The 144,179-nt window shown below is 44.6% G+C and overlaps 1 protein-coding gene across 1 annotated transcript; it reads right to left on the reverse strand.

Annotated features, from left to right (window-relative positions):
- Nucleotides 1-26,320: 26,320 nt before the first annotated feature.
- LOC147665057 (uncharacterized) lies at nucleotides 26,321-118,206 on the reverse strand. The gene is made up of 3 exons (XM_086949786.1): nucleotides 118,099-118,206; nucleotides 100,908-100,981; nucleotides 26,321-26,937 (listed from the first exon to the last, which is right to left on the reverse strand). Exons 2-3 carry the CDS (start codon nucleotides 100,978-100,980, stop codon nucleotides 26,468-26,470), a joined length of 543 nt encoding a protein of 180 aa, XP_086805912.1. The 5' UTR covers nucleotide 100,981; nucleotides 118,099-118,206; the 3' UTR covers nucleotides 26,321-26,467.
- Nucleotides 118,207-144,179: the final 25,973 nt, after the last annotated feature.

The raw sequence follows: 144,179 nt of genomic DNA on the forward strand, positions 1-144,179 counted from the left end.
AGTACTAGATGTACTGCGAGAAGTTCAATTTGCAGGAAGTGTGGGAAAAGGGGTCATCTTGCAAAGATGTGCAAAACAAAGATGGAGTATACGAATACCAAGCAAATTCAACAGGTGGAATCACAAATGGATGATTCATGTGATGATGTTCATGAATTGATTTCTACAGTAGAAATTGTTTCCATGGTAGATGGTGAAGTACAAGGTGGAAAGGATGTGAAAAGTCATAGTCAAGGTGCCGCAAAAGTTTAGAGTACTGACAAATTAGAGAAACCCCATTGTTAAGTACTTCTTGAAGGAGTCTCCATACGAGTCCTAGTGGATTCTGGAAGCTTGTTTACATTGATATCAAAGGAAGTGTTTGAAATTAGTTGGGATATCAATTCCTTACTCAAATCAGACATAAAAGCTGTGGGGTAGCCTGGAAGGAAAATTGAAATTTTGGGAATTAAGTGGTTATCTATCGATTTCAAAGGTATGAAGGTGTATGGTAGGGTATACATTACTGATTATGGCTCCAATTTATTGGCTTGGCGCCATCAACGTGACTTAGGCATAATCATTAATCCTAATGCCCCTGAACCTGTAATGCAAGCTGAGCATGAAGAAGTGCAAGAAGTTGATGTTACCAATTGTGAAAGTCTCATTGAAAAATATCCAGATGTATTGTAAGATAAGTTAGGACTGTTCAAAGGGTTCTCACATGAAATCATATTGAAAGAAGGAGCAAAACCTGTAGTACATAAGGTGAGGAATGTCCCTAATGCCATGAGGGATCTTTTAAAAGTAGAATTAGATAAGTTATTAGAACAACAAATTATCGAACCCATCGAAGCCTCTGAATGGTTGGTGTAAATTTTGGTAGCGCCTAAGGCTGAAGGAAAAATGTGTTTGTGCATTGACCTCCACAATTTAAACAGACAGCCACTTCCTAATATATCTGAAATGTTGACAATGAATGGTGGTGGAGTCGTATTCAGTGTTCTGGATATGTCGTTCTCTTATCATCAGGTGGATTTGCATACTCAATCAAGGCATTTGACACCTTTTGGGACGCCCTTAGGGGCCTTTCATTACCAGAGGATGCCTTTTGGCCTAACATCGACATCCGCAGTGTTCCAGAGGATATTGAAAAATATTTTTGGAGATCTCAATCATTTGTTATGTTTTCAGGATGATGTATTAATTATAGGAAAAAATCTTTCTGAACATGACACATTGTTTGATGATGTGATGTTGAGGTTACGCAAACATGGCATGACAGTAAAAAAATAAAAGTGTTGAATTAGAAAGAATGAGGTAACTTATCTAGGACATACAATAAATGCTAAAGGTATAGCTCCAAAGAAAAGCATTGTGACTGCAATTGAAAAAGCAAATAGACCACATACCAAGGATGAATTAAAATCATTCTTGGGTTTAGCAGAGTATTGTGCCAAATTTATAAAGGGATTCACTGAAATAGTGGAACCATTAAGGAAATTGCTAAAAAAAAAAGGGTGCTGAATTTGTCTGGTGTACGGAGTGTGAAAATACATTATTGTGTATGAAAAAGGGTATTAGTCATGCTCCAACACTAGGACATTTTGATGTTACAGCAAGGACATATATTACGACGGATGCTAGTAAAGTGGGAATTGGTGCGTTGCTCACACAAGTTAAAGATTGTGTCGAAAATATAATTTGTTTCTCATCTAGGAGACTGCAAGGAGCAGAATCTACATATTCTGTAATTGAAAGGGAAGCTTTAGCTTGTTGTTGTGGGATCAACAGATTCAGGTTCTATTTATGGGGAATTCCTTTCTAATTAAGAACGGATCCCAAACCGTTGGCATTCATCTTTAAAGGTGGTAGAGGACTGGAGGGAAATGTTACTCCACGTATCTCTAGGTGGTTGCTATCAGGAATGGACTATAACCTTGAGATTGAGTTTGTGAGAGGTATAAAAAATGTGATTGCAGATTTTTTATCAAGAGCACCTGAAAACGATGAAATTGGAAAAGTTTCTAGAGATTAAGTGTTTATCAATTGAGAGATGGCTATAATCGCTAAGGAATGGATGGCTGCAAGAGAAGATGTTGGAATGGATGAAGTTGAGTAAAAGGTTGTACATGGATGGAATGAAAATTGTGAAATGAATGTGGAATTACGTGAATATTTTAAAGTCAAGGATGAGTTCAGTATAATTGATGGAAAATTGATGAGAACAAATCAGCTGGTACCTCCTAAAGGCATTCTATTTAGGATTCTCAATATTGTCCATGAGGGGCATTTGGGACATGGTATTGTGAAAAGGAAAGTCAGACAATCATACTGGTGCCCTGGAATAGATTGAGATGTTGAGGAAAAGGTGAAAATTTGCTCAATATGAGCTAATAGTGAGGAAACCAAAGTAGATAGGGAGCCTCCATTGGCCATTGTGGCTTTTCCAGAGAAACCTTGGGAAAAGTTAGCCATCGATTTTTTGGGACCTATATCTAAGTTAGGACCAAACAGTAGATTTATTCTAATTTTAGTAGATTATCATACGAAATGGTTTGTGTTTAAAGATGTTGGTGAAGTAAAGACTTCAAACATTATTGGGCTCTTGGAGGAAGTTTTTGTGGAGGAAGGAATACCCAAGAAAATAGTGTGAGATAAGGGAGTACAATTTGTATCTAGTGAGATGAAGAATTATTTTTCTTGAATGGGGATAGAGCATGATAAAGTGGCTCTTTTAAGACCTCAAGCCAATGGCTTGGTAGAAAGAGTAAATTTGATTGGTGATGGATAATATACAATTATCCCTTGCTAATCATCTTCCATGGAAGAGAGAGTTGAGAAGGATGATGTGGACGCATAGGACTAGTCCTCATTCAGTGACAGGAGTTTCTCCTTTCGTCTCCTCAAAAGGAAGAAGTCCTGGAGTAAAAGAATGTCTGGTGTGGCTGAAAGGAGTGGTAACTAATATCAGAGTTGATTGAGCAGAGATTCAGAGTAATGTTTTAAGGTCGCAAATCAAAAACATGGTGTACTATAATGAGAAGAAGGGTGGGAAGCGATGTGTTGTGTTAAACCTGGAGATTGGGTGGTTGTCAAGCTAGGAGGGTTTGTTTGTAAGGGTCAGAGTAAATATTCTGCTCCTTAAAAAGTGAGAGAGGTCAAGCGCAATGTGGTGGTTTTGTGTGGTTTTAGAAAATGGAACCATGACAAGTATGAGTGATGTTTGTAAGATCCAGGGTTAATGTATTGTATTATTGTTATTATGCTTGTTATTCAGTAATCTTAATGTGATGTATTTTATTGTAATTCCGTTTTAGTTCGCATATGATTTTGTTGATTTAGAATGTATGTGGTCATTGATGACATAGGATAGAACCTGGAGTTTGAAGAACAACAGCAATTGAGCTGTGCTCAGCTAGGGATGCTGTGATTTTAACTTGTTAATTAATAAACCTCTTCTGAACGTCAAGATCAACAGTGTACAAATCTTTACACTATGCTTGTTTAAACACTGTTTGAGTTGCACCTCTTGCCTTTTACATGTCAAAATTATCAATAGATGGCTACTTGTATTTAATAAATCATCAAAATAAAATTGATATTTCCCCAAAAGTGTTAAGCTAGTGTTGCTATATGTCAAATGTGTTTATTTTATGTCTGTTTTAAAGTATTAAGACACTACTTGAATATTAACTTTACATTCTGGAATTCAGAGAATGCTTTATATTTCAGGGTTTTATTAAGCTTGCATGTTAGTGGAAGAAAAAAACTAGAACTAAAATATTATACATATAAATATTTTCACTAAAAAAACAAAGGTTACAGGGTTGTTGATGTTTGGTTCAGAATTTACACACACAAAACCATAGAAATTCAGGTGTTATAATTAACTCAAGAATCTAAAACTCGTGTCCTAAGGTAACCATAACTTGCGCTCCCTATTGCTCAGTTTTGGTATAAAAAAATTAATAGCAAATGTTGCACTGATATTATCAATGATGTCATAGAAAATGTCATGAGTGATGTAATATGTGGGGTAATTAGCAGTGCATGGAAAGGGCACAAGTTATAGTTACCGTAGAGTGTAAGTTATAGTTACTTGAGATAGCTCTAACTATAATAGCTAAATTTCTATGGTTTTATGTGTGTACATTTTTAACCTAACTAACGTTCCTGTAACCTTGTTTTTTTTGTGAATTTCTAAAGTTTTTTAAAATGTATGACTGGGTCTCTGAGTGGGTTGGTGTGAGTCTCTGAGTGGGTGTGTGAGTGAGTGCATGAATCTGTCAGTGGGTTTGAGTGGGTCCATGAGTTTATGTGTGGTTCTGTGGGTGTCTGAGTCTCTGAATGGGGCTATGAGTGGGTGTGTGAGTCTCTGAGTGTGTTATGGTCCAAATCGCGCCTCACCGTAAAGCCGCAGGGGATTGAGAATGCATTGTCCAGAATGCTTAGCGGCATGGAGGCGGGTATATAAGGCAAGCACTTCCTAGGTCCAGTGTCGGATATTCTGATTCTTGACCCGGATGGTTCTCAACCAGACTGGTTCATGCTGGTGAGTCTTTCCTTTCTTTGCTTCGTCATTCCTGTTCTTGGATCCTGGAGGAGTTGTGGTGGTGTCCTGAGTCCAACGATAGTTAGGGGTGAGGTAACCGCTACTCCTTGGAGTTTGTTACATTGAATTTAATCGAGCTCATCATTCCCGGTTCCTCTGTTGGCGAGCCTTTTTTCCTCGGCTCATGCAGAGGGCAGTATGCATACGTTGATGCGCAGTTGGCGTAAACAGTTTCCGTTGGCGAGCCTTCTTTCCTCGGCTCATGCGGAGACGGAGTTTGTTGTTTTCCTTTTCCGTAACCTTTCCGTTGGCGAGCCTTCTTTCTACGGCTAATGCGGAAGTGGTTCTTTTGCTTACTATATTTTCTTATTTAATCCTCTGTTGGCGAGCCTTCTTTCCACGGCTAATGCAGAGGATTTGATTCATTAGATTCTACTAGGGAATGGTCTTGGTGAGTTCAACCAAGCGTACTCCCTCTTCTTTTGGAGGCTGCTGGCAAGTGTCTCCATACGAAAGGTATTTATTAACTTTACTTTATTCGGGTGACGTAACCCCTACCTTTCCTGTTATCGTTTATGGGCTGCTGTTAAGGCTTTGATCCTAGACCCCCACGTTGAACCCTGAAGGGAAGGAGTATAGGGTATGTGATTTGCAGTTATAGGATTTACGTATTTTCTAGTGTAAAGATTCCAAGTGCATGGTTATTCATACTTCAAAATTTTCTTGTCTGTTTCAGAGGGGAAATTTCCTTTATTCAGACAGGGCAAGTTCTCAGTAGAAGAGAGGTATCTCCTGAGTATCGCAGCCTATTTATGTTTTACAGGTAGGGAGAGAATAGAACGAAACTGCCTTGTTGTGCATTTTGGTACAAGAAACGTTTCCAACTTTCTTGTTATTTGTCTTACAGCTCTCCCTCCCCGCTGTCCCCTTCCTTCCCTTCCCGTTTGTTCCTTCAGCCCTCATCTGATCCTTCCTTAGCCCAAGGCTTTTATAGCACGCTGGGTTTGGATAGATCTGGAGGGGGCCTTTCTATCTACACGCTGATCCTGAGGAAGAAGAAGATAACAGAGTGGTTCTGGGAAAGTGTCCTTGAGTGTCTGAGTGGGTCTGTGAGTAGGTTCATGAGTCTGAGTGGATCTGTGAGTGGGTGCATGAGTGTCTAAGTGGGGCTGTGAGTGGGTCCATGAGTGTCTAAGTGGGTCTGTGAGGGGTGCATGATTCTCTGAGTGGGTCTGTGATTGGGAGGGTTAGTGTATGAATGGAGCTATGCCTGGGTGAATGAGCCTCTGAGTAGGTCTGTTAGTGAGTATAAGAGAGTGTGAGTGCATATGAGAGTGAATTCATTGCTGTCTGAGTGAGGGATTGTTGTTTTTGTTGGCAATGTCCGGCAGTTCATTGCAACCTTGAGCTGAGAGTCATGACGTAGCTCCAAATATCACACGTGGAGAGAAGAAACTTTTTTTGACATGTTCTATGCATATGTGGTCCCTCGGAGACCACTATATTCCAGTTATGGGGTGAGGGTACCTCTGTCCTGACCCTTCTATTACTGTCAATAAATAGTTTCAGCCCCTGGGACCATGTCCTGTTACACAAAATGGCAACTGCTACTTTCTGCACAGGTTGTTGCCACCTAATCATGGCATTCCTTGTGGCATGTGCATTCACAACTCTCTGCAAAATAGTCATGAAGTATTCTCACTTCTAGATATACATATTTATTTTTCTTTAAATATCTTGAAAACGACTTAACGGATTTATACCAAATAACAACAAGCATTGATAAATGCCATAGTTACACCTATGTGATTAATATAATTTTTGTTGTTGTTTAAGTTTTAGCTTGGTGAGTAATTGTGCAAAGGGAGTGTAGTGACTAAGGTCCTCCTTTATTCAGCCCTTATTAAAACAGTATTAGTAAATGCAGAATATGAGTTACAAAAGGAATGTATTAGATTAGCAAAAAGGGAAGAATTGCTGGATTATAATATGTGGGATTATATTTGGCTGGGGAAGTCATTACTCACAAAGCATGCAGGGCTGGGAGTACGTCAGGTAAGATTGATGGATACGTGCTGGAATAACAAGGAAAAACTTGAAATTACAATAAGAGATAGTGAGAGGTGAGGAAGTTACATTAGCTGGAAATAGATACAGAGCCTTAGCTTCTTTAGATTGCGAAGAAGAAGGGTGCTTGAGTGAGATCGACCAGGAGCACGGGTATTCGCACAGTCTGTCTATATCATCCTGGTATATAAATGGTTATAAGAGGATATTGAATCAGGAAAGTTTTAAAAAGATCATTGAGTGTAACGTTTGTAGGCAGTAGGTATCTTACTGCATGGTTGCCCACCTTTTTTCTGGTGTTTTGATGGTTTTTGGCTTAGTTTGGCTGGCATACCTGCCAATCAGGGTCCCAGCCTATCTGCTTTCCTCTCTAAATTGATTGCATGTACATTAGGTACACTCCAGATTGGTTACTGGGTTACCCTTGTGAGTCCCTAGTAGATGCTACCTTAGGTACTAAGGGCATAGGTACCCCAGAGGCCTACCAGGGGCTGAAGCATGTATTATGCCACCCCTGGAAAACCTTCCAAAATGGCACCACAGGTCTGCTACTGTAGCCTGGGTATGGTGGTGCATGCACCCCTTACTGAAAAATAGGTTACCTATTATCTACCTTATATCACTGACACATATAAACCTATAAGTCACTCCTATGGCAGGCCTTATCAATCCTGAAGGCAGAGTGCTTGGTTTTGTGTGAGAGGGTGCCCAAGCCTGAGCAGGACCCCTCTGCAGCTTTCGGAATCATTTCTCTGTAGCTGTTCTGTGATCTAGCCAGACCATATACTCTTAGGCGAATTATAACCTAGCGGTTAATGCTAACTTTGGAGTGGCTGCATGGATACATGTCGTGTTTGGTGTCAAACACTTTGGAATCCTACCCCCCCACAAGTCCTGGTGGCGGGGGTAGATTTCCACCCTTCTAGTGGGAGAGACATGTACACACTGGTCTAACCGGTAATAGTTTTAAAGAGCACTGGCATCACAAAATGGATGCCACAGACACTGGTCTGGCCTCCTGCTGCTGGACGAAACTCTGGCTGGGGAGGCCTGGACAATAGGTTTCTTGTCACATGGAGATGTAACCACCTCCCAGACAGGCTTTAGTGTATTGGGCCTAGGTGGGTGCATTCAGAGAATGCTTTTCAGACACTGCCTGGGACACATTTGGTGTTGCTGTGCATTTCCCAGTTCAAACTGGTTTCTTGGGCACTCAGTCCGTGCTCTGGGGCACAACTGGACAAAGGGGAAGGGGTGTAACTACCGCCTCCCCAGGTCCTCCCATAGGTGGACCTCCGAGTTAATCCATCCCCTAAACTTAGTATAAGTTTAAGAACCTAGTCCTTAGGACTTTAGATTACCCTGGATGAAACTCTGCAACATATATCCTGGACCTTCTACATTTTATTTTGACTTGAAGACGGAAGAATCTCCCTTGGGGTCAAGGAAGGACTCTCCTGTTCAAACAGGCACCAAAGAAGCATCTTTCTGGTCTGCAATTCCGAGGCTTCCACCGGATCCCGAAGGATTTACAACACAGGACCCACACTTCTAGACATCTCCAAAGCCGACACGAGATCACAGCAAAGCTGAGACCCGCAGCCATACCGAGAGACGTGGAACCAGAACCCCTGGCTACCGTGCACATATGTAAGTGCACCTACTTCCCGAGCATTCCCGAAGTTGTGCATTGGGCTACTTGTAGTCCAAGCCCGAGCACCATTTACACCGAAGCTGGTGGGCCTACACTCCACAAGTGTTCCGTCGGCCCGCATTTAGCATTTCAGCTCGAGGCTCCTTCGTGATCCCTGATCTGTCAACTGGTGGGTCCCCACAAAGGAAACTCTTCCGTTTCTTGGGCTTTCCTGGTTGCTCCAGATGTGCCCTGACTCCCCTCCAAAGGGTGAGTCCCTCAGACCTTGCTGGTCTGCACCGAAGTCAATCTTTCCTTTCTGCATGGGTAGATGTTGCCAAGGCTTGTTGGGTCCAATCCTGGATACCGACGCTGCACCTCTCGACATCCTTTGTGGGACAGCTCGAATCCAGCTCCTGGTCATCGTCGATGCCTACTGGTCCTCATGGCTTAAGAGTCAGCTTCACCTTCTTCACCTGAAATCACCCGACATTGGTTGGCATCTCCTCCTCACCTTCCTGATCCCTGGTTAGTGATCCAGACTCTGTCCCCTCTGCTTTCAGGTTCTTCAGATCTTCGATCCACCCTTGAATCCATCCGGACACTTTTCACCTGGTCGCATGCAGCACTTTTCCGCAGTTCGCCATTGAAATCTATGATGAAACCCGACACCAAAAGACACCTATGCACCCGGCTTCCCTCTGTAAGGTAACACGAGCGTTCCGGTGATCCTGTGGGTATTGACTCTAGAACTGCCTCGTTCTACAGGGGTTTTGTCCTAGTGTACTCCTAAGTGTCCTTAACTTGTAGTTTTCCAACCATGACTTTCCCCATAGAAGTCAATGGTGATTTGTGTCTGTGTTTAGACACTGCACACGTCCTCGTAGGTCCCCTGTGTCACTACCTTGGGTGGTTCCTAATGGCCCCAGCGGTTCTACAGGCTCTAGGTCTTGTATCTCTGTCAGTCTTGGTTCTTATACCACTTTCTTAGTATATGGTTTGTGAGACCCCTAGAGCAAAACGTATACTGTGTGCTAAATACGTTTAATTGATGTACTTTTACCTCTAGCCTCATAAAGAGACTATAGGGATGTGTTTAGAATAAATACATATATTTTATATATATATACACCTGGTGTGGTTCTCCTTTCATTTGGTCATTCATGAGATTATAGAATAGTAAAACAAGTTGCTTTAAATTTCTTTAAGACTTAGCCTGAAGGCTGCTCTCCACACCTACCACTAGGATAGCTTTCTAAATAGGTTGTCTTTAAATCTACCATCATAAGGGTCATTTGGACTGGTGCAAAGTGCCCACTAGAATAGGGGACAGAATATACCAGGCCCACTTCTCACAACGTTATTGTGTGCTGACAGGAAACGTGGCTATGCGACGAAACCCCCGAAATCGAAGGGTTTGCCCACCAGTCAAAAGTAGCAAAGAAGCAAACCCTTGGTAGACCTTCTGGGGAGTCAATTGACGTTGATTTCCACAAAAATTTCCAGGAGGGTGGAACGTTTTGGATTAAAAGATAAATGGGTATTAGGGTGCAGAATGTTGTTGTTGGCCCCCTCCCCACGCTATGAAGGGACAGTCGTTAAGGTATACATTCAGAAAGGGAAGGAGGATGAACATAAGGTGGAAATGGAAAATTTAAAAGAAGATTTGATGACTGTATCTGACAACTACCAGAATGGTGTTCTCATTGTGTTGGGTGATTTTAACCATAAACTAGATCCCGGGAGAATAGATCCATGGTGTTAGGAATTGTTGATCTCCTATAATATAAAGGGGAGTCTATCTCAGAAAATACAGATTGGTAATAGGTTGAGGCAGGGGTGCGTATTGGCACCCTTACTTTTCTCCTTATTTATTGCAGAGTTGCCCCAAGATCTAGGTAATGAAAGGGGGGCAAGTCCGAAGTTAGATGGGAAACTCATTTCATGTCTATTATATGCTAATGATCTTGTTATAATTGATCAAACAGAGATCGTCCCATAAATAAAGCTAAATAGGTAAGATTAACTCTCGCAGAAAAGTTCTGTACGCTTCATGGTCACCGCATGGCAAAATAATCAACATTTCCCTTACATTTATAGGTTTCCCTGCCACTGGTTAGGAAGGGAACTACTATGGCTAAGAATTGGGGTTAACCCCTTGAAATGTTAATGATGGGGTAAAAAGATCCATGATTGATAGTAATGGAAACTGTGTCTGCACCTTGAAAACAACTTGTGACATTTTACATATATTATTTGATTGTCAGAAGGTTGTAGAAATACGAAAAGAGATTTTACGCCCAATTTTTAAAAAGTATGATTTCAAAAATATGGCTCAGGCAGTAAACCGTTTAACTGAAATGAGTACTTTGGACATAGCTAGTGCCATGGAGAAGTTCATTCAAAAAGTTAAAGTATTCCTAAAATGTGAATGTAATTGAAAGGCTGTTTAATAGTTTTAGGTTCTCTGTGTAAATGAACTGTGGACAGGACAATTGAGTGTATTATATGAAATGTTATGATGTTTTATGATGTTTTTCACGAAATGTGATTTAAAAGTTTGTATTAATGTAAGTTTTAAAAAAAAGTTTGAGGACTATTGGTCTAAAGAAACTTGCTTTGAACTGAACTGAACTGTGCAATATAAGTAACTGAAACTCCATAATAGTGTTATTTGAATTTTGAATTTATTTGAATTTAAATCAGTATGAGCTATTCGACTACCTTGACATCCACAATCCGGATCTCTTGTTTTTAACAGAGACCTGGTTTAAGGCCGACTCCCTACCCAATGTCTTAGCCGCACTTCCTCCCTCATATTCCATCATCCGAGCAGACCGAACGGAGGGTAGAAGAGGCGGTGGAGTGGCCTTAATAGCTCATACTGATCTCCACTTTCAGATTCTTCCTTGTCCCCCCATCTCTGAAGTCGACTGCCTGATAATTCGCGCTAGTTCTCACTCGGCCCCCCTAACTGCTGTTCTCATCTATCGCCCCCCCCACCCCACCCCCACTTTTGTTTCCTGCCTCCAGAACATTCTCGCAACACTGGTCGTCAACAACTCGTCAGTGTTGGTCCTGGGCGACCTCAATTTTTGGCCCAACGATCCTGCCGAAAGCCCCCAATCCAAAGAATTCACTGACCTTATGACCAGTCTCAACTTCACCCCTCATGTTCACAGCCCTACCCACGTGCATGGCCACTCGCTTGACCAGGTTTGGACCTTGAACATTCCCACCACTCCCCCTACCATCTCCCCCTGCTCCTGGTCGGACCATTTTTTAATCTCCTTCTCCCTTGCCTTAGCGCCAGCGGCCAAACCTCCCCTTCCCAAGAACACCTGGGTTAGAAAATGGGGTACGGCAGATATGCCATCCTTCTGCTCATCCCTAGCCAATTCCTGCCCCGTCCTTTCCGGCCTCGCCGCCCCGGTCCAACTGGCCACTATCGATGGCTGGCTGACCCAGGCAGGCGACGACTTTGCTCCCTTGAGGCGGATCACGGTCAAGCGAGCTCACGCTGCCAACCGCTTGTTCACTCCTGACCTCAAGGAGAAGAAATTGGCCGCACGCAGAGCAGAGCGCGCATGGAGAAGAGAATACTGCCCCGCAAAAAAAAAACATCTACCTCTCCGTGCTCAAGGCATACAAGCAAGGCATCCTTGATGCCAAGACCTTGTTCTATTCTAATAGGATACTGGCAGCAGAATCCCAAACCAAGGAAATCTTTGCTACAGTACATGAGCTTGCCTCATCTAACAGAGCCACGGCCTCGATCCCCCCCTCCCAACCGCTCTGCGACTCACTCAACGATTTCTTTGTTGATAAGGTCGCAAAGATCAAAGCCAACATTCCCCCCCCTTCCCCCACATTCACCAACCCCTCCCCACCTGCTGTCACTTCCAAACTCACTTCCATCCCCCCCTGACTAAGGCGACGCTTCTCCCCCTGCTCCAAAAGGTAAAGTCAGGCTCCCCCCTTGACTTTGCCCCTGCTTACATCTTAAGAGAAATCTTCCTAAACTGCCCTACCCCTCCCCTCACACGTTTGAACGACTCACTCAGCAACGGAGTGGTCCCCACTGCTCACAAATTTGCGGCTGTTATCCCTATCCTAAAAAAGCCCGGTGCCGACCCTTCTTCCCCTTCTAATTACCGTCCCATCTCCCTTCTGCCTTACCTGGGCAAGGTTCTAGAAACCCATGTGACCAGCACCCTGAGCACCTATGTGGAAACTAATCACTGCCTCTCCCCCCGGCAGGCGGGCTTTCGCCCCCTCCACTCTACGGAGAAGGTGGTGACCTCAGTGATGGACAGCCTACGCAAGGGCATTGAGACCAACCTTCCGCAGGCCCTCATTCTCTTAGACCTGTCTGCCGCTTTTGACACGATGGACCATTCCATCCTCCTCACCCGTGTCAGGGCGGGGGGCATTGAGGGCCTGGCCTTCGCCTGGCTTGAGTCCTTCCTGAGTGATAGGGCTCAGGAGGTCCTCCCATAGGTGGACCTCCGAGTTAATCCATCCCCTAAACTTAGTATAAGTTTAAGAACCTAGTCCTTAGGACTTTAGATTACCCTGGATGAAACTCTGCAACTTATATCCTGGACCTTCTACATTTTATTTTGATTTGAAGACGGAAGAATCTCCCTTGGGGTCAAGGAAGGACTCTCCTGTTCAAACAGGCACCAAAGAAGCATCTTTCTGGTCTGCAATTCCGAGGCTTCCGCCGGATCCCGAAGGATTTACAACACAGGACCCAGACTTCTAGACATCTCCAAAGCCGACACGAGATCACAGCAAAGCTGAGACCCGCAGCCATAACGAGAGACGTGGAACCAGAACCCCTGGCTACCGTGCACATATGTAAGTGCACCTACTTCCCGAGCATTCCCGAAGTTGTGCATTGGGCTACTTGTAGTCCAAGCCCGAGCACCATTTACACCGAAGCTGGTGGGCCTACACTCCACAAGTGTTCCGTCGGCCCGCATTTAGCATTTCAGCTCGAGGCTCCTTCGTGATCCCTGATCTGTCAACTGGTGGGTCCCCACAAAGGAAACTCTTCCGTTTCTTGGGCTTTCCTGGTTGCTCCAGATGTGCCCTGACTCCCCTCCAAAGGGTGAGTCCCTCAGACCTTGCTGGTCTGCACCGAAGTCAATCTTTCCTTTCTGCATGGGTAGATGTTGCCAAGGCTTGTTGGGTCCAATCCTGGATACCGACGCTGCACCTCTCGACATCCTTTGTGGGACAGCTCGAATCCAGCTCCTGGTCATCGTCGATGCCTACTGGTCCTCATGGCTTAAGAGTCAGCTTCACCTTCTTCACCTGAAATCACCCGACATTGGTTGGCATCTCCTCCTCACCTTCCTGATCCCTGGTTAGTGATCCAGACTCTGTCCCCTCTGCTTTCAGGTTCTTCAGATCTTCGATCCACCCTTGAATCCATCCGGACACTTTTCACCTGGTCGCATGCAGCACTTTTCCGCAGTTCGCCATTGAAATCTATGATGAAACCCGACACCAAAAGACACCTATGCACCCGGCTTCCCTCTGTAAGGTAACACGAGCGTTCCGGTGATCCTGTGGGTATTGACTCTACAACTGCCTCGTTCTACAGGGGTTTTGTCCTAGTGTACTCCTAAGTGTCCTTAACTTGTAGTTTTCCAACCATGACTTTCCCCATAGAAGTCAATGGTGATTTGTGTCTGTGTTTAGACACTGCACACGTCCTCGTAGGTCCCCTGTGTCACTACCTTGGGTGGTTCCTAATGGCCCCAGCAGTTCTACAGGCTCTAGGTCTTGTATCTCTGTCAGTCTTGGTTCTTATACCACTTTCTTAGTATATGGTTTGTGAGACCCCTAGGGCAAAACGTATACTGTGTGCTAAATACGTTTAATTGATGTACTTTTACCTCTAGCCTCATAAAGAGACTATAGGGATGTGTTTAGAATAAATACATATATTTTATATATATATACACCTGGTGTGGTTCTCCTTTCATTTGGTCATTCATGAGATTATAGAATAGTAAAACAAGTTGCTTTAAATTTCTTTAAGACATAGCCTGAAGGCTGCTCTCCACACCTACCACTAGGATAGCTTTCTAAATAGGTTGTCTTTAAATCTACCATCATAAGGGTCATTTGGACTGGTGCAAGGTGCCCACTAGAATAGTGGACAGAATATACCAGGCCCACTTCTCACAACGTTATTGTGTGCTGACAGGAAACGTGGCTATGCGACGAAACCCCCGAAATCGAAGGGTTTGCCCACCAGTCAAAAGTAGCAAAGAAGCAAACCCTTGGTAGACCTTCTGGGGAGTCAATTGACGTTGATTTCCACAAAAATTTCCAGGAGGGTGGAACGTTTTGGATTAAAAGATAAATGGGTATTAGGGTGCAGAATGTTGTTGTTGGCCCCCTCCCCACGCTATGAAGGGACAGTCGTTAAGGTATGCATTCAGAAAGGGAAGGAGGATGAACATAAGGTGGAAATGGAAAATTTAAAAGAAGATTTGATGACTGTATCTGACAACTACCAGAATGGTGTTCTCATTGTGTTGGGTGATTTTAACCATAAACTAGATCCCGGGAGAATAGATCCATGGTGTTAGGAATTGTTGATCTCCTATAATATAAAGGGGAGTCTATCTCAGAAAATACAGATTGGTAATAGGTTGAGGCAGGGGTGCGTATTGGCACCCTTACTTTTCTCCTTATTTATTGCAGAGTTGCCCCAAGATCTAGGTAATGAAAGGGGGGCAAGTCCGAAGTTAGATGGGAAACACATTTCATGTCTATTATATGCTGATGATCTTGTTATAATTGATCAAACAGAGATCGTCCCATAAATAAAGCTAAATAGGTAAGATTAACTCTCGCAGAAAAGTTCTGTACGCTTCATGGTCACCGCATGGCAAAATAAACAACATTTCCCTTACATTTATAGGTTTCCCTGCCACTGGTTAGGAAGGGAACTACTATGGCTAAGAATTGGGGTTAACCCCATGAAATGGTAATGATGGAGTAAAAAGATCCATGATTGATAGTAATGGAAACTGTGTCTGCACCTTGAAAACAACTTGTGACATTTTACATATATTATTTGATTGTCAGAAGGTTGTAGATATACGAAAAGAGATTTTACGCCAAATTTTTAAAAAGTATGATTTCAAAAATAGGGCTCAGGCAGTAAACCTTTTAACCGAATTGAGTACTTTGGACATATCTAGTGCCATGGAGAAGTTCATTCAAAACGTTAAAGTATTCCTCAAATGTGAATGTAATTGAAAGGCTGTTTAATAGTTTTAGGTTCTCTGTGTATTTGAACTGTGGACAGGACAATTGACTGTATTACATGAAATGTTATGATGTTTTTTTACGATATGTGATTTAAAAGTTTGTATTAATGTAAGTTTTTAAAAAAGTTTGAGGACTATTGGTCTAAATAAACTTGCTTTGAACTGAACTGAACTGTGCAATATAAGTAACTGAAACTCCATAAAAGTGTTATGACTTGTTTATTGAGATAGCGAATATATCGTGCAGTAACTAGGGGTAATAGAATGCGGGGAGATTAGGTAAGAGGTGGAAGACAAAGAAAGAAAATCATGCAGCGGCCAAGCACGTTTGAAATGCCTGCAGCCATTGGGGAGTCTGTAAAAGGTGGGGGACACATCAAACTATCACAGTGTAACTGAACTCCCTGGTAAGCTGCAGCACAAAGCTCTGCTACCAAGAAACATGAAGAGCGGGTGCTTCAACCAAGTCTTCTCTGCTGAGCTCTCCACTGAAAACGGAGTGATTCTGAACCTCAAGTGCTTTCGGCGCTGCACAAATAAATGTTATTTTCACATTCATTTTTACCAAGAGCAAATTTGTTGAAAGAGAAATGAGTAGAGCTCTGGCCCTGCACTGCATCGGGAATGCTTATCCATCTAACCAAAACCAAGGTCTCTTGATCAGGGAGTAAGAAAGGGAACAGGGCCAGTCTCTACCTTTATTGGTAGGTGGGTGAGCTTTGGTGACGTCTGTTTAAAATCTCATTCCTTTTTTAAAAGGTGCTGCTGTTTATTTTACATTGACGAACAGAAGATAATTATGTGCAGATGCCATGAGTGGATCATGAAAATTTCAATACAGTACTACTTTACCAAAGAAGTAAACATGCTAGACATAATAGGGCATGTGAATAAAAGGAAGGAATCAAAGGAAGCCCTAAGATTGCTTTCTTTATGGTCCTCTCCCTTAAATCCATTTACCATTGCTGCATATATGGGATGACTGGAGAAGGTGTGGACAAAACAACTCACCTGCTGAGGGAAATTTAAGCCTCGCTCACAATCCAGGGTGGTAAGCTGCATGTGCCGGAGGGGCACGGTTAATGTTCTGACATTAAAATATTTATATAGTTATTTGGTTTTTCATGGATGGATTGATGTGTGGCAAAAATGATTACTGTTTTATGCCATAGTTTATAATAACCTAGGTTGGAATTATGTAAATTTGATATGTGTATACATCGGTGTGGCATGAGTATTGAAAATAGAAGTGAAGGGGCAGGACAGGGTATGTGGCATAACGGCCCGAACTGCTAACCTTTGACCTGGGGGTCGATTTTGGCGTTGGTTCAACATCTTGAAGAAGCACACTAAAATAGATGCAGACAACAAGCGCACTTGTCGCTGCCATCCCCCCTGAATATAACATCTTTAGACAAGATAGAGATAAGGGTAGAGGAGGTGGTGTGGCTCTCATGGTGAAAAAAACATTCACGTGTTCGGTCATTCACACGGAGACCATCACGGGCGCCGAATCCCTTGCCTTCACCCTATCCCTGACACCTCAACAGTCTATCAAGGGGCTTCTAGTATATAGACCTCCGGGACCTGCGGGGTCCTTCTTTGAGGAACTCCAGCAAGTCATGTCCGCACTAGTCCTGAGATCTGAGCGGTGTGTACTGGTGGGTGACTTCAACTTCCATTTGGAAGATTGTTACGATCAGGATACTATTAAGATGCTTGATGTTACGGCTGCCTTGGGCTTGCTCCCTTATCTTTCTGGCCCGACCCACGACAAGGGTCACACCTTAGACCAGGTCTTTTCCACCTCACCAATTGAGGTCACTGCACTGTTGCCGGTATTATGGTCCGACCATCGACTAGCTCATTTCCAAATACCTGGCACTGAGAAACTAGCAACTACTGCTATGAGACAGCAGGGAAGTACTTTCAGGGCTTACCATCGGGTGACCCCAGATCTGTTAGCCCAGGCCCTGGTGAATCATCCCATGTCCTATACCGGTGAATTGGACAATGACCTTGAAACCCTGCAGACCTGGCTCTTAGCCAGATTAAATGAGCTTGCCCCTGCACAGCCCCCCCGATCCGTCATCAAACGGGTTTCGGCACCTTGGTTTACTGCGGAGTTGGCTCACTCCCATAGACAATGTAAAGTCGCTGAACGGACATGGAGAGCTCAATATGATACCGAGGCAAAACTGACCTATAGATCTATGATTAAATCCTACCATAGACTAGTCTTACAGGGAAAGAAATGCTACTTCACTCAAAGGATCGAGGAAGCAGCAAATTCCTGTAAGGAGATCTTTACGATCGTAAGGGAATTTACTACCCTGCGATCGAATTCAGCACAGGAAATACCAACTGAGACCTGGGCCGATACTATTGCCAATTTTTTTACCACCAAAATTAGGCAGATACAGGATTCTTTTCCCCTAAGACCGACAGTCGACTTCTCGACCTTGTCGGAAGAGTTAGCCTATCTGCCTACTTCTGGCCCTGTCCTGGCAGACTTTCCGCCTCTCACGGTATCTTTATCGCTAGCACTAATGAGTAATCTCAAATCTGGTTCGCCACGTGATCCTTGTCCGGCCAAATTTTTAGCTAAAATGGCAGACGTTGTTAACCCCCTAGCCAATCCCATTTTGAATCTCTCCTTGAGTCAGGGAGCCCTTCCATATGCCTGGAAACAGGCTATGGTTATTCCTCTTCTAAAAAAGCCAAGCCTTGCCCCTGAAGTCCCGGCTAATTATAGACCCATCTCGCTCCTCCCAGCACTCACAAAAATCTTGGAGAAACATGTCCATAGTGTGCTCTCCAATTTTTTGGAGTTCAATGAGCTATTGCATGCGTCTCAATCGGGTTTTCGACCTAACCTTAGTACAGAGACAGTGCTCTTGGAGGTCTCAGAGATTGTTAAGGAGTCGCTGGATGCCGGAGGCAGGGTGATGTTAGTTATGTTAGACCTGTCGGCGGCTTTTGACACCGTCCCCCATGAGGATCTCCTCATGAGACTTCATGACATCGGTCTGAGGGGGACGGTGTTCAGTTGGTTTCGTTCCTTTCTAGCCAACCGCCGACAAACGGTCTGGGCCTCCCCTGGATCTGCCGAAATGTCGCCTTTGGGAGTCGGAGTTCCTCAGGGCTCAGTCCTGAGCCCTACTCTTTTTAACATCTTCATGACCCCTCTGGCGGCATTGGTGGAGTCCTATGGGGCCCAGATCGTTTCTTATGCTGACGACACCCAGCTTCTCTTCACCTGCCGGAAGAGCGAAGAATTCGATGGTGAAAATATCAGTGAGTGCCTTGGGGCTGTTTTTAACTGGTTCCAACTGAACAGCCTCAAGTGTAACTCGGATAATTCCGAGATACTTTTTTTTGGATGCCCATCGGAACCGGACTGGCAAGGCTGGTGGCCTGCCGACATGTTCCCTCCAGTTCATTCTTCTGAGTCAGCTAAGAACCTGGGAATTAAAATTGACAACGGGCTCACGCTCAAATCCCAGGTGCTGACTCTCACAGGAACATGTTTCGGCATCCTCAGGATGCTCCGAAAGTTCTTTCCGCTGCTCTCTGAGGAACATCGAAGAATAACTGTTCAGGCCCTCATTGGATCCAGATTGGATTACGCCAATGTCCTGTATCTGGGCCTTCCGGAATACCTCTTACAGCGCATGCAGGTGGCTCAGAATGCAGCTGCACGAGCCATTTTCGGCCTGCATCGACGAGCCAGTGCTTCAAATCTGTTGCAAATCTTACATTGGCTCCCCATCCGGAAGCGGATAATTTTTAAGGCTATGACACTAGCTCACAAAGCCTTGCATGCCACGGGTGCCCAATACTTACAAAAGAGGCTGGCTTTTTACCTGCCGACACGATCTTTAAGATCGGAGTCATTGGCACTTGCAGTAGTCCCCCGTATCAAGAAAGCCCGTATTGGAGGACGGTCTTTCAGGCTGCTGGCACCTCAGTTGTGGAACTCTCTACCTTTGTCTTTGCGGTCCACATCCAACCTATTCGCTTTTAGGAAGGGTTTAAAAACCTGGCTTTTTACCGGCTAGAGCTCTTAGTTCCATCTTTCGGTTCTGCCTCTTTATTTGTTTCTGTTATGTTCTACCTGTCCTCTTTTTCTGGGTCTGGAGCACAAAGCGCCGGGACACTCCTTCGGAGTAGCCGTGCGCTATAGAAGACCCATAATAACATAACATAACATAACATAACTTCAAATGCGTGCAGGTTTGCAATACAAAATGGTATTAATAGTCCATAGTATGCGCGTGCGGGTCTGTTTATGTGTGACGGAGTGCAAGGAAGGAGAACAGAGTATATGCGTGATGAGTGGCTGATTGCTTTGGATACTTAGCACTATTGCGCTATTTAATTTAGTTCCTCTGGAGGAAAACAGAAATATAACCATACCCATTCCTGCTATGTGACTTGGCACAGTGTTTTATATTGGAAAACAGAGTGATGTCAATTCCTGTGTCCTTAATACTTTATTTTTGGAATTATAATTTAGGACTATTGTCTTGACTCAGGCAAACACTCAAATATATAGGGATTTGTCCTCTACTTGCAATTTACTGCAATGACTGAAAATGCATCTAAAAAAAGGCATTACTAAGAAGACTGTATAAATATCATGTTAGGAGCTACGGGGGAAAGGGCAGATACTACACAGGAAGTGCATGCTTGAAAGTAAACCTTCAACAGCACAGTATGGGTGTGCGAATTCTAAGAATAAGAGTGATGCAGTACCCGAGAAGAGAGCAGGAGGGGAAGTGAAAGGAATAATCACTGTTACTGTTTGTTCTATATTGCTCATATGACCTTAGGCTTTCTCAGCTAAAAGTATGTTTTACTTTAACTAATGGGAAAGTTTAGCCTTATCCCGCTAGAATTGGTTACCCATAGTATAGCATTTCCGAATAGTCGAACTGCACAAAACACGCAAGTGCCAGTTAGCTTAAAGTAAAGAAAGACAAAGTGAATGGGGACAGCAATTAGAGAAAAAGATTGGAGCCATCTGTTTCCCTTCTCTCTAAGAATGGACATTTGAACATACCAAGTAAGTAGCCCAAGTGGTGCAAGGGTGAATTTCTGCCTCTGGATCCAACCTGTTTCCAAATCATGGTCTTTCTCTCTGCCTCCCAACATTTTAAAACTCCCCAGGATTCTACTCTCGCACATGGAAATGTCTCAGAGATGTCATACATCTGCAGTTCACCCCTTTCTATTTTGGGGTCGATTCCAATGTCGTTTGGAAAGCATTCCTAAAGAATCGGTTCCGGAATGCTTTCTGGACTACTCTGATTGGCGGATTTGGATGTATCCGGATGGTTCCGGAAAAGATTCGGTCAGACTCCCATTAACTTCAATGGCAGCCTGTGTTCCGAGCGAGAACACAGGCTCCCATTGAAGAAAGGGGTTGCTGGGGAAACCCACTCTGTGGCTGGCACCCCATGGTGCCTTCCACAATCAATCAATCAATCAATCAATCAATCAATCAATCAATCAATCAGAGTACTTGTAAAGCGCACTACTTACCCGTGAGGGTCTCAAGGCGCTGAGGGGAGGGGGTGCCGCTACTGCTCGAAGAGCCAGGTCTTGAGGAGTCTTCTGAAGTCTTGGGTCTTTGGTCTTGGGTCTGTCGTAGGTGGGTAGGGAGGGTGTTCCAGGTCTTGGCGGCGAGGTAGGAGAAGGATCTGCCGCTGGAGGTCGTTCGTTGGATGCGGGGGACAGCGCCGAGGGTGAGGCTGGCTGAGCGGAGCTGGCGGGTGGGGGTGTAGAAGCTGAGTCTGCTGTTCAGGTAGGCTGGTCCGGCATTGTGGAGTGCTTTGTGTGCATGGGTGAAGAGCTTGAAGGTGATCCTCTTGTTGACGGGGAGCCGGTGTACGTCTCTCAGGTGGGGGGTGATGTGGCTGCGGCAGGTTGACATTGACGATGAGTCGGGCGGAGGCGTTTTGGATGTGTTGTAGTCGTCGTAGGTGTTTGGCTGGGATTCCTATGTAGAGTGCATTGCTGTAGTCCAGTCTGCTGCTGACGAGGGCCTGTGTCACCGTTCTTCTTGTTTCGGTCGGGATCCACTTGTAGATCCTGCGGAGCGTGTGGAGGGTGTTGTAGCAGGAGGAGGAGACGGCGTTGACCTGCTTAGACATGGAGAGGGAAAAGTTGAGGATGAATCCTAAGTTGCGTGCATGGTCGGTGGGTGTCAGTGCTGTTCCCAGTGTGGTCGGCCACCAGGAGTCGTCCCAGGCTGAGGGGGTGGGTCCGAGGATGAGGACCTCCCTCTTGTCCGAGTTCAGTTTCAGACAGCTGCTCCTCATCCAGTCGGCGACGGCCTTCATTCCCTTGCGGAGGTTTGTTTTGGCGCTGTGTGTGTCCTTGGTGATGAAGAGGTTGAGCTGGGTGTCATTGGCGTAGGAGATGATGTTGAGGTTGTGATGGCGGGCCACTTGTGCGAGGGGGGCCATGTAGACGTTGAACAGCGTCGGGCTGAGGGATGAGCCCTGGTGGATGCCGCAGATGATGTCGGTGGCTTCAGATCGGAAGGGTGGGAGGCGGACGCTCTGGGTTCTGCCGGATAGGAAGGACGTGGTCCAGTCAAGGGCCTTCACTTGGATTCCGGCTTCTTGGAGGCGTGTCTTTAGAGTGCGATGGCAGACCGTGTCGAAGGCGGCTGACAGGCCCAGGAGGATGAGGGCTGATGTTTCGCCCTTGTCTAGTTGACGCCTGATGTCGCCTGTGGTGGCGATGAGGGCTGTCTTGGTGCTGTGGTTTCATCTGAATCCGGACTGGGACGAGTCCAAGATGTTGTTGTCTACGAGGTGGCGGGCCAATTGCATGTTGACGATTTTCTCGATGACCTTCGCCTGGAACGGGAGCAGGGAGATGGGCCGGAAGTTCTTGAGGTCCTTGGGTTCCGCCTTGGGCTTCTTGAGGAGGGTGTTGATTTCGGCGTGCTTCCAGCTTTCCAGGAATGTCGCTGTTTCGAAGAAGATGTTGATGAACTTCCGTAGTTGGGGTGCAATGGCTGCATCTGCTTTGTTGAATACATGGTGTTGGCGAGGTCGGCAATGGAGTCGCTGAACTGAGCCTGGGGTCCGGGGAGTCTGTAGACGAGTGTTCCTCTGAGGGTGGTGTTGGGGTCGGTGTGGATCCGGAAGGGCAGGTGTTCGGCGGTGTTGAGTTTGTCATCTGCGTGGGTGGTGACCTTGAGGGTGGACTTGTGGACGATGGCTATTCCTCCTCCGATTCCATTTTCGTGATCCCTGCGGGTGATCTTGTAGCCATCCAGGATGGCTATGGCGATGTCGGGCGCTGAGGAGTCGTTCCACCAGGTCTCGTTTAGGAAGGCCACGTCTGGGGCGGAGGTGTCAAGCAGATCCCGGAGCTCGACGGCGTGTTTGCGTGCGGAGCGGGTGTTGAGGAGTATGCAGCGGAGGTGGTTGTGTCCAGTCCTTGGAGGTTTGGTGGCTCTGTCGCAGGTAAAGCTGCAGGTGCGGCAGGAGAAGGGTCCGTGGGTCCATTTCGGGGCGGCCTGGAAGCAGGTGTGGTTTCGGCGGGCATTGAGTGCGTGGAGGGTGCTGGCGTCGTAGCGGAGTCTGGTGTTGTGGCGTTCGCGGGGTCCAGGGGTTCTGGTGCTGGGCGCGGTCCAGGCGTGGATGGGCGCAGACGGGCTTGCCTTAGGAGCGTCAGCGCAGCGTCCGGCATATATGGGGAGGTGGGAGGGAGGAGCAGCTGGGAGGCAGGAGGCGGGAGCAACGAGTGGGCAGGGGGACGGGGGAAGAGTGGGACAGAAAGCAGAATGGGGCGCAAAGAGGGGGAAAACAGTGGCACAGAGGGCAAAACGGGGCACAACAGAGGGGAAAGACGAGTGGCACAGAAGCAAAAACGGGGCACAGAGAGGGGAAAAACGAGTGGCACAGAGAGCAAAAACGGAGCACAAAGGATGGGGAAGACAGTGGCATAGAGGGCAAAACGGGGCACAACAGAGGGGAAAACGAGTGGCACAGAAGTAAAACCGGGGCACACAGAGGGGGGAAAAAACAGAGGCACAGAGGGCAAAACGGGGCACAACAGAGGGCAAAAACGAGTGGCACAGAAGCAAAAATGGGGCACACAGAGGGGGGAAAACAGTGGCACAGAGGGGCGAACGGGCACAACAGAGGGGAAAAACGAGTGGCACAGAGAGCAAAAACGGGGCACACAGAGAGGGAAAAACAGTGGCACAGAGGGCAAAACGGGGCACAACAGAGGGGAAAAAAACGAGTGGCACAATGTGAATGGTTGGAAAGGAAGATCCCTTGGGTACCCCCATATACCCGATTCGGAAGGCCCTACATGAAGGGGTGCCTGCTATGGTCCCCCAAAGACACATTCTGCAGCCAATATATTCAGGAGAAACTGATTCGGAACAGCTGTCGGAATCAGTCATCATACTCGCTCACTCAGAAACCGAGTCCATAGAGCTGTACGATTCTGCTCTGAAAGATGCGACCTGTCCGAATGACTTTCGTAACCGATTCGGACAGCCCTACCAGTTTCCAGGCATTGTACTCGGTGTGTACGATTCGGTCGGAAACAAGGGTTGCAGATCAGATTCGGCAAACATAAATTTGTGTTTGCCAAATTCGATTTGGAACCCTTCCGAACGACATCAGAATTGACCCCCTATGTGTATTCTGGTACTGTAACACCCCTTCGCACTGTATCCAGAATGTAACAAAACATAAATGTGGACTCATTTGGTATTTGCAACCTGTGAGGAGACAACTGGAGCAGAGATGTTTTAAGGCATAGGCAAGTTTTATTTATGTTTATGCAACATCCATAAAAAAACTATATTTTAAATCATAACAGGACCTCATATATGAGAAAAGGAAGGGTGCCACTGAGATTATTTGCAGTAACATTAGTGCGCTGCTGCTGTGACCTGGCCAAAGGGGCATGAAAGACCTGAAGTTAGATCATAAATTCAAAGCTGTTCCAAACAGTGACCCCCAAAATACATTTGGCCCAGCGCCCCCCAAATCCTTAAGATGTCCCTGAACTGGAAATCTCTATTTAAGACCTGAACTATGCAAGATATCTCAATGTGTGCTATTGCGTGAGATCATGAGGCACTCACCGAACCCTATTTATTCTGTTTACATTCTGCTGGTTATTAGGCCTACATGTACAATAGGAGAAGACAGCACAGCTACCTAAAAATAAGGGCATGCAAAGAAAAGCATCACACGCTATTCACAAATGACACCGGACAAATTGATATTCACATTGGCACCCACAATTTAAAAACTTTTTCAAGCATGAAGCTGAATGTTCTCTTGACCATGTCTAAATGCAAGCTTTAATAAAAACATCCTTGAGCGAAGTGACTCATCCATGGGTATTAAATAATTTCCCAAGCTAGTCAGCGTTCTCGCTGAGCAATGCCATCCAATTAATTTGATTGGCAGTTTTACAAATTCGTTGTTGAAAATATTTGACTGCTGATATGGTGTTCTGTGGAAACAATACTTTTTCAAATGTGGCACTGTCAATGAATGAAAGCAATTCTAGATGGGCATGTGTTGTAATCTGTCTTTTTATTCTCTCTGCCCGTTACCCTTTTCTTCCCTTGGTTTCTCCTGGAACCCCCCACTCCCCTGTTGTCAATAGAATGTCCCTTCTGTAGTTCATTTAGAATGTTGGTGCTTTCTGTCACTTGCAGAGAGTGGATGACCGAAATAAAGAAGCTCTTCAGCTTACCTGGTGTAGACCTTCATGATTTCATCTTTTCAACAGCCTGCTTCACCTAACGAGCTTTCTTGTAGTCCCTGCACAATTCCCAGTCCCCAGGCCTTTCCTGCTCAATGCAAAAGGACTCTGCCCTACTTTGCCTGGTGATGCACTAAACCCATCACTATTTCATTTGTACTAATCTCACAGCAAGTACCACAGTTCTACCACAATTTGTAACTGTGATTTTTAAACATGCATAGGTATAAACTGTGTAGTTGATAAACAACAACAAGCATTCATGGACATAAGCCATGCGTTTGAATTTACATTTACAAAAAGGGAAAAGTACAAAAGCAGTCATTGGGGTGGGGGAGGTGGGATCTGTAACTACGGCAAGCAGCGAAGGGAGGGTGACTGAGGGGAGGACACGACAAACAGCAACAAATGCAGATGGGATAAGAGAGTTCGAGAGAGCCTGCAAAATGATGCAAAATAAACGTAAGTGAAGCAAGGCACACACCTGTGAGGGGTGCTGAAATATCTATGGGAATTAACATTGGGAAAAAGTGTTTTGGGACACACCTTTTTCTCGGCCTCCACTTGGCAAATCACCCCGAAACTTTCAACACAGAAGCTCAATTGAGTGTTGTACTAATTTTTAACATTTTGTGAAGATTCGGTACAAACGTTATTGGCAAAACAATAAATGCTTTTCCTATGGAAACTAGATCCTAATTATTACTTCCTACTGGCAACGGCCTGTGGTAATATAACTGTAGATAAATAGATAGATAGCTAGCTAGATAGATAGATAGCTAGCTAGATAGATAGATAGATAGATAGATAGATAGATAGATAGATAGATAGATAGATAGATAGATAGATAGATAGCTAGTAGATAGATAGATAGATAGATAGATAGATAGATAGATAGATAGATAGATAGATAGATAGATAGATAGATAGATATTCAAGAAGACAATATTCTGAGCTCAATTTTGTCGCATCATGTTTTGATATTGGACTGTTGTTTATTTCTCTGATAAATGTTTAAACCACGAGTCATTTACAATGCTTTATTAACATTATTCTTCATTGATAACTGTATTATATTTTGCTACAATTACATCCTATATGTTTATTGAAGTTTCATATAATCACTACACTAAAGTATACATAACACCCTTTTCCCATTATCTAAGATGGGATCTAGGCATAAGCACTGACCAGGTCAAAGAGGCTGAAAACATCTTTTGGGTTCTTTTGGGCCTCTATAGTGTGTATTTCAATACCAGTGTAGTAAATTCTGGACAGAAAGAGCCCGTTGGATGCCTTAAAAAGCACCTTCTCATTTTCATATTGAACTTCAAATTGAGAATAGGGTTGATTCCTTCTTTCTACTGTCTTGATGCTTTTATGGTAGTCATGTGGGTCCAAACTTAGATAGTTGCCTTTGTAGTCTGTGATTTCCACATTCCCATTATTCATCAGACACACCTGAAACCCACAGGTTTGGTCTCGGTCTTGTTTCCCTCGGATCCCATTCGGCATTGAGCTCCAGTACATGCCGTTATCCATCTTGAAGGAGATGCCCTTTGGAGTGCACTTTAACTCCATGGACAGGTGAAGACCTTCGATGAAGTGTGAGTAAAAACTGGAAACATGGGGGTCCTTAAAATCTAAAAAAAAAAACAATTGTCAAAGGAAAATTATATTGATATATCTGTCATTGTTTGAGTCATGATATTCTATGCTTTGCCTCACCTTCCTAAATAGTGCTAACTGCTTCAGCTTAATAGTTTTCAAAACATTTCCAACTTCAAATCCTTGTTCATGGCCTTTACATTTGTATCACAGCTTTTTACCCTGACGTGGTGAGAAAACATATTCAGCTAGTTAGTTCTCCCAACAGAGAGCTAATTATCAAAGAAGATGGGAGAGCAAACCTGACACCTTCTCATGCTTTTTCCATCAGTGGCTTATGACTCAATCACTAATGCTTGCTAGTGCCCTATTCCTCATTATCCGTCAATATGGGGAGGGACAATTACTAATATTATTACCTGGTTGTAGTATATAATGTTAAGTTGCAGCCCCTCTATAGACCTTGGGCCCGATTCACAGAACTAACTTAAGACAAAATCCTAAACGTACTACTGTTGGTATTCACAGAAGTTAGGATTTTGTCTTAAGACAAACTTAAGACAGACTTAAGACAAACTTAAGTTGGGATTTTGTCTTAAGTCTGTCTTAAGTCTGTCTTAAGTTTGTCTTAAGACAAAATACTAACTTCTGTGAATAACAAAAGTAGTAAGTTTAGGATTTTGTCTTAAGTTAGTTCTGTGAATCAGTCCCCTTATTTATGAAGATCGCGCACACAAAGGCATGAATGTGCTAAAAGACAGGCACTTACACTAATGACTTGCCTCGCTGGCATATTTTATAAAGTGTATGATGCTATATTGAGCATCGAGGACCAGATTTACCAAGATGTCACTCAGCAGAGCACAGCAAGGCAACTTGCTGTGCTGCGTGAAAAGGTAACAGCAGAAATGCTACATATTTACAAAGGTATACCGCATTTCTGCTGCCTCCTAAGGCTGGTGCACTGTGTGCAGGCTTGCGCCAATGGAGGCATCCTTGCACCTTGGATCAGGGAGACGTAGCATTTTGGTGCAATCCCAGGTTTACTGACCTTAGTACATCTGAGATTGTGTCAAAATCAATGGGTAGATGCACGGAAACGTTCATACTCCATCCAAGGTAAAGTAACCCAACTCAGCCGAAACAATTGCATTACGTTACATTTCACGCAACTTGGCCCTCACATGGCTTTGTAAATCCCAGTTAAGGACTTGCATTGCCTTGTGATGACTTGCGTCATGCAAGGTCGATGCAAGTCCTTATAAAATCATAGTCGCGGGCGGTGCAGGCAAGCGCGGCGGGGCGGGGGGGGGGAGGCGACAGACAACTGAATAAGTAAAATAAATAAATAAACAAAACCAATTACCTTACGCTTGCCGCATCACTGACTCGGCAATGCGGCGAGCGCAAGGTAACTGGTTTTATTTATTTATTTTCCTTATTCCATCATCTGTCGACTCCCTGCCCCACCACGCTTACCTGCTCCAGCTGTGACTGGTAAATTAAGTCCTTAGTATTCTTTGAAAATGCTGCTACCTTTTCATTATATGAGGTTTTGGTGAAGGCCAATACAGAAGAAAAGCTGCACTGAGCGCTGCTATATTGAATTTTTCTTTAATGTATATGATGATGCTAGGATGCCTCTACAAGTTATAGAAGAACATGCATGAGCATAAGTTGTCTGCAGTTTTAAAGAAAATATGGAATACAACATATTATGTGACCATATTAACTGTTATGACTTAAGTGATCAGTAAGGAAAATGATACGATTGTATTGTAGTCAAAATGAGCGAGGAGGTTCTCACCTAAGTATAATGTAGAAACATGCTGACAATGGCTGTTATGTCAGCAGGGGTGAATACCTTGGGTAAAATAAAATATATATGTACATATACCTGATGTGCGGAATTGTTGTCTGTAGTGAAATTCTGACATTAGGAAAGAACTATTTGAAAGCAATGTTCTTTTGAGGTCTCACCTGAGCCAGCTCATGCGCTGCATTGTGAGGCTTCTAGTAAGGACTTCCAAAAGGACTTCCAACTCCCAGCGCTTTGCTCCTGTTTTTTTTTTTACTGCCACACATTTGATTGGCCGTTGTGTAAGGCTTCCACAAAAGAAAGCACGCAAATGGCCAAAGGCTCATGTAGGTCCCGCCTCTCCTCAAAACTAGCACTGCCATGGCCTAGGGGTCTCGGGAGCGTGCAGGGTGCCATGTTTCGATGGCCGCTGCATTCCTTACGGCGCGCACATGCACGCGCACCACTCCCGGGCTGGTTTTGTTTTCCACGTTTGCAAAACAGCTGGAAAGACAGATGGAGATCGCACCAGCACAGCTCTTCCTTGCAAAGCAAATCAAAATCCGAGGACGGGAATCGCAACCGAACCCAATACATGGCATAGTGCAAACGCATCTTGACTCAACTAAACATAAAAAACCCTACCTAAATAACGTAACAGAATAACTTTTAAGTGACGCTTTGAAGTTCTGTGGTGGATGCCTTGAAATATTTCTCTTTCATGGAAAATGCTTTTAATGTGTCAAAAATGTTATGGTTACGTAAATAAACAAACACTTTATTTAGACCTGCTAAGGAAGGGTTCTTTGTCTCTTTAAGACACGGCGTCTTGTGAAGTGCGTGGGTAGAATTTTATCGGCAAAGGGGAAATGTTCTTTCGGCAGTTGTTTTCATCCAAAATGCTGGGAGGAAATCCGAGTCCCCTTCAACTCAAGAAAGAGAGAGGTTCACTCTGTTTGGATAATTCTGCCTCTGATTTGGATTTCTCCATAAAATATATGGAAGTGAATAAACCTTACTACTGACCAGGGTTATTCTTTGAAACCAAATGACCAAATTATACTAAAATTCCAGGAAATAGATATGCACATCACAGAAATACGCCAGGTTGATAGGATTGGATGGGTAATGCCACTTCTATGCACTATATAAGATAACTTGTACAAATGCGTGCAGTTTAATGGGTTCAACTGGACTATTGTTGGCATTAAGAAAGTCTGGCATGAAACACCACCATGTTGTAATACATACAACTGGAATAACTTAAATACCAACATAGAACAGGCTGTATCAGCCATAACATGGCGGCCCATCAACTTTGCAGCATGCATGAAGTATGGCTGCACTAACATAACATTGATAAAGATAGCATAGCATCATGTATGAAGTATGGTTGTACTACCATGACAACATAAGCCAATTCTATAATAATACACAATACTGTATGACGCACTACTGCACTAACATAACACAACATTTTTGTTTTTTTTAATAGAGTTTTTAAGTCCTTTGAAAACTAGTGCTGAACATAAACCTAATATTAATAACCTCCATCTGCTCGGCTGAGATCAAGTCAAGTCAAGTACAGCTTTATTTGATTGCTCTTTCATACAATCATAAAAGCACATGTCAAAACATATGCCTAGTTAAGAAGACAAGTAACTTCATATATGTACATTGCTAATTCAATTGATGTATACACTAAGTAAACAACCGTTAAAAACTAGATAAAATGTTAAAAGAAATAGCAATAAAAAACTGGGGTCATAAGGTGCTTAAATTCATCAGTACCTTTTGCTACCCTATTGCCCTTAGACTTGAATTACCATCCTTTTCCTGAGGTTAATTACGTGCTTTAAAAACATTGCCAGGTAATATGTATATTATCTAAGAATTGCAAAGCAATAAAAGCTGGCCTACATTTTCTAATCCCAAAGCATTTTAGAATGGGAAGAATCCACACCTTTCTCAGTTCTCTGTAAAATTTGCAGAACAGTAACACACGTATGATGAATTGCTCTGAAAGATTATCACATGTACACAATTGCAATTGTCGGGTCCAGTCATTCATTGTCGGTAGATTGGAAGATTCCAAGTCTGAATCTGGTTAATGGAAATCGATCATAACCCCCAGGAACAACTTTTAAATATGGTTGAATGTTAAAAGTAATTACAATTTGTTGATTCTGCTGAACACTGGGTTTTAAAATCTCGGACGGCAATGTTATGGCTTTCATATGTTGGAGACCCTTTTTTTTTAGGTCCTTTCTCCTGACCTTAAGTAAACTACCACGGTCGGAAAAATACTCGGGATGTCCGAAATCCTCCATTAAATTGAGGACATATCTCAGCCAGGAGATCTTTAAGGCCCCTTCCAGCTTCAGGCTATCCAGCAGAATGTCTCTATTTAGCTGGGCCTCTATTTTTGTCCACACGCTATGCCACAAAAGAATAGGCTCAAGTTTAATAAGATCTGATATGTGAGGCAGGCTCAGTTCAGCATGACAGACATACCAGGATGTACTAGATGGGACGGATAGAATGTGTCTCAGGAACGTATTTTCTACAGTTTCCAGCGGGTAGGAGTTTGCAAGGCCCCATATCCCCGCTCTGTACATTGCTGTGGTGATACTTTTAGCTTTATATATCTTAATACGCTCCACAGGAGGCCTCCTACCCAGTTTCCTAGAGAAATGCACAAGGGCAGTAGTGGTTCTTGTAAAAGCAAGTTTTTGTGCTGATGCAGCTTGAGTCCATAAGTCTTTTTCGTCAAAGAGTATTCCAAGATACGAGAATCTCTTTGTGGGATTGATCTTTTGTCTATCCACAAACATGTCCTTGTACCTTTGACTACCACGCCCACACCTCATAAAGAAGGTCTTGGAAATTTTGACCCTAAGACCAAGACATTTCATAAAGTTGGAGAAATTGTCAAGCACCCTCTATAAGCCTACTTGCGTTCGGGACATTAAAACCACATCATCTGCGTAAAGGAGGGCGGGAATAGGACGTCCGGCTATCTGGGGGAAATCATAGCTATTCTTGAATAATGCTTGTTACAGACCATTAATGTATGAGTTAAAGTGAGCATAATATATAGGTGCCTGAGAAAAACTATTATTGGAGCTTACACCCCCATCACCTTCAGAATCTCCCAGAGCTTCTCGTGTTGAATCGAATTAAATGCAACAGTGAGATCTACGAAGGCTAAAAACAACTTGCCCCCTTTCGCCCATGTATATTTCCCGATTAGGATGGCTAGATTTAGGCTCTGCTCAATTGTTCCCAAGCTCTCCCGAAAACAATATTGGATATCGGAAAGGACTTTGTTTTCCTCTTGCCAAGTCTGTTATCGTTCTGAAACAATTCAACTTACAGCTTTAACAAGGGAATTCAAAAGTGAGATAGGCCTATAACAACCCGGGTCTTGGCGATTACCTTTTTTATAAATGGGCACAATCACTGATTCAGTCTAGGTAGCCAAAATTGTAATTGTAATTGTAATTGTAAAGGTTCTTCTATAGCGCATGGCTACTCGGAAGCATCCCAGCGCTTCACGTTAACCAGAGGAAGATAGAAATCAGATACCTGAAGTACAGAGGGCCAACTTATCTAAATCTTAGGGAACAGTACTGTTTTTAGCTTTTTGCGAAATGCAAGCAAGTCAGGCTCTTGACGGAGTGGTGGAGGGAGAGCATTCCATAACTTGGCCGCATTTCGCGAAAAGAGGAGGCCCCCTGTTCGGGCCCTGTTGGTCCTGGGGATTATTAAAAGGTTTTGCTGGTTTGAGCGAAGATCCCTTGGTGGTTTATATGGTCTGATCATGTCATTTAGAATGGGGGGCCCTTCCCATAAAGAGTTTTATGGACCAGACAGAGGGTTTTGAAGTGAAGCCGCTCCTTTACTGGAAGCCAATGCAAGGTCCTCAACGAGGGTACAGCTGATGTACGGCAGCTGGTACCAGTAAGTAACCTTGCTGCGGAGTTCTGGGCAATCTGGAGTTGCCGAGTAACCGAAGCGGGGGCTCCTAGATAGAGCGCATTTCCATAGTCCAGCCTAGATAGAATAAGGGACTGGACTATGGTTTTCTTGGCTGCTTCGGGTAACTGAGGAAGGATTTTACGAATTGTCTTCAGCAGGCCAAAGCAGGTGGCCACCGTCTTTCTTGCCTGGGTTTTAAAAGACAACTCCATATCTAGCCAGAAGCCGGGGCTTTTTATCTCGGACTTTGGAGTAGGCCCAAGCCCCATGCAGGAGGGCCACAGTGTGGAATTATTAAATGTGGCTTTTTTTCCTAGTAGCATCAGCTCAGTTTTCCCCCCATTTAGCTTCAGATGGGACGCATCCATCCATTTCGTAACTGCCTCCAGGCAGCTGCAAAGGTTGGTCGGTAGGGGTTCCACCTGATTTAAGGAGACAACTAGCTGAGTGTCATCAGCATAACTTACTAACTGGATTCCAAAGGGGGCCACTACCTCTGCCAGAGGCGCCATGTACACATTAAACAGTGTGGGGCTAAGGGAGGAACCCTGTGGTACCCCACACTGTAATGGCACTGGAAGGGAGCAGCTGGTCTCTGAGAAAACCTTAAAAACTCTGTCGCTGAGAAAAGACTCGAGCCACATAAGGGCCTTGCCCGTGACTCCAATCCTTTCAAGGCGAGATAGAAGGACACGGTGGTTAACCGTGTCGAAGGCGGCGCTGAGGTCCAAGAGGATAATGGCCGCGCTGCCACCTGCGTCCAAAATCCTCCTGGAAACCTCAACCACCCTCAACAGAGCTGTCTCGGTTCCCTGTCCTCTCCGGAATACTGTTTGAGTAGGGTGTAGCAAATCATGGGTCTCCGAATAAGATGCCAGCTGTTTATTCACCCATTTTTCGGTAAGCTTACTGATGCCATGAAGAAGAGAAATGGGGCGGTAGTTGGAAAAATCGTCAGGGTCGAGATTTGGTTTTTTCAACAGGGCCCTGACCATGGCCAATTTCCAGTCCTAATTCCAGCGAGGTGTTAACTAAGTTGATAATGTGCTTGCTGACATGGGGTAGAGCCAGTTTTAGAATGGTCATAGGGGCAGGGTCAAGCGGGGAACCATTTTTTATGGAATTGAAAAGAGGGGGTAAAAGTTCTGCACTGAGCGGAGAGAAAAATGAAAGGTGAGGTGGAATAAAATCAGTGTCACCTACCAGAGAAGGGATTGATTCAGCCACAGATAGGGGAGGAAGAGAGAGAAGGATATTTTGGATTTTTGTGGCAAAAAAGCTTGCTAGTTTATTGCAGCGAACACCAGATTCCTCAAGTGATAGTACTGATGATGGCGGGTCCGGGGCTTTTACCAGAGTTTTAACTATCTTGAACATCTCTCTAGGGGCATTAGCAGAATTCTCAATTTTTTCTGCATAAAAGGTAGATTTGGCTATGCTGAGGGCAGATTTATATTTCTTTATAGTAGATCTGTATTTATTTTTCTTCTCAGCAGAGAACAACAGGCATTAAAAACTTGGGTGACAATAGGGCCCAATAAGAACAAATTAGTTTCAAACAAATCCACCGGGACCCAGTCTGGGCCGGGTGCTTTACCCCCAAGGCTTGCAGTGATTGCTCGGTTTACTTCATCCAGGGAAAACTCAAGGTTACAATATTGTATATTAGGCTCCAATGAGGTTTTCTCAGTAGCGGCTTCAAAATTATCAGCAGATTCATAGACCCTAGTGAAATGGTCAACCCAAAGAGCCTCACTGATAGCGATTTCCATTGACGGGCCATCTCTTGGGTTCAGAAAAGGTGCTTTAACAGCTTTCCAAAAGCTGAACTGTCTCCCTGTGACGAGGCTTTATGCAAAGCTTCCCAAGCTTCATTTTGTATTTAAATTTTTCTCTTCTTGAGGGCTAATCTATAATCAACTCTTGCCTGTCTCACGGCGTTATGATTTCTAGGAGTCTGATGGTGTGCTTTTTTTAAGTTCTTATAAGCTTGAGTACAATATATATATCAAACCGACCCTGGCTTTTCCTTCTGTTTGAGTTTTGTACGTATAATGCCTCCCTCATCGTTTCTGAGATTAGCTGAAAGGAGGTCAATATGTTAGCTAAAAAGGCTGAGTCACTTAAACAAGTCTCAACAGCTATTTTACATTTCTGTATCACTTTTTTGTAACCATAAAAGAATCAACTAATGGCCAGCGTAAGGTATACCCATTTGTCTTATTTACTGACAGTGATATGGAATAACATAATGGAAAAAGGTCACTAAGTGAAATATGATCACAACAGAGAAACCACGTAATTTAGAAGCATGATTATTTGTCAGAAGTACATAGTCTATGGTACTGTATAAGCCTCTTCCATTTAAGGAGCTGGTCAATCACAGATTTCATTCGCGAAACCAAATCTAAAGTAAATATCATTTCATTAAACAAGTCCCCAAAAAACAGAGTGACAAAAATGAGTATTGCTAATGCCCTATTCATTTATAAAAACACACTGCTTTCCATCAACATTAGAGAATAATGAACAATTAAAATCCCCTAACATAATTACCATTGTATCTTTTATGCTTTTGCTGCATATGGTCCTCACATCCAAAGTCAACTTTGTTACTATCAATCCCAAGTGTTGCCTTTCATCAAAATCCACTGTAGTTAATTGATAATAGGTCTCCTCAATATGATTCTCTATCTTTTTTACATTTAATGTGTTTGAAATGTAAGTACATAGGCCACCCTTCGCCCTTTCACTTAGACCCTCCACTGCCGGAGTGTGGAGAGTTTTATACCCATTGATGTGGATTGGAGCTTTCAGCCAGGTTTCTTGAAGGGATATGATATTATAAAATGTTATGAATTCACACCAAATGGGATTACTTATCCTAGATCGTAGGCCTGCAATATTCCACAAGGCAAAGTTGCAGGTTGCCTCAACGCTCATCTCCCGTAACTTATTTGGAGCTTCTGTAGATGGAAGGTGAACATCTTCATAGACTTCAATCTCGTCTGGGGTTGTGGAGTTAAGATCTTTCTGGGGTTTTCCTAGTTGCATGTTTCTATGATCTCCAGTAACGTCCCCATGTCCCGTTGAAGCTCGTAAAGTTGATTGAATACCTACCGCTAAATGAGGTTTAATAGAGATGGAATAATCCCTATAGGGGGTGTTCACTCATAGTATCTTAGGGGTGAGCTCCAGCTTGGTTGAATATTCTCAAAAGTGGGCCATACTGTTGCCCAGTCAATCAACTCCTTCAAGTGAATTAAAAATTCCGTAGTGATTACTAAGTGGGATATCATCGCAGCCCTGTCTAACACAGGGGAGTATTTGACCCCCCAACTCGACTGCCATGGTGCTTCAGTTGTAATCATCTCTCTACCCTGGCTAGACCCTAAGAACATCTGCCCCTCCCTCATACGCCAATGATCTCTGGGTGGTTGGCAAAAAAATATCCAAGCGGGGGAATATTTATTTCCTGGGCCATAATATTACTATTACCGGCCCTATGCAGGATTACCTGCACCAAGTCTGGAGATTTAAAACTTATAATCAGGCCTCGTGAGAATTTCTGACCCACCCCACTCTCTGCACCATTTTAAACTCTGAAAAGAGGATGTCTTTAAGGATTTTCCTGGTCCCCAATAAATGCAAGCTTTTGTTCCTCAAGGTTGACCAATGTTTCGGGAGATTAGGTGCATTAGGTGTTAAACGTGTAACATTTGCCAAGATAACTACATAAGGGGTTGCCTCTGGGGGAAGATGTTAGTTCTCATTTACTTTTGTAGCAAGTCCCTTGTTTATTCTATGCATCTTCTGTCTTCTGTGTTGTCGGGTGACTCGAACTCTCCCCTACTTTAGACGTCCCATTGGTAGCTAATGATCTTTGTACAGCTTTTGGGGGGTTGAACTAGACTGTGAACCTAGGCATAAAGATGAAGGAGGTGTTATACTTTAATGTGAGGGACCAGTTAAGTCTGGGTTTTTGAGTCTCTTGCTCGATGTAGTAGGGCATTGAAAATTATGAGATGCTATGTTACCAGTGGAAATGCCACACTTATTACCCAATTCCTTTGTGTCTATACCAGTATCCCCACCTGAACGGACACCTCGATGGAGAGTGGGAATACTGATAATAGACTCTTCTAGCTTGGCCAGCCTAGCCTCAATATGAGATAATTTGTGGGACAAAGGGTCCAGCAAAGCTGCCAGCATTACCTGGTCCTCCGTGGACCGTAAACAAGCTTCCTGGGACCGGTTGCGGGATATCACCCCGTATTAGCCAGGCTAGCTTGAATCCAGTGGCACAGCAAGCAAAGAGACTCACATCTGGGATTACCCTTGGCCACCTAGGGAAAACATAGCTAATCAATCAATCAATCAAATAATTTTTATAAAGCGCATGGTTGCACTAACCAGTGCGTCCCCGCAACAAAATGATGGACAAAGTGCAGAAACCTTGTAATCACTTACCCCCAGTCAAAATATCTGGGTTGAATCTATTTTTCTTTTGCTCACTATGGCACCCCAGTTTAGACCTAGCCGTATGCAAATCAGTCTTTTTTAAAACATCTTTTTATTGAAAAGGAAAAAAGGAACATGAGGATACATGACAGCGGTAGTTATCTCAGCCAAGGTCACATCACAATTGCATGTTTCATACATAGCAGGACATTCATCTCCAACTTCATATGCAAATCAGCCTTGACCCTGCTCCTCATGGGAACAGTCCAGCCTGAACTGTAGGCCAGGTCCTCTCTGGACTGGAAACAAGCATCCGGGACCAGTGTTGGGGTATTTTTGTGATGAATTCTGTGTAGATGTCTTGTTCTTGTATGCTGAGTGCAAGACACCATGCAGCATATTTTGAAGCATTCCCAATTGTTGGCGGTTAGATGAATAAATAAAAGTGATTTGTCGAGGATGGTGTATGGTCAACTTCGGACGTCTGGAATTAAAACCTTATCATCTTGTACCAGTGCCAACACTTTAGCCATTGCACCCTAGCCCACGTATCTGCTTCGTAGAATAATTTATGATCAATGCCTATCCTTTGAACACCCCTTAAACTCTGGAGTGAATGGACGCTGCAAATGATGAAACCAAACTTTTCATCACCTCCTACAAAACCAGATCTTTCACAATGATATGTCATCCCCCAAATAATGCTGGATGCTCTAAACCACCTCGCTCACATCTAGGCCATCATTGGAAGCAAAAAATATTCCTCATGAAGAAGTTCTTACCTTAATAGAGGGGCAATTTTTTAAAAATATATTTTTTTAATTTTACTTTATATATTTTTTATTTTTTTGCCCTAAGTGCATCGGTAATTTTATAGTATGGTTCATTCCTGTATATGATTATTATTTTGGTTTTGATTATTATTCCTGTACATGATTATTGTGTTTTCTCCCCTTAAATCATTGTTACATCGCTTTTGCCCATCCATAAATAAATAAATAAGTGACCCCATACACTTTGAGATTTCAGACAAACATCTGTCGGTTCAAACTCCCTAGGTAAAGTTATTGGTGTAACAGTGAGAGGACAGTGGACCCCTTGAAAAGGTACAGTAAACGACAACCTGCCTAGCCCCATCAGGGAGTATACACATTTCATCAAACGAAAGTCAAACAAAAAGGGAAAAATGGCTAAATATAAGCATGGCTAAATATAAGCATGGCAAAGATTATACTGGCAATTATGAGACCACTAACAACACAATATATATATTACCCAGTGGCGGTCACCACTGGGTAGTAATCAGCGTTTGTATGACGGTACACCGCTAGTAAAAACAATGCATTCCTTTAAAATGCATTTGTTATACCGCATTTGTTTAGCACGCATATGCTCTTACCTCACATGCCATTACCACGCATTACTCAGGTAAGTTTAAATATATATATATATACATCCCACAACCCCCCGTACTTACCTTAACTGCGTGGTAAATGCCTATACATGCTAAACAAATGCAGGGGTAATAAATGCATGATAATGGCACTGCGATGTAAAAATTGTGTTGCGTTATAGGTTAGATCTGCTTTTCCATAAAAGATTCCTTTTTTGGTTTGTTAATAACTTTGGGGCCGTTTGATGAATCTTCACAGAAATGCCCAAAAAAGTGTTCTTTTTTGGTTAGCCCCTTCCTGGAAAGTTTCCGGCTTTTCCCCAAGGATCCCAAAACACAAAATAGCCATGCATTTTCCATAGATTTTTGGGGAATGTGATACTGCAAAAACTGTTAAAAGGAATTACACCAAATTTGGCAGGAAGCTACATCTTGGTCCAGAAAATGTGCTTTTTGTGGTTTGGTGTAAATCCGTTCAGTAGTTTTTGAGAAATTAGTGTTAAAAAATATTTGTACATCTGAATAGTTGGGCTTGAGGGACTCTCATAAGTGTCCCTAAATCACAACTTAAAAAAAAGCATTTGCAATGCAATTGGTCTGGCTTTTGGGAACTTATAAGTATTTAGTCATGCAGCACAAGCTGGCTCAGCTGTGAAAAGGCAATCACATGTCACATATTAGTCCACACACTGACACTGAGCAGTAATATGTCAATACTTATACATGGTACTTACCCCAGACTAACGCCTGCAGTTACAATGTGCTGTGCGATGAATTATTGGCATAGCCAATAGGTCTCGCTTTTGGGACCTTGTAATTAAGCATGGGCAGAATTTGCGAATTCACGAATTCGCACAAATTAGTAATCGCGATTGGCAAAATCCACCAAATTCCCTGAGCTTGCGAATTTTTTTTTTGGGGCGAGTTTGCAAGATTTTTTTACCAGTTCAGGAACACAAACTTGCGCATGCAGTCGCAACCGTCGCAAACATGTTGTTTCCACTTAACCAGCCTGCTCGCGATGCCTTTTTCCTGTTTCGTGTTGCAATGACGTGCTCGCATTCGCAATTTCCTGTTTTGAGACGCAATGACGTGTTCGCATTCACAATTTCCTTTTCGGGTCTCAATGACTTGCGATCGCGGCTTCGCTCGGCCAGCTACCAAAATCTCGCAGCGCACGCGAACAGGAAGGAAAACTCATCAGCGAATGCAGAATCATTCTAAGTCAATGCAGCGCACGCGAGATTGTATTTTTGAAGCGCGAACAAGAAAAAAGAATTTTCGGCAACTTGTGAATTGCAGATTTTTTTAGCAATTTCACGCGGTTCGCGGATCGCAAAATTGCCAAAAATCCGCAAATTCAGAGAGCGAAACGAATGTTCTGTTCCTACTTACTTTTAAGTATTTAGTTATGCAGCACAACATACTTGGTGCAACAACATCAACCGTTGCATGACTAAACACTTATAAGGTCCAAAAGGCGAGACCTAGTGGCTATGCCAATGCTTGTTTTAATAATATTGTATTTATTTCTCCTGTGCATATACAATAGCATATGAATTAGCTACATTACTACTACAACCCATAAAATAAATAACGAAAGTATAACAAGGCATTAACATGCAAGCATATAATAACACAAATAATAACATTTAATTATTATACACAAATTAGGATGCTTTCAATGCTGTACTCCATGTTTTACTGATACTGGTGGTTACTGACTCGGCGGTCGCTCCCCATGCTCCCTGGTCTTCTTGGGTATCGTTGGGTCTCATTTATTTGATAAGTAAAGCACCCCCTACCTCAAGCGCCTTGAGACCCTCTGGGTGAGTAGTGCGCTATACAAATCTCTGAACTTGAACTTGAACTTGACTGTTCCCTGGACTCTGTTAACCAGGTCCAGGGACAGTGCTCTGTTAAAAGATATATGATAATTAGATTTAATTATCATTGTTTCTGACTGCCTACCTGTAAGTACCTAGTATATGGTAGGGCATGTAGGTTTAGAAGCCCAGTAGATTTAATGCTCTTAAATTTGCACACTGCGTTGCCTGCTGTCATTTTAAAAGTCAGCCCTGCATTGCAGACTGCTTTTTAAAAAAAACAATGTCCAATTTCAGCTTAGGAATCAAAAGTAAATTCAAAGCCTTAAACGACCTTATTTTAATATATAAGTCACCATGTTAAAATAAGCAGGGACATTATAAAATATGGGTCATATGCCCTGGCAAGGGAAGAACTGCCAATTTAGTTTTTCCCCCTTGTAGTACATTAACTCCATGGGCTAACATTGGAAGGCTTTATTTAGCTTTAATAAAGTCTAACATGTGACTGGAATGAGCTAAAGTAATATTTCAAAGTGTTAAATTAATAGTTACAAAAAAATCCAGCAACTTGCCAGGGTTGGATTTATTATAACTATTATAGGACTCCAGATTAGACTTATCTCCTGAGGCAGAAGCCAGGAGTGTTTTTAGGCAAGAGAAATTTGAAAGAGATATATTTTAATACTTCACTGATAATTTTGAAGCATACTGTTTGTACCTGCTATACTGATTTGCGCTCTGCACGCTGGTGCGACGATTCTCCTGCCGATGGTGAAGGCGGAGGGGGTCTCACGCGATATGCGGCAGCCATCTTGGGGGTGACAGCGCGGTTAGCGCTCTAGTGGCCTACATGGGGGCAGGATAAAAAGAGGAGGTGCACGGGGGCGCATGACTACAGATTAGACTTATCTCCTGAGGCGGAAGCCTGGAGTGTTTTTAGGCAAGAGAAATTTTAAAGAGATATATTTTAATACTGCACTGATAATTTTGAAGCATACTGTTTGTACCTGCTATACTGATTTGCGCTCTGCACGCTGGTGTGACAATTCTCCAGCCGATGGTGAAGGCGGAGGGGGTCTCACACGATACACGGCAGCCATCTTGGGGGTGACAGCGCGGTTAGAGCTCTAGTGGCCGACACGGGGGGCAGGATAAAAAGAGAAGGTCCACGGGAGCACATGACTCCAGATTAGACTTATCTCCTGAGGCGGAAGCCGGGAGTGTTTTTAGGCAAGAGAAATTTTAAAGAGATATATTTTAATACTGCACTGATAATTTTGAAGCATACTGTTTGTACCTGCTATACTGATTTGCGCTCTGCACGCTGACGCGACGATTCTCCAGCCGATGGTGAAGGCGGAGCGGATCTCACGCGATACGCGGCAGCCATCTTGGGAGTGACATCGCGGTTAGCGCTCTAGTGGCCGACACGGGGCAGGATAAAAAGAGGAGGTGCATGGGGGCGCATGACTCCAGATTAGATTTATCTCCTGAGGCGGAAGCCGGGAGTGTTTTTAGGCAAGAGAAATTTTAAAGAGATATATTTTAATACTGCACTGATAATTTTGAAGCATACTGGTTGTATCTGCTATACTGGTTTGCGCTCTGCAAAACTGACGCAACGATTCTCCAGCCGATGGTGAAGGCAGAGGGGGTCTCACGCGATACGGGGCAGCCATCTTGGGGGTGACAGTGCGGTTAGAGCTCTAGTGGCCAACACGGGGGGCAGGATAAAAAGAGGAGGTCCACGGGGCGCATGACTCCAGATTAGAACTTATCTCCTGAGGCGGAAGCTGGGAGTGTTTTTAGGCAAGAGAAATTTTAAAGAGATATATTTTAATACTGCACTGATAATTTTGAAGCATACTGTTTGTACCTGCTATACTGATTTGCGCTCTGCACGCTGACGCGACGATTCTCCAGCCGATGGTGAAGGCGGAGGGGGTCTCACGCGATATGGGGCAGCCATCTTGGGGGTGACAGTGCGGTTAGAGCTCTAGTGGCCGACACGGGGGGCAGGATAAAAAGAGGAGGTCCACGGGGTGCATGACTCTAGATTAGAACTTATCTCCTGAGGCGGAAGCCGGGAGTGTTTTTAGGCAGGAGAAATTTTAAAGAGATATATTTTAATACTGCACTGATAATTTTGAAGCATACAGTTTGTACCTGCTATACTGATTTGCGCTCTGCACGCTGACGCAACGATTCTGCAGCCGATGGTGAAGGCGAAGGGGGTCTCACGCGATACGCGGCAGCCATCTTGGGGGTGACAGCGCGGTTAGAGCTCTAGTGGCCGACACGGGGGGCAGGATAAAAAGAGGAGGTCCACGGGAGCGCATGACTCCAGATTAGACTTATCTCCTGAGTCGGAAGCCAGGAGTGTTTTTAGGCAAGAGAAATTGTAAAGAGATATATTTTAATACTGCACTGATAATTTTGAAGCATACTGTTTGTACCTGCAATACTGATTTGCGCTCTGCACGCTGACGTGACGATTCTCCAGCCGATGGTGAAGGCGGAGTGGATCTCACGCGATACGTGGCAGCCATCTTGGGAGTGACATCGCGGTTAGCGCTCTAGTGGCCGACACGGGGGCAGGCTAAAAAGAGGAGGTGCATGGGGGCGCATGACTCCAGATTAGATTTATCTCCTGAGGCGGAAGCCGGGAGTGTTTTTAGGCAAGAGAAATTTTAAAGAGATATATTTTAATACTGCACTGATAATTTTGAAGCATACTGTTTGTACCTGCTATACTGATTTGCGCTCTGCACGCTGACGCGACGTTTCTCCAGCCGATGGTGAAGGCGGAGGGGGTCTCACGCGATACGGGGCAGCCATCTTGGGGGTGACAGCGCGGTTAGAGCTCTAGTGGCCGACACGGGGGGCAGGATAAAAAGAGGAGGTCCAGGGGAGCACATGACTCCAGATTAGACTTATCTCCTGAGGCAGAAGCCGGGAGTGTTTTTAGGCAAGAGAAATTTTAAAGAGATATATTTTAATACTGCACTGATAATTTTGAAGCATACTGTTTGTACCTGCTATACTGATTTGCACTCTGCACGCTGACGCGACGATTCTGCAGCCGATGGTGAAGGCGGAGTGGATCTCACGCGATACGCGGCAGCCATCTTGGGAGTGACATCGCGGTTAGCGCTCTAGTGGCCGACACGGGGCAGGATAAAAAGAGGAGGTGCATGGGGGCGCATGACTCCAGATTAGATTTATCTCCTGAGGCGGAAGCCGGGAGTGTTTTTAGGCAAGAGAAATTTTAAAGAGATATATTTTAATACTGCACTGATAATTTTGAAGCATACTGTTTGTACCTGCTATACTGATTTGCGCTCTGCACGCTGACGCGACGATTCTCCAGCCGATGGTGAAGGCGGAGGGGGTCTCACGCGATACGGGGCAGCCATCTTGGGGGTGACAGTGCGGTTAGAGCTCTAGTGGCCGACACGGGGGGCAGGATAAAAAGAGGAGGTCCACGGGGCGCATGGCTCCAGATTAGAACTTATCTCCTGAGGCAGAAGCTGGGAGTGTTTTTAGGCAGGAGAAATTTTAAAGAGATATATTTTAATACTGCACTGATAATTTTGAAGCATACTGTTTGTACCTGCTATACTGATTTGCGCTCTGCACGCTGACGCGACGATTCTCCAGCTGATGGTGAAGGCGGAGGGGGTCTCACGCGATACGGGGCAGCCATCTTGGGGGTGACAGTGCGGTTAGAGCTCTAGTGGCCGACACAGGGGGCAGGATAAAAAGAGGAGGTCCACGGGAGCGCATGACTCCAGATTAGACTTATCTCCTGAGTCGGAAGCCAGGAGTGTTTTTAGGCAAGAGAAATTGTAAAGAGATATATTTTAATACCGCACTGATAATTTTGAAGCATACTGTTTGTACCTGCTATACTGATTTGCGCTCTGCACGCTGACGCGACGATTCTCCAGCCGATGGTGAAGGTGGAGTGGATCTCACGCGATACGCGGCAGCCATCTTGGGAGTGACATCGCGGTTAGCGCTCTAGTGGCCGACACGGGGGCAGGATAAAAAGAGGAGGTGCATGGGGGCGCATGACTCCAGATTAGATTTATCTGCTGAGGCGGAAGCCGGGAGTGTTTTTAGGCAAGAGAAATTTTAAAGAGATATATTTTAATACTGCACTGATAATTTTGAAGCATACTGTTTGTACCTGCTATACTGATTTGCGCTCTACACGCTGACGCGACGATTCTCCAGCCGATGGTGAAGGCGGAGGGGGTCTCACGCGATATGGGGCAGCCATCTTGGGGGTGACAGTGCGGTTAGAGCTCTAGTGGCCGACACGGGGGGCAGGATAAAAAGAGGAGGTCCACGGGGCGCATGACTCTAGATTAGAACTTATCTCCTGAGGCGGAAGCCGGGAGTGTTTTTAGGCAGGAGAAATTTTAAAGAGATATATTTTAATACTGCACTGATAATTTTGAAGCATACAGTTTGTACCTGCTATACTGATTTGCGCTCTGCACGCTGACGCAACGATTCTCCAGCCGATGGTGAAGGCGGAGGGGGTCTCACGTGATACGCGGCAGCCATCTTGGGGGTGACAGCGCGGTTAGAGCTCTAGTGGCCGACACGGGGGGCAGGATAAAAAGAGGAGGTCCACGGGAGCGCATGACTCCAGATTAGACTTATCTCCTGAGGCGGAAGCCAGGAGTGTTTTTAGGCAAGAGAAATTGTAAAGAGATATATTTTAATACTGCACTGATAATTTTGAAGCATACTGTTTGTACCTGCTATACTGATTTGCGCTCTGCACGCTGACGCGACGATTCTCCAGCCGATGGTGAAGGCGGAGGGGGTCTCACGCGATACGGGGCAGCCATCTTGGGGGTGACAGTGCGGTTAGAGCTCTAGTGGCCGACACGGGGGCAGGATAAAAAGAGGAGGTCCACGGGCGCCTGACTCCAGATTAGAACTTATCTCCTGAGGCAGAAGCTGGGAGTGTTTTTAGGCAGGAGAAATTTTAAAGAGATATATTTTAATACTTCACTGATAATTTTGAAGCATACTGTTTGTACCTGCTATACTGATTTGCGCTCTGCACGCTGACGCGACGATTCTCCAGCTGATGGTGAAGGCGGAGGGGGTCTCACGCGATACGGGGCAGCCATCTTGGGGGTGACAGTGCGGTTAGAGCTCTAGTGGCCGACACAGGGGGCAGGATAAAAAGAGGAGGTCCACGGGAGCACATGACTCCAGATTAGACTTATCTCCTGAGTCGGAAGCCAGGAGTGTTTTTAGGCAAGAGAAATTGTAAAGAGATATATTTTAATACTGCACTGATAATTTTGAAGCATACTGTTTGTACCTGCTATACTGATTTGCGCTCTGCATGCTGACGCGATGATTCTCCAGCCGATGGTGAAGGTGGAGTGGATCTCACGCGATACGCGGCAGCCATCTTGGGAGTGACATCGCGGTTAGCGCTCTAGTGGCCGACACGGGGGCAGGATAAAAAGAGGAGGTGCATGGGGGCGCATGACTCCAGATTAGATTTATCTGCTGAGAAGGAAGCCGGGAGTGTTTTTAGGCAAGAGAAATTTTAAAGAGATATATTTTAATACTGCACTGATAATTTTGAAGCATACTGTTTGTACCTGCTATACTGATTTGCGCTCTACACGCTGACGCGACGATTCTCCAGCCGATGGTGAAGGCGGAGGGGGTCTCACGCGATATGGGGCAGCCATCTTGGGGGTGACAGTGCGGTTAGAGCTCTAGTGGCCGACACGGGGGGCAGGATAAAAAGAGGAGGTCCACGGGGCGCATGACTCTAGATTAGAACTTATCTCCTGAGGCGGAAGCCGGGAGTGTTTTTAGGCAGGAGAAATTTTAAAGAGATATATTTTAATACTGCACTGATAATTTTGAAGCATACAGTTTGTACCTGCTATACTGATTTGCGCTCTGCACGCTGACGCAACGATTCTCCAGCCGATGGTGAAGGCGGAGGGGGTCTCACGCGATACGCGGCAGCCATCTTAGGGGTGACAGCGCGGTTAGAGCTCTAGTGGCCGACACGGGGCAGGATAAAAAGAGGAGGTCCACGGGAGCGCATGACTCCAGATTAGACCTATCTCCTGAGGCGGAAGCCAGGAGTGTTTTTAGGCAAGAGAAATTGTAAAGAGATATATTTTAATACTGCACTGATAATTTTGAAGCATACTGTTTGTACCTGCTATACTGATTTGCGCTCTGCACGCTGAAGCGACGATTCTCCAGCCGATGGTGAAGGCGGAGTGGATCTCACGCGATACGTGGCAGCCATCGTGGGAGTGACATCGCGGTTAGCGCTCTAGTGGCCGACACGGGGGCAGGATAAAAAGAGGAGGTGCATGGGGGCGCATGACTCCAGATTAGATTTATCTCCTGAGGCGGAAGCCCGGAGTGTTTTTAGGCAAGAGAAATTTTAAAGAGATATATTTTAATACTGCACTGATAATTTTGAAGCATACTGTTTGTACCTGCTATACTGATTTGCGCTCTGCACGCTGACGCGGCGATTCTCCAGCCGATGGTGAAGGCGGAGGGGGTCTCACGCGATACGGGGCAGCCATCTTGGGGGTGACAGTGCGGTTAGAGCTCTAGTGGCCGACACGGGCGGCAGGATAAAAAGAGGAGGTCCACGGGAGCGCATGACTCCAGATTAGACTTATCTCCTGAGTCGGAAGCCAGGAGTGTTTTTAGGCAAGAGAAATTGTAAAGAGATATATTTTAATACTGCACTGATAATTTTGAAGCATACTGTTTGTACCTGCTATACTGATTTGCGCTCTGCACGCTGACGCGACGATTCTCCAGCAGATGGTGAAGGCGGAGTGGATCTCACGCGATACGCGGCAGCCATCTTGGGAGTGACATCGCGGTTAGCGCTCTCGTGGCCGACACGGGGGCAGGATAAAAAGAAGAGGTGCATAGGGGCGCATGACTCCAGATTAGATTTATCTCCTGAGGCGGAAGCCGGGAGTGTTTTTAGGCAACAGAAATTTTAAAGAGATATATTTTAATACTGCACTGATAATTTTGAAGCATACTGTTTGTACCTGCTATACTGATTTGCGCTCTGCACGCTGACGCGACGATTCTCCAGCCGATGGTGAAGGCGGAGGGGGTCTCATGCGATATGGGGCAGCCATCTTGGGGGTGACAGTGCCGTTAGAGCTCTAGTGGCCGACACGGGGGGCAGGATAAAAAGAGGAGGTCCACGGGTGCGCATGACTCCAGATTAGACTTATCTCCTGAGGCGGAAGCCAGGAGTGTTTTTAGGCAAGAGAAATTTTAAAGAGATATATTTTAATACTGCACTGATAATTTTGCAGCATACTGTTTGTACTTGCTATACTGATTTGCGCTCTGCACGCTGATGCGACGATTCTCCAGCCGATGGTGAAGGCGGAGTGGATCTCACGCGATACGGGGCAGCCATCTTGGGAGTGACATCGCGGTTAGCGCTCTAGTGGCCGTCACGGGGGCAGGATAAAAAGAAATGTGCATACGGAAGCGTAGCAGATGCGCCGACAGCGCGCCAAAGGCGCGCCAAAGGCAAGCCCGTCTGCGCCCGTACATGCCATATCGCGCCCTGTGGCCAGGGAGGATGCCTCGGACACGACGGCTCCCTGACCCTTACATCCTTTAAGTTACTCGGCAGAGGCATTGCTGGAGAATTTAAGCACTTGAAATGAAAGGGCGGCCAGGTAACTGTGGTCTGAAGTTAGCCTATGTACCGGAAGGACCAGTAACTGCAGATTCTGTCAGTTTCAAATGGTTGCTCCACCTGAGGGCTCAACAAGACGGAGAAAACACTTGAATTACATACCAGGAAACAGAATTCTCAGAAGTTTCTGATGTGTAACGTCAGATCCCTCGTGAAACATCTGAATGAGATATGGGACATGCTTGACACACATGATCCAGACCTGTGCTTCTTTACAGAGACATGGCTAAATCCGGCGAATCAACCGGCAATAACATTGGCATTACCTGAGAAGTACAAGTTTATTCATCTTGACAGAGAAATAAAAATAGGAGGAGGGATTGACATAGCTTATAAAAAGCATCTGGAGTCACATCCTCCCGCCCACTTATATCTCCTTGTGTGTGGTCCGGCCATCTTTTGATCGACACCACATTCTCGGCGGTTGGCCAGATCAGAGCACCCCTACGGGAGGGTGGCAGGGCTCGCAAGTGGAAGGCTGTCGACTCCCTCAAACTGTTGGATCATCTCTCCCAAACGTCCCCCCCGCTACCCGATGACACGGGCACCGACGAGCTGTGCAGGCTCGTGACTGACTGGCTTACCACAGCCAGTGACATTTTTGCCCCCCTCACTAAGTTCCCCCAATCCCGCCACTGCCATTCTCACAAATGGTTCACTCCTCTCCTAAAAACCCTTCACTTAGAACTCCGCCAGGCTGAACGCAAGTGGAGGAGGGACTACTGCGCCATAAGCAGAGACGCCTATGTATCTGCACGCAATAGGTATAAATTTGCCATCCGGGATGCTAAAAAAACCTATGCTTCTGGAAAAATCCTGTCTGCCCCCTGTCAGTCCAAAGAAATCTTTAAGGTGCTTACCGAATTCACTTCCGACCCCAGAACGCTCCCCACTCAGGCCCCCACACAGGAAGCATGCAACACTCTTAGCACCTTCTTTATCGATAAAATCGTATCAATCAAGAACACCATACCCATCATGATTCCTGGCGCTGGATCTGTCTCCCCTCCTCACAACTCCTCCTCTTTTACTCAATTTCCCCTCTTAGATTCTACATCTCTGGCGACTCTCGCCACCCGCGTTAAGTCGGGATCCCCAGACGACTGCTGCCCTCCCTCAATACTCCGGGACATCTGCCATTCTCTACCCGACTGCGTCCTCCCTTTGCTAAACTCTTCTCTTTCTTCTGGTATGGTGCCGGGTTCATTCAAGGAGGCCGTGCTGGTGCCCCTCCTGAAGAAACCGGGGGCTGACCCCGCTGTCCCGGCCAACTACCGCCCTATCTCCCTCCTACCTTTCTTTTCAAAGCTCCTGGAAGCCCACGTCACCTCCTGTCTCTCCCTGTTCATCGAGAAATCCAACTTCCTCGAGACCAACCAGGCAGGCTTCAGACCCGGCCACTCTACGGAGACAGTGATCCTGGCCGTGCTGGATGCCCTGAGAGACGGTGTGGACAATGCTGCTCCCCAGGCCCTGGTACTATTAGATCTGTCAGCCGCCTTCGACACGGTGGACCATAACATCCTTCTCCACCGTGTCGAACAGGCCGGCATCCAGGGCCTGGCGCTGGCCTGGGTCAGATCCTTTCTGACAGGCAGGTCCCAGACCCTCAGCCTGGGCTCCTTCAGAGCTCCCAGAGAGCATTCGCTCTGCGGGGTTCCCCAGGGCTCTTCTCTGTCCCCTCTTCTTTTCAATCTTTATCTCCGTCCCCTTCTTTTTTCTCTGAGGCAGTGGGACGTTACCGTGTTTAATTACGTGGACGACCTGCAACTCATCTTTCCTCTTAACTCCCCCTCTGCTATCCCCAACTTTCAAGCAGTCATGTCCCACATTCTCCAGTGGATGGGCCACAATCAGTTAAAACTGAATCCCGGAAAGACGGAGCTTCTCCTCCCCGGCAAGAGTGCCTCCTTCTGGGGGCCTCAATTCTGGCCGGTGGACATGGGCCCCCCTCCCACCCCTGCAGCTTCGGTGAAGAGTTTGGGGGTCACCATTGACTCCGCCTTATCCCTAGGGCCGCAGGTAGGGACCGTGGTCTCGTCCTGCATTTACCAACTGCGCAGGATCAGGAAAGTGGCATACCGCTTCACACCTGATGCCCTCCTGCACGTCATCATGGCCCTCGTCCTCTCCCGCCTAGATTTTTCTAATTCGATCTACCACGGCCTGCCCAAAACATCAATGGCTAGACTACAAGTGGTCCAAAATCAGGCGGCGAGACTAGCTCTAGGGATTCCGAAGTGGCAATCTGCCAGGCCCCTCCTTGTCAAACTCCACTGGCTCCCTGTCGTCTCCAGGGCAGCCTTCAAGACCGGCTGCCTCGTCTTTAAGTCACTACTCGGTCCCTGCCCTGCTTTTGTCAAATCCCTCATCAGTCCCAACTGCCCATCCCGTACCTTGAGATCTTCTCACCTTCACCTTCTGACTGTTCCTTCCTTCAAGCTCTGTAGATCTGGAGGCCGGAGATTTGCTCACCTGGCCCCCAAGCTCTGGAACTCTTTCCCTCTCCCCCTCAAAATTTCCAACTCCCTAACCCTCTTTCGCAAGTCTTTAAAAACCTGGCTCTTTCCCCAATCTGTCTAGTCTCTCTGCTTTCTGTACTCTTTACCAGCGCCAGGAAACCCATGGTGTCAGCGCGCTTTATAAGTTCCCCCTACGATACGATACGATCTGGTGGATATCCACAATTCGCAATGACTGTCTGGAACTGAGGATTTTTACGGTTATAGTGTCTGCATCGTACTGCTGGTATGGTGCCTTAATCTACCGGCCTCCGGGCCCAAAAGATAAATTTACTGACCTTTTGACGGAACACATTGCTATGTATGTTCTGGCAACACACAGAATTATCCTGTTGGGAGATTTTTATTTTCATGGGGAAAGTAAGACAGATCCGGAGGTGAATAAACTCCTATCCTCCGTAGAACAGATGGGATTAACGTCAAAAGCAGAAGGTGCTACTCATATTGCTGGTCACCAATTGGACCTAGTCTTTTCTAACATAAACCAGCTTATGTGCAAGACTCCCGAACCTCTCCATTGGACGGATCACTCTCTGATTGAGATTAGTGTGCAGCACTCCGACTTACATCCAGTCAACCGCCCTGTCTTAACATGTTTTAAGCAGGGTAGGAAATGGCATAAACTCACAGCAGAATCCTTCGATGAGGTCCTTGCCCCAGGCCCCATTACACATGTTCATGAGGCAGGTGCTAAATTGGAAGCTTTCAACGCTGCCTTGGAAATAGCATTGGATACGATTATTCCCATGCAGAAACAGAGTGGTATGACTAGGCGGGCGTCAGCCCATTGGTATACGAGGGAATTAAAAAAAGAAAGAGCTTTTTACAGAGGCCTCGAAAGAAGTTGGCGCGCAAAGAAGACAAATATAAATAACGTGCCTTATAGATAGGCATTAGCCAAATACCACCTGAACCTAAAAGAGGCTAGGCGGCAGTACATAATAACCTAGATTGAGGGCGCCAGCAACTCCGCCAAAGCATTGTTTGGGATAGTACAAGAGTTTGTGTCCCCTAAAGTATGTAGTCAAGCCCTGATGGTGTCACAGTAACTATGTGACTCTTTAGCACATTTTTTTTATAATAAAATCGAACAAATGTATGAGAACTTTCCCCTATTTGTGGTAAATAAAATAATACCCTGTCGGAATTTCTATGCTCAAACAATGGGTCATGCATATAATGAGAGGCAGAGTCCGTGGTGTCCGATTCAAAAGGGCTTTATTTCAGTAACTCGAGTTAAGGGAGAATCGGGTTCCATCACCACTAAGGTTCAGGAAGGGTCTTCTAAACTTTATTCACAGAGTACAATATTTATACATTGAATATACATTGCATTGCATAGAGAAGGAGGAGCGCTCCAGGCAGAGCAAGAGAAAGAGAGAGATAAGAGCACGTGGGCGTGCATGAGGGCGTACATGTAGGCGTTCACCTGTGGAATCATAGGTGAGTCATAGGTGGGTGGATACAAGGAGGGGGTCTGCATGGCCAGCTGGAACCTTTGCCCTACTTGTGTGCGCAACTTGGTCATGGCGTATAATTGACGTGTAACTGGGGGAAGTTGGGGGGAGCTGGCTTTCGATCTAGTACAGAGGCCTTCAGTGTCAGGACGACCTGCACGTCTGGTATTATCTGATATCTTAAGTTTGGAGGATGTATTATCTGAAGTAAAGGTCGCTCGAGCAAAAGTTGCTCATCACCAAGAGGCAGTGTGTGCATATATTTCTTCGTGCATTGTGTGGGGGCCATGGGCTTTCTATGGATCCGAGCTCTGTAAATCACTTAAACCGAGAAAGAAAGGCTAGGCCCTATCTCTGCAACCGGGCTCTGTTTACCTTCTTCACCAAGCAGGAATGTGTTTCTGTGGAGCAAGTAGATAACTGTGTGCATAATACTGTCTTGGCACCCCGGGCTGGGCTGGGCCCCGTTCAGCTGAGCCAGAAGTATGCGAGAGGTCAGGGATACGTAACTAAGCTGTAGCTTTCAGAGTGTCTGGAGGCATGGAGCCTGAATTCGGGTCCTGGCTCAGGCTGAGCTACAAAATGGGTTCATCTCGGCTTTTAAACGTGCACAATGCAAATACATTGGCAACATAGGCCTTAGTGCAGAATTAACATTCCTTTCATGTGGGACTTGGTAACTGACATTCTAATGTGGGGCGTAAATGCAGAGGCATTATCATTGCAGGCCATAGAGGGAAAATTGCATGGGCGATATGCACATACACCAAACGTTGGGGTATACGCAGGGGACACATTGGCCATGTAAAATTTAATTTTCCTCATATTAACCCCGCATAATGAGGGTGTACTTAGTATGCTAGAGAAGCAGGATGGAACTGTAGCATGGTCCCTGAGCAGTTTCACATTAATCACGACAGAGGAGGTTCTGAAAGGCTTGACTACGGCCAAGTCTGGGTCCCCACTGGATATCTGCCCTCCTAGGATAATGACACTCCTAGCAACTAGCAGCGTCCAATCGATTGCAGACATATTTAATCGGTCAATACTTACTGGCTCCATTCCATCAACATGGAAGGAAGCTTTTGTTCGCCCTATTTTTTTAAGAAGCTTGCAGCGGACCCTTCTATACCGGGGAATTATAGACCTATTTCCCTATTACCACTCTTGGTAAAATCTTGGAAGGGATTATTAACCAACAACTCAGTACTTACCTTGAAGAAAACCAACTCCTGGATCCCTCGCAATCAGGATTAAGGCCAGGGTTTAGTACTGAGACAGCAATTCTGGAAGTAACAGACTCCCTTAGACTAACCATCGACGCAGGGGGCTCAGCAATTCTAATCTTACTCGATCTCTCCGCAGCCTTTGATACCATCTCGCATTCTAGGCTGGCGGAGAGACTCGTGGGCTCAGGAATTAATGGGGTGGCACTTAAATGGCTGATCGACTTTCTGTCATAGCAATTCCAAACAGTGATGCTGGGGCCTTATACATCAAACAAAAGGCATTTGGGCAGAGGTGTCCCGCAGGGCTCCTGCTTGAGCCCTAGACTTTTCAACATTTATATGGCCCCACTGGCCAGGATTGTGGAGCAATTAGGCTTTGTTATTGTCTCTTACGCAGACGATACACAGCTGATTTTTAACATTGGATCGAACCCCACTCTCGATAAAGCTCGCTTTGCCGAAGGCATGATCATCACTGCGAACTGAATGACAGCAAATTGTCTACAGCTGAATCCGGACAAGACTGAGCTGATGCTGTTGGGGAAAGCAACAGATGTCTGGTCCGTGGATTGGTAGCCACAGGAGCTAGTCGCATCCCCTTCCCCTAAAGGATCAGTAAAGAGTCTGGGGTTAAAGCTGGATCAAGCCCTAAACGTGAAAGCCCAAGTCTCCTCTATGACAAGCTCATGCTATTATGCACTCCGACTGGTGAGGAAAATATTTCCCTACATTCTCGTCCCCTATTGGAGATCCCTAATACAAGCAATGGTCACCTCTCGCTTGGACTATGGAAACGCCTTGTTGATGGAAATCGGAGAGACTTTTCTGGCTAAGCTGCAAGTGATGCAGAATACCGCCGCTAGAATGATCCTTAACCAACCGGCAGGCTCCCCCTCAGCTCCGCTTCTGAAGAAGCTGCATTGGTTGACAGTTAAAAAAAGGTCATGCTTTAAGATCTGCTGTCTAACATATAAGGCAGTTAACGATACTGGCCCAGTGTACTTACGGAATAAAATACGTGAATATATTCCAAGCAGGAACCTTAGATCGAGGGCCCAGGACTTGCTCCAGATCCTCCGTATTCGGAGGGTCCGGACGGGAGGTAAATCATTCTTGTTCCTGGCACCCAAGTACTGAAATCAACTCCCGCTGGACTTACGGAAAACAACAAGCTACAATGTTGTTAGAAAACAGTTGAAAGCACATCTGTTTTAATCCTGGCCAGTCCCATTTGCTCTCCTATCCACCTCTTGGCTAAATATTTATCTGGAAAGCGCTGCGATGCCCCAGGGTGATGTGAGCGCTCTATAAACCTTTAACATAACATAACATAGGAAAGAAGTTATAGAACTACTTTCCTAAAGTTACCCACTTCAACCCTGTAAACAGCCTCTTATGAATAGCTAGCCATTGTCAGGTTGAACCAAGCACTCTTGATTGGGTGTGAAGTGGCCTGGCTGAGACAAATTAGACTTCTGGTGGAAGGAGATCTGCTGCCTGTAGATGCCAGAACAGGAAGGGGGCTTGGTAGCCAAACTGGTCTTCTAAAAGAGAATGACAGTAAGGACCAGAACCAATGCCAAGTCCACATTTTGCACCCCCAGTCAGATGGGAGCCCCTGTAATTGAATTAGGAGAAGGGCTGGAATGGGAGTGTAGGGAAAAGTTAGCCACACCTCTCGGTTGGATTAGCCAGACCTGAAGATTCATGAGCGATGATCTTCATTTTGATTTTTCTGTGATAGTGCTTTTTGGGACAAAAATATACCACACATTGGAGGACGTGGTCATCACAAAGGGTGGAACCTTGCACCTCATTGGTCAGGGGTGCCCCTCTTCTTGCCAGCTCAGAAGCCTGGATAAATATGGGAGAGCTGCCCAGCAACTCCAATACCTGCCTGAAAGAGTAGAAGGACTGTCCTGCTGAACCGCTGGTCTGCACCACAAGAAGGCTGCACTCATTGGAAACTGCACCTGCTGCACACTCTGAGCTTCACAAAAGAGTACTTTGCCTTTCTTAAAAAGATTAATGAGTGGACTCTTGTTAGACTTGGCTCTTTTTGCAGGGTCATCCCTGAACATTTTTCTTTCCTTCTGGTAATTTTTCTGACCTGGTGTTACTGGTTTAAGGACTCTGGGCACTTTATCACTGCTGTCCAGTGTAAAGTGCATGTGCTCTCTATTGTAAACATGATAAGATTGGTCTACACCTGTTTAGGGTGTTTAATTTACCTATCAGTCCACTGTAAAGTAGTATCTCATATACGCAGGGCCAGTAAATTAAATGCTATTTGTGGGCTTTCAGCACTGCTTGCACCACCTACCATAGTAGCCTTTCAAACCTGTCTCAGGCCTCTGCCATTGCAATGCCTGTACGCGCAGTTTACTGCCACTGTGACGTGGCACATAAAGTGGGTGCCACTTCTGTGACTCCCCTTTTACTATATATATCAGTCACCCCTAAGGTAAGCCCTACCTAGCCCTATGGGCAGTGTGCAATGTGGGTAAAAGGTAGGACATGTGCCTTAACTGTGTGGCATGTCATGGTAGTGAAAAACAGCCATCTTGGTTCCTCACTACTGTGAGGCTGCCCTCTCATAGAAATGCATTGGGGATTCCCTGATATGTGTTTCAGTGATAATTCCTGGTATGAGAGGAGTAACATGCTCAAGTTTGGTATGTTTAGAATAGGGGTAATAAATGCTCCGTAATGGTGTTCGCGGATTTATTATCACTATTTTAGAAATGCCACTTTTAAAAGTAAGCGATACCAAAGGTGATGATGGACAGAGCGTTTGAGCATATGAAACACTCACCACCAGTCTACTGATCTGGGTTTAATCCATCATCATTCTTTAGCTCACTCCACCCCCCCAGTTCAGACATGGTCATATGCAAATCATTCTGACCCTGTGCCTCATGGGAACAGTTCAGCCCAAACTGCCCAGCCATGTCTTCCCTGTACCAGAAACAAGCATCCTGGGACTGGTTTCTGGCTATTCAACCGTCATTAGCCAGGCTAGCTTGAATCCAGTGGCAAAGTGAGCAATGGACCCATGTCTGGGCATACCCTGCCAACTTAGGGCGGACAAAGCGATACCAAAGGGGATGATGGACGGAGGAGCAACCTTCGGAGGGCCCGTTCCTACCTCCCCTGCAGTTATTGAGCTTCATTTCAATCAGCACGGGAGCGCCGGTGCTTCTAGCGGAGTAGCGGGATCATTTTCTGGTGCGTGTGGCACCCCACCCCCGGATTTGGATGTGAGGTGCCGGTAACATTTTTGGTGGGATTAGACCCAGGCAAAACGTCGACAGAGGCCCCCAGGTCTCAGAGGAGAAAGGCTCTCTACAAAATTGCTGCATCCCCTGTAGTAGGCAAACAGGAAGCCCAGGAGCTTATGCAAGGAAACCAGTTGCTGCAGTACAGGTAGCAGGAGTGCCGCTCCTGAGTGTGGTAACCACTTTTCTGGGTTACACCCTATGTGTAGTAATGGTGTCTCAGCATAATGTTTTGTTTTTATGCTGTGGTGGTAATGTGAGCACCTAGTAAGTGATTACCATGCACTGCTGATGATGGTGGGCAGGGTTGTGATGATGTATATCACTACTGCTGATTATGTTTTGCATAACATGCTATACTAGGAAGTGCTATTATGTTCATGCCTCATGATTGATGCCTAATGTGGTGTGCTAGACGCTCCTTTACCTGCAGATACTGGTTGGGTTTGCTAACTGTGAATGGCGATGGTGATCATAGTGGCCCGATTGGCCCTGTAGTGTATATAATCCCTGTAAAGGTGGCACGTGTATATTTGTGATTATGTTCTAATGTGTTTTATGAGTAATACAAAGTCTATTTTTGATATAACCTTGTATGGAGTTTCTTTTGTGGTGTGCCGAGCGAGTCACTGCTGTGTGAGTGTACTGCACAAACGCTTTACACATTGCCTCTGGGATAAGCCTAACTGCTCTGCCAAGCTACCAAGGGGGTGAGCAGTGGTTATCTTCAGCGTGTAAATCCCTTGCCCTTACTAGATTGGTGGTTTCTACCTGACTTAGGCGCAAGCCCTAGCCAACAAAAAAACCCATTTCTAACAACTCCCTGAAAGCAACAGGTAGAAAAAAGCTTTAAGAAGTCACCTGCATCAACTCCACCAAGACAGGCAAAGCCAAACAGCTTCACATGGACTTTAAAGAATGTGACCAAGCGCATTGGGGGAAATGTAGTCTCAAGTCTCCAAAAGGCAAATCAGAGCTTCTGGACCCTTGGATGATGTGGACCCTCAAAAACTCAAAAAGAAACAACTGGAGAAGAAACACTGTCCTGATGGACCCTTGGACTGTGCAAGAGATGTCTGCACTCATAAGGACTTCACTTGCTGCACTCACAAGGCTTCACAACAAAGGACTTTGCCTGTCTTAAAGGATAAGGAATTGACTCCCTGATCAGTAACAGGTAGAAAAGAGCTGGAAGAGCTCTCTGCAACATCAACAAGAAGGACAACTCCTGCTGACAAGCTTCAACTGGATTTTATTAGAATGTATCAGGTGTATTGGGAGTTGTAGTCCCAGACCCCAAGAGGCCAACCAGAGCTTCTGAACCTTTGGCTGGTGCTAAGGACAACTTTCCTGTATCATAAAACACTTCTGGAAGTAAGTGTAAAAGGGTTACATTGCAGGCGGCTAGGACTCCTGACTTTGTCCCAGTCCAGTGCGACCTTTTTTTTTAACCCTTTGAGCTATATTTGCTTTTAAGCAATAGTTTTACTTTTTATCTTTAAAAATTAATATCTGCGGTTTCCTGCATTCGATTTTTGTCATTTTGTTGACATTTTAATCATAAAAATGTTTCCTATTTTTATACATTTTACTGTATTGTTTTTTTGTAAATGCTTTACACACCTGTCTCCTAATTTAAGCCTGACTGCTCATCAGCAAAGCTACCAAGAGTTGAGAAAACATTAATTTACTGAGACGTGACTGGACATGTTTTGTGATTGTGGTGTTATTACTAGTTATAGGTACCTACATTCACCTACTAATAAATCACAATCCAACAATATCCAGTTCAAATTCTATATTATTTGATGCAGATTTTGATCCAAAAGATCAAAGTCGTAACTGGCATTACTTTAGTTTCTATTGCATAACTAAGTGCAATTCCGGATACAATCACGTGTACCAGGGAATCAACCTTTACAACGCAACTTTTACAACGCACTACCATTACAACAAAACTTTTACAACGCAACATCCATTACAACGCATGCCTTTACAACGCAACCTTTACAACGCATGACACTACAACGCACACCACTACAACGCATGCCATTACAACGCAGTCATAACAACGTATAGCATTAAAACACATAGTACCCTTACACTATCCAACACTTACCCTACTGTTGCACCCCCTGGAGTTAGAATAGTAATTTTTACCCCTACACTATCCAACACTTACCCTACTGTTGCACCCCCTGGAGTTAGAATAGTAATTTTAACCCCTACACTATCCAACACTTACCCGACTGTTGCACCCCCTGGAGTTAGAATAGTAATTTTTACCCCTACACTATCCAATACTTACCTTACATGCAATGTAATGTTATGCGTTGTAATGGTATGCATTGTAAATGTAGTATGCGTTGTAGTGGAATGCGTTGTAAAGGTAGTTTCAAAGTATTCGTTGTAATGGTATGCGTTGTAATGGATGTTGCGGTGTAAAAAATGCGTTGTAAAGGTAGGCGTTGTAAAAGTATGCGTTGTAACGTCATACATCTAGTGTACCATGACCTGAACCGCAATTGAGAACACTATTCAAAGCATTACCATTCTGCATACAAGTCAATTATGTTACCCCATGTTGCTTCAGAAATATCTTCATTTGCTCTTGTATTGTAGGTAACAGTTTTTATGGTTGTCAATGTAATCCTTCATTTTTGCTGTTTTTATAGCTCTCCAATGAAGCAGCACCATCCTCTGTCATGTCAATGGACTTTCCGCTATTCCCGTTTTGTTTTCTTGTGACCTACCTTCCTCATTATCAAAACATTTATTTATGACCAATTTTTATTGTCCCACAGTTCAGTTATAAGAAGGCATGTCACAAGTAGACGTTCAAGAGAACATCTTTCCTGCTTCCTGCATCTACATTACTTTGTTAATGTCAATGTATGCATACAGTTCAAGATTCCTACTTCATCTAAAGCAAACTCTATAATGACTGATTCAATGTTGTAGATTTAAATTCACTCATAGGGACACCTCTCAGGATTTCGGACAAGGGACTTTCTAAATTTAATTTCGGCTTACCAATCCAATATATATATATATATATATAAATCCAACCTTGCCTTGCTGCTTCAATGACCTTGAAAAGACCAGCGCGGACCCAAGTAATTTTCAGTGCATTATTTTATTTCGCCGATGCTGCCATGACGCGTTTCGGGAGATCCCTCCCTTGATCACATGACATCTCAGTGGTTTGTAGTGCCCTTTTTAAAGTGCTAGTGCATACATAACATAATAGACATAGAAAAAATACGATTTTACTTGTTAGTCTTTTCCATTCCTTCGATTTTAGCATAAATGCATGGTTTTCCATCATTTTTAGAACAACTTTCTTACATGATACCATTATTGTATACATAAAATAATAATAATATATATATATATATTACCTACTGGCGGTCGCCAGTAGGTATTTATAGTTAGAACCTAGTTTCCATAGGAAATCCACAACATTCTATTTGGAATAACTTTGGCGCTGGTGGACGAATCTTTGCAAATTTCTCCAAGAAAATAGCCTGCTCCGCTCCTTCCCTGAAAGTTTGGGGGTGATTCGTCTAGCGGGGGCCGAGAAAAAAAGGGGGTCCCAAAACGTGTTTTCCCCATGCAATTTTTCATAGAGACCTTTAGCCAGGGATACAGCACAAACGACTTAACGGAATTACACCAAATTTGGCAGAGTGCTAGAGTTCGGTTTGTAGATTGTTCTTTTTGTTAAATAGTGTAATTCCGTTTAGTAGTTACTGAGAAAATCAAAAGTAAAATCATAGCGATATCTAGAGACGAAGTACAGCACGCGTACCGAAATCCCTACAATTACGAGCATGAGCTGCATGCTAATTTGATGTCAACTGTCTGTCAACACTCCAAACCAGGAAGTGTTGGCAGCCATCTTGTGCCTCGGTAGCAACGAGTCAGAAGAAAACAGTAAAACAAAGTTGAAAAATAAGGAAAGGCGGCAGGGTAGAAACATGTTGACCCTCTAGGCCTGCTCAGGGGGTCCCACATGGATCTTTAGGCGCAAATTTTATTTTTTATTTTTTAAATAAAAACAACGCGGGGTATGCGTATGGTACTCGTATGCAAACTAGAAGTCTGTTTTATTCTTGATTAGCTCCCGGGCGTGCCAAATCCCGGGGGTAATTTTTTTCTATAATAGGGGGCTTGAAAGTGTCCAACAGGAACAAAAGAATGAAAAAAAAAACTAATGTCGAGGACAGCGATGCTACTGCTTCCTGCGTTTTATCAGGTCAATAGACTGTTCCCCATAACACAAAACTTTATTGCAATAAATGCATAGAATGTTAATTTTAGCAAAATCAGGATTAATTTGTAGGTGTGGACTGCTTGCTGAAAATGCGGGTGCAGCAGTTGATGTGCTTGGTGCAGCAGCAGGTGGGTTGTCCTTCAACGTCCATGTTGGAGCTCGAGCAAAGGTTGTTGGGGTGTAAGTTCTTCACGTGTCGCTCCATATTTGCTATGCCAAAGGAGTATTTTTTAGATGGATCACCCCTTGAAAGAGTTGTTTGGCAAATTTTACAGGTTACTTTTGGAGCATTATCCTTTTTTTGCCCTTCTGGAAAAGTAAAAACTGGTAAATTAGTGCTTCTTTCCTCTTCTTTGGAGGTTCTTCAGGAATGAAATATTCCTCTGAAGAATGGCTGGAAGATGAGTCCATTGCTGTTATTATGGTAAACTTCGTTCTATTTGACGAGATTCTCAGAAGAGAGGCTTCTTCTTAGAAAGTGAAAGTAGAATGATTAAAATGGGCCGGAAGTTTCAACATTTGTAATAGGAATTGTTATGAACCAATCAAATGTCTTCTTTTAAAGTCACATGGCTTTGCGTACGCTTACGCTGCGCTTACCGTTCTCTTACGATGCGAGTGCGCACGACGTTCCACCGCGATTTATGTAATTGCTTTTAAAAGTAATATAGGATTATTGAAACTTTAAAAAAAATGATTTCATAATTATCCTAGATAATGTCTTCTGTTAGTTTGTTCATTAAATACATAAATATATGTTTTTAAACAATTAAAAACATTCGCGTCTTTTGCGTACGGGGCGCCGTACATAACGTCACACGGAAGCTTTGATGCGACGCGTAACGTGAAAGCGTATTCATAGCGTAAGCTGAGAATGATTAGCAGTACAAACTATGGTGCGATCACTCTCTCACTGTCAAATCAGAGCACAGGGCACGCTATGAGAATGGTTAGAAGTGGTCAGTCATTGGAGATCCGATTCAGCTGTGTGGCTTATCCACGATATCATAACGTTACTTTTTAGCCTGTTTAAGTTTGACGTTTGCATGAAATACTATGCTATAGGCAGATATGGATCTTTAGGCAGCGCTTATCTCCATGAAGCTTGGTTATTATCATTTAAATATAGTGCCTGAGGGAGAGAAAAGAAGTCTATCTGAATGGCGAGGATTGCACAATAGCACCAGATCGCTCCTTAATTTGTAGACACATACAATTGCATGGCTCTTGTAATGAAGATGCGGCTAATTTGGACTGAGTTTTGAAAGGCACTCCGACACCTGCTATCATACCAACGTTCAGTTTACTGGAAACAGGAGTTATTTACTTTGAAATAATGCAGATTGTTGTGCGATGCTAGCAGGCATCGCTTACATGATTACGGTAACTGAGCATGTGGTTTGCTATAAAAAAGTTGTGTTTACTCCTCTGCATGGGAAGCTGGATATTTCCATCTGGCCGTCGATTCCGACCTTGAAAGCAGAGTCAACCAAATGAGCCGTATAAGAGCGCTATTGTCTCAAAAAGAGGTCGCTCTTATATCTGCTACAGAAACATTTGTCCTTCATGTAGCAAACAGAAGTGCATGATTTATTAAATACAGACGTGCTCCTGAATTTTGGGGAGTTAATTTAGAGTATCTTTAATGCATCCTTGACTACGGGGTTACCTTACTTTTTTAAAGTTAGAAGCAGTGGCCTTGTGTCTTCTTTTCAAACTATAATTGGTGTCTTCTCTGCATTTTTTCATTCGATTGTTTCCAGCATCTTTCATGGATTCCCCTTAATGGTTGCATTAGTTGCCGGCGTGCTTCTATTAATTTGTTTACTTAAATATGGATGCACATCCTGCAGCAGACGACAATACGTCCCGGCTGTTGTTGCTCTGCAACCAAATGCTTAGTTATTACGGAGCGCTGCCTCTGGCTACATTGAGTGCAGCTTATGGATTCTCGCTTCAATTTTCCTTTTTCACATGCGTTCAACCCGTCTTTCATTGCCTGAGCTGCGATGTCGACTGGGCCCTGGATTTGTGTCTCTACAGTACGGTGTCTCCCAACGCGGATTATGACCAGCTGATGAGCCCCTTAGTGGTTCATGACTTGCTCTGTTCTGGTGGCGGGATTATGGCCTTAGCAGCGATACATGGAATAATGGGACGTTGGAATGTTTTTGCAGGGCGCTTGAGTTCTTGGCACGCAGTTACATTGAAGATGGCCCGAGTTTTCCTCCGATGGTGATAGAGGCTCCAGTCATTGAGGAACATGTATGTTCATTCTCACTATTGACTTGGATGTCTGACATTTTTTCAGATGAGAGCATTGACTTCCTGTTGGAGGCTGTAGCTACATACTGTGCTTATACGCTGTTGGATTAAGACTCTTTGATTTTTGCACCTATTCTTTATTATTTAGCTAATGTTTTCTACCAAACAGCGAATATTTTTGTTTGCAAATTTGAACTTGACTCTGCTTTTCAGGCTTGGACTCTGCATTCCTAATTCACCGACAATTATATCACGTGCTTCGATCGAGGGAGGGTGTTGTGGGCTGAGCCTTGCACTCACACCGTGTTAAGTTAGCATGGGTTTATTAGAAGCTTAAACGCCATTTTTCCTTTCCTGCTCTGCTTTGCACATGACACGCACTTGTGATATTGTTTAGAGAAGGCTGAGTATTTTGCTTCACATGAGGATAATTTGGTATGCTACATTTGTAGACTGCCTCGCTAGTTTAGTGTGTAAAGTGATAGCATGGAACATCAATGTTATCCTTGATACTGTGTCTGTTATTTGGAATGATCCTCGCACGTTCAATTCATAACACATATGCAGCTGTGGCCACCTCTGATACTGGCGCATTTAATAAGGCACTTTCGTATGCTGACAACTTGTGCAGAACTCAATGTGATCCACTACTTCTGAGTACCAGAGTTATGGGTCTTCTCATGTAATCCTATGAGACCTTCTGTAGTTATAAACTGACCTGCTAGGTAGGAAGGGTGAAATCTAGGAATATTTTAAATCTGTTTCTCTTTAGCATTATAGGATGCTTTCTTCCTTTGTATTTTATGGAATAGTAACAATGCTGACAACCTTGTTTCTGATCATATGTTTGGTTCTATTATCTAAGGTTCTGCGCATGACATTACGGTGTTAGAAATAAACATTGCAAAAAAAAAAAAAAAGAAAGAAACATTGCAGGGGGCTTGGGTAACGCGCCGGAGAGCACGGACGGAATCCCCATGAGCTCCGAGGTGCCGGGACCCGCGGATGGCCTGAATACCGGGTTAGCAACTCTCCTGAACGGCCAGCTTGTCACCGAAGCCGGCGGAAGGTGCGAGGAGCATGTTATGACTGTCGACGGATGGTTTAATGCCGCGAAACGCCTTCTTTCACAAGCGGTAACCTTCTGTATAGGGAGATGCGCGTCTCGAAATGCTCCTGAGGTGAGCTTTACCGCATTGGAGTTCTCTCGTAATTTCTCCAAAGATGGACAGCGCTGCTGTATTTTCATTATTTAACACTGCCAATGTTTTTTTTTTCTTCATTTCATGCTGAGGTTCGTTTTTTAGCTGCTCTCTCTTCATATTTGTGAAATGTTACGGCCGCCATTTTAGGTATGCTTTACCTATCTAGTCTATCTGCCTTACCAGTGTCCTTGCTTCATAATGCAGCTACATGTGGATGATACTACCAAGTTCTGCTCATAAACAGTGTTGGCCCATGAAGAAGTCTCTGTTGCAGGTTCTGTAATTCATGCTGTGTCGCATAAACCAGTTCTTCATGCTGTGACGCTTCAACCAATTATTTCACTCCAGTGATCTCACTCATATTCAAGTGCTTTTCCTATAGTTATATCACCATCTCTCTCTACTTCCTGTGCTGGGTTCTCGTGCCCCCATGACAGCCTTTTCTTTCTTGGAGACTGTGAGGATTACCCAAGCAGTATACGCTCTGGTGGCTTTTGTGCTGTGTCCACTTCAGAGTATCTCACTTTTCTGTACTTTTTTGTGGCACAACATCTGAATAGTAAAATGGCGAATGACCCACCTACCCCGAAATTATCCCAGACTGGAGCTAAACCGAAGAGATCCAAAAATGATCCTCCTTCCCCCATTCAGTCTTCTTCTAACCCTGTCCTGGACTCCATTTTGGAGGAGGTTCGTGGTCTAAAACCATTCATGTCTGCTACCAATGAAAAACTTAGGCAGATAGAGGAGCGCTGGGTTGTTATGGAGGGCAAAGTGTTGAATTTAGAAGAGCGCGTAAGTGATATCCAGGATGTTTCTGCCAAAATTCCTCAGTTGGAACAAGAGATCCACAAACTGAAGCTACACACCCAGGACCTTGAAAATCGCAATTGTAGGAACAATCTACGCGTTTATGGTGTTCCGGAGAACGTGGAGGGTCTAGATATGGTGTCTTTCTTATGTAAATTCCTACAGGAACCTTTGGATCTTCAGCCTTCTTCTCATCCCCTAAACATACAAAGAGCACACCGTTTAGGTCATCTGAATTCCAACTCTTGCAACCCTTGTGGCATTATTATGCTTTTCCTCGAGTTTACTGAGTTAATATCTGTTTTGAAGGCAGCGAGGCTTAAACGTCGTCTCCAATGGTCTGGTCATAACATTTTTATCTCACAGGATCTTTCGTCTGCCACAAATGCCCGACGCAAGGAATTCTTAAATCTTCGTCCTCTGATGAGACAATTGAACATTCAATATGGAATCCTGCATCCATGCTTCTGCAAAATAACACACAATGGTCGTACCCATTCCTTCGACGATCCACAAAAGATTCATTCTTTTCTACAGAGTGTCTCTTCCTCCAACATGTACACTGCTAATTAATATCTTCCTTCTTATGGCCTTCATTTTAGTGTTACTTGTCTTCTCACTGGCTTCTGTTGAATTTTTCTTCTAGTTATTGATATCTTTCCTGTTGTTCAGCCTTTGTATCTTTTATGTCTTTCTTCTTATATATGTCCTTTCATTGGTAGATCGCGGGGCTTTGTCCCCTCTCTGGTGTACCTTAGCTCCTGTTGTCTTGGTTGCTTTTCTCTCTACGGATCAGGCTCTTTTGCCTTAATCTGCGTACTCTTTTCTTTTTCTTCTTTATCTGTCTTCCTTTCTTTTCTCCTCTCTTCTGCTCTCTCTTTCTATGGCTTTTCTACCTAGTCGTCTGTATCTCTTGTTTCTATAGTCATGAACGGTCTCTCTTTTTTTGTTCTGGGTGTTCTTGTCCTTTCTGTTTTTAGTTGCATTGTACTTCAGTGTTGTGAGTGTGTTGGGAGTTTTATCCTCATGTTCAATGATGGTTTGCTGGTTCCCTTTTTTTAGTTACCTCCTTGCAGTGTGTCTACTCCATTTGTCACCCATCCTTCCCTTCTACCATCGTGTGTTACTTTGTATCGTGGAATGTACAAGGTCTCGGTCATCCTGTCAAGCGTCAAAAGGTATTGTCTCACCTGTGTAAACTTAATTTGCAGGTGTTTTTCTCCAGGAAACGCACTGTTCTGATGTTGAATCTCTTAAGTTGAAGCGACAGTGGGTGGGGAAAGTGGTATTCTCTCCTGCTGTTAGTAAAAAAGGGGGGGTTGCTATTTTATTTCACAAAGCGTTAAATGTTCAAATCGTTTCCGTCCAAAATGATGATGAAGGACGTTGGGCGTTGGCGAAGGTTGTAATCCAAAATAAAACATTGGCTTTACTAAACATCTATGGCCCAGTTTGACCGGATCCCAAATTCTGGAAAGACATTAAAGCCCTCATATTGTCCATTGATTGTCCAGACTTTATAATTACGGGGGATTTTAACCAATGGCTAGACCCTTTCTCAGATAGATTATCCTCCAGTAAGTTTCAACCTGCCAAATCCCATAAGAGTTTTCAATCTGTCATTGCCTCTCGTCCTTTATTTGATTCATGAAAAATGTGTAATCCTGACTTACTAGAATATACTTTTTTTTCTAATGTACACCATACCCGCTCAAGAATTGATTACATTATGGTCAGTAAATCTCTACTTCCTTCTATTCAGAAATCTGTGATTGGTTCCATATTTATATCTGACCACGCTCCTGTTTATACTTCCCCAGACCTCTCCCTCATTTCGTCTAAATTTAGTCATGGAAATGTAATTCATTTCTTTTATCCGATACTGTCTTTATGAAAGAAATTGAAGGATTTTTTAATGAATTTTTTTAAATAAATGACCCTTCAGACACCTCTATTCCTAATAATTGGGATGCTTTTAAAGCTGCATTTAGGGCCTTAAATATATCTTATGTGTCTAAGAAAAAGAAACTTAACAGGAGGAAATACGAGGACCAACTTCTGAAAATTAAAGAGTTGGAGCACTATTACTTCACTTCCAAATCCCGGTCTGTACTTCAGGAATTAATCCACGCTAAAACTGACCTAAATAAAATTATCACTAATGAAGCCTATAATACCCTTATTAAAATCAAGTCCAAATTCCATGGTGGTCAAAATAAAGCGGGGAAAATGTTGGCAAATTACTTAAAAATTAAGTCAGAATGTAAAAGTATAGGCCCTATCCATAATGATTCGATCAATAAACTGGTTTCGTCAGACGAACACATCGCTGATGTGTTCCATCAATACTACCAATCTCTATATACCGATGATACACACCCTTCTGAGATAAACTTATCCTCCTTTTTGTACAACCTTCCCTCACCCCCTTCCCTTCCTGATGAATTTGCGCTACTTGAGAGGGATATTACTCTCCAGGAAGTTACTCGGGCCATCACTTCACTTAAAAAATCAAAAGCGTCAGGTCCTGATGGACTGCCTGTTGAATTTTACTCTGCTTTTCATGCCTTTTTTGCTCCAAAACTACTGCAATTGTTTAATTCCTTTATTGCAGATGCTAAGGCTTCTGGGTCTTTTCTCGATGCCCTCATCATCATAATACCTAAACCTGATAAAGACCATTCACAATGAAAAAACTTCTGCCCTATTTCATTAATTAATTATGACTGCAAAATCTTTGCTAAAATTCTAGCTACACGCCTCGATTTCGTTATTCCCTGTCTAATCAAAACGCACCAGGTGGGGTTTGTAAAGGGTAGACTTGCTGCTGACAATGCCCGTATGTTTTCAATGTCATTGCTCATAGTAAAAATCTTAAAACCCCAATGGCAGCTTTGTCCTTAGACGCGGAAAAAGCGTTTGACCACATTGATTGGCAATTCATGTTCCACACCCTCAAATGGTTTGGTTTTGGTCCCTCTTTCATTTCCCTGGTTAAGCTCCTATATTCCTCTCCCCGGGCCAGCATTTTTGTTAAGAATCAATTTTCTAAGTTCTTCTCTCTATCTAGGAGTACTCGGCAAGATTGCCCTCTTTCCCCTTTATTATTTATTTTATGTCTGGAACCCTTTTTAGAACATATTCGTTCCAATCCCAATATTGTTGGCCTTAAACTACCGTCTACGGAGATTAAATTGTCTGCGTATGCAGATGATGTACTGGTGTATATGGCTGACCCTACTTCTTCCCTTCCACACTTTTTGGATGAAGTGCGTTTGTATTCCTCGATATTGGGATATAGGCTCAATCTATCCAAAACAGAAGTCCTGCCTCTAAATGCAGCCTGCTATCAGTACATGTTTAGTGACACTGAATTTGCATGGTGTCCCTCCAAACTTAAGTACCTTGGTATATGGTTCTCCTCATCCTTAGTCGATACACTTACATTTACCTTTGATTCCCTGTTTAGGAAACTCCAGTCTCTCCTTCAAATTTGGTCCCCCTTATTCCTTTCCTGGTGGGGTAGGCTGGACACGATTAAAATGATGATTACTCCCCATGTTCTGTATACTGTCTCTATGCTCCCTTTCAAAATCCCTAATTCATATTTTTCCCGCATTAACTCAATCAGTACAAAATTTTTGTGGAATGACAAACACCCCCGTATTGCTTTACAGAAACTAACCCGCCCTAAAAATGAGGGTGGTGTTCGTTTCCCCAATTTTAAATCATATCATTCTGCCTTCTTGATTAAACAGTCCTTTTCCTTAGCTTATGATTTCGTGTATAATCCTGTGCCTAAATGGGTTCTCTTTGAACGCTCCCTTTTAAAAGGTTTTTCATTCCAGCATATTGTATTTATGACAAACTGCTCTTTTCTAACTAAATTACCTATTTTAAGATACTCGCAAACACTGCTTTATAATGCATTCTCTTCTAACCTTTCTCCTCTCCAATGCTTCTTATCCTCCGTTGTGTGGTATAACAAATTCCTTAAATACAAAGGTAAATCGTTTTACTTTAAATATTTGGAAAGAGAAGGATGTTTTGTTTGTCCATCAGTTTTTTGATGGTAATGCTATTATTCCTTTCCATGTACTGCAAAATGTGTATCACCTACCTTCTTCGTCTCTTAACGATTACACTATTATAACGTCTGCCATTCAATCACACTTAGCTTCTCTTTCGCTTCCTGATACCTTTCCCATTTACACACCCACCACTCAACTGTACCCGTTATTTTCCACTCAACAGCCTAAGGCTGCTCTTGTTTATACCATTTTGTTATCAAATGTTATGGAGTGCCTTAAATCAAAGGTAGAGACTGCTTGGGAACATGATCTTGCCATCTCCCTTCCTGTCTCGTTGTGGGATTGTTTATGGTCCAAATTGTTTAAAGTATCTATTTCTGCTCGTATTACCCAAGACTTGTTCTTCATTTATCATAGAGTTGTTCTTACTCCTGTTAGTATTAATAAGTTTTCCCCAACTTCCTCTCCGTTATGTTGGTCATTCTCTAAAGATTTAGGTTCACTTAAGCATCAGTTATATGAATGCCTCCCAGTTATGTCATTTTGGAATGATATTTGGAATATTTGCATGCCAATGTTTTGCGGTTCCGCCTCATTATCCCTATTGAATGTTTTTCTAGGTTCATTATCAGATGATGTTGATATTGTATCTTCTTCTGCTAGACTGTTGGACCTGTTAATTGCTCTTGCATTTAAAGTTATTTTATCGTGTTTGAAGGATAACTCCAAACTTTCTGTACATACATGATGGAATTTAATTTTTGATGAACATAGGATCGCTATTTCTTCCTCTTCTTCTATTCCCCTAAAAATCAAAGCTGATCTTCTCTGGCTCCCCTTTACCACGTATCTTTCTTCCAACTCGCCTATCTGATTGATCCACCTTTAATCCCACATATGTTTTACCCCTACAGCATCTCACTTTTCCTTTTCTTCCTTCTTTTCTGCTTTCTTCTGCCCTTTTCTCTTTTCTTTTCCCCTTCTGTCTTTTCTCTCTTCTCTCTCTCCTTTTCTATACTTACCTCTCTCTTATACATATGTTTTAGACTCCATGTTCTTTTGTGATTAATACCACTATTTATGACATATGTATAATTTTCTCTTAAAAAAATTATCAATAAAAATTGCTTAAACAAAAAAAAAGAAATAAATATTGCAAACTTGCATGTGTCTTTATTTACTCCTTGTTTTGGACTGGTGTAAGACTATAATGAAAGAGTGCTCTTGTTATCCACCTTACTTGAGGTAATCTAAGTCGCATGTTCTGGGTTGACTAGTCATTGTTATTTTTGCTATAGTACGAAGAACCAATGAGTCACTGATTGCTAGTCTGGTAGGGGGTTTGGGTACTAAGGTGGGTTTTGGTACACCGTAATTCACTGAGGTCCTAAGTCTTTATGTACAGTTCTGTGTAGGAGCAGAATTCCTGCAACAGTAATTACAACAAAAAGGCTCGATAAAGGGCCTTGAGTTTGAATCAGAATATGAAATTGAAGAATAATTGATAACCCCAGCCAAGAAAGGGAGCAAGTGTGCAAATTTACAGTGCCTTCGGCCGGGGTAGTTGTTACAATAAAAAGGCTCGATAAAGGCCTGCACTTTGAATAGGAATATGTAATAGAACAATAGTTGATAATCACAGCTAAGGAATGCAGCAAGTAGTTGTGTGTATGTGTGGATGATGTGTTGATTGAGTGGAAGATGAAAAAGGTGAAAAATAAGAAAGGCTGGAGACACGCAAACTACCCACTGCCTTGTCAGTGAAGTAGATCTTTGGATTTCCAGCTCATTACACAGATAGGGTATTGGATTCCGCAGTGGAAGCAAGAGAAATGAGTACCACATCTAAGGAAGCAAGCTAGTGCATAAAGTACACACAGTGTGCGGTAGAAAAGACGCATGAAAGGACACAAGTGTGCAAATTACCCACTTCCATTCACAGGTAGTAGTTACCAAGAAGGATGAATAAAGGTCCTGCACTTTGATTTTGAATGAAAGAATAATAATTGATAAGCCCAGCCAAGACAGGCAGCAAGTCGGTGTGTATATTTGTGGATGATGTGTTGATTGAGCGGAAGATGATTAAGGTGAAAAATAAGAGAGGCTGCAGAGATGCAAACTTTCCATTTCAGAATTAGCATTTAAAAAACCTTAGAAATTCACTGAAAAAAACATAGGTTTCAGCCATTTTATAGTTAGGAATTAGCATTTAAACAACCTTAGAAATTTACCGAAAAAACCATAGGTTTCACACATGTTATAGTTAGCTGGACATTTCACTCATACAAAACCATTGAAATTCCCCCGTTATAGTTAGTTCAGCTAACTATAACTCGTGCGCCCGCAATGCACTGCTGATGACATTACATACTACATCACTACATACATACTACATCACTCATGGCATGGTCAGTGACATCACTCATGAAATCACTGATGATATCTCAAATTAGGGCATCACTATATACACCCACTTGAGGGTAATACAAAGAATAAAACAACACATATTTCCCCCCCCCTTTTTTTGAAAAAAAGTGGGGATATATTATAGACCCACTGGAGGGTTAGATGTTGCAAATTGTGATGATTGGAATTTAGAAACCCACTAGAGGGCGATGTGAATAACAGTGGAGAAATGTGACCTTAATAACAGGTAACCCAATTGGGGGTAAATGTGTAAACAGATAGTAGAATAATATGTGAGTCATCATTGAGTTTCAATATGCACAAAAAGGTTTTTTCCTCATTGCAAGTTAAACATAAAACATAATGCGTCTCTGTAGAAATACTACATGTACCAGAATGCCTAGGGAGTATGAACAGGATGTGATGTCATACCAAATTGGTAAAGTTTTTTTTAAATGGTAAAATAATTGTGGTTCCATGTCAGTCTCGTGAGCAAGGTCTTGGTAAAGACTGAAACGCGTAGAGTTGCTGCTGGCTGAGCTGTTATGAAATAGAGAAAATGTAACCACTGATTGGGAGTGGATCGCTGATTGTCATAATACTATTCCTGGAGTGCACGGGCAAAATCTCTGCGGAGAAACTGGAATGCATGTTGGAATGCATGTTTAATGGCGGGGCCCTGCCGTGGCTCCATTGCACCGTCATAAGAGCGCCCTACGCAGCCTGAAACCGGGCTACAGGAGGAAAGATATATATATATATTGTGATGACAAGCAAACATTCAACAATAGTCCTAAAAGGTGGAGAGATCAGAATCTCCTTTTTGTAGCACAAGGTGGTATGGAGTGATCAACAAGTTCTGGTTGGTGGAACCAAAGCTCCTGGAGGGTTTCTATCAGGAGATTATGTTGGCAAGGTAGTCAAGGTAGTTACCTTGGACCACTTTCTGACCATTTATTAGAAATTTCTAGAGTGCCCTCTGTTTTCGCTGCCAGCATCCATTTTCAAGACAAAAGGGAATGGTGGATGGTGATGGTGGAGAGAATAAGGTAGTGGAAGCACACCAGATGTTTGTTAACTGGGTGGAAGGGATACTGAGAGAGGCTCCCTTGCAGGCTATTGCAGTAATCTCATCAATTTAGTAAATTGGTTATTCCCTTGCAGTTGTGGATCAGGAAATATTAGTCATATTTTTCTGGTATTAAGTACTTGGTAACACACTGCTGTGGCAGTGATAAGCAGTTCCATATGTAAAGGACAGCAGATCAAAATGGAGATGTTTGAGGGAAAGTATATATAATTAAATTGAGGGATGGCTGCAGGGGAGGAGTAAAATGTTGTTCGTTGTTTGGACAAATTGAAATAATGTTCAAACACCTAACATATCATCTGCAAGAGGGACCATGGCCCTCACTACTTTCAGAAAAAAAATATGTATGTTTTTACAGATGTCCCTGCCTCAACACCATACAACATTTCTGCAAAAATAAAAACGAGCTGAATTACTTATATCTGGGTCTCCCACCTATTCATTTTATGTATTTGCAGCTTCATACTGAGGCCTTTATTAAGTAGCAGAGGGTAAAGACTGTAGTATTTAATGTATACAGTAAATGAAGATATCCTGATATCCAATATTTACTGGGTGTGGTACATCATAAACCAAGTTCGACTCTGGAAAAATGAACAATTACATGTGGAATCGGTTTTCCACACCGAATTCCATATGTTTTGCAACTTAACCCACATTGCCCCTAGTAAATATGGGCAAGAGGAGCTCGCTGTAATTTGTCTGGGGAAAATTGCAGGTCCGCTGTAAGCCCGCTTAAGGGTTACAATAAGTGTGCCCAAAGTACATCCAAACGGTATGTCTAAGCTCGTTTACCCCCTACGAGTCACGGGGTTGGATCATGGTCATATTAGGCAGGTGGCGGTCCACATGATTAAGTGGCCGCTGAGGCAAGTCCTGGAATTAGTTTCCCGTTTTTAATGAGGACCGTCCTAACTACGCGGACATTCTTCTACTCACTGAGGACACTGACTAACTTTAGCTGACCTAAGGTAAATTTATGTTCTAGCGCTACCCTCTTTAGGTTCTACACACAGGCTCTGCCTATGGGGATACTCAATTTCCCAATTTTCTTCCAGATTGCATACCAGTGAAAAGCGCGACCAGTAGAGGACTCGCCTCAGTGGCCACTTAATCACGTGGGCTGCCACCTGCCTAATTTTACCATGATCCAACCCCGTGACTCGTAGGGGGTAAGCCAGCTTAGACATACCGTTTGGATGTACTTTGGGCACACTTATTTTAACCCTTAAGTGCAACATCCTGATTCTCTTCATTCACTCTATAGGTTCATAAGGAGGCCCAACACCCAATCCCTTGGATGCTCCACCCTGTCCTGAAGAAGACCCGCAAGGCCAAGGTCTAAACATACCTCACGGCCACAAGACGGGTCGAAACGTCAACACCACTTGAATAGGCCTGGACCTCAACTCCATACCAAAAGTGCCACATGAGAATACATTTCAAATGCAAAACTGTAACAAAATTGAAGTTGTTTACTGAGAAATGTGGCCAGGCCAAAAAAATGATGGTGATTTACAACCAGTCCACCTGTTTAAATTGTACAGATCCTCTTTCACACTTGAGCACTTTTTCTTCACGCACATTCCCTTTGGAGCAACCTCTAATACATAAATACCAATGTAGAGAAATAACATTAGTTTGTTTGTCTCACCATTTACATGAAAATAAAATGGATGGTGAACTAGACTATGGTTTGTTGCACTTTTTCCGTTGTTTAAGCCTGAATAATTTATTGAGTATTCGGAGCAGATTTTCTTTAGCATGCTCATGAAATAATTTTCTGAATATACCAAAGAAGTAAACCGATTTATCTCTTTTTGTAATAAGGTTTAGGACCATGTATTTGTATCAATTAGCACCCAGGTCCAAGACCACTTTAGGGTAACCCCATTTTTGTAATGGCTACCTTTGTGCAGGTTCTGCCTGCAAGGGTTTTTGTGTTATATGTTTAAATGTTGTTTATAACTAAAGCGTTTGTAACTAATGTTTTGTTATTTTGTATGTTTGGACATAACTCTATACTGTTGTTGAGTTGGCTTTAATTTAACATGTCGGATAAGGAAACACTATCCTATAGTGAAGATTATATAGAGAAACTCCTACAGGGACAAAGAGGCGGAGGCACCATCACCAACATAGACCTCACACTCAACGAAAAAATATCTAAGTTAGAACGCTTAGAGAAGAACCTGATATGAACTACATTGCATGGTCACACTCTAGCTAAATATCTCGAATACAACGTCATCCCGGTTAGGTTGCAGGTTAGAAACGAGCCTGCAATCTTCCTGGATAACCTCAAGTTCAAGGAGAACTTTAGTTTCTTGTCTACTAACTTTTCCAGGCAATGGATGGTGCTTGGATTTGAGACAGCGGTTGAGGAAGTACAACGTCTAACTAAGGAAATTCTTGACTTAACCCCTTAGCTGCGGCGGCTATTCCGCCGCAGCGCTAGGGAGAGGGAGGCCCGCGCGGCGCTCCCGTACTCGTGACGGAACCGCTCCGTCACGAGCCTAGGGTGGGCTGTGCTTGTGACGGAACGGTTCCGTCATGGCCCCGCCCGCTTAATAGAACGCGCCGCGCAGGCATGAAATCAGCGCCGCGCAGGCGTGGCGAGCGGGCCGTGACAGAACCGTTCCGCCACCAGCACAGCCCACCGAGGCTCGTGACGGAGCGGTTCCGTCACGAGCACGGAACGGGTTAAAGAAAGAGATCATTGAGGATAAAGCCCTCATCAACGCCAAAGAGGCCCTAAAAATGCTAGAAAGAACAATACGGGAGTTTGACATTTACACCCAGGCAACCAAGTTAGACAAGGTAGCTAGGGATATCAAATTCTATGAGTAAAAAAACACCTACCCTTACCTCCAGGAACGATATTACGTGAGAGACCAGGTAACTTTTCTGTTCAATTTGACTGACGCTACTGCAATATGGGATTGAGGGCGGGGAGTGCGGGCGGAACCCCCACCTGTCGGAGCTGAGCAGCACTCCGATTGCCCTTAAGGCAACCTGTGGTGACTACTATAGGATAGTATAGTGTGATAGTGTTTTGAGCTGTTTGGATGGGGACTGATAGATCACTATTGGGTCCTGTCCTGGGGGGGTGGGCTGAGCGGGTTCCTTGGGGTGTTGAGTTTTTGGGGTTTAGTACTGGTGTGGATGCTGCTATTGTGATGGGGCGGGAAAGCAAAATCACAATGATGGGGACATTACATGATTTGAAGTGTATCACTTGGAATGTGAGAGGCTTACATACTATGGCTAGACGACACAAAGTGCATGCCTATTTATTGCAGAGGGGGGTGCACATAGCATTATTACAGGAAACGCATCTTACCAGGGCAGAAGGTCAGGCATTGCAGCGGAGGTGGAGGGGCCAGGTCTTCAATACAGCTTATTCTGCTTTTGCTAGGGGGGTGCTCGTTTGGGTTCGAGCAGGAGTCCCCTTTCAGGTCACTTGGCAAGTGCTGGATCAGGAGGGCCGGTATGTGGCTGTGGAAGGTAGACTGTACGGCATGGACGTTGTGTTGTGCAGTGTCTGCGCCCCGATTACTGAGCAGACTCATTTCCTAGCTAATTTATCGGGTGTGCTGGCCCCCCTTTTGGCAGGCCCAGCTGTTGTAGGGGGGGATTTTAATGCTATCTCAGATGTGGACATGGATAGGTTGCATCCTCCTCTGGCGGCAACACCGGTTAGGAAATTGGCTAAAGCTAGATCCCAATGGCAGGAACACTGGGGTCTCATTGATGTATGGCGTGCGCAACATCCTCATGACAGGGACTATTCGTTCTTTTCATCTGTACATGACCTGCAGGTACGTATTGATGCTATCCTATGCTCCCCCCTGATGGCCCCTATGGCGGCACACACTGAGTCAACAAAAGTGGGTTGCTGAACTGTTCCTTAGATAAGGGAGTGTGTGTATCTGGCGTGACCGGAGGTGAAGATGTAATACCTTTGGGTATCCATTTTGTTGGAAATATTTGCCTGACACACCCTTGCGAGTGTCATGCTTCATCATCGGCGTTGCTCCTCGTCGGGGAGGCGGTGCAATCCCTGACGGGCTCACCTCAAAGAGGGGCTCTTTGGCGGAGATCTTTTAAATCCAACAGCCTTTTGGTGAAGTGTGGGTATGCGAGTAGTGCAGTGTGTAGCCTAAATAGTGATTTAAAATGAAGTATGGGGTACCGGAAACTACTTTATTAAGGGGGTCCCCTACTACAATTAAAAACGTTAATCTAACCGTCCAGGTGCCAACAGGTTAGGTGTAGTGGCCCTAGATTAGATTTGAAACGAAATTGGTCAACATGTTTCTCGCATGGGTGGAGTACCCGCGATTCATCAGGACCTATAGTGGGTAAAAGCAAGGTCTACAAACGTGATACAGCATGCTAATGTCATGTGCCTAGTACCGAATTGTGGGATATTTTATGTTTACCTCTGTAGCTATGTCCTATACCTGGATGGGAAATAAGAGTACAGGGTTAATAGCATGTATAATCGCCAGAATAAGTACATGGTGCTAAACCAAAACAACACACAGTGTCATGCTAGTGATGATGTAATTCTACTAGCCTAAATTCGGCGTGACTGTAATGTGACAAGGTGGATTCATACTGTCACACCAACTTATTATAAGTGAAAGCATTAAAACAAGGAGTATTAAAAAACAGCAGCAGTCTAGCAGGAGAAACACCCTCCTAATCGTTTGATCAGTGGGAGCAATTTGTGGTGGCAACACGTGGTGAAATTATCCCCACTCGGTATATATAATGCATGTCTCATGCCAGGTGTGGAAACATGCCAGGTATGGAAACCCGACTCACCTAATAATCAGGAGCTAAGGGCCACAACAATACTCGGCGGGTTTGTACTGCAGGATGGAGCCTCTAGGTTTAGCTGGGGATGTAAAGGGAAGGCGTGTGTGCCGTCAGAACACGATTTCGAGCAAGAAGAATTAAAAGGAAGAGTTAGACCACATGAGGTTTCAGATTAAGAACCCCCGGGTTTGCCGTGGTAGCAAAAAGATCCGAACTTGGGTCCTACAGGCATCCCCAGAATAGCCTCCTTACCTCTCAGTCTCCGCGTACTGGTAATATCACCTACCCATCGCCGCCGAGCTCGGGAAGATGTTTGAGCTCGGCGGCGAGCACCATTTCTACCCGCATAACGTCACTGATCGTTACGTGACTCCGCCCCCTCCGTCGGATGTCTAACTCCGCCACCAACATCAGGTGGTGATGTCGGTAAACGAGGCGGCCATTGCAGAGAGGGGTTGTGGACATAACATCACACAGGCCAAGTTAGGTGGTAGCTATATTGGAGGAAGGGATGTGTCTTACTTATGTTTGCCTCGGCAATAAGTGTAAAGTATTAGAGTATCAGTATACCTAATGCGCCCCTTGTGAAGGGGAGATAAATTATCGCCTATGGTCAATCATGGCTAATATAAAAAATAAAAATATGCCCGAATGCTAGGGGTGGTTAGACCCAAGTCATGTAAGTGCAGCATGAATAAATAAATGAGAATTTACAGCCATGTTATATTGTGTGCCCCTCAGTTGGTCACGGCTAATGTTTGAAAAAATCAGAAAGCTAATGGTTTGTCAACACACTAGATGTATGTACCCGTTAGTTACGTTAGGTGCAGAATGGATGATCAGTGTACCTTATTCGCCCCTGATAAAGGGAAGATAAATCAACGCCTGTGGTTGGTCAAGGCTAATATAAAGATGAAAATAAGCCCGGATGCTCGGGGTTGGTAAACAACAAGATGTATATCTCAGCTAGTCATGTAGGTGCAGCATGAATACATATATCAAAATTTACAGCCATGTGATAATGTAACGCGTGCCCCTCAGTTGGTCATGGCTAATGTTTGAAAGAATTCAAAAAGCTAATGGTTGCTTAACGCACTGGATGTATGTCCCTGCTAGTCACGTTAAGTGCAGAATGAGAGGATATAAAAGGATTAACAGCAGAGTGGTATTATAATGCATGCCACGGAATATCCTCATTCAGGCCCCGACTATCTGACGATAAACGGTGGATCCACCTCTGTTCTTTGTGGAACAGGGCTTGTTTAGGGCAATTAGGGCTAGATTCAAGGACAAGCCATTTGAGTGAGTCAGTGGTATGGTTAGCCTCCATATAATTTTTGCTCATCTTAGTGTTGGTTTTTCTGCAGCGGAAATTACTGCGGTGTTCAGTGATGCGGGTTTTGATAGGACGTGTCGTCATTCCTATGTATTTTAGTTTGCATGGGCAGGTAAGCATGTAGATACAATGTGAGGTATTACAATTAGTATGCCCTCTGAGTTCCCACGTGAATGTGTCAGTGAGTTGTATTGTTTTATGTACAGCTGTGAAGGCACAAGCTGCGCAGGCGCCACAGGGATAGTGCCCTTTCACGGGGGTAAATGCCAAAGTGTCTGTTGGGACCCCTTCTTGGTGACTTTGGGTCTCGTGCTGATCAGGATGTCTTTAACATTCTGCGATCTTTTAAACGCAAATCTAGGTTGTTCAAAGGTGAGGTCACCTGTGTTCAGGATAGCCCAGTGGCGTTTGATCATGCTCTTGACTTTAGTAGACGCAGGGGTGAATGTAGTGACACAGGTTATTGGTTGTTTCTCTAAAGGTACTCGCTCGCGTTGTTCGAGGAGGGCCTCTCGATGGTTATTTCTAGCACGTTTCTGTGCTATGGAGACATCTCTCATAGGGTATCCTCTATCTAGTAGATTCCTTGAAAGAATTGTTGATTCTTTCTTGTACTCTGTCAGATCACTACAATTTCGCCGGATTCGGAGAAATTGCCCAAAGGGAAGGTTGGTTCGTAGTGCTTTGGGGTGGTGGCTGGTGTAGTGAAGTAGGCTGTTGCGGTCGGTGGGTTTTCTGTACATCGTAGTACCGAGAGACCCATTTATCAACTTGATTGTTAAGTCAAGGAAGGCAATGTCGGTGGGTGACACAGACATCGTGAAGCGTAGGTATGGGTTGAGAGTGTTGACCCATTCAAAAAAGGCCTCATGCGAGGTCGGTGGTCCTGTCCACAGGATCAGGATGTCATCAATAAATCGCCTCCACATCATGATGTTATTGAGAAAGGGATTAGACTGGTGTTGTATGTGTCTGCCTTCAAAGTCAGCCATGTAAAGACATGCCGCCGAAGGGGCAAACGTACTGCCCATCTAAGTACCTTGTGTTTGATGATAGTAGTTCCCCTTGAATTCAAAGAAATTCTCTGTTAATGCTAGAGTGGCACACTCCATAATGAATGAAGTGGGGTGGCTGAGTTCCAGGTTTCCAGCCCAAGCATCTCCTCGATTACTCCCAGTGTGGCCCTCTGTGGGATGTTTGTGTAGAGGGCCTCCACATCGAGAGTAATCAGGAGACTGATTTGTCCGCTATCCTGGACAGTGTCCAGTATGCGTAAGACATCAGAGGTATCTTGGATATATGAGGGGATGCGTCTCACCATGGGTTGTAGGAAATGATCACAAAATTGTGAGAGTGGTTCAAGGACGGAGTCGATCCCAGAGACTATTGGTCGCCCAGGTACCGTTCTAGTCTCTTTGTGGATCTTAGGAAGAATGTAAAAGTAAGGGACCCTGGGATCTCTTTTCATCAGGAAATCTGCCTCTTTCTTACTAATCCACTGTTCACATTCTGCACTATCAACCAAGCCTGTTATTATGGTTTGTAGGCGAGGTGTCGGGTCACACGGAATTGGAGTGTAATAGCGTGTGTCACTTAGTTGTCTTATGCATTCCTGGTCATAGTCTAAGGTGTTCATGAGGACCGTGGCTCCCCTCTTATCCACCTGTTTAATGGTGATCTGTGGGTTTTCAGCAAGTGTCTTAAGTGTATCCATCTCATTTTTAGAGATGTTATGGTAGGTCCTTTGCTGGTCCAGGATCCTAATATCCTTGAGCACAGCCTGCTCAAAAGTAAGGATTTCATTCGGGATCAGCCCATTGTGAGGGGTAAAAGTTGAGGGGTTGTGGAGGCCAGAGTCTACTGTTGGTTCAATTGGTCTCCCCTCAAAAAATGCTTTCAACCTGATTTTCCGGAAAAAGGAATGTAATTCCCAAGTTTGTTGAAAGAGGTCAGTTCTTGGAGTGGGTACAAAACCCAGTCCCTTTTGTAGGACTTTCTCATCTTTTTCTGTCAATGGTCGGTCTGATAAATTTACCACCAGACTCGTTTTTGCCCCGATCTGTTCGTGTTCCTCGTGTCCATTCCCTGGGGGCGTGCGTCCTCCCACTGTACTCTTTTCTCTGGAGCGTTGCCTCGCTTTCGCCCTTGCCCTCTGCCCCAGCCTCTGTCTAAAAAAGGGGGTCTCATGGGACCCTGTGGGGCGTAGTATGGAGGATATTGTGCAGCGTAAGGTGGTTGGAACTGAGGAAATTGTGGGTAGGGCCATAAAGGAGGTCCGTGAGGTGGCCCATGAGGAGTGAAGTTCTGGTAAACTTGTTGGCCACGTCCTCTACCCCTTCTACCTCTTTGTGGTATCTGAGGAAGTCCATCCTCCCCGCTACTGTCAGACCCACTGTTAGATCCCCTTCTAGAGGAACCAGCACTGGAGTCTGAGTTGTAGTTTGTTCCCGGGGGGACATAATCTTCCTTTAGGTAGGGGTATACCTTTTCTTTAGAAAACCTTTTGATGTCTTTCTGTAATTTAGTCACTTTTTGATTCATGAGGTATTCTTGGGTGCTCTGCAATTTCCTTGTTGAGTTCCGCCAGATTTGTTTTAAAACCTAGATTTGGAACTGCTGCCTTCAGTGCACTTTCAGCTGCTTGGATGCGGACCAACAATTCATCCGCTAGGCGTTTGGCAGTATTAACAATCAGGATGAGGAGATCATGGGTGCACTTCCAAGAAATCTGAGACCATTCTACCTTGAACTGTCCATCCTCCCAGAAGATTCTCGGGAAGTTCTTGATAATTAAGCCATTGGGTGCAATTTTGGCTTTAAAATATTCGGCCATCATTGCCCCATGTAAGGTTATTCTGATCCATTCTCGTTTGAGATCAGATAGTGATTGCCAATCTGCAGTATTGCTGCATGTGGCTGGTTCTATATCGATACACACACACTGAGTACCTTACTAGAACTATCTCCGACCACAATCCGCTATTGATGTCACTTCACTGGCAGAGGGTGAGGACAGCGATCCCGACATGGCGCTTGCGCCCTGAGACTCTGGAAGATCAGGTGTTTCGGACGGAAGTAGGTGAGGGTATTGACAACTACTTCCGGGAGAACTGGGGCATGGCAAGCTCTAGAGCATTAGAGTGGGATGCTTTTAAGGTGGTTATCAGAGGGCTATGCATCACTAAATATTCGGGGACTAGGAAGGCAGTGGTGGATGATGTGGCAGAGGCGGACAGGGCTCTGAGAGATCTGGAGCGGCGGAGACCGGAGATGCAGTCTCTGCAGGATCAGTTGCTGGAAGCCAAAGAGAAGGTGGCGGCCGAGACTGAACGGCTGCGATGCTTCGACCACAGAGGGTACCTGGCGAAGGTTCATGTGGAGGGGCATAAGGTTGGAACACTATTGGCCAGGTTGGCTGATCCGGTGCAGCAGAGTGGACCAGTCATGCAGATAGCGCTAGATGATGGCACTCTGACCCACTCACAGGAAATTGTGCTATCTCGCTTTGCAACCTACTATGAAGCGCTGTACAGCAGTAGAAGAGAGGAGACTGAGGAGGACATAGTGGAGTTCCTAGAGGGAACCCCATTGCCGCGGTTAGAAGAAGAAGACGCTGAATTGTTGGGGCGGGATATAACATTGGCTGAAATACGAGGGGCAATTAAACACATGGCCCGGAACAAGACGCCGGGACCTGATGGGCTACCTATCGAATTCTACGCTCAATACATTGATAGACTGGCTCCCGCCTTATTGGAGGTGTATCGGGAGGCAGAGTCGGAGGGTCGTCTGCCGGGTTCGATGCGTGAAGCCCTGATAATCCCCCTTCTGAAACCGGGTCGCTCGGAGATTGATGTGGCCTCATATCGGCCTTTATCCATGCTATCGGTGGATTACAAAATCCTGAGTCGCATACTGGCAACCCGGTTATTGCCGCACATGACATCGTTGGTTCATATAGACCAGGCGGGCTTTATTCCCATGAGATGCACGGCCACGAATAATTGCCGCTTTCTTAGAGTTATGGCGGAAAATCAGAATGATGAGAGCTCTGCAGCAGTGCTCTCTGTGGACATTGAGAAGGTGTTTGATAGTCTGGAATGGGCCTTCCTCTGCAGAATACTGGACCGATTTGGATTAGGTGATAGATTCGTGAAGGGGACAACAGTGTTGTACTCTTCAGCCACGGCGAGGGTGCGGCTGGGTGAGGTGATTTCTGGCCAATACCCAATCATGAGAGGCACAAGACAGGTGTGCTCGTTGTCGCCGCTGTTGTTTGCACTGGCGATCAAACCTTTGGCGGCACAGGCGAGGTTGGGACGGTTGTATGGGGAATTGGTGCACCGGGGAAACCCCCATTACTTTTCTCTGAATGCGGATGATCTGCTCCTCTTTCTTCGGGAGGCCGATGTGGATCTATAAGGGGCGATTAATATGTTGTCTAGTTTTGGGAGGGTCTCGGGTCTTCAGGTGAACTGGGCCAAGACGTGCCCCTTCCGGATGCGACGGGGTCTGCCTCCGCCCGCTGTGCTGGGCGACATCAGGTGGGAGCCGGCATGTATCACCTATTTAGGGGTTAGGATCTATCACACGGACCAAGATCTGCTGGAGGGTAATATTGGCCGGTGTGTTAGAGCTCTGAAGAAGTGTATGGAGTTCGGGGCGACGCTTCCTCTGCCGGTCATGGGGAGAGTGGCATTGCTTAAAATGGTGGCACTCCCCAGGCTCTTATATTATTTCCGTACGCTGCCGATATGGCTCCCACCGAGAATCTTTAAGGACCTGAGATCGCTGATGGCGGGCTTCATCTGGGGCAGCGGTAGACGACGTATAGCTCTGACGACGTTGATGAGGCCCAGATTGGATGGTGGCTTGGCAGCGCCGGATTTTGAACTCTATTACCTAGCAGCCCAAGTACAGGTCTTAACGCAAAATATAGCCCGGGAATACCGAGGCCCGGAAAGTAGCTGGGGAAGTGGAATCCCACGACACATATTGGCCTATATAGTTCTGCAGCAAAAGCTTGACCTTCGGGACCTGATGGGGGAGGAACGGACCCTGCTGTTTTGCTGGAACAGGACACAGCGCAGAACAGGGACTCGTCACCCGTATGCACCGGAGATCCCGCTGGGCATGCTGATGGCGTTGCCGCATGGTGGGGATTGGACCCCACTGGTGGGCTGGGAACAGATGGGGGTCCAGGTGGTGGGGGATCTGTTTGTGGATCAGGAGCTGGTGCCTTTCTCGGTGCTGTAGGAGATGTACGGGCTCCCGGAGGGAGACTTCCTGATACACGCTGCGGTCACTACCGCTATTCAAAAACACTGGAGGACCGGGAGGATGGAACCGGTGGTAACCCCTGCTTGCCAATATACTGTGATGGCGGCAGGTACGGTTAAGGCGGTGACATGCCTCCAGTCCCGACTGCTCCGGGAGGGCATGCGTCCATTAGATGCTCTTAAAGCAAAATGGGAAGAAAGCATAGATCGGCAAATACCGGATGCCACGTGGGAACAAATCCTTAAACGGGCATGGAAGAGCACCAGGAACGCTCGTCTCCAACTAATTCAATACTTTGTGTTACATAGGGCCTATTTAACACCGGGAAAGATCCGGAAATACTTCCATGTCCAGGAGGCGTGTGCCCGAGATGTCGGGAGGAGGATGTTGAGCTTGAACACATGCTATGGCTCTGTCCGCGCATGGGGGGCTACTGGGAGGAAGTAGGGTTACTTTTAAACGCGGTCACAGACAGATAATTGGACTATGGCATGGCCACCTGCTTACTACACTGGTTTTCGCACACGGCCAAGACCAGGGTAACTAGCAAATTTATTGATTTAGGGCTTTTGCTAGCTAAAAGCGAAATTACCTGGCATTGGAAAGCGACAGAGGGGCCGTCGTTTGGGAGGTGGAGGAGGGAATTCTGTAAGTGGGCAAGCTGCGAAAGCGTAGTGAGGCTTCGACAAGCTACCCGCTCAGGTAATGATAAAGCGCTGGAGGTAGCTCGAGCGTGGGAGGCCCTGGTCCAGTCTTTGAAAGACCGACAATTGATTGAAGAAGAGGAGTGAGTTTCACATCCATGTGAATATTACATATAGCAAGTAGATTTGATACACCATTGGTCACCACCGTTGAGATAGGTTAAGTGACTATGCAAGCGCCCACACCACCCTTTATGCAAGGGGGGAGGGGCTTAAGAGGGAGGGGGGAGCTGCATACAGGACGGAGGAAATCCCTGCTATCGGCGATTGGCTATGTTAGCAAGTACATTTGCTGTTGAGTTGATTGTCGCTTTGTTGCGCTATGTTTTCTGGGGACGAAGGATGGGAAGCAGGAAAAAGAAGCAGGGAAGTAAAGAAATAACAATGGTGCTTTATCAGTATTAGCTCCAGGGGGTAGTTAACGTTTGGGTGTTGGGATATTGGGAGTTACAGAAAGCAGACGCACATATCCTTTGCTGGCCGGACATGATTGTGTTTATATAACTTACACATGCGCATTGCATTTCTGTTCTTGCCGCCCGACCCCCGGGTTGTGGGCTGAGTGACTGTGTAATGCGAATTTTACTGTATCATTGATTACAACTAATGCTTATATAATTGTTGACCGGCATAAGCGTGTAAAAGAATATCTGCAATAAAAATATATTTTCAAAAAAAAAAAAGAGCTACTGCCAATAACATAGAGTGTCACTATGATATTGCCACTGTTAATCGTACTATTGTCACTACATCACAGCTATGGAGAACCTTCTTCACTCCTGACAATTGTGTACATTATACAATTATGGCCATGCCATCAATAAATACAATTGGTTGTCATAGCAATATTGCTAGCGCTCATCTATTAGAATGTCACCAGGGCAATAGAGGGAGTAGCCTGATTGTGAGTACACGCATCACTAACTGACTCGGGCTAGTCTGTCATCCCTGCCAGTTTGCAACGCACCGTTAACGTCGATCCGACGTGCTCGCGGTTTCCCCCCTTTTTAAACGCCCTCGATGCAGCCGCGGTTCTCAGTATCCTGCAATACAAGGCGGAAGCGGTATGCAGAATCCAGACGGCGCAAAGGTAATATTAATATTATTATTATTAACATTTGTAAAGCGCACTGTAACCCCACGGGCATCCTGGCCCATGGGGTTACAGTGCGGGTTACAATTAGAGTGCCTAAACCTCTCTATTAGTCCCCAGAAATCACTTCGGATGTGAGGCTCAATTCTTCCCTCCTTTTATTTTAATTTCAGCCCTGGAATTAGTTGCCCGTTTTTAATGAGGACCGTCCTAACTTCACGAACATTCTTCTACTCACTGAGGACACTGACTAACTTTAGCTGACCTAAGGTAAATTTATGCTCTAGCGCTACTTTCTTTAGGTTCTACACACAGGTTCTGCCTATGGGGATACTCAATTTCCCAATTTTCTTCCAGATTGCATACCAGTGAAAAGCGTGACCAGCAGAGGACTCGCCTCAGGGGCCACTTAATCATGTGGACCGCCACCTGCCTAATTTGACCATGATCCAACCCTGTGACTCGTAGGGGGTAAGCCAGCTTAGACATACCATTTGGCACTGAGTGATCACAAACACTACACTGAACAACAGAGTTTTATCTTCACAGACTCACTTCCTGGTTATGAGTGTACTTCTGGCCCATTGGCCTCTTGCACTCATACCCCTAACACCCATAAATCTAGGATTTAAGGGCCACCACTGACATCAGTACCTCAGTTCTTATCCAACTTGCATCAAAGAGAACAAAGAAGAGACCTGAGACGACGAAAACAGGATTTGCACAAACCAAATGAGGGAGACTCTGTACCTTTTGCAACACTCCTGGAACTGTTCTATCAAGGCTGGGCCTAGGCTAAAGGTCAGATTAGCCAGACAGAGGGACCCCTGTTAGAGCAAGAAGCAACCTCAGACTCTCCTGGACTAGTGGCACTAGTCACCTGCAAACTACTGTTAAAACAATGCTCTGGATCATGTGCAGACCATCGGGCCCTTCGAGAGATCGCCCAAATCCACATGGTGTAGTGCATCGTAGACACTGTAATCCTGCCTGCCATGAAGTAACAGGCATATATCATGTTCCCTGGGACCACCAGATGTTGAAATATCCAACTGCTGTAGTTACCCCTGCAATACTTGTTGGTTGCCAGTCAGAAAATCGACCCCCGCACTCGATGCTACACCTAGAGGGAACTCCACCTGATGTTCATCTCATATCAGTAGTAGCCCCCCTGTTTTGTTTTTGCATCCTGCTCCCCGCAGCACCATGTAAGCGGTAAAATGGCTCTGCCACAGCTGCAGTTCGGCACCAGAGACAGCCTGAACAACTGTGCACCCAGGCTCCATGGGCCAGGTAAAATTGAACTGACTCCTGTGGCCTGGACCTGGAACACACATCACCTTAACTCTCCTTGGGTTCCACGCAACTTGACCTGCAAGTGACTGATTGGCACTACCACTTTTTCCTGTTGACCACAATTAAAAGATTCTGCAATTTTGAATTGCTATAATTCATGTTTTCTTCTAAAATCCATATCACCAGCCATATGCATCTGATCACATTCATTTTGGTGTCTAAATGAATATAAAAATATGCTTTATTTGTATAAATTGGTGCTGGATTTCTTTTGATTCTTATCAATTACTTATCGTCCATTACCGTACTCAGAAATTCTTAACACGTGTTCCTATAGTAAAGCCTAACTGCTCTTTGCCACACATCCAGGACTGAGCTAAGGATTTGTTACTGTGAATCCAAGGACCATCTTTGGGGTTTGTGATAGTACTGCATGGTAACACCTAACCAGCATCCCCACTTAATACTCCACCTTTCCTACACCTACCCACACAATTGAGGTACTATTATCATTGGTAGACTTGGGGTAATGCTAGGTGGGAGGGAATGTGTGGGTCCCTGCAGATTCCAGAACTTCCCATCGCACCAATCTGAGAACAAATGCTTTTTTTGGTTACATTTTGAATTTTTAAAGGGATTTTGTGTACAAGCATCTCATGAGAGCCACACAAGTCACCCTACCCTGAATTTCCCCGCTGTCTAGTTTAAAAAAAAATTCAGGCTTGCTGGGTCTCCCTAGTTGTTGTCTGAGCTCGGGCCCAATATCCACAGCTACACACACTGGAAAAAAAGAGTGTTTTCAGTGGAAAAATGTAATGTATCCATGTTGTGTTTTGGCCTATCTCCTGTTGTGAGCACCCAGCCTACCCACACAAGTGAGGCAGCATTTTTATCAGAGGGCAGGATTTCAATGCATTTGCGCCTTCCAACTGTATGCCAGTGTGAACAAAAGAAGACATTTTAAAAAATACTCTCCGAATCATATACTAGTATGGGTACTATCAAGACTGAGAAGTGCACCACAATTAGTAAATTCCAAAATGATTTAGTCCATCCAGTCAATACATATCCAAAATATGCTTTAGTCTTCTTATGAGTATTGTAAAAACAGCATACTAGTATGGGTACTCACAAATTCAGAGATGCACAAATAACCACTGCTCCTAAAACATCAGAACAACAGAAAAAACATTGAAAAGTGCAGCTCATTTGTTGGCTCTGGGTACCTCAGGGTCTTGGAGAACGTACAAACCATATATTTCCTCAAAAAACAGAAGGGTCTACCGTATGTAATGGTATATTGCTTTTGTACACCAGCAATCATGACAAAAAGTTACAGAGGAAAATGTTGTAACAAATTGCCATTTTGCTCAACTAATTTTCAATATTCCTTTATTTCAACATTTAGGGATCCATTAGTATTGCGGGCGGATCGCCACCGCCCGTATGGCAGTGGCGATCCGCCCGCACAAAACCACCGCCCGCAGAAGAATTCCCCCTGACACATTACCATGGCGGGGGGACCCCGGCGGACGGGAAGACCGTCCGCCGGTTTTCCGCCAGTAGGCAATCCGCCCGATTGCCTACCGGGCGGAAAATCAGTTTATATGGTGGCGGTGTCTGGTAGACACCGACATCCATATTATTATGCAGGCAGGGACATGCCTTACCATGGCGGCAACGCCGCCACGGAACGCCAGGCAGTTTTTTCCCCCAGGGATTCTGGGGTTTGGGGGGGCACATGGGGAGTACTTATGGTACCCCTGCAGTTCCATGCACAACATGGCAGGCACGGTGCGGTGCCTGCCACGTTGTGCATGGAAGTGCACAACTTGCCTTCTTGGCATTGCGGTGGGCGGGGCTGAGAGCACCGCCCGCTGCAATGTCATGAATGCAGGATGCGCCCGCCAGTGTGGCGGGCGCATCCTAATGTCACTAACGGGACCCCCGCACCAATGGCAGGTGGTCCCATTCCACGGTAGGATGGCGGGCGGACTAAGCCTGCCTGCCAATCCTAATGGACCCCCAAGTTTCTTAGGGGAATCTTTGAGGGATCTACACATATGACCCTGTGCTGAATTTGTTAGTTTCTATTTTTACAGCAGTCTATAGCTTTCTTGGATCAACCGAGGGTTTTACACTGGTTTCCAGAACACACTGAAAGTAGGTTAAAAGCATAAATAATAGAAAAAATAGGCAACCTCTTTGAAAAATGCCAAAACTGTGGTGAAAAATTCGTTTTTTAATCAGCTCTGCATGTTGCCAAAAGGAGGGCAGATGATGTCTTTAGCTGACAAGGGAAAGATTTGCCTCTTGATTCTCCGGTTCCGGTTCACACTGCAGCATCGGCAGCGACAGCGAGACAGTCCAGCCCAGCCCAGCCCAGCCCAACCCAGAGTCAGAGCTTAGGGTCCAGGGTCCAGGACAGCTTGAGCCGGCCAACCTACACCCGCATCTACATCCGCTCCGACGTATAAGGGACAAACTGGTGATCTGCACATGACGGCAGCTGCCTCCCCCCCTTCTCCACGGAAAGTGGCCCGGCGCTTCTGGATCGAGAAGCGAGGAATACGGAGGTGGGTGTGATGGGGAGCAGCATGCACCTCACGGAGTGGCAGGAGTGACAGTGCGAAAGAAAGTTCAGGACCAGGCTTCAAAGCATTAAGGTCAGGCAAAGGCCAGGAGGGGCAAGGTGGTAGGTAATTGGCGATTAAGCGATCAGAGGCCTCTGGAGAGGGGGCACAGAGTAGCAGACCAACAGTAGATCGACAGCAGATCAGCAGGTCTGCGAGGGGGAGATTCCATACGTCTAGCTTCCCCCATCGAAGAAATGCCACCAGTGACCACCAAGTCAAGCGTAGGATGGTAAGAAGGGCAAAAGCAAGTGAAAGTAACTGGGAAACAGGATCTGGGGGAGCCATCAAGCCCATATCAGTACACATCAGCTCCAGCACCAGTAACACCCACTCTAACCGCATCCGGGTTTCAGCACAGAGGGCCTCACAATAACATGCACACTAGGGGCAACCCAAGAGCACCCAAGGACATCTATTCTGGGACTCATATAGCCTCCAATAGTCTCCTATAGTTTTCCACCTGCATATCATAACTCACAGCAACTTACAGCAAGAAAAAAAAGAAAAGAAGGAAAATAGGAGGAAACACAAGGAAGAAACACAAGCATAAGTGCAAATACAACACAATACAACACAACGAATAATTGCACGAAACCTGTATAAAACAACTATACAATAGCAACAACAACAGTAATAACAACAGGATAGTGACTGAAGGATGAGATCAGGCAAAGTGAGGCAGACTCCAAAGTAGCCTCAAAAACCAAGAAGTCCCGGACAACCAGTGGTACAATTCAAGGGAAAAAAGGACAAAATACAAAACAGCCAGTATAAGGAACAGAAGCTAACCTGAAAAGCCCCCTAATATCACTAATCTTAACATTGTTCAGGAACCAGGAAATTAGGAGACAATGGGAAAAAGTTCAGGCTTTTCATTTCTTAAAAACCCTGGGGCAGTAATTTTCTCAACACCTAGGGACATACCGGGTCTCCTAGCACCGCTTACTGCACAAAGGGTGGCATACAATATTGGAACAGAAGAGTAAACCATGTGCCTTAAAATCCACAGCTGACACATCAAACCAAAAGGACCCAAGCAACCAACCTTCTAGTAAAAACTTGGGTCAGGAAGCCAATGAAAAGGGTAGTCAGAAGGAAGATATGAACTCAACACGCAAGGCAAGAGCGGTAACATCTACGCATGATGACCACCACCCTGAGATACTCTCAGACGCCAAAACAAAAAACAGCACCACTGGGGGTTACTCCAAGGTGACAGACAAGTTTAAGCCTGGGAACGGAATAGAGCGTAGTTAAGAAAGAAGGATGCATACTGCAAAAACCAGCCTATCAGATCCAAGTACATCCCCTAATATTGCATCTTGCTCTGTCTCAAGTGCCACAACCCCTATAGTACCTGTAAAGCCACACTCTGCCTAATTCAGACACTCTGTTCATCACCACCCCCTTTTCTGAATCATTTTGTCCACCATAAACGTGGAAGGGTATACTCAGATGTGAGTCCCTTGCTCATTGCACCATCAGGATTCAAGCAAGCCGGGCCGACGAAGGTTGAAATGCCAGAAACCGGTCCCCGGTAGCTTGTTTCCATCCCAGTATAAGAATTGGCTTGGTAGTTTGGTTTGCCCTGTTCCCATCATGCACTGGGACAGGAAAAGACTAATTTGCATGTAGGCAGGTTCTGAGCTGGGATGGTGCAGTGAGCTAAAAAACGGTGATGGATCAAGCCCTGATCTTTGGACTGGGTAAGAGTGGTCTGTTTAATTCAGACACTCTGTTCATCACCACCCCCTTTTCTGAATCATTTTGTCCACCATAAGCGTGGAAGCGTATACTCAGATGTGAGTCCCTTGCTCATTGCACCATCAGGATTCAAGCAAGCCGGGCCGGCGAAGGCTGAAATTCCAGAAACCGGTCCGCAGTAGCTTGTTTCCTTCCCAGTATAAGAATTGGCTTGGTAGTTTGGTTTGCCCTGTTCCCATCATGCACTGGGACAGGAACAGACTAATTTGCATGTAGCCAGGTTCTGAGCTGGGATGGTGCTGTGAGCTAAAAAACGGTGATGGATCAAGCCTGATCTTTGGACTGGGTAAGAGTGGTCTGCTTAATTCAGACACTCTGTTCATCACCACCCCCTTTTCTGAATCATTTTGTCCACCATAAGCGTGGAAGCGTATACTCAGATGTGAGTCCCTTGCTCATTGCACCATCAGGATTCAAGCAAGCCGGGCCGACAAAGGCTGACATGACAGAAACCGGTCCCCGGTAGCTTGTTTCCTTCCCAGTATAAGAATTGGCTTGGTAGTTTGGTTTGCCCTGTTCACATCATGCACTGGGACAGGAACAGACTAATTTGCATGTAGCCAGGTTCTGAGCTGGGATGGTGCAGTGAGCTAAAAAACGGTGATGGATCAAGCCCTGATCTTTGGACTGGGTAAGAGTGGTCTGCTTAAGTCAGAAACTCTGTTCATCACCACCCCCTTTTCTGAATCATTTTGTCCACCATAAGCGTGGAAGGGTATACTCAGATGTGAGTCCCTTGCTCATTGCACCATCAGGATTCAAGCAAGCCGGGCCGACGAAGGCTGAAATGCCAGGAACCGGTCCCCGGTAGCTTGTTTCCTTCCCAGTATAAGAATTGGCTTGGTAGTTTGGTTTGCCCTGTCCCATCATGCACTGGGACAGGAACAGACTAATTTGCATGTAGCCAGGTTCTGAGCTGGGATGGTGCAGTGAGCTAAAAAACGGTGATGGGTCAAGCCCTGATCTTTGGACTGGGTAAGAGTGGTCTGCCTAATTCAGACACTCTGTTCATCACCACCCCCTTTTCTGAATCATTTTGTCCACCATAAACGTGGAAGGGTATACTCAGATGTGAGTCCCTTGCTCATTGCACCATCAGGATTCAAGCAAGCCGGGCCGACGAAGGTTGAAATGCCAGAAACCGGTCCCCGGTAGCTTGCTTCCATCCCAGTATAAGAATTGGCTTGGTAGTTTGGTTTGCCCTGTTCCCATCATGCACTGGGACAGGAACAGACTAATTTGCATGTAGGCAGGTTCTGAGCTGGGATGGTGCAGTGAGCTAAAAAACGGTGATGGATCAAGCCCTGATCTTTGGACTGGGTAAGAGTGGTCTGTTTAATTCAGACACTCTGTTCATCACCAACCCCTTTTCTGAATCATTTTGTCCACCATAAGCGTGGAAGCGTATACTCAGATGTGAGTCCCTTGCTCATTGCACCATCAGGATTCAAGCAAGCCGGGCCGGCGAAGGCTGAAATTCCAGAAACCGGAATTGGCTTGGTAGTTTGGTTTGCCCTGTTCCCATCATGCACTGGGACAGGAACAGACTATTTGCATGTAGCCAAGTTCTGAGCTGGGATGGTGCAGTGAGCTAAAAAACGGTGATGGATCAAGCCCTGATCTTTGGACTGGGTAAGAGTGGTCTGCTTAATTCAGACACTCTGTTCATCACCACCCCCTTTTCTGAATCATTTTGTCCATCCACTCCGGATCACCGACCGACCCCTGCCCTCACCACGTCTTCAACAAGGCCGACGCTGTCATCGCACCCCACCTGCAAGACATCATCAACACATCCTTCGACACCGCCACCTTCCCTGAGAGCTGGAAGCACGCCGAACTCAGCGCTCTACTCAAGAAACCCACTGCGGACCCTACCGAACTCAAGAATTACCGCCCCATCTCGCTCCTCCCGTTTCCAGCCAAAGTCATCGAGAAGACAGTCAACAAGCAGATGGCCGCCTTCCTCGAGACGAATGGATCCCTCGACCCCTCACAGTCCGGCTTCCGAGCCAATCACAGCACCGAGACCGCCCTCATCGCCGCCACCGATGACATCCGAGCCCTGATGGACAACGGAGAAACAGCGGACCTCATCCTCCTGGACCTCTCCGCGGCATTCGACGCGGTCTGCCACCGCCCCCTAGTTCAGCGCCTCAGCAACGTCGGAATCCTGGACAAGGCGCTGGAATGGATCATCTCCTTCCTCGACGTAAGAACACAGAGAGTCCGCCTACCACCGTACAAGTCAGAGGCCACCGAAGTCATCTGCGGCGTCCCTTAAAAATGAGCTAAGACTCACCTACACAATTTGACCCTTAAATCCAAAATCGTGAGCTTGCTCAATATTAAAAACACAGCATGTGTTATATAGCCGTTCTAAGTAGGCCAAGATTGCCTGTATTTATTTACGGCAAATTCGTAAAGCCCTCACATTTTTAATATTTGTTTGAGACATTCTTATCTCTTTTATTTCACGGGCTCTTTTCTTCTTTCTTTTTTCTTATTAGTGATTCTTTCACTAAGTACAACTCTACACATTTATTTTATTTTACAGTGCCCTGAGCCAGATTCTTGTTGTTTGAATAATCCCCACTAGTGAGCCCAAGTTGAACTACAAAACAAGGGGGCATATTACCAAGCATGAGCGATAATTATCGCTATGCTTGGTTAGTGGTTATTATTTTAACGCCGTGCATCGCCTATTTTTATCACTTAGGAGCCTTGCTATTATCAAGGTTTATCTCCTAAGCGATTAAAATCGCCCGCAATGCATGAATATCACTGAAAAGTCCGCGATATTCAGGCATTACCGAGCTAATGCTCTTAGCCATGTTATCCACCTACCATTGGATAACATGGCTAAGAACTGCTCTGACCAGGCGTTAGCTTTTGGAGATATTCGCGCTTAGCGCGAATATTTCCAAAAGTTGGTAATAGGAGATAGCGATGTTAGCGACTGTTTCCAGTCGCTAACATCTTGGCACGCCCACTTTGCATGTCATTAGCGATAATTATCGCTGACATGCAAAGTGGGCCCCAAGATGATCTCTATCTCCTACTAGCTGTTGCTAACTGGTGTTAGCGACAGCTAGGTAATAGGGCGATAAAATTATCGCCGCTTTAGCAGGAAAAATTCCCGCTAAAGCGACGATAAGGCCCTTGGTAATATGCCCCAAGATGAGATGTTGAGCACACAGGAGAGGCCTACTGGGATAGGGAGGAGTGGTAATCTGAGAGAGATCTAGGACCTCAGTCATCTCCATGGTTTTTCACACAGCTAATTTTCTTTCTCATCAACCAAGGCCCCAAGGTAGAATTCCCACTTGTCCCAAAGAAAACACAATTAGAATATTCTCTCAAGCCAGGATTCTGCCCTGATGTATCCCACCCCTCCTGGGGGCGCATGATGCCTTCCTTGAAAACATTATCCATGTTTGCACTAAATGGAATCCCTTCCATTCAGCAATCTACATGCTTTCTTTAAAGAAGGGTTTTGTAATGTCTCTCCAACATATTGAATATTTGAATGGACCCCGAGTACAGGCTGAGAGCCTAGGGTTTGCCGTGCTAGGCTCTAGCTGGAGCCCATTTATTTACCCATCCATGCACTCTTTTGTCCATCCATACACACACTCATCCATTGATACACCATAACACTCATCTATCCATTCATCCACCTATTGATTCATACTGATATTCACTACTCCCTCTTACTTAAAACTAAACACATGAACTCGCTCATCCATTACGAGAACTTTCTCTGATCAAAAAGTGATACCTAATGACTTTGTCAATGCCTTTTTAACTTGGAGCACATTCAAAATCAAGCACAAATTAGCACCTGCAATAGCTACATACATGAGGGCAGATTAATATGTGAATAAGGCAAACACCAGGGCTGGGAGGGGCTGACATCTTTCCTGTACCTTTGTGTGTATGGCTTTAACTCTGCAATATTAGCTAAGACTAACTATATGTAAAAGAAGTAAAATTATAGACGTATCTTATTAATTCAATTATCCTTCAATTAACCTCTTGGAAACAAATATGGTGGTTTAGAAATTAAGACTGAAATCCCTGTTTCTACACTTGACCACTTTTTTCTATCCGAGAGGACTCCCCTGTTCTTCTTTTACTTGCATACATAGGAAATGCTTCAACGATGTTTGATAATACGATTTTCACAAAAATATATTTCAATAGGGCATCCAACAGCACAACAACATACATAACCACAAGTCAGCTCCTTGAATGTTTAAAGTACTTATTCCAATATGCTTAGGCCTATGTTTGGAGTAAATTTGTGACTTTTTAGGAATTTACTAGGGATTTCAGGTGCACTCCATGGAATCTCCGGCAGGTGCAGATTCACAGGAGTAGCAATATTGGAAATAATTCACGCACAGGAATTTGCTACAGGTGTACGTTTTTGCATGGGCAAAGGTGGCGCTAGATTTTTTAAATTATAGTTTTATTTTATTGATAGAACAGAGTGGCTTGCGAAACTGTTGTCACATGCTGCCAAACTCTGCCATACATCCAGAAGCGGCTCCTCCGCTAAGGCGCAGGAGCATCGGCCCACCTCTCCGAGCAGAATAAAGAGGAAAGTGTTGTTCTCATTTTATTTTTTCCTACTTCAGTGGCTCAGTTGGGGGGGAAGCTGGGCTATGTGACGTCATAGCACTGCAAGGCGAGGAGTGGTAAGTGGTAAGGGCACTCTAAGTGTACATGACGCTTTGGCCAGACATCTAGGGCCATGCGCACTTTGTATGTTTGCATGTTCTCCACCCAGGCTGCATTACAGCCCGAGTGAAGAACATGCCCAGGCCCAAAGCCCCTGTCTGAGCACTGAACCACGGTGCTAAGACCAATCTCAACACTGCCATGCAGTGTTGTGATTGGCTGAGGGAGACTGGGAGCCTAGGTACTTTCTGCTGCCGCACTCGAGCCAGACCAAGAGGACCAGGTAGAGGCGGCCGCCAGCGCAATTCCGGGTGGGTTTAAAAAAAAAAGTTTTCATTTCTCACTCCTCCTCCCAACCCCACCACTCTATATATCAATAATTCTATCCAGGAAAACAAGCACTAGGGTGCACAGCATTTGGTGGAAGGAGGCAGAGGACATCTTCCAACACCGAGAGTTACCCAGTTTCACAAGTATTTGAGGTATTATCTTAACTCTTTAATAATCACAATCAGCTGAGTATGGTCCAATTGACATTTATTAGCTCCTTGTGATACATACAGGCAGCCACTGCGTGTTTCGCCATGGAATTTCTGAAACCATCAACTTCATCAGTGCCTAATCAAACACTTATAACATCACCTATCATCCAAAAAAGATCCCCATAGTCTCTCTAAGTCTACTGGTAGCAAGGTTTACTCGAAAAGTATCTTTAAGGCAAAATATGTAGTCTATTTCTTTTTTGTTTCTCAGTAGGAATAAAGTCCAATATACCACTAACTATATCGATGATACTGGTTTCTCTTTCCTATTTTGAAAGCTAATCTATTTATTCTCTTGAGAGGAGTAGATTCGTGTGTCTTTTTGGGGAGATAAACTGTCTGCAAATGTTTGTGGTTCCTTAACCATACGTGCTTGTTGGTGACTGGAAGGTCCACGCCCCTGCAACTAGATTTGCTCAAAAGAAAATCCTCCTAACTGGTATAACATCTGTGTAAGTAGACCTATTTGTGAGGATGAGATCCAACCACATCTGAGGCTGTGAATTAGTGCTAAGCAACTGAACAAATGCCAATACTGTAATTTCTAGTTATCAGACCTTTGGTTTCTACACAAGAAGAATTAAACTAGATGTGAGTTGACGGTCAGTCAGAATAAATCACTTTTATTTTTCTCTCGTAATTTTTGTTGGTTATGGTTCACCAAATTACACAACATATATGGAGAACACAAAAAAAAAGACAATTTCATAAAATAGACGCTATCGAAATAACTTTCATACGTTGTTGATCAACATTAGCACTACAATCTCACACTCTCAAACATACCACACATACACATGTCACTATTTACAATTAGATATCGCAAAAAACAATTGATTTACACCAAAGATACTTTTTGGATAATTTAGTGATTATTAAACATATCAATGAAACATACACGTCCCCTTCAGCCATTTCTGGGACTTTCTTCGCCCAGTGGTTTACGCATACTAACTATACAGAGTTTTAGCTCCGTCAATGATACGACACCTTCTCGAAAGAACAGTCCGAACTACATCTATCAATCAATCAATCAATCAATCACAACATTTATATAGCGCACTACTCACCCGGAGGGTCTCAAGGCGCTAAGGGGGGGGGGGGTCCGCTACTGCTCGAACAGCCAGGTCTTGAGCTGCTTCCTGAAGGCGAGGTGGTCCTGGGTCAGGCGGAGGTGGGTCGGGAGGGAGTTCCAGGTCTTGGCGGCCAGGTAGGAGAAGGATCTTCCTCCTGTGGTGGCTCTTCGGATGCGGGGAATGGCGGCGAGGGCGTGGCCGGTCGATCGAAGTTGGCGTGTGGGAGCGTAGAAGTTGAGGCGGCTGTTGAGGTATCCTGGGCCTTGGTTGTGGAGGGCCTTGTGTGCGTGGGTGTGGAGACAGAAGGTGATTCTCTTGTTGACCGGGAGCCAGTGCAGATCTCTCAGGTGTCCGGAGATGTGGCTGCGCCGGGGGATGTCCAGGATGAGTCGTGCTGAGGCGTTCTGGATCCGCTGGAGTCTCTTCTGGAGTTTGGCGGTGGTTCCGGCGTAGAGGGCGTTGCCGTAGTCCAGACGGCTGGTGATGAGGGCCTGTGTGACCGTCTTCCTGGTCTTGGTGGGGATCCACCGGAAGATCTTAAGTAGCATGCGCAGGATGTTGAAGCATGACGAGGAAACGGCGTTGACTTGTCTGGTCATGGAGAGGGAGGAGTCCAGGATGAAGCCCAGGTTGCGTGCGTGGTCTGTCGGTTTGGGTGCGCTGCCCAGGGCGGGGGACCACCAGGAGTCGTCCCAGGCGGAGGGTGAAGATCCCAGGATGAGGACTTCCATCTTGTCCGAGTTCAGTTTCAGACGGCTGCTCATCATCCACTTGGCTACGTCTGTCATCCCTTCGTGTAGGTTGGCTCTGGCGGTGGCGGGGTCGTTGGTGAGGGAGAGGATCAGCTGGGTGTCGTCGGCGTAGGAGATGATGTTGAGGTTGTGTTGGCGTGCGATGGCCGCGAGGGGGCCCATGTAGACGTTGAAGAGGGTTGGGCTGAGCGAGGAGCCTTGAGGAACGCCGCAGATGACTTGGTGGCTTCTGATTTGAACGGGGGGAGGCGGACTCTCTGTGTCCTTCTGGCGAGGAACGAGGTGATCCATTCTAGTGCCTTCTCCTGGATTCCGACATTGCTGAGGCGCTGCACTAGGGTGCGGTGGCAGACAGTGTCGAAGGCTGCGGAGAGGTCTAGGAGGAGGAGGGCCGCTGTCTCTCCATTGTCGAGCAGGGCTCGGATGTCATCGGTAGCTGCGATCAGGGCGGTCTCGGTGCTGTGGTTGGTCCGGAAGCCAGACTGCGAGGGGCCGAGGGATCCGTTCGTCTCGAGGAAGGCGGACAGCTGCTTGTTGACGGTCTTCTCGATGACTTTTGCAGGGAACGGGAGTAGCGAGATGGGGCAGTAGTTCTTGAGGTCTTGAGATCTCCCATGATGCATTTCAAAGACGATGATATCCACTCAGCCTCTCCAACCTTTGATTTCATCAGGATTCGTCAATTAGATTAGACAAACATGACGAAGAAGACGAACATTCATATTTGCGGAAATACCCCCAAAAACAGTAATTGCCTGCACAGTGCTAACCAGAATCCCACGGTAAACAGGATATTGCCGTGTAACCAACAATGGCGTCCTGCAGTTGTGCAAACAACGGGTCTAGGACAGATATTGCGTTACTGAAAGCGCTCTGGATATTGAGGTAAGAACCCTGGCACACTCAGCGCCTTGCTTCCCAACCTGCGTTATTTTTCACGGAGACAAGCGCACAATTTCTCACCACCGTTTATATTTATTGACAGGTCCCCGATTCATTCCCAGTTCCTCGCAAGCTTCGCATAAAGATCTGATCACCAAGTAAGCTCTTCTCTATTTAACCCAGACTAGACTTAACCCGCTCACTAGACATGACTTCCTCACCAAGCCCGCCCTTTTTTCCAACAGATCTCCCACTAAAATAAAGTCCACCCAGAAGCCATGTAAGTAGGAATGGTTTTCACTCGTGTGCTGTTGACAAATTTGGTTTGGTACGAATAGGTCAAAGACTGGGTTTATTTTTTATTTTTTTCCAGTTGTCCACGTCCGGTTTTCATATTAAATAGGGCACACTCCTATCCAAGGTAAGAGGCAGAACATCAAAGGGGCAGCTAGCTCATACATGTATCCCTTCGCATTTAGTGACAGAGATCTCATTTCTCTCCCCTACAGCTATGAGGTCCTGATGAGAACCCCCCACCAGCTAGGGGTTCGAAATGCGTAGACCGCCTAACTACACCTTAAGATTACAATTTAACAGACAATCATTGATATGTTTAATAATCACTAAATTATCCAAAAAGTATCTTTGCTGTAAATCAATTGTTTTTTGCGATATCTAATTGTAAATAGTGACATGTGTATGTCTGGTATGTTTGAGAGTGAGAGATTGGAGTGCTAATGTTGATCAACAACGTATGAAAGTTATTTCGATAGCGTGTATTTTATGAAATTGTCATTTTTATGAAATTGTCTATTTTTGTGTGTTCTCCATATATTTTGTGTAATTTGGTGAATCATAACCAACAAAAATTACGAGAAAATTTATGAAAAATAAAAGTGATTTATTCTGAATGACCGTCAACTCACATCTAGTTTAATTCTTCTTGTGTAGAAACCAAAGGTCTGATAACTAGAAGTTACAGTATTGGCATTTGTTCAGTTGCTTTTGAATTGAGAGACTTGGCCTTACTGTGGGAAGCCCACACCCAGTGTTGTTTTCCCGTGAATTAGTGCTCGCATTTTGCCTTGCAGCTACTTTTATTGGGGCATCTGCATTGGGCATAGCTCAGTGAATTAGGTATTTCATCTTTTTGTAAACAGATGGAATTTAAAGCAACCTGTTGGGTTTTGGAAGGTATTGCTCACATACTTGAGAGATTTGTAGACAGTGTCATGCAGTTGGAGGTCTCAGGTATCTTCTGAGGTAAGGCAGAACACTGCCTCGCGCCCCTTTGCACTGCTGCTTCACACACTTATTAAAATTTGCAACAGAAAGGATTCCTACCTGAAGATTCACCTCCATGTCTCGAAAGAAGAAGTGCGAAGACAAACACCACCGCGTGACGGATCACCACCATCCTGTAGGAGAATCAAGGGCAAGGGTTATTATGTGCAATAAACTGTATGACTTGTGATTTCCTGTTCCTTTCGAACATGGGAGTATATGTATGGAATAATTCATCCTCAGTTGTCAGCATCAGCAATAACTGTGTATTTAATGAAGGTAGGATTGGATATGGCACCATCTTACAGGTCTTAAGAGATGAGTGTTGGAACTTCAGGTAGACAGTGATCCCACACTGAATCTAGGCTAGAAGCGCAGGGAAATTAGTTGTTCATCTGTTGATGTGATATTTTTGTATTGGGTTGGGTAATAATCATCATCTGTTCGTTTGGGTAACCACCACTTCCTTATTGCAAATGCTCACATCAACATTCTATTAGTTAGAATGAGCAAGGGTTTCAGGATATAACTCCTCAAGTCATGAACTAACACTATTGAAGCCAAAGTGCTTAATGTGTATGCAATAGTGAAAACAAGGGTAATCCCCAAATGTGCCTAGGGTGATACAATATGGTTTTTTTTAAGAAGGAGTTAGTTATGTAATTAACAATAGAAACAAGCATTGTCATAGCCAATAGGCCTCACCTTTGGGACCTTATAAGCATTTAGTTATGCAGCACAATAGCCTTAGTGCAACACCATTAACTGTTGCATGGCTAAACCCATATAAGGTCTCAAAGGCGAAACCTATTGGCTATGCCAATGCTTGTTAATCCTGAAAGTGCCACTAATGGAGGTCACAAGCAATCACTTTAGAAAGCCATCAGCTGGGGTCACGGAGGAGCAGGCAGGTCTCTAGGGGAAGCTAAAGGGAAGCAGTGATGTCACAGAGGAATTGAGGGTGGTCTCTAAGGGTAGCTAAAGGGAAGCAGCGAGGTCACAGAGGCAGGAAATGGTGGGTGGGGCGCATTATAAAGGGATGTAGGGAGACTATGAAGGAGGGTGTGGGGAAGTCACTCAGAGCAGATAAAAGGAAGCAGAGAAGTTGAGATGGGGTGGGTGGGGGTTGAAGGGGCTTCACAGCTGCCATATTGTCTCTGTGCATGTCTGACATGTCTATAGTTGCTGTTTACCCACGTGTAGCATTTGCAAGGCAGTGCAATGCCGTGCCCCAGTTTCCATGTCTGCCAAAATGAGAAGTACTTAAAAATAGCAGGGATACCTTACTTTAAAAAAAAAAAACCTTTGAGACATTTATTTAGGAATTGGGGTTTTATATAGTCCATCTTCAGGGGTCTTGTGCGCATCAGAGAATTATTCATGCGCGCTGACTCAGCGAGACCTAAAAAAGTAATGTCTATATCATATATAGAGAATCAGAAAAAAGTTATTTTTACTATTATTAGAATATACATAGTACGTGTTACCTATATTATTAGATTATACATAGTACATATGTACATATGTAACCCATATTAACCTAAATGAATTAAATGTCTAAAAGACAGGAACTGATTATACTGTAAATCCTTTTTTTTTTTGCGGTACAAAGAAATGATTTCATGCAATATGTTCCAAATGATCAAGTGCTCACAAATTTGAACAAGTTTGCAGTGATAAGTGACCAGTGAAACAACATTGCATCAAAAGAGTTAAAAAAGACACATTACTACTGTTTTTTCTTTATTTTTGAAGTCCAATGATTGGAGTCTAAAGGTGTCTATTGTCAACGGCATTTCAGGGTCGAGTTAATGTGAGGTCATCATCAGGATAGGGCAGTAAGTCCTGAATATCTTCTGTATCAAAAGTAAGAGGGGTATCTTAATCATCCCTCATAGTCATAAAGGTGCCAGCTGGTCCACACATCTCCAACTAGGGGACATTTGGGGAAATATTGTAGAGGGTGGGGTGGAAAAGGACAAAGTAAATGTCGTCACTGATGAGAATAAGCATATCTTGTCCAATGATTTAAATGTTTATGTTAAGTTGGTTGCAATTGATGAGGAACCTTATGTTCCACCAAAGTGTGAGATTGGTATTAAGGTGGAAAAAAAAAGAAGCCGTGCCAGATTATGGGTCTCCTTCAACATCATATTTTAAAATAGAAGTCTGTTTACCATGAAACTTGAACCCAATGACATCAAAGTTTTTGCTTTTGGTGAAAAAGCAAATAATATGGTTGGGTATTTTGTGGCTGATGTTAGTTTTATGCACAGGGCTATTTTATGCAATGTATATGTAGTTATTGATGGTCAACATGTATTAGGGTTGGAAACATCAGGGCAAGTTAGTAGTGTCATTAATTCCTAATGCTAAAATGAAAATCCACAGTGTTTATTGCTGAAGGAGGGCAAATGGCCAATAGTTTAAAATTCAAGCATGATCGATTGGAAAAGTTGTTAAATACTCACAAAGCAATTATTTCCTTATGAATTAGGAAAAGTGATTGGTTTCACACACCAGATTCAGCTTATACATAATGAGTGTCCTGTTAAACATAAACAAAGGCATGTGCCACTCACTGTCTGTTGAGGAAGAATGTTCTATGATGATAAAAGGTATGTACAAAGAGGCTTTATTGGATCTGTAGATTCAGCTGAATGGGTTTCTCTCATGCTATTAGTTAAGAGGAAAACTGGCAAGTTGAGGATATGTGTACATCTCAGGTCTTTAAATAAACAGATTGTAGTGTATTGCTATCTATTACCACACATTTAGAAAATGTTTGCAAAATTGGAGAGAAGGGCATTATTATTCAGTTGGACAAGTGTAAATTCTTACAGTAAATTCTTACGGTCAAAGGTGGGTTATTTGGGTCATATAATTTCTGATGCTGGTATTTCACCAAAGAAAGATTACCTTGAAGTAATATTTGGAAATTGTCCCTCTCTGCAGGATTAGCCCCGAACCCTGAGATTTAATGCATCTTCTTCTACAGGAGCAGAACCAACGCATCACATTTGGCACTAGTGCATCACCCTCTGATCCAATGTATTTGCCTCTGTTGTGGGATCAGGACCAAAGCAGCGCCTCAGCTGCACTCCAAATCTTTATCCATGTCCATGCAAAACAGGATCAAGGTACTTTTGTTAAGGAGGCCCAAACGGGTCCCTCTATCTGGCCCAAGCTCCATCAGACTGAACTATTGACTTTGCCTTGACCAGATATCTTATTGCTTCTAAGCGCTAATTTACAGTTATTCTTTAAAAATTCATACCTCAAGTTCTACTTATTGGATTTTTGACATTTTTGGTCTTGTTTTATTTATTAAATTAAATTCTCTTTTTCTAAACTGATGTGGATTCTTTTTGTGAGGTGGTTACACTGTTTTACTGTTTAAAGTATTGCACAAATACTTTACACATTTTCCCTGAAGTTAAGCCTGACTACTCTGCACCCAGCTACCGGAGGGTGAGCACAGGTTAATTTAGACTGTTTGTGGCTTGGAAGGTGGTTTCTGCTTGGACAGAATGCATACCTCTGCCAAACAGAAACCGAGTTTCTAGCAGCAATTAAATCTATTCAGTCTACCAGTGATAAGGATCAACTTATTTTATTTTTGAAAGTGCGAGTACTATTCAAGATTTGTAAAAATATTTAGTGGCATTTCTTTGCCTCTCTGGTTACTATTAAAAAAAGTTGTCAAATATGTAGATGGTGGAAAACAAGAGCAAGCCTACATTGAAAACACAGATTGTTAATTCTTCACCTTTGTCTACATACTCTTGCAATGCACGCAATGTTGTGACTGTTGATGCCAGTGCTAATGGTTTAGGTGCTATTTTGAGTTAGTTTAAAGGTGATGTTGACTTTACTGTCACTTTGTGCCTCTAGGGCTTTACCTTTTGTAGATTGTAAGTTCAAGACATATGTTTGGGGTAAATCATTACAACTGAGGACAGATCATAAACGTCTTATTTCTTTACTGTCCACAAATGGTGTTGAAAAGGCTTTGTCAAGAGTTATAAGAATCCTAGCTAAATTATATTAATATATTTGCCAGGTATTCAAAATGTAGGAGATGACTGTTTATCAAGATTGTCGAAGAGTCAAGACAAACCAGCTGATGGAGGTGATGTGGAAGAGTTATTTGTAGAATCTGTTTATGATGCTGTTTTTTTTTGGTTGTACAAAAGGGGGTGGTGATGGACGGAGCATCTGAATCAATCAAACACTCACACCCAGTCAAAAGATCTGGGTTTAATCCATCACTGTTCTTTAGCCCACTCTGCCACCCCAGTTCAGACATGGCTATATGCAAATCAGTCTGACCCTGTGCCTCAAGCTTGTTTCCGGTCCAGGGAAGACATGGCTTGGCAGTTCGGGCTGGACTGTTCCATGAGGCACAGGGTCAGACTGATTTGCATATAACCATGGCTTTGTCCTTACTTTCTTAATGAAAGGAAGAAAGCTGAGACAAGGACTAAATCCTAGTTGACTTAGTGGATGTACTGTTGACATTTTCATGAGGGGCATTTATACCTAGCAAAAGATAATATAATGCGTTTGTGGCACAAATCCGATAATTGTCAATACATGGAACGTCTCCATTGTCTTCCTAATATTGGTTCATGGTGGGTTAAAGATTTGCTAAAGTTAACAAAGATGTGTGTGTGAATGCTGATGAAATCTACATGCCAAATGTTGTTGTTGATTCAGTAGGTAGTTCTGTGAATAATGTGAATAACAATATTTTTGGGGTGCACCAAACATCAATACTTTACTAAGTGAATGATCTTCAAGAGGTAGTAGAATTGTACTCAATGCAAAACCTTCTAAAAAGTTGAATGATTTTGAATGATGCTGTTATGTATTATTTTGTAAACTTTCGTGTAACATGAAACTTCATAATTTTCTTTTGTTTTTTTATTTGTTTTGTTTCTTGAAAGGTAGGTGGTGCTTTCAAGTTTTACATGTTCTAGTAGTGAAAGACTCCTAAAATGTTTTTCGCTCCTGTAAGGTCTACATTTCCCATAGGATAACATTGGCTTACCTTATTACAGACATCATGTTTGGTCTCAAATGAATTGTAATCTAAAATCTTCTTTACTGGTAACATCGGATCATAAGTCCTAATTCTGAAAATCCCACTTTTAGATTTTTTGCATTTTTTTGTCCTAACTATTTAGTACCTGCTGCCAGTGTTCAGAGTCACATTGCCCAGCTGTTAGGCTTTGTGTATTCCTCTAAGACAGTACAAGAATAGGGCTTAGGTGTGGACAGAATGGGCCCTCCCGACAGGATGAATGGGGCAAAGGTGTCATCTGCCACACTTGCACATCGAAAGGGTTTGCCTCCACCACGCACAAAGAAACCCAACACTAGCTTTTTGTCAAAGAAAGGGGGGAGGATCACACTACCATTCATCCCAGCACAGTTCACCCCATTGTATTTTAGTAAACGTGGTATGCTTGCTTCAAAGTTGCTGTAGTTTTTTACCACGGTTGGTACAAAGAGTGCTGTTGTCTCTAGACATGTGTTTCTGGGATTGGTCTTTCATCAATAGAGAGCAGAAGTAGTAGAGAGAAAAGATTTATCATCCGGGTTTGCTAGAAATATTGCCCAAGTCTTCACAATTCCCAGTACTACTCATAGGCACACAGGTGCATCTTAGGAGAGCTTGTCAGCTCGTTGGCTCAAGGAAGCCCTTTAAACAGAGAGGGGGGAGGGAGCACACAGCCTCTCATCTCAGCACTGTTCGCCCCAATGCCTTCCAGTAAATGCAGTATGCTTACTTCAAAGTTTCTGTTGTTTTTCACTACAGTTGGTGCAGATAGTGCTGTTATCTCTGGACACATGTTGCTGGGTGTAGCCCTTCATTAGTAGAGAGAAGTGTCATATGAGCACATTCTAAGATCAGGTACAACACCACCACATGTCTTTTGTTGAACACTAAACATTGACATTTGACACACTTTCATTGAGTGCCTTTGCAGTATATTATTCTCTTGTGTTTATATTTCCACTTCGTAAACATATTATCACATATTTTGAACATTCTGTACAAGGACTACGTTTAGCACGCAAAATGTTGTCAGTTATCAATGGCCTCTCAGCGACAAAGCTATCACATAAGAATAAACAATAGCAGTCTAACTGGGACTTCAGCATGGCCACATGGGTGATGTTTATTATATAAACAACATCACTTCCTTGTTTAGTTAGAGGACCATTTTGCTGACACTGTGAGGCCACCCCATGTCAGAATTCTAGCCCAGTTAATTCCTGTTCACCTCAGCGAAGGATGCTGCCCAGCTCTGCACCAAGACAAGCTCCCTGATGATACTTGCCTTCAGGTGACAGGAAATCTAGATCACCCTACAAGGATTTGTCTGCTTCACCCACCCTAGACATACTAGGATAGGTAGCGCTAGGTAGGAGTACATAATATTATAGTACTTATATGCAAGCATATATTCTCTGTTGCAGCACAATGGTTGAACTGTTTTACCTTCTTCACCATTTTCGTTATGCTGAACACATTATTCTGTTTCTCTTTATTGATTATCGCACCACATGTCTTATACTCAAGAATCACAATGCTTTAATAAATATTGAAACGCCATGTTATGTATCTCTTGTATATCTCTCTGGGTGCATGAGTTACTAAGCAAAAATACTCATCTGTTACCACAATTTCCTTGGGGACTCAGGATTGTCATGTTTTGAGGTTACACAAATCATTTGTTACCTTGTCAGATTAGAGATATAGATGGTGCACTGTGAGCTAGCAGTACTTATGGCCAACATATCCTAGGGGTGTGCGTAGAATCGGACTCACACAACACTGACTTTATGTTGTTCAACCAACACACAGTTCTTGCTGAGAAAGTATAAGCTGTCCGTACTGTTCTCCTTCTCACATACAGTACGGACTCCCAAGCCATTAGAAAAATAATAACCAAGAATTGGGACGTACTAAAGACAGACAATGTTATTGGCAAGGAATTACCCAAAAGACCCAGTATCACATACAGACGAGGGAAAAGCATTAGGGACATGTTAGTCCGCAGTGATATTACAACATATCCTCCTGCGAATGTACAGGGCCTAGATGCTTTCTTTCCGTGTGGACACTGCAAGGCCTGTGACAATAGCAAATCATGTAAAGAAGTCACCTACAATGGAATAAAGAAGAAAATCTTGTCTTTTCTAACATGCAGTTCTACGTTTGTTGTCTATGCAATTGTTTGTACATGCAACAAATGGTATATAGGCAGCACAACATGTATGGCTAAAAAACGAATTCTGAAACACACCAGAGCCATCACCAATTTTGACCCCAAATATCCGGTGGCACGACATTTTAGAGAACAACATTTCTCTAATGTCAAGTACCTGAGTTTTATCATTTTAGAACAGATACCGAAGAACCCAAGAGGGGGCAACAGGGTTCTTAAACTGCGCCAGAGGGAGTCTAGATTAATCATAGATTTCCAGAGCAAGGTTCCGGGAGGCCTCAACCAGGATGAGGAGTTAGCCATACATTTGAAGAACTAATTTATATCTGTATGATGTACATGTAATTTTTGTAATTTTCGTTTTCTTCCATACCATATGAATGTTTAAGTCCTATGTCCAACAGAAGTAGGGATGGAAATATTATGCCATCGTTGACATGTTTTTAATCTTTTATGTATTTGTTTATGTTTCAGGAGCAAGAGAGGGGGCCCACTCCACCAGCCCTTCACTTCACGGGATCTCTCCCCTTCTCTATCTCCTTATCACATGGGCACTCGCATGTTTGAAAGACTGATAGTTCGAAGGACGGTAACATAATACAATTATGTATTTGAGCACTTGCGAATACCACACTTCGTGTGTTTCTTGTCTCATGGACGGTGATACAATGCAATGACGTTTTAAAGCACTTGTATATACCACACTTTGTGAGTTTTCATGTCTCTGCCATCACGGACTTTCCTGGATCCCTTGGACACTTGCCATTACTTCTTTCCAGTTCCTATTGTGGGGCTTTCATTTTGATTGGCAATCTTTATTGATAGCCCAGGACAACTTGCCAACTTACATGCATTTTGCGTGAGTAGGGGTGGAGTCAAGGCTCACCCTGTTGTCACATGTTCGGATCGGTGGACATGTTGGGTTATAATCTGTTCTCAGCAGGAGACACTAGCCCGGCCAATTTTGAGGCTTATTTTGAATCTGTACACACGTATGGGTGGTCCCGTTTCTATTCTGTGCATTTATCACAATGCTTGAATTTGAATTGTGCAATTTGATTTATGCAATCTTATTTATGAATTTTGCTGTGTTTATCATAGACTTTATTCACCATGGGACCTTATGTATTCACATGTTTACAGTTCTAAATGTATATATACATCGCAATCGGGTGAATAAAATTTATAGCATATGTGAGTCCTCTATTTATTTCTATGCACCCACATTGATTTAAACCAATGTCTTTCAAACGTACTTTCACGTGATCAAGCCGTCTTTTCGGCGAAACGCGTTGTGGAATAAACAGCACTGTTTTGATTTCGGTGTTTACCTCGTTTTTGTCCTGAGAGCGTGCTTCTAAGACTTAAGATTGAGAGAATATATATATATATATATATATATATATATATATATATATATATATATATATATATATATATATATATATATATATATAAAGGTTTAGGCCAGACAAAATATATATTACACTGTTCGCTAATTCTTACTTGTGCTGATGTGTCCTTATAGAGGGGAGCAACCTACTTCAGGAATTCCGCCCCTTATTCGCATCTTTCCAACACCTTCCTCATAAAGTGCCAGAGCACCCAGCCAAGCTGTCTACAGATCACCTCACCTTTGTTTATTTAACATGTTACATTATTATAAATGTTCTCCCAATGTTCATGGTAGTGTTTTCTCTTGCAAAAGGTCTCTGGTTTGTGTGCATCAGCATATCCGCTGCCTTCAATAGTCACTTTGCGAATATTTTGCCTAATATTTTAGTGCCATTGGTATTCATAACCGTCCTGAGTATCTGGGAGCTCCCCTTTGTTATTGCTTCATTGTACATTGCCAGCATGCATGGGGCAAAGATCCCTAAAGTTAGAGAATTTTTGTTTTTCTATAGATAGTTAAATGTTGATACACATTCCAATGCTATTGCCTGTCATCAATTCACTGTTGGAAAAAACTAAATGAATAAAGGGGCTCATTTGTAGTTTGGCGGACGGAGGTATACTCTGTTAGTGTGGCGGTGTAAAGTACGCTGTTGCCCTGACAGAGTCCCTGCTTGCCAACTGTTGAGATTGGCACTGGCATCACGGCAGTGCCTGTCAATGCATTATAAGTTTAAGGTCACATGATGGAGCCGCACGGCACTCTTACAATGTTTTTCTTTTAAAAACCCAAAGTGAAATAAAACAAAAGGAACGCCCCTTGTTACAAAGGTTTTCTGTCCTTGTGTGGGAGGCGTTTTACAGTTTTCACTGCCACTTACAATAAGGTTTTACCTGATGGTGATGGACAGTGAAAACTCACTATGTGTTCACACAATCTGGATCAGGTGGGCAGACACATGGCAACACTTTCGACCTTCCTTACTCTGTTGAGCTGCAGGAGGGTTACGTCAGCGCCGGAGAGAAACTAGCCTCTTTTGTTGACATAATGATGGTCTAACCAACTATAACCGAGACAGGCGTACATTCAGTTTGGGGAGAGGGTACTATGTCACAAAGACGATGGAGTACCCACTCCGACAAACTATAAATCAGGCCCTAACTATTCAGAGTTTGACTGGGCATTAGCTTAAAATGGCAGCTCCCCTTCTGTTTCAAGGTGTCTTCAGTACAATTGGTCACATTGTTGTCTATTAACATATCTAAAGGTGAGAGGATCCCTTGTATGCTGCAGCCTTTCCAAGCACATGTCGGATTAACAGGCACTCGGCACTGAGCTGGGACATCCCATTGGCCACAGGTTTGTCTCACATTCCTTAGGGGCAGCATTTACCTCTCATATGATTCTTCAGGCATAGTACGACAAAAAGAGGGATACAAAGCTATAATGTGATACGATCCTACAAACAAGCTTTGTCCAAGGTTTGCGACATGTCAACTTATAGGTTTTGCCAATGGTTTTATCTACTCTGCACAGCTTCCCTGTTGCTCTGCTGTATGTCTACAGTTGAATAAAAATGGTAAAGAGGAAATGCTCCATGGGAATTGCAAACACAAGATTGACAAGCTGAGGCCCGAACAAAATGCAGCAAATGAATAGGACAGGAAGCCCAACGAATGAAAAGCAATGGGCAGTCTCTAAGCCCCTCTATGTTCTTGGTAAGCCGCAATATGTCTGCAACAAACGGAAGAGGACTTCTGGCATGTAATGATACTTTAACAGCTTGCTCAAAAAACCAGGAGTATCAGGCCTGCCTTCCTCGCCGATAGCCCATCCTCATCCAGTTGTAAGTCCCTCTTTCTGTAGCATTCAGTCCTAGAGGGTTATCAAACCATGTCAGGATTTGCGTGACCTCTAGCTGTGGTAGTGGGCGAGGAGTACGATGGGAAGGGGATTATGTTTAGTGAGGAGGATGCATTGTACGTTCCATAATGGAAATGATGCTTGGCTGCTACTTCAGCCAAAGCCTCATGTGAGTTTTGAAACTGGAATTTTAACAATAAAGGTAAGGCAAAATTTTGGGTTTAGAGGTGAGTAATGGAAAAGGGTTTTAAGGGTATAATTTCAGGGTTTAGGAGTGGATAGTGGTAAAGGGTGGCAAGGCTAATATGGGGATTTATGGATGAGTAGTAGTAAAGGGTAGTAAAGGTCATTTTAGGATTTAGGAGTATGTAGTGATAAAGGGTGGCAAGGAGGCTAATTTTTGGATTTCGGGGTGAGTAGTGGTGAAGGGTGGTAAGGGTAATTTTATGGTTTAGGGGTCGGTAGTGGTAAAGGTTGGAACAGGTAAATTGTGGGTTTAGGGGTGGGCAGTGTTAAAAATTCTAGGGGTTATGGAGGGATAGTGATAAAGGGTTGTAAGGGTACTTTTAGAGTTTAGGGGTGGGTTGAGGTAAAGGGTGGTAGAGGCAAATTTAGGCTTTGGGAGTGGATAGTGGTAAAGGAAGGCACGGGTAACAGCCCTTGAAAAGCCTACACGCCCACTTGCTATGGCAAGACAGTTTATTCAGGGAGAGACAGTTTCCAGACCTACTTGCCCCGTATGACGAGAAAGCTGAAGCCAGAACAGCTACATTAACTCATAGCCTCTTACTCCAAACTCACTAAATGTGTCTGGAGGCCCTTGTTGAGCAGCCATATCTTCAACAATGCATGATGCAAACAAAGGACAGGTGTTCTGGTTGGCTGATTGCAGAGCTGGCTCAGACAGCAGAGCCGGGTTGCAATTAACCAGAGGGCAGCCCACATTTGCGATTTTAAAGCACCACCCATCATCACTTGGTGTGTTTCCAGCTCATTCTCTGCTGCTTCTCATTGGCTAATTACAATCAGCCTGGTCGGAATATGCAACTTGGAGTGTGCGTGTACTGCCACAGTCAGCCCCTGCTTGCAGTGACTCTGTGCCTGGACAGAACTGTGGGAGAGTCAGCCTCCAGTGTTGTCTGGTGTCCTTGCTTCCCAACTCCCTCACAAGATGCCACCTCAGAAACCTCCATGCGGCTCCGACTGCACTTTTGAAATATAATATTATACGCCCCTGCCCCTGGCTTGCGTCTTTGCACCTCAAAGCGGGTTCGGCACCATCTCTTTCCACAGTGGGCAAGTCCCTCTTGTTAGGATGGGTCACTAGCTCCCGCTCATAACCTTTCCCTCTAGGTGTTTGACTGAGTAATTGTAACAGCTGCGGCCACTGCTGGAGTCACTGATCATAACATTCTGCAAGCAAACATTTTGAATTGTTGGTTTTCACACCACAGCGAGATTTTGTAACTAGTATAAACAAGTTTCCCCTTATAAATGGGTAGCTGGGTAGCAACACCTAATAGATTGCACCCAGAATACTAATTTGCACAAGATCACACAGTGCACAGGGCACACCGGATTATAGTGGGATATCTCGTGACATTTGTTCATCACCCTTTGCTCACCCGACCCCAGTAAAACACTTACAAGTACTTGGTGTCCTCTGTGTAGCTTTATTATTATACCAAAACACCATTTCATTTGTGGGTAAAACCTCCCACATTGACCTTTTTATTAAATTCACACATAAATGATGCGCTCCATACATATGCGCCACAGGTTAACATGTATTTACAATTCAGCATCTCTAGAGGTGTTTTGTACCAGCAGGACACAACACCACCCCCTTTCCAAGCACCAGCTACTAGGGTAGGGCCAGAGAGTCCAGGACCACCAGCAGGACGGCCCCCTCTCCCGCCAGCCCAGAGCCACCATTACTGCTTCCCCTGCTTCAGTGTCATCCATTTTCCGGCCAAAAATAGTCCCCCGGCCTTTTCTCTTATCCGGGACCCCGCCACTCACTATTGAATTTAGGGATGGGTGGGTGGGCAACTGTTGCTCCGGCTAGCCTCCCTGTGCTGAAGGTGAGAGACAAAGAGGGCTACTCCCTGGGGCACTGTAATTTTAATATCTTGGGGGGAGGGCTCTCAGACGCCCACCTGGCATCTCACATTACTGAGAGACCCTCCCCATGACAGTAGCCTGGAGAATCGAAACTCTCAGTAGCCTGGAGAATCGAAACTTTCCTGCCAGGCACGGAATCCCACTAAAGGCCCCCCTCCCCTAGCCGCGGGGGTGGCCTCTCAGAACTCTTTCTTGCTGGTTCTACGGGTTAACAGTCACTAGACCAACTTGTGCTAGAACTGCTAGTGCAAAAAACACAGTTGATGGACAGAACGTAGAACAATGTCATACATTCACCCCAGTACAAGGATCTGGGCCCAAATCCATCGTTTTTTTGCACTCCACACCACCCTGGGTTAGACACTGGCTATATGCAAATCAGCTCTGACCCTGTGCCTCATGGGAACAGTCCAGTCCGAACTACCAAGCCATGTCTTTCCCAGACCGGAATCAAGCATCCAAGGACCGGTTTCTGGCTATCAGCCTTTATCAGCCTGGATAGCTTGACTCCAGTGGTGTGGAGAGCCTGGGACTCACGTCTGAGTATACCCAGCACACTCGGGGTGAAAATTGCAAAAAATACAGTTGATGGACAGAACGTAGAACAATGGCATACATTCACCCCAGTACAAGGATCTGGGCGCAAATACATCGTTTTTTTGCACTCCACACCACCCTGGGTTAGACACTGGCTATATGCAAATCAGCTCTGACCCTGTGCCTCATGGGAACAGTCCAGTCCGAACTACCAAGCCATGTCTTTCCCAGACCGGAATCAAGCATCCAAGGACCGGTTTCTGGCTATCAGCCTTCATCAGCCTGGATAGCTTGACTCCAGTGGTGTGGAGAGCCTGGGACTCACGTCTGAGTATACCCAGCACACTCGGGGTGAAAATTGCAAAAAACACAGTTGATGGACAGAACGTAGAACAATGTCATACATTCACCCCAGTACAAGGATCTGGGCCCAAATCCATCGTTTTTTTGCACTCCACACCACCCTGGGTTAGACACTGGCTGCACCATATCAACAAAGATGTGGCGGGATAACAAAATCCTGTGTCGATAGGGGCTTGTAAATATGCTCCTAACTCCCCCCAGTGGGGGCTAGGGTCACTGGGGGTTGGTGGAGCCTATATTTTGAGGAAGGGGGCATGTGTCCCCCTTCCTGAGCCTTCAGGTGTCCCCAAGGACTCCAATCAATTGTTTTATTATGGGGAGGGGGCATTCAGCCTGTCTCCCTCATCTCCTGGGCCCTAAGTAATAGTTTTAGGGAGGGGAACTTACACCGCCACCCCTCCCTGAGTCTCTTCAGGTCCCCAGGGACCCAATTCTCTCGGCCCAATCAAATAGTTTTGGGGAGAAGAGCTACAGCCCCGTCGACCTTGGCCATTAATGTTAAGGAAAAGGGTCATCACGACCCCCTACCTGAGCCTCCGTCTGGCCCCAGGACGCTATAAAAGTAGTGTCCTGGAGACCTCATCTCCTGGGACACTACAGTGTTCCCTGCCCAGAAGAGTGTGCTTAAGGAATGTATATTTTATTCCCTGTCTGCACTCTCCCGTACAGGGAAGCCAACTTTGCTCCCTCCTGGTGAAAGCACAGAAAAATATTTCTCACGTTAGGTCGGAACAAAGTAATGGAGCCGGCTCCCTACTGCACTAAGAATGGGTGCTAGCGGAACAGCGGCAGGGACCTGGAGGAACCCATCAAGGCCCCAAACTTAATATAAACTGTGGGTGTGCTGGGAAGAACAGGGACACCCAAAAATAAAAAGAAATAATTATTAAAAGGAATAATAAATGAGTGGTATGAGTCGTTCATTTATTATTCACTGCTATGTGCAAGGAGCACAACATAATTTGTGACGTCTCTATTATTAAATATTGCAATATGTAAATTTATTAAATTAAATTTGATTACAGAGATTGATGACTTTTTGAAGAAAACAGTAGGTCTGCTTAATATATGTTCATGTGCTGACCCCATGATAAAACCAACTGGCCCAATACTTTTTATATTTTGACCCTGTGACCAAGCCAGTAGATCTGCCCTACTTAAAACAACATCCTATATATTGTTCCATGACATAGTCAGGCCTGCGTGGTGGGGAGGTCATACTGTGTGGTGAGTAGGCGCCCGACACCCTCAAGCTCGGGTATATGGCCAACCCCACGCCTGCACTGGGGTAGATATCTTAAGTTACATTTAAAAAAATAGAGATTCTCAGAACCCCCCCCCACACAGATTATAGTTATGTGACAATGTCAGTTAATACAAATAATTTTGAATTAACAAAACCATTACAATTCACTAGTTATCGTTATCTGAAGTAACTATAACTTGTGACCTAAAGTAACTATAACTCGCACTCTCGCCATGCACTGCTAATTATGTCACATAATACATCACTCATGACATGTTCTATGTCAATGATGATGGCAATACTGTGCATATATGTGTATATAGGGTTTTTACTTCCCTTATAATACTTGGCATCTGTGGTAAAGATGCTTGGTAAAGGCATGTGTGGTAAAAGCGGGGTGGTAAAAGCATGCATAGTAAAGGATTGTGACGCATCATCATACAGCCGCTGTAGCAAAAGGAACCACTTATACTGAAGGTACGTCTGTGTTTGAAGAATATCTAACCTTTGGAGACGACTTAACTACTAAGAGACAGTTCTCCATGATGAATGCTGTCAAATGTAGGTATATTGATATAGGCAGAAGCTTAACCCCTGCCTAGGCCAGAGCTTGCAGGAAGGCAAACGAGCCAAATACTAAACAAGTGATACTATCGGCACCCAGTCTGTGCTTCACTACACATTGCAATGCTTGGTAGGGCTGTTGTTACCGTATTTGATAGAAACTGGACTTCTTTGCAGATTGCCTCTGCACTTTTTGCCCCGATTAGAACTGCCAGATGCTATTTTTTTACATCTGATAATGCACTGGGACCTGTTTACCAGGCTTCAGTGCCTGTGCTCTTTCCTCTAAAAGTGATAGTAATTAGTGCACCCATTAAGCAAGGAACTTTGCCCCCTTATAGGTTCCTAGAGTAACCCTGTAAAGCAAGGTTTGACTGTAAGTGACCGGCGGGCCACAGAGTAACATGAGCTGGCTACCGACGAAGCTTGAAATAACAAGCTCTGGTATGGAATGACCGAATTGTGTCATGTTTAGTGTCCAACACAGTGCTTTTTCACCACAACATAATTCTTGTGTCGAGAGTGAACTAGAACAAAGCACAGGGATGCCACCCTGCGTGGGTGCCCCCCAGGATACACAGCGCCCGTGCCTAGGTGGGCTTCCCCAAGCCGTTTTCTACCAAGACAAGATTCAGCCCTCCTAGTGGGGTGTGGTAGCACTTCCCCACAATGGAGACAGAGGCCCGTGCAGGAAGGAGGTCCAGTACGCCCAGTGTCCCCCCCCCTTCATTTGAAAGGGACCAGTCTGATTTCAAAGGCATCTAGGTTTGAATTATTTAAAGGTTCACAACTCAGGTTGTATATATGATACAAAGTTAGTATTGGTATCTATATGTATGTTCAAATACACTCTATTGTTTATAAATCGGTGTCAGATTTCTTTTGAGTTGTCTCAATTACTTATGAACCATAATGGTACTATATAATGCTAAAGACATGTTCTCCCAGTAATGCCTGTCTGCTCTTTGCTGCACTACCAGGATTAAGCTAAGGATTCTTGTTGTGGATTCCAAGGATCATCCACTGTGTATAGTAAGCCCCCCCCCCACCCCCCAGCCATGCCACATAATATTCCACCTTGCAACAAGCGCCTTTCAGGTCGAGCTCTGGTAAATATTTGACTAACACATGGTCTTCACTCAGAAACAATGGCAACATGGAAGAGTGGGTTCATCTTGCAATTACTCATCTGCAGCCTTCACTACTCCTGATTCAGTTTCAAAAGACAATTTCATTTATAATATTTGCAAAGTATGCACGTTCTTACAAATACAATACAATTTCTTGTATAATACTTGAATAGTATGCATGTTCTTTCAAATACAATAGAATTTCGTTTATAATATGTGCATAGTATGCACGTTCTTTCAAATACAATATAATTGTATATATTGTCTAGAGTCCTATTTTGCTTTCTCCAGTCAGCTGAATATGCATCACCAATGTGCCCACAATTCTTGGAAATGGAGAAAGGGACAGCGTAATGTGTGTTCTTTATTGGACATGTTGAAAGTAGTCTAATGTGCTTAGAATCTACTATTTCCGTTTAGTTTTTCCAGCAAAATGCAAACCACAATGCTAGAAAATAAAACATATTGCAATGACCCATTTCCTCCACCTCACTGACCTCGGCTCCCCAGCATGTCCCTGATAAACGTCCAGTTTCACTGTTCTCTGTTACGACCGCTCATTCCATCGAATTAGTTTCCGCTACTTCAGGAGAAGCCAGGGATCACCCCACAAATCACGGAGACCCGGTCACACGAGCGCTCACAAGAGCACACCAGTGTCTGTGCACTGGACTCCAGCAGGGAGAAGGTGCAGACCTGTGCCTCCTGCCTAGGCATCTGCGGAAACACTATTTACTTTAGAAGTTGACCTCACTGGTGTAAAATAAAATGAAATGTCTTCACCCACCTGTGCACTGAGGGGGACGGCTGCCTCTTCGTCTGCCTCCAAGTTGATTTTCCTTCTGGGAGTCCGGATTTCAGCTTTTGTGGGGCTGGGTTAACTGGCTGGTGTCCAGAGCTGACAGCAAGTAACCAATCGGCAGGCTCCAAGGACGTAAATCGTGTTGCAATTACTTCTAGGGAAGTGACCTTCTATGTTGACCTGTAGTCTGTTTAGATGCGCTAGCCAAAAGTCAACAGATTTAACGTTTTAACTAGAAATGACAGATTCTAATATTTTTTGGTCTCAAGACAGACCGTCAATGAGGGGTTTTAGCACAATTCATTTTACAGTCTAATATGCTACTCGGGTACATACATGATACATGTGTGCAATAAAGAGATGCAGAGAGTGGGGTAGTTATATATGTCTGCAATAAAAGAGTTGCAAAGAGTGGGGTAGTAACATAGGTGCACAATAAAAAGAGTGCAGAGAGTGGGGTAGTAACATAGGTGCACAATAAAAAGATGCAGAGAGTGGGGTAGTAACATAGGTGCACAATAAAAAGATGCAGAGAGTGGGGTAGTAACATAGGTGCACAATAAAAAGAGTGCAGAGAGTGGGGTAGTAACATAGGTGCACAATAAAAAGAGTGCAGAGAGTGGGGTAGTAACATAGGTGACAATAAAAAGATGCAGAGAGTGGGGTAGTAACATAGGTGACAATAAAAAGATGCAGAGAGTGGGGTAGTAACATAGGTGCACAATAAAAAGATGCAGAGAGTGGGGTAGTAACATAGGTGCACAATAAAAAGAGTGCAGAGAGTGGGGTAGTAACATAGGTGACAATAAAAAGATGCAGAGAGTGGGGTAGTAACATAGGTGACAATAAAAAGATGCAGAGAGTGGGGTAGTAACATAGGTGCACAATAAAGAGATGCAGAGAGTGGAGTAGTAATATATGTGCACAATAAAGAGATGCAGAGAGTGGAGTAGTAATATATGTGTGGAATAAAGAGATGCAGAGAACAGGGTAGTTACATATGTGCTCAATAAAAAGATGCAGAGAGTGGGGTAGTAACATAGGTGCACAATAAAAAGATGCAGAGAGTGGGGTAGTAACATAGGTGCACAATAAAAAGATGCAGAGAGTGGGGTAGTAACATAGGTGCACAATAAAAAGATGCAGAGAGTGGGGTAGTAATGTATGTGTGCAATAAAGTGATGCAGAGAGTTGGACAGTGATATATATGTGTGCAATGAAGAGCTGCAGAGAGTGGGGTAGTGATATACGTGTGCAGTGAAGAGATGCAGAGAGTGGGGTAGTGATATATGTGTGCAATGAAGAGGTGTCAAGATCAGGATAGTGATATATGTGTTCAAAAAGAGATGCAGCGAGCGGGGTGGTGATATTTATATGCAGTGTGGAGATGCTGAGAGCAGGGTAGTGGTATATGCGTGCAATAAAGAGATCCAGAGAGCGGGATAGTGATATATGTGTGCAACAAAGAGATACTGAGAGAGGGCTGTATTACATGTCAATGCAGGAGATACAGAGATCGGAGCAGTGTTATAATATACAGGGAAGAGCTGTACAGGAGTGTTATATCAGTGCAATATAGGTATGGAATAAGTAGAACCGTGTTAAATGAGTGCAATAGCAATATTTACGGACCAAGGTATTGTTATACACAGCCACAGCCTGTAGAGGGAGTTTCGGTGGGGCGGAGAGGCGGGGGAGGGGCAGGATGGGGGTGCTAAAAACTGGAGTATGGATAATTGAAGGTAAGTAAACAATTTAAATAATAAAACGAATTTCGTAGCGTGCCCTGCATCGCAAAATGCGATGCAGGGTGCTCTACAAAATTTGTTTTATTTAATAAATTGTTTACTTACCTTCAATTATCCATACTCCAGTTTTTAGCACCCCCCACCCTGCCCCTCCCCCGCCCCACCGAAACTCCCTCCACGGGCCGTGGCAGGTTATACATGCCTACGCATGCTCCGAAAGATCTTCCGATGGATCCCCAGAGAAACCAGAAGAACAGTCACCCAGGCCCTCGTCACCAGCCGATTGGACTACGGGAACGCCCTCTACGCTGGAACCACCGCCAAACTTCAGAACCGTCTCCAACTCATATAAAACGCATCCGCACGACTCATCCTCAACATCCCCCTGGCAGCAAAGACCTGGAATTCCCTTCCCACCCACCTACGACTGACCCAGGACCATCTCAGCTTCAGGAAGCACCTCAAGACCTGGCTCTTCGAGCAATAGCAGCGCCCTGCCCCCCCAGTGCCTTGAGACCCTAACGGGTGAGTAGGGCGCTCTACAAATGATTTGATTGATTGATTGATACATGTGCATTGAAGATATGCAGAGAGAAGGGGGAAGTTATACAGAGTCATTGCATCTAGTTCCAGAATGCTAGCTTCACTGACTTTAGAAGGCACATGTTATGCCAAACCTTAATTGGTAGAATTATCTGCATTGGCAATAGTAGGAAGAGCAGTCTTCAAAGCTGCCTGTGAAACAATGGCTAATGTCTAGACAGTAAAATGGTTGGTAGAATGGGGAGTTGTAAGTATGCTTCTTAGATTATTTAAAAGCCTTTGATCACCCTAGCAGAAAGCTGCTGTGGAAAAAATGTGGTCAAATGGAATCCTTACAGCCTTAAGGGCCGTTAAATATCTTCAGACTGAAGCATTGGTGGTGGTGGTGGTGACTTATAAGGAATGCAGAGGAGGAAAGATGGGTTCTTGCATTGGCTCGGCCCTATCTAATTGTATTTAACTCATGTATTCTCAAGTCCGATTTGAAATAGTAAATGTAAATCGCAACATATAAAAATTCCAGGACTGAGACATGGTGCGAATATTCACAGTGTTTAACCCCTTCGCTGCTCATGAAGAGCTCAGCTCTTCATGAGGCACAGTGGAGCTGTGCTTATGACGAGCTGAGCTCGTCATGAACAATGGGGTTCGATGAGGCTCAACACAGGAGAGGAAAACCATTAGCAGCCAAGGTGTTAATGTATACAATCAGTTCGACATACTGATGTTTGAGAATGCCAATTCTGCTGAATTGAAAGAACTAGGTTTAATTATTCAAAGAACGATCAGAAAACAGAAAAAAGTGGTCCAGTGCAGCAGGGGAAAGAGTTCTGGCTGATAAAATTGGGCCATTTGTGATTGGGTGCAGAAGAGATCCTCCCGACTCATAATCGGCCCCTAAGGTCTTGACTCCTTATCCTTGTTTGTAAACTCCTTATGGTCAAAAGGTGAGATGTTTACATTTTGGAGAATTTGTTTCTTCTTGATTCCTATTTTATAATTTCGAAAGCTTTGGAGAACCCAGGAAGAAAATAAGGAACCATTTAAATGCTCAGGGACATTATGACCACCAGTTGCAACACCCAATTCAGGACTTCTTCTGCTTTGTTTTTAACACAGCTCATCTCTGCACTGGCCCTGTCATCATCCATACACTCCCTTCGCTACTGCCTCATACATATCACTCCCTCAGGACCCTTCTACAAAGTCCTATCCAAAACCCCTTTTGAACAACTCTCGCCTTAAATGCCTGGACACTCGGAAATCATATCCCCCGTCCACAAAATGGACACAGACTTTAGAAATCAAAAGCAGTGTGGAATCCTGGAGATGTGGAATCATAGACATAAAAAGAGGTGTCATGGATAGGAGCAGAGCCAATACATGTCAGCTTATAGCATGCAAGAAAATGCACTATGGGCCAGACTTACTAAAGGCTTGTATTGCTTTTGCATTTTAAGGCAATGAAAGTCTTTAACTGGGTTTGCCTTGTTTCACAAGACAATTTAGGCCCTTAGCCTCCTTGTGTGGATCTGCCTGGTTCCTAAATTCAAGGCATCCCAAGGCAGCGCATTTTGCTGCTTTGCGCCACCTTGCGGCAGAAAGTCATTTCCTGAGTGGAGTGTGGGCGTACCCATGCACCCACCCATGGATTTTGGCGCATTTCCAGATTTACAAAGAATTTTAGGCCTGGGAATTTGTCAAAATGGTACACCTCCCAGACCCAGATCTAACAAGGAGAAATATCTTAATTTCTCCTCCTTACTTCCTTTCTCTGTGTGTAATGCATTCCGCAGCACAGAAAGAGGAAAATGCCTTTAAGGATTGTTGTAGTGCAGGAAGGTGTACCTTCCTCTACAAAAAAGTCCTGCTTCTAACGCAGTAATCCTTGCACTATTTTTCAAGGGTGCCTGTGTTGACGCTTGGCAGCACTCAGTGCTAGAAAAAGCTTTGGCTTTTTAATTCGTTGAATGAAGCATTTGCACTTTCACACTCCTCAGGACACATAATTGCATCCATAATACCAGCCACAAAGTCCCTCTGCATTCTTTAACTAAAGATGGAATTCTCCAGCTCTGGAAAAACCTAAAAATTGCATAAACCTTTCCTTCAGTCATGTTCTATATGGGTTAGTTTTCATAAATTATTTTTGAAGACCTGCTGCACTCCCTGTAGTACCCCCACAACAATTTCTAAACATGTTGGTGGGCTTTCTGCCCACAAATGGGCACCACAAAGCAGTAAAGATATTAGTGCACAAAGGGCATTACGGGGCACTCATTTGCGGTAGCAATTGATAATAAATGATACGCTCCAGCCTCCTATTTATTATTACTCTTTGTGGTCTCAAACAGGAACACTGAGTTTTGTTTCTCTTCTCCAACCCTGGACACTCACAGGTTCAAGGCACCAAGGCCCCCGAGGCCCCACCATCTCCCTGCACTATGCAAGAGCTGGTATTCATGGTTAGGGAGACTCCAGTCCCTTCTGGAAATACCAGATAATATTTATTTTAGTCAGGGGCTGCACAGGAGCCCCAAGGCCCCTACGACACCACTTGTTCCTGCACTCTGAAGGAGCCAGCATATGAATTCTTTATCTCCCGCTTGAGGGGAGCAGTATCTTGCTGTTTCCACTGCAAGTAGGAGCTGAAGAACCCCCTGCTGTGGAGGGAAATTGCAGAGGTGGCTAACACCCCCCCACTAGACTCATGCCCAGTGCAGGAAAAGGTCTGCAACACATTGGTGCTGGCCCAAGGCTTTACATTTGCATGGCCCCTGGAGGATGGAACCCCCAGGGCTAAAAGGGGGCTCGGGAGGGACACATGTCACTGCCTCCCCACAAAATTATTTTTAAAAATTCCAACTCTCCACCCCGGGCGCACCACAGGGTGACTCCTCATTTTTAAATTTATCTTGCAGCACACCGTAACCCAGTATTATTTTTCTTTAATTTTAAGGCGGGGGAAGGGGGGTTTTAGAACAAGGGCGAGGGGGTCATGTACTTTTTTTTAATAACAAAACATTTCCAGGACAGGAGACCAAGGCCACAAGTCCTGTAATGTCCAACACCGCCAATCAGAAGGCTTGAATTTATGAATTCAGCCCAACTGCAATGAGCTATACATTTCTAACCTACATTTCTCGAAAACTAGTTATCATATTTACAGAAGCTCACAAGAAGCATGATTTCTGCGCAAAGATCTAGCTATATGCCATATTTGGTGTAATGCTGTACAACTGTTTTGGCTGTAGTGCTGCCTAATGTTTCCTACGGAATCTGCATAGGAGAAAAGTATTAGCTGCCATCTCCCTGCTCCCATTCCTGGTGAAAGCCACCGAGAAGATAGTCAACAGACAACTGACCCAATTCCTCAAAGAGAACTACACCTTGGACTCGTCCCACTCCGGATTCCACAGCAACCATGGCACTGAAATCGCCCTCATCGCCGCCACCGACGTTATCAGGACCCTGCTGGACAACGGCGAAACAGTGGCCCTCATCCTCCTGGACCTCTCGGCGCCTTTGACACCGTCTGCCACCACACCCTGTGCACACGCTTCTACACCACGGGAATCTGCGAAAAAGCCCTGGACAGGATCACCTCCTTCCGCACCGACAGAACCCAGAGAGTCCGCCTCCCTCCATTCCGATCTGAAGTTACCATGATGACCTGCGGCTTACCCCAAGGATCATCCCTCAGCCGACCCTCTTCAACGTCTACATGACACCGCTCACCAACATCGTCTGATCACACGACCTCATCATAGTCTCATACGTCGACCACACTCAGCTGATGCTCTCCCTCACCAAAGACTTCGCCACCGCCAAAACCAACGTCCACGCAGGGATGAAGGCCGTCGCCATATGGATGAAGAACAGTCGCCTGAAACTGAACTTGGACAAGACGGAGGTCCTCATCTTCGGCTCCACCCACTTCGCCTGGGACGACTCCTGGTGGCCAGCCTCACTGGGAACTGCGCCGACACCCACCGACCATGCACGCAACCTGGAATTTATTCTGAACTCTCCTCTGTCAATGACCCAACAAGTCAAGGTTGTCTCCTTCTCCTGCTTCAACACCCTCCATATGCATCGCAAGATCTTCAGAAGGATCCCCACCGAAATCAGAAGGACGGTCACCGAAGCCCTCATCATCAGCAGGCTGGACTATGGCAACGCCCTCTACGTGGGAACCACGGCCAAACTCCAGAAGAGACTTCAATGCATACAAAACGCCTCCGCACGCCTCATCCTCGACATCCCCCACCACAGCCACATCACCGCCCACCTGAAGAACCTGCACTGGCTTCCCGTTAACAAATGAATTACCTTCAAGCTCCTCACCCACGCTCACAAAGCACTCCAAGACACCGGACCAGCATACCTCAACAAACTCACATTCTACACCCCCAACCACCAGTTTTGCTCCCCTGACCTCACCCCCGCCACCGTTCCACGCATCCACCGAACAACCACCGGCAGCAGATCCTTCTTCCACCTCGCTGCCAAGACATGGAACACCCTCCCCATCCACCTACGACAGACCCATGACCTGCTGACCTTCAGGAGATTCCTCAAGACCTGGCTGTTTGATCAGTAGCTGCTCCCCCTCGCCCCTCCCAGCGCCTTGAGACCCTCATGGGTGAGTAGCGCGCTTTACAAATGTCTGATTGATTGATATGTATACCCCCACATTTCTAGGCCACATTTGACGGATCACCCCCAAAATGTTCCAGTAAGAATCCGGGGGGAATTCTTTTTTTTTACATTGTTTTTCTTTAAATGTTAAATAACAATTTGTTATATGGCATCAAAGTTCTATGCCCACATGATCGAAAAGTAAGTCAAGAGGGACAAGGACTAGGACACCCACTGTATCGATATAACACAGGATCCAATAAAACAAATCATGATTAAATAAGTATTTTTGCAAATAGGAGATGGGTCAGTAGAATAATCATCCTGAACAAGATCTAATAATAATAAAATATTGTCTCAAAAACGTGGCTTTATTGTGGACTTTAGAGGCTTTAAAGTGTTTTTATATAATAATTATTTCAATTATATTATGTGTATTATCATTATCACCTCTTGGATTTAAACAATCTACACGTTGAATTAAAAAAGTCTTCAACTTTTTGTAGGGTCTGCCTCATTGCTTCAAACAGAGGGTGCACCCCCTCCCTCACACGCGCTGGAGTGCACTTTCCCAGAGCATCCTTGGCTGTGCTGTAGAAAGTGATCTCTTCTGTGTCTTTCTTCACTCCTGAACTTTTCAACTCTGTAGAAATGTCCTATGATGAGTAATACTGATGAACTGTATCCTGTGGGCGGCCTTGTCTCCGAACTACACCCTTCCGAGGAATAGCTCCCTAACTGACTGCACACAAAAAATGCGCATTTCAGCAAAACCCTTGTCTGTGTCTGCAAAAGTCAAATACCATCATCTGTGGAAATGGCAAAGGCCATGTATGCAAATATGCTTTTTTTCTTTCTTGGCTCACCTCTTGTATGAAGGGCACTTGGCTTGGATCAGTCTCCCCACCGCACAGCCAATAAAACACCTGTTCTGCAATGGTGCTGCCTGCTAATTAAATGGCTTCTCTGTCTTTAGCCTCTAGTTTTTGCAGCTGTGGTAACTTAGACTCTGGCTACAGTAAGGGTGGGAGCCCATTCCTGTCATGGGACGCATGTCACTCGGTCATGTGGCATAGGCTACAGCTCATGTGACATGTGCCACAGCATGTCATAGATTTCTGACATGCTCTTTCATGATTAACTGCAGATGATGCCAGTTGGTGATTTCCAAAGGAACATTTTTCCCTCGGCTAAAATACCACACAAAAAGAAAGAAAAACAATATAAAAATGAATTTTCCAAGGTGAAGGTTTGAACCCTTGTCAAAATGCAAGCCAGTCCCTGATACTAACCCCTGTACCAACTGGTATATTCTAACATTAAGGGGTGTGAAGCTTTTTGTCATAGACAGAGAGTGGTGGTCCTGCTATTTCTTTTCTGTTTTGCTTTAACATTCTATGAATCCACACTTGATTTTCATGCTTTATAAATAAATAGCCCTTCTTTTCTTTCACTCTGGGACTTACCCCATGCATTTCTTTTTTTACACAGCCATTCCCAAAGTCTCATTCCACAAATTAAGGGTATTCTTTCATAGCAAACCTTGCCACCCTGCCACATGCCACAGCATGTCAGAGATGTCTGACCTGCACTGGCTTGACTAAAAAGTCCACAAATCTCACAGACACTGCCAGGGTTGATTTACAATAGGGCATCTTTCATTCGGGTAAAATAGAAGAAAAATAGAAAAAATAAAAAAATCGAATTTCCCCAGCTGGGGCTTGAACACTTGTCAAAAACCACTGCAAGCTCCTGTGCACTACCACTTGACCCTTTGTACTGCAATAAAGAACTCTGTTCAAAGCCTTTGTGTCACGGAAAAAAGGTGCTGTCCTTCTTCTATTTCCATGTTGTTTCCGTTTTACATGCCACAAATCTACACTTGATTTTCATGATTTATAAACAAAGAGCCCTTCCTTTCTTTGCCTCTGGCACTTGCCCCATGCATTTCTTTTTCTTACAGAACCATTCCCAAAGTGAGGAAAATTAAATTTTGGCCATGTTGTGTTCCCTAGCGCGTACCCCACCGACTCCATGTACCAGCTTAAAGTGCATGTAACTTCCCTCCTGTGCCAGCTATGAAGACGCAAATACATTTGCGTCCACCGTCAACTTGTCCTCTTTCAGATGCACCATCAATGGATTATATAGTCCGTTCCTAAGTATGCTATGCCAACGTCTTTTTATAGTACACTTTTCACTTTTTCCTGCTCTAGCCAGAGTAGGCCCTGAATTCCTGCCATCTGAACCTCTTTTGTGGCTCCTGGCTCTGCCCAGGCTACCTCTGTACTCGTGAACTCTGTCCTACATTCAGCGCGGCCCCTCGCGCTCAGCTCAAGCCTGCTTTCTGCCAAGACTGACTATAACCTTCGAGTTATCTGTTCCGCTCCCCGAGAATACATTCCTGCCTACTAGATCCTGTAAACATCCTCTCCAGCTGCAAAGCCAAAAGGGCCGACCTGTCTTAATACAAGTAATTCATAGCCTCCGTTGCCATGCTTCCATGGAAGGCCCCGTGCCCCCACGTTTCACATGTAGACACTCAGGCGCTTATACACGCATCCACAGTTAGCATAGAATAGCTTCTGCCCTAGAGACCTTTCCGCCCAGATAGTATAGTTCCTAAACATCAGATATCAGATATGATAGAAGTACAAGTTGATCTGACATGCCAGACTTCTGTCTCTTTCCGTCAGTGTAAATGTCAAGACCCCTGCACCCCGTCAATCACACGTCATGCAGCTGCGCGCGCATCCAAGCTTCCGATTTCTGCTGACATTGCAACATTCTGTTAGCACCACCCCTTGGTGCCACCCACTTGCGTCACCTATCAGTGACGTTTCTAGCACACACCTCTAGTTCACGCCTAGTTTACGCCTCTTGATGATGTATTGGTACCACGTGTATACTGTTATCTTGTCTTCTCTCAGCTGTTACGCCTCTTACATTGAACCTTATGATGTAAATCAAGTATATAAGCTATGTATTGTCAATAAACGAGAGCGCGCTCATCTATCCCTTCTGACACCCCTGTGGTGGTCAGAACATGATATCCTGATTCCTTTATGAGGAATAAAACCCTTAGAAACTCTAACACCGCGGACTCTGTTTTCTTTCCTTCTGATTGAGTTATTATTGATTAAGTACTTACCTGCATAGAAATTAAGAGAGTAAATTAATTATTTACGTCATTTTGGCGCCCGAATAGGGACCCCTCCCCCACCTCACGCGCCGGAAGGTGCGTTGCAATCCGTGTCCCCTGCCATCAGTTAGACGGACTACACGTGTACTGGCAGGATTTCCTGCATCCCCCTCTGACCCACGGAGGTGACGAAGACTGCGATCAGTGCCCAGACGAGGCGGTGAGGAGTGCGGAGGATCCCGACCAGAGCCCAGCCGAAAGAAGCAAGGTCCGAGGTGTGAAGAGGCCCACCAGTTTTCCGAAGTTTTCCGAAGTTCCGAATCGAGTCCAGTCGAGTTTTCCGAGGCCTTCTGTTTTCCGTGCTTCCCGGTGAGTACCATTGCTGGGTCGTATCTAGACGGGTTTGGGTACGCAAGTCCGGTCTGCACTGTTTTTAGGCAGTGTATCTGTACTGTTTAGCAGTATATCGAGTCTTCCGAATTTCTGCACTGTTACAGCAGTGTATCCGTACTGTTGAGCAGTATACTTAGTTAGCTATGTCTTCAATGTTTTCATGTGATTAATGTTGTGGTATGAATGTGACTGTTTTACTGTGTATTATTGTATTTCTTGTATCAACTAGCAACTCGTATCAAGGAATAAAAGATCTAGCATTCAGTAACAAGTAAGCAGGATGCCGTTCCTCAGCAAGTTAAAACAGATCGGAACTAGGAAAGGGTTATTAGAGGAAGAAATTCCTATTCCCCCTAGGGACACTCCAGGCAATTTTATGTATCAGAAACACGGCATAGATGCCATATTATACCTAGATTTATGGGCCGATTACACCAAGCACCTAGACGAAAGACACAGATGGCCTGTTACCGGAACGTGGGATGCTGAGTGCATCATGAGGGTAGAAGAAGCATTATGGAAAAAGAAAGCTAGGCAATCCCAGAAGGACGCCATAGAATTTTGGCGTAAGGAATCACGTAAGCGTGCTGACAAAGCACTCCGTAGAGAAGACAGACTTAAAGAATCAGATAAAGAGCGAGAAAACGAATTAGTTACTGAAGGGATCCGAGTAAAAACAGAACAAATAGACCGTGCCCGAAATAATCTTGTAAACGGTATGTATCTTGTAGCAGATGGCCCATCGGAAACTGAATCAGAGATACCGAAAAACTTACCGACACCATTAGTTCCAACTAAAGTAACGCATAAAACTACTAAAGATATATTTCTGAATTCGTATCTAGAGGATGTAGTACCAGCTTATACCAACATGCCTGTTCGTGCCCTGCCTACTGACAGGGATGGGGGTGGCACTGCGCCCCCAGACAATGTTCCGCCGGTACCGCGACAGACCTCCCCTGTTCCGCCACCTCCGCCACTTCCTCCACTCAAGACAGATCTACCGAAACCAGTACTACCTGATCTTACTAAAAGACAGATTCAAGTCCAGATACAGACTCCGCGGAGAGATAATGCCCAAGCATCCGCCTCAGGAGGTGCGACAGCGGGTCTACAGACCCCGCCACCGACACACAGATTGCATTTAAGGGACACGCAGAATCCTTTCCAGTCTCCCTACTCATCCCGGCTTGAGGCATTCAAAGATAGGATGTCATTCTGCAGATATGATCCAGTACCCGGAAACGACGATCTAATGGTATTAGCATCACTGCGCTTAAGATCTGCCACCGATAACTTGCTATGCTGTGTAGGAATGCAGGAAGCTCTCGACAGACTATACAAATTCATACAGACAGGGAAAGACCCCGACAGTGTCAAAGCTGCCATGTATAAACAGAAAGTTGACATTCAAAAACAGATATTACGATTCTTCATTAATTGTGTGATAAGAGAACGAGACAGGCCCGGGACAGATCAAAGTGAGTTAGACGCATTAAACAAGTGGGGCCAAAATATAGCAGACGCGAAACATGACAAGGGGACTTGCATAGCCACTATGTCCCAGAAAATTAGAAAGGCGGTATTAACTGCACATCAGGAAGACACTGATAAAACTTCCTCCGAGGAGGAAGATGAAGATGAAACATCAGGAAAGTCTACAGACACTATAGCATATGTAGGTAGGGGAAATTACCTTAGGAAAGGCATCCGTCCGGAGAGCAAGAGAGTCCTTTTCTCCGCTTTAACAAATCCGAATTCTTCAGAACATCAGTTCCAGGAAACTGATAAAAGGCTTCGAGATCGAGTAGGGTACCATATACTCAATTCTATGGATGAACAGGAACTAGCCCGGTCAGCCGTGTTGTGGGCCGAAAACCCAGACATATATAATGATGACACGTTAGTGCAGACATTCTTGAACCTTTCCCCGGAAGAGCAGAAAATAGCAGGTGTATACATGATTCAGCACCTCCTCATCAAGTTCAGAAACCATCATTCCGATCCAGGTCCCTTACACGAAACATTGGAAGCACTACTCATGGATAGATGGAGAGGTTTTAGTACCAAATTAATACAAATAATTCTAGAACAACGACGCAAGTATAACACCTTCCTGAGCTCTGAATATGTTCCCGCCCCGCCTCCAGAAAGAAAAATGTACCACATGCAATGCGGTGGCGGCATTGAGAGTCAGAATCCCTTACGAGAAGTACATCCAGTTATGGGTGCCGATAATAACCTGAAACGTGTGTATGTTCACACACCACTGACTAAGTTAGAACTATTAGAAATGAAGAAATTAGTCCCGTGCCATGATAAAGACCCTGCAGGTTTTCACAGAGAGCTTAAAGACATGTTACTGATGGGAGATTACACGTATGATGATATTATGAAAATGTTAAAAGTACTGTTGCCCACGGGCATTTACGAGAAATTAAAGGAAAAGGATTGGGAAGTGGGAGAGTCAAAGATAGCATGGGCAGAAATAGAAGACGAAGAAAAGAAACGAGTCCCAGGGGTAGGCCTTGGGGATCTGACTAAAGCATTACCAGGTTTAATCGTACAGGTTCTGCCAAGATTATTGACAACTAGAAAGGAAGACTGGGAGGCAATCTCGTCCTGCAAACAGAAACAAGATGAAGATACTAGTGACTTTTATTCAAGATTCGAGAAATGTTTCATTATCAATAGTGGCCTAAAAACTAGTAGCGAGTCATATCCACACCTTTTTGTAACAAAATTAGTAGAGAACGCCCTACCCCTAGTTAAAAATAGAGTGTACAAGGTTGAAAGTACTTGGCAGGCAAATACGCCATCACAGATGTTACAAATGTTACAATATCACCAGAATAGAATTAGGGAAGAACAGGACCAGGAACAGAAACGTATGAAAGACACAAAAATGAAAATGTTAGTAGCTCAGACAATTCCAGCCGAGGGTCATAGAAAAGGTGGGGCCCAGACCAATCATTCTGCCGCTCCCGTTAAAGGGACATGTAATTATTGCAAGCAGCCAGGTCACTACGTACATGAATGCCCAGTCCTGAAACATAACATCGAGACAGGTAAAACTAAAGAAAGACCGCGTCCGCCTAGACATGAACAGGGTCATCAACAGACCTCACAGAACGAACAGCCAATGCAGAATACACAGCCTATGCATGATCAGTCCCATACAGTACAGACAGTAGCGGTACCGCAGCCACAGCATGCTCAGACACAGCCCGCTGCCGCAACTAGAGAAGTCTCACAACAAATGTACCAGTATGCCCAGTCGGCATATCCAGATTATCAGTGTTATACATGAAACAGCCTAGGGAGGGAAAGTGATTTGCCTCTTATTGAAATTCCTGTAGATCAAGAAGGTCCTTATGTACATAGTCAAGTATTAGGAAAAGACAGAAAGTTTTTAATTGACACAGGGGCAAGTCGCACTACTATGAGTCATAATGAAGTTCCAGGGGCACCCCTCTCAGGCTCACAGAATGTTTCCCTTGGTTTTTCAGGACAGCCTATTGTAAATGAAGTATCAGAACCAGTACCACTAGCTGTGGGTCCATTATCTCGAGTTACAGATTTATTACTTACGAAATCATGTCCCGAAAATCTGTTAGGAATTAAAACACTGAAGGCTCTAGGAGCTATAATTTGCTGTTCCCCGGAGGGAGTCAGACTCTTTCTACGGGATTTCAAGGGTCATTATGTTCTACGTGATTTTGATGTTAGACTGAAAAATGTACCAGATCACTTATGGGCAAAAGGCCCAGCAGATGTAGGTTGTATGCATATCACTCCATACCGTGTTACACTCAAGTCAGGAGTTGTTTTACCCAGAATCAGACAATACAAGTTACCACCCGATGCAGTAGCGGCTTTACTGAAAATCATTGAAGAGCTTATTGCCCAAGGAGTGGTCGTAGAGACCGACTCCAATATATGTAATTCACCCATCATTCCAATTCTTAAACGTACAGACCGCAATGCACCGCCAGTATATCGGCTGGTGATTGATCTTCGAGAACTGAACAAATGCATTGTACCACAGTATCCTGTGGTCCCCGATATCTCCTCCCTGTTAACTGCCATTGATTCAGAAGCAACGTTCTTTACTGTAATCGATCTCAAGAACGCCTTCTTCAGTGTACCTATTGACCCGGAGAGCCAATATCTCTTCGGATTCAGTTTAAATGGACGAAGTTTCAAATTTTCCCGCGCACCTCAAGGATTTACAGAAAGCCCCAGCATCTATAGTCAAGCACTGAAAAGACAACTAGATTGTATCCAAATGCCAGTTAATACCGCTTTACTACAGTACGTCGATGATCTGCTGATCACCGCACGAAGTGAACCCGAATGTGAACAAGCATCTCTGATAGTTTTGCATTTCCTAGCCGACAAGGGACACAAGGTGTCTCCTTCGAAGCTACAATTCTGTGTTCAGCAAGTTGTGTACTTGGGTCACTTGCTGTCCAAAGTGGGGAGACAGCTCACTCCCGATCGCATTCAGTTAATTGTAAACATGCCCCGACCCCAGTCACAAAAGGAAGTGCGGGCCTTCATAGGCCTCACCTCGTACTGCAGACAATGGATTCCTCAATATGCATTTTTAGCTAAACCACTCATCCAGTTAACGACACAGGAGGCAGCGACTTCGACTGTCCTCCCTTGGACTCAGGAACACACACAAGCCTTTGAGGAATTAAAGAAAGTTTTATGCCAAGCACCAGTTTTAGCGACACCATGTTACAGCAAACCGTTTACACTTTTTGTTACAGAACGTGACGGTACAGCATTGTCTGTCCTCACTCAAGATCAAGCAGGTTCACATAAGCCTTGCGCTTATTTTTCAAGTACATTGGATTCAGTAGCACAGGCACTCCCTGCATACTTAAAGTCAGTAGCAGCAACAGCGTTAGCAATCAGACAAAGCGATTCAATTGTTTTAGGTCATCAGTTAACAGTACAAGTTCCACATTCTGTAGAGGTTCTGTTAAACAGAACCCAGACTCAACACTTGACTATAGCACGATTGACAGGTTACGAATTGACATTATTCCAGCCACACATAGAAATCAGACGCTGCAGTATCTTGAATCCAGCAACATTGTTACCTACAGTTATGACAGATCCAGCTCCACATGATTGTATAGAGATTATTAATGCAGTAACAAAGCCCAGACGAGATTTAACAGATGTTCCATTGACAAATCCAGACCTGACACTTTATGTGGATGGTTCATGCATGAGAACAAGTACAGGAGAGTTAGTGGCCGCGTATGCCGTGACCACTGAAACTGAAGTTAAAGAAACACATCGTATTGATACACTGTCTGCTCAAGCGGCAGAGCTCATCGCTCTGACCCGAGCCTGTATTTTAGCAAAGAACAGAAATGTTAACATATATACAGATTCCCGTTATGCGTTCGGAGTCGTACACGACTTTGGTATGCTCTGGCAAGAACGAGGTTTCCTGACCTCTCATGGTACAAAGATACAGCATGGTCCTCTCATTCAAGCACTGCTAGAAGCAATACATCTGCCTTCAGCCATTTCAGTCATGAAGTGTAAGGCACATACTAAAGCCACAGATTCTGTTTCCCAGGGTAATGACCTGGCAGATCAGACAGCAAAACATACAGCACTGACTCACACTCAGACAACTGATACGATAAAGACAACAGATCCGACAAACTGCATGACAGTCAGAGATCCCACATTAGATGTTATTGACATTCAGGCACACGCTACTGCAGACGAAATAAAGAAATGGATCGAACTAGGAGGGATCCAGACAGATCAGGGTTGGATGACGAAGGGAAAATCTACATGGTTTCTCCCTGACTCCATGGTTCAAGTCATGATAAATACAGCACATAGTCCTGCCCACCTGGGAGAGAAAGCCATGCTAGACAGTTTGCAAAATCTCTGGAACAATAAACACTTACGAGCAGCCGCAAAACAGAAAGTGCGTACTTGCATGATCTGTTGTCAGTTCAATCCAGGTAAAAGCGTCCCTGTAGAGCAAGGTGGATTTCATCCTCCCGATCACCCTTTTGAAGTCCTCCAGATGGATTATATCCAGATGGACCGTTGTCGAGGATTTAAATATGTTCTCGTAGTTGTCTGTGCTCTGTCCCGCTGGACCGAAGCATACCCAGTCCCAGATTACACTGCTCCGACCACTGCCAAACAGTTGGTTCGTGAATTTTTCCCACGGTACGGCTTGCCTCGTGTCGTGTACTCAGATAACGGTCAGCCATTCTCGTCTGCCCTAATGAAAGAAGTTTCCTTGTTATTGGGATACCAGTGGAAGTTCCATTGTGTCCGACATCCAGAAGCCGCAGGCCTTGTTGAAAGGCATAATCAGACATTAAAGATTCGCCTTGCCAAAATATGTCAGGAAAAAGGGGTCGACTGGATAGTCGCCCTGCCGGTGGCACTATTCTATATGAGAATGGTCGCCCATTCGAGATCGGGGCTATCTCCGTACGAGGTGGTCTTTGGCAGACCACCGAATATGTGGGGGACGCCCATTCCTAAAAAGATAACCGATGTTGATTCTAATATGTTGACAGATTACCTTGCCTCCTTGATGTCTGCACTCCAATCATGTCGTTCACAGGTTGCCGCAGCCTTCCCTGACAACACCGATGTGAAGGAGCATGACGTCCGCCCCGGTGATGTTGTTTTAGTCCGAAACTTCGACAGGAAAAGTCCGTTGGAGCCCCGCTGGAAGTCTCCGAAGACTGTTCTACTTACGACAAAGACCGCAGTCAAGTTGGAAGGAAGAAAGGGGTGGGTCCACCTAAGCCATATCAAAACATTCCCAGGACTGAAACCGGAACAAGACACACCCACCCCCACCAAAGACTGTGATCCCAAAGACTTTTCCGAATCCAAACGAGAAAAAACTCCTCAAGAACAATATCGTATGAAGTTACGATCTAGCAAGTCAGACAGTTTAATTGTTTAAGTCCTCCCCTAGGTGAATCGGTTAAATAGTTTCTGACATGTATCCCCTAGATCGAGTTAGAGAGAGAGAAGAAAAGAAAAGAACATATTGCAAATCACTTCGTAGTCACTGCATAGTGACACTAATAATTATGTTTATTCTCAGTATATTAATAATTGTTGCTAGCATCTTGTTACCTATATACTATCCTATCTTCAAGCGTGAACAATCTGCTTACAATGTCTCTGCTGAACACACTTTTAGTGAGTTACCTCCTCATGAGCTTTCCTACAGACTTGCGCTGCGCAACAATACATTCATTAGTATGTTACATCATTCTCATCAAACTAACAATGCTACAAATTGCTGGATATGTGGCCGACTCCCTCCCTACCAGAATTACAAGGGAGCCCTGCCTCTCTTTCCGTATCCGTTCACTCACAATGGCTCCTGCGGAGCATGGTTTAAGATAATTAATTCTTTAGATCCCGACATTGCTGTTTTCGATGGGGGTTGGGTTTGGGGAAACCTGAACTTGGTCCTACTAGACGTCTGTTACCCGGATAAGGAGGGACTGCCCATTAGAATAGGAACTGATCTAGAAAATGAAGTATATGGGTTAGGTAATTATACAATTAGCCTTATGATTCTTACTGTCGAATCCGAAGCCGCACCAGTTCTACCTATTATGTCAGTACTGCCAGTCACTGGTGAATTATGTATCAAGAAGAAAGGTTCAGTACACTTAGGTCATAGTAAATGCACTACTGTGGTCGAATTCAGTGATGATGGAAAGTCATCTTTCAAAGCTATCAGTCATTCTTACTTTGTGTGTGGTCATACCGCATACATTCGTCTACCTCCAGATTGGGATGGTACCTGTTACATTGCATTCCTTCTGCCACCCGTTTTTCTAGCTCCTTCTGATTACCATAGAAATAGCAATCTAGTAAAGAATAGACCCAGAAGAGATGCCCCCCTTGTCGACTACACAGAAACGGCATGGGAACAGTACACTGATTTTAATAAAGGATTCTTTTTCTTTTTAGGCCCTGTCCAGAATAGTAAATTAATACGCAGATTAACTAGAACACTTGAAGCCGTAGTAAATGAAACTACCTCCGCCTTAGGTAACTTAACAGAAGAGCAGTCCGCTATGCGGGTTGTTGTCCTTCAGAATCGTCTTGTAATTGACGTCATCTTGGCAGATAGAGGTGGAGCCTGTAAGGTCATCGGGTCAAGCTGCTGTGTTTTCATTCCACAGAATGCACCATCTGTATATCAAGCTATCACCCGTCTTCATAAAATTGCAAATCAGATACACCAGAATCCAGGCACCTGGACTTGGTCCGGTTGGTTCTGGACAACGTTAACAGCTTGGGGATGGAAGATCCTATCCTTCCTAGGCATTGGCCTAGTCCTAGTATTCAGTTGCTGCCTGTGCCTACAGTGTGGGCCAGCGATCTGTGGACTGTGTGCCACTTCTTGTATTGAACATTCCAGTTTCCACTCAAAACGTAACCGAAAGAAAGAAGAACAAATGATGTTACAAGAACAGACTGATCGATTCATGAGGATCGATATTTCATGAAGGGTCCGTAGGGAACAAGGAGGGAATGAGGAAAATTAAATTTTGGCCATGTTGTGTTCCCTAGCGCGTACCCCACCGACTCCATGTACCAGCTTAAAGTGCATGTAACTTCCCTCCTGTGCCAGCTATGAAGACGCAAATACATTTGCGTCCACCGTCAACTTGTCCTCTTTCAGATGCACCATCAATGGATTATATAGTCCGTTCCTAAGTATGCTATGCCAACGTCTTTTTATAGTACACTTTTCACTTTTTCCTGCTCTAGCCAGAGTAGGCCCTGAATTCCTGCCATCTGAACCTCTTTTGTGGCTCCTGGCTCTGCCCAGGCTACCTCTGTACTCGTGAACTCTGTCCTACATTCAGCGCGGCCCCTCGCGCTCAGCTCAAGCCTGCTTTCTGCCAAGACTGACTATAACCTTCGAGTTATCTGTTCCGCTCCCCGAGAATACATTCCTGCCTACTAGATCCTGTAAACATCCTCTCCAGCTGCAAAGCCAAAAGGGCCGACCTGTCTTAATACAAGTAATTCATAGCCTCCGTTGCCATGCTTCCATGGAAGGCCCCGTGCCCCCACGTTTCACATGTAGACACTCAGGCGCTTATACACGCATCCACAGTTAGCATAGAATAGCTTCTGCCCTAGAGACCTTTCCGCCCAGATAGTATAGTTCCTAAACATCAGATATCAGATATGATAGAAGTACAAGTTGATCTGACATGCCAGACTTCTGTCTCTTTCCGTCAGTGTAAATGTCAAGACCCCTGCACCCCGTCAATCACACGTCATGCAGCTGCGCGCGCATCCAAGCTTCCGATTTCTGCTGACATTGCAACATTCTGTTAGCACCACCCCTTGGTGCCACCCACTTGCGTCACCTATCAGTGACGTTTCTAGCACACACCTCTAGTTCACGCCTAGTTTACGCCTCTTGATGATGTATTGGTACCACGTGTATACTGTTATCTTGTCTTCTCTCAGCTGTTACGCCTCTTACATTGAACCTTATGATGTAAATCAAGTATATAAGCTATGTATTGTCAATAAACGAGAGCGCGCTCATCTATCCCTTCTGACACCCCTGTGGTGGTCAGAACATGATATCCTGATTCCTTTATGAGGAATAAAACCCTTAGAAACTCTAACACCGCGGACTCTGTTTTCTTTCCTTCTGATTGAGTTATTATTGATTAAGTACTTACCTGCATAGAAATTAAGAGAGTAAATTAATTATTTACGTCAAAAGTGTCATTTAAATTAAGGATTTCTTTCATAGCAAACCTTGCCCCCTCCCACATTCCACAATATGTCACAAATGTCTGACATGCACTGACTTGACTAAAGACGCCACAATTCTCACAGACACTGCTAGGGGTGAATTACATAGGGACATCTTTCATTTGTGTAAAAAAAAATTACATGAAAAAGAATATAAAAACCGAATTTCCCAGCTGGAGTTTGACCCCTTCTCAAAACACACTCATATTCACTTTGAGCTACCACTGTACCATCTATTGGACTGTTAAAATACCTTGGCCCAAAGCTATTTTTATCAGGGAAGGAGTGTGCCCACCTCTCCTTTCTTTCTATGCCATTTTGTTTTTACATGTCACAAATTTTATGTCATGACCGGAGGCTCCGTTTATGCTTCTCATTTCTTTGCTACATTACCGACGTACCTCCCATGTCATATGCTCCAATTCTACATGAGCTACCCATATAACTGTAGAAGTCACCATTTTGTTTCCTCTTTCTTTGCTGCTTTCTAGCCAGATAAGTGCAGTTTAATTGTTTATGCTTGTATTGACGTAATTATAGATATCTCATATCTCTATAGCTTAGAATGTTTATTTTCTATATGCTTGTAATGCCTTAGTTATAGGTATTTCCTACCTCTATTTGCTGTGAATGTCATGCTTTCTACGGGATGCGGTTCTATGAGGGCAGGAGTGGTAAGTTGACCAATCACCTACTGCATGCGCTGCAGCGCTGGGATTACACCTTCATTTTCTGAACACTTACGGCGGTAGGACTCTGACGCTGCTTGCTGCCTTAATGCAGCGGGGAGCGGACAGCGCACATCTTGCTGATATGCACAGTCTTCTTTTACTTGCAAATGAGGACCACACAACGCGCATGTGCGGAAATTGAACGCAACGCTCCGGGATATCGATCAGAGCGTTTGCTGGCTTTTTTTTACACATAACGTGACTTGGCTCTGTATTTGGTGGCAGGGGTGAATGCTCCCCCTACGCCCTGTCTCAGAAGTGTGTGCAGGGTTGTATATATTTGCATAGGCTTTGCCTCAACAGGTTTTTGGTCCATAAAGCTCCCTCCACATTTAAATTAAGGCATAATCCTTAGCCTTGCAGGGTTAGTTCCACTCCCTGCTTACTCTCTCAACTCCCAGTAAATTGATTGTGCATGCAGAGAGAATGGCACAATAGGAGCCCTATAAGGTGGAGGCAGACAACTACCATGAAGAAGGTGATGATCAGCTAGAGCGTGATTTGGTGGATGCAGTGGACTTCCGTGTACAGCAATCTGTGAATAAGGCCCTGGTACAGGCACAAGGTCCCTTCACAGGGAAGCTGTATGAGTTTGCATGCCAACAAGGCTGGCAACCCAAACTTCCTCCAGCCAACAATGAGGTTGGCCCATCAAAAAAGAGCAAAGTCAAGACTAAATCACAGCCAGAGGTACATGGAGAGGCTTTTGCAAAGCTGAAGTGCAAGAGAGAGGCTGAACACGAATATAGTGCCAACCCACAGGGATAGTCCACTCAGTCTCACAGCTCACAGCATGCAGAGGCCCTAGACTCAGACTGCTCTTACCATACTGAGGACAGTGATGAGGGTGAGAAGGCAAGACTCAGTAGGAAGAAACGGGCAACACTCCATACCCTTCGGGTGCTCCAATTCGAGCCCACCAAAATAATTCACTCCAGGCAGTCCAATTGGGATTCCCCTCTAGAGGTTGCGGAACACCTTCAAACCCATTTATGGTGGAACTTTGATAAAGAGGTACGTGCATGCCTCTGCATGGAGTGCCCCCCCAGACCTGGGGGGTAAGGTTGCAGATACGCCAGAGGTAGATCCCATCAAGGTCACTTTTATGAAAAAATATTGAAGGGATCCGAAAAAGGGCCTGGATCGCTCATGTTGGATGTGCCAAGATAAACTACTTGACCTGACAGGAACATTGACTAAGATCTTAGACTGAGCAGATTTAGCCAAAGAGTCCAACTCCCAAGTAAATACTGACGATCTGATTGGCTGGTCTCAGTGAGCAGTCTGCATGTTAGGGAACACCAGCTACACCATCTCTACAGCACGCCAGAGATCTATCCTGATGAGATTAGATCCTAAACTCAATGATCTATCAAATTTGGAAGCCAGCCCAATGGCTGAAAGCCTATTATTCGGGGGCTCTCCCGATTTTGTGCCACCTACTAAAGTATATACAAGGCCCAAATGTCGCTAAAAAGAGTATTCTGGAGAGGCCTTTTTGTCAGTGCCAGGTGCCATGGAGGGTGCGCCAGGCTGTGGAACCCATCAAAGCTCTCAACAAGAGTACCATGCCTGCGGCAAAGGTGGTTGGTATGGAGACCAACCAGATCCCACTTTCTAACCCACTCAACCCAGAGGTGGCCGTCCCAGATTCTACCGCAGATCCAGACATGGACAATAGAATGCAATCTAGGACACAGGATATACTGGTATGAGTTATTTCCTTCTCAGAAGTGATATTGGGAGGAAGAGTGTCGCTACTCACAACAATTGTAAATGCATATCCATGGACCCATATGTACTGGAGACCATTCTGGGCTTCAAACTGGAATTTTACGAATATCCAACTCAACAAGTTTTTATATTCAAACTCTCCTAGCCAAAGGGGCAGCATGCCTGACAACTCCACACCTCAAAGGGTTTATGAGACCCATCTTTCTGTTTGAAAAGAAGGGCAGAGGTCATTACTAGTCCTAAACCTCAAAGATTTCAATGGCTGGATAATGTATAGACATTTCAAAATGGAAGAAATTCTCTTACTAAGAGATAGTCTACAGGAATGCGACTGGATGGTCCGTATGGTCCTGGAGGATGCCTACCTCTCCATCCCCATATTCCCACCTCACAGATGGTTTCTACAGTTCTTAAAACGAGGAGAGTGCATGGAATTCACATCCCTTCCATTTAGACTCTCATTGGCCCCGTTGTGTTTCACTAAATTGATGAGAACAGTCGTAGAAGCACTGAGGGCTTGAGGACTATGTCTAATTGACTAGAGAACCTCCTGTTTAAGTATGGGCGAATTTTGCGAATCTCGCGTTCGCGAATTTTGCGGATTTGCGAACTCGCAATCCGCAAAATCCGCGAATTCTCGCGAATTTTTTTATTTTTATGTTCGCACGGGTTTCTGCAAGTTCGCGAGGGTTTTGTACAATTTCGCAAATTGCGAAATTGTACAAAACGCGTGCGAACTTGCAGCAACCCATGCGAACACAATTATATGAAGAGAAAGAAGCTCCTGGTCACAGGAACAGCACGGGGATTGCGCTCATGAAAGTCAAGGATGCAAAGGCCTCTACCCAGCATCACAGCTGATTTTCCACAGTAGATTTGGGAAGAGGCACACCTGTCCCGCCTCGAAGACGCTCATGATTGTTTTTGGGCTAATGAATGAGTCACTGATTTTGAGCATCAACTAGTTCGAGCGACCATGCAAAGGCCGCCCTCTACCCAGCATCACAGCTGATTTTCCACGGTAGATTTGGGAAGAGGCACACCTGTCCAGGCTCGAAGACGCTCATGATTGTTTTTGGGCTAATGAATGAGTCACTGAATTTGAGCACCAACTAGTTCGAGTGACCATGTGTGTGTTACTATGCAATCGCCCTGAAGGGCGCAGGGGTCCCTTGAGTGACCTGTGTAAGGCTGTGCCTGTAACTATTTTACAATGGCGCCAGCAAGCTGCCAGCGCCATTGTAAAATAGTTACAAAGTTAGCTTGCACAGGAAGCACTTAGATAAAATAAAGCAGCACCTGCTTCGTTTTATCTAGTGGTTCCTATGCAAGCTAACTTTGTAACTATTTTACAACGGCGCTGGCAGCTTGCTGGCGCCATTGTAAAATAGTTGCATGAGTGGGGGTTCAACTTTTGAACCCGTTACGCTCGCGGATTTTTTTTTGCGGATTTTGCGGGAAATCCGCAAAATTCGCAGATTGCGGATTTCCCAAAAATCCGCAAAATCCGCGAGCGTAACGGATTTCCCGCTCATGCTGACTCCTGTTGATGGTCCAGGACCTTCAGACATTCAGGACTTATTTATGATGGACTATACAACTTATTCAGAGTCTGGGATTCCTGATCAATTACCAGAAGTCAGTCCTGTCACCAGTCCATCAAATGGCATTTCTGGGTTTCCAGATAGAATCAGTCTGAGCACAATTGCTCCTTCCAACCCAAAAGATTTGCAATACCAATAGGGAATTCAGGTCTGCGTTGTACAAACAGACTGTTTCATTGAGGTAGATCACCAGAATTGTGAGACTCCTGGCCTCATCGATACAAGCCATATTTCCAGGCCCCCTCCATTAGAGAGCCCTTCAGAGATAAAAAAAAATCCAACACTTATGGACGGGTCTATCTTACACAGAACAAGTCCCCCATTGATGGGCAAAGCCAGGATAGAGATAACATGGTGGTTGGACGACAGGGAATCCTGGAATGGTCGAGCCATTTTTGGCTCCTCGCCAGAAATAGGAATCAAATTGAATGCCAGCTGGTTGGGTTAGAGAGTGATGTGCAGGACGATGTCAAAAGGGGGTCGTGGTTGGAGGCAGAGCTCAGGCTCCACATAAATTGCATGGAACTCCTGCAGGCTCTTTCACCTGCAAGAGTTTCTCCCCGATAAAGACGGACTATTATATATGACTGAGAATGGACAACATCTCATCCGTTCGCTATGTCAACAAGCTCAGGGGGAAGAAGTCCTGTCTACTAGCAGAGATTGCCAAGGACTTCTGTCACTTCTGCCTCGATCATTGCATCTCACTCATAGTCGAGCATCTACCGTGCAAGAGAAACACCAATGCCGAGTGGAACTCCAGACACTTACGAGATTTCAGCGACTGGAAACTGAATCACTCAGTTTTTCAAGCTCTGAACATATTGTAGGGCCTGTGTGAAATAGATCTGTTCGCATCATGACTCAATCGGCAACTGGCACATTTTTTGAGCTTGCACCCAGATCCGATGCCCAGGTGACAAATGCATTCATCCAGAACTAGGATCAGTTCTGAGGCTGTGCCTTTACCCCATTCCTGATGATTCCCGGTGTCCTGTCACAGATCAGTTGACAAGGAGTAGAAATCATTTTGATGACAACTTACTTTAGAGTGCAACCTTGGTTCCCAGTAGCTCTAACTCTAGGGAGTGCACCTCAAGTTCTACTCTCAGTTCAGCTGGATCTCCTCCTAGAAACGGAAGGTATTCCTCACCCATTGAATCTATCAGGTCAACTCAAGCTGATGGCTTGGATGGTTTCAGGCAAATATGGCATATCCAAGGCATTTCACAACAAGCAGCATCCTTCATCAGGCAGGCCTGGCCAGATAACACCCATAAAAGATATTCTTTAGCTCGAAGGAGATGGTGTGCTTGGTGCAACACAAAGAGTGTTGATCCAGTGGGGGCACAACATTGTATAGTAATAAACTTTCTATCAGAACTAACATCTTCCGGTTTAGCATACCGAACAGTTCATAACTTCAGATCGGCAATCTCCACAGGACACCTCCCAGTAGAGGGTAAACTATTAAATGAACACCCTCTAATCTGCAAATGGATGAAAGGTATCCATATGGTCAACCCTCCGAGACTCAGGTATACACCCATTGGGGGACGGGAATGTTGTTCTCAAATGCTTGGCGCAATGGCCTACAAACAAATACTTGTCGTGCAAATAGCTTTAGGGCCAAGCTCACAATGTTATTATGTCTGATTTCCTGTAAGAGGGTATTGGTCTTACGAGTAGTGAATCTATCAAGTCAAGT

The sequence above is a fragment of the Lissotriton vulgaris genome, unplaced genomic scaffold (assembly GCF_964263255.1).
Source record: "Lissotriton vulgaris unplaced genomic scaffold, aLisVul1.2 SCAFFOLD_1398, whole genome shotgun sequence".
Lineage (NCBI taxonomy): Eukaryota > Metazoa > Chordata > Amphibia > Caudata > Salamandridae > Lissotriton > Lissotriton vulgaris.

Excerpts from the sequence above, each read along its gene's own strand:
- LOC147665057 (XM_086949786.1), bottom strand. The coding sequence starts at position 100,980 with ATGGTGGTGATCCGTCACGCGGTGGTGTTTGTCTTCGCACTTCTTCTT. Across the intron at positions 26,938-100,907 it reads ACATGGAGGTGAATCTTCAG|ATTTTAAGGACCCCCATGTT; the intron begins GTAGGAATCCTT and ends TTTTTTTTTTAG.